Source organism: Mytilus trossulus, chromosome 14, assembly GCF_036588685.1.
Source record: "Mytilus trossulus isolate FHL-02 chromosome 14, PNRI_Mtr1.1.1.hap1, whole genome shotgun sequence".
Taxonomy (NCBI): Eukaryota; Metazoa; Mollusca; class Bivalvia; order Mytilida; family Mytilidae; genus Mytilus; species Mytilus trossulus.
The window spans coordinates 50606773-50717748 of NC_086386.1; the positions used below are offsets into that span (position 1 = coordinate 50606773).

Genomic DNA, 110976 nt, shown 5'->3' on the forward strand with positions numbered 1-110976 from the left:
TTTTGTTCCTTAGCTGATGCTCTTTCGACTTATAGTATCAATTTTAATTTCTGGATTTTTTAAATTTTCAACTAAGTACATCTTTAAATGCATTCAAAGGGAGCTGAATATAAAATTTCTGTAAATTATGAGTGATGCTATACATTTAGAGCTTATATAAGCATGGCCGTGACGGTGTCATATTTAAAATTTTCTTTTTAAGTATATCTCACTTTCAAATTAATTGATCTATTAATTTATTTAAACTTCAAAAAATGAATTAAAAAAAAATGGCTAAGAAGTGATACACAAATATAAAAAAGTGTGGACAGAGACCAGTATTGGTAGTACCCAGCATTCTGAAAGTATTGCATGACAATACATAGTCCCCTACCAGTTAAAATTCATTTTTTCAAACAGAAAATTTGAAATTGATGTGCAAATTGTAATGTTAAAAGTAGATACCAAATATCAAATCAATATAACGGTAGTAAGACAAGCATGACTAAAACATGACTGTGTAGAACATTGTGTAATTTTTCTAAGTCTAAGGATCACATGAATTTTCAAAATATCATCAAATCAAAACTAAATTTAAACTTGATCTGTAACTTTTAATGGTCAAACTATAAACCAAATTTCAAATCTAAATCTTTAAGTTAATGACAAAAAAATAGTGGAAAATTCTTGCATTATTTTTCTAAGTTCGAGGACCATAACTTTGCAAACACAACTCGCACTTGATCTGTAACTTGTCATAGTTTTACAAATAATCTTTATGTCAAATTTTAAGTCAAAATGTGGAAACCAATTATCTGAGTGAATTTACTAAGTCCAAGGGCCATAACTCTGCAAAAAATCCTCAAACCGTAACAAAATTAGAACTTGATCTGTAACTTTTCATGATTATAATAAATATCAAATCAATATCTTCAAGCATGGCCAACAGCAGTGTCATATCTCTTGCACGTAAAAGACATCCTTGTAGATTTCGAAAACGAGTAGGCTAATGCCGCTACAAGGCAGCACTCCCATTCGCAAAGTGGAAAGGGATTTATATAAGTTGCAAAACGTGTTACCGAATCCACTAAAGATTAATATGTTTAAAACTAAAAAATGCGGAAAGCTAATTTTCCGGACGGACATTCTGACCGACAGAAAAAATTGCAAACCTAAAGTCCCTTTCAACTTCGTTGGTAAGTGACTCGTAAACGTTTTGTATATAATACTGAGGTTTCCTATTATATAAACCTCATAATAGTGTAATAAATGTGCCTAGTTAATTCCCCTTACTTTTGGATAGATTAATTATTTGTAGATTAAATGTTTATTTTAAGTTTAATTTGATTTAAACTCCATAGTGAGATAAAAGTAAGGATTGTTAATTTAACTGTTTTAATATTTAAATTTTGATGTTTCTGTAATGTTTTATGAATATTAGTTTATTCAATTTGTATTCAGTACCTTTAATGTAAAAGTTATCCGGTTTAGTGACAATATAAAGATTTTAATTGTTTTTCAGTCGAAGTCGGCCTTGTACAGTCCTCCAAATACTCGCCGGACGGTATCAGTCCACTTGAGTTTAGAGTTATAGTCACCACTTCGGTGCAGTTCGCAAGAGTTAGTCACCTCTTCTTGGTGCAATTTTACTACATAAAACCAACGCGAAGCCAATTTTCTTTACTAAAGACTAACTCTTGGAACACTTTATTTTTCATTTTACATTTGAAATTACTCTATTTTTGAACTTCATTTAAGAAAGTTTTTTTACTCTCGTTTGTCTGCAATTATTGTACATTTGTGACTAAACATAGTTTCATTTGATTAATTGTCTGTTGTTCAGCCATAATCTGACATCAGGTGGTCGAATAGGGACAAAATACTGGCAACTACACGTCCCGGGAGGTGTCGTCACCGACCCCCTCCGTTACAATAACACTAACATAAAAATACACCACCAAGAACGTTTCTATAAAGTTTTGAACCCTTGAATGGCTTTAAATCCTATATATCATTAACAAGCCTATGGACTGTGCAACAACACGTTTAAAGTGAATATAGGGCACAGATTTTGGTTAAGGAGTTATGGAGCACAAGAATACGGAAAACGGCCAAACCTAATAATAAAAAAACACAACGCACGCTTCTATCAAGTTTTGAACCCTTTTAAAAATGGTCTCATTAAACAATTTACATAACGTATAATTATAAGGTGACGTTCACATCAGGTAATGCAGTTCTAGCATCACGTACTACAATATTCACATCATGTACAAGGGTTTTTATTTTAACATCACATAAGGAATGTTTCGCATCATGTAATGAAACAACCACATCACGTAAAGACGTTTTCACATCATGTAATGAAGTTTTCACATACTGTAATGAAGTTTTCACATCATGTAATGTAATGACGTTTTCACATCATGTAGTGAAGAGTTCGTATTATGTAATGAAGAATTCACATCATGTAATGAAGAGTTCGCATCATGTAAAGAAGAATTCACATCATGTAATTAAGAATTCACATCATGTAATGAAGAATTCACATCATGTAATGAAGAGTTCACATCATGTAATGAAGAATTCACATCATGTAATGAAGAATTCACATCATGTAATGAAAAGTTTACATCATGGAAAGAAGAGTCCACATCATGTAAAGAAGAATTCACATTATGTAACGAAGAATTCACATCATATAAAGGAGAATTCACATCATGTAAGCAACATTTGCATCATGTCATAGTAGTTTCTTCTTATAAGGCAGTGATGGCGTTCCATATCCTAACATTGAGGGGGGATCCCTAGGTGTTGTTCCCAACCTGATTAAGGTCCTTCTTTGTGTATAATTTTAAATTGGAAAAGTCAACAACTATTTAATATCCTTACACATGAAAATAATTCCTGGTCTTACAGCTACATGTTCATATTTTCTGCTGATATAATAACTAGAATCATGCAAATAAACATTAGAAAAAGGCATGTAAGCTCATCTTACAAATATGACACTTTTTCTAGACTACAAAACAGCACGCCCAAAATAGTCGTCGCAAAGAATTGTAACCATTGAAATTGTTGGCACGCACTAAAACCCCAATGGGCATTTTCAAAAGTTGGCAGGTATTGATTGAGGGTTCAATCCCGCTGGTACCATCCTAGTCCAAACAATTATAACCTCTCGAAAGGCTATTATATTATTTTCTTTGATGCCTTACATCAACATCATAACACCATTAAACACTGAACTAATATTTGCAATAAAACTTTGAGGGGATAGTTACTGCTTTATTAAAACATTTAGCTGATTTCTCCTCAAGATGCTTCATTTAAGGAGTATCTCAGTAAAATTTAATGGACCTGAATTTCCAGAAAATATACAAAAGTTCCAAAAATTTATTTATATCTCCTAAAAAGAAATTGGATAAACATTTGAAAAAAAATCAGAAGATAATCTCTCGCCCTGGATGGAATTAACTTATATTATTGAATATATATATATATATAGGGATTTATTGGAAATATTTAGCCCAAACAAACACATAAAAAGTGCTTAAATTTTAGCCTTCAATGAAAATTTTAAGGCTAAGTTGGGTCTCAACATAATTTATGACGTTGAGGAAAGGCGTCAAAGAAAAAAAAATAATAGCCTTTCAAGATCTCATATTTATTTGGACTAGTACCATCCATCAAGACTATATTTTGCATTAATAGGGTAAATATATCTTTGAATATAAAAGAAAGACTAGTTTAATTACTTGGCATGGTAGTGCGTGACCGAAAAGACAAAGGCCGAAACGTCTTCAAAACAGTATTATTAAATAATCAAAGAGCAGAATGCTCTGAGGGATACGATTGCCATAGTTTTCATTGACACATGTATAGCAGTTCTGCCAAATTTCCATTAAACAAATGCATGAGATTTGGCCAACATTGAAAAGATCAAAGAGGAAAACAATAGATCCAAGAATACTGCCGCAAAAAAGCATGAACATGCGTAAGTCTCAAGCATTTTTGGCCGGTAACCCTGGTACAGTTGGATAGTATTATTCTCTAAACTAATTCAACTGCACATGCAAAATGTAACAATCTGAATAGTCACTCAACTTAAAGAATAGCCAATCCTCGTTACAAGTGTATGAGCCATGTACTTATTGTGTTTTATCGAATTATAGTTATCCTGTACCATTGTAAACTCGTACCACTAAAAAAAACTTGTACCAATGCAAACTCGTACCATTGCTAACTCGTACCAACTTATTTAAATGCACTCAAATGGTGTTGAATGATGAATATACATCATATACGTTACTTTCACCCAATACCTCTTAAGTCTGTAAAATGTATATAATTTGAAAGTACAAAGACCAATTTGTAGCTAATGTTCCTTGTATATTGGATAGAAAATACTGTGGCAGATGTAGATAATTAAAGTATAAACAGTTTCACCTGAAGAAAATTTTTCATGAATAATTAAATCTTAGCAGTTAGTCAAAATGATTGCCAAAATTATTTTTACTGTCTATAAATAACAATGAAATGTAACTGATTCCTGTTAAGGGGGTCCCGCGCGGCATTTTCCCCGCAAAAAAAGCACATGGCTTTCAACAATTGTAAACATAGCATTCAATTTGTGATCATGGATTACAGCTTTAATTAACTTAAATTGGATATATATACAACATGTTCAATTTTAATAAGGTACAGTTAAAGCAATGTTTTAACTTTCCTCTGGATTAAGTTTTACAGTGGCGGATCCAGAACTTTTCCTAAGGGGGAGCCCGCTGACTGACCTAAGAGGGGGCCCGCTCCAGTCATGCTTCAATGATTCCCTTTATAATCAACCAAATTTTTTTAACTCCTGTGTAAAATTCAAGTAATTCAACTTTATTTCTATTAAGTTTACAAACAGAAACCCATAAAACATCATATTTTTTAATATATTTTTTTCTGAATGGTACGACTTCCCAGTAGTACAAGTTAACTTTGTTGGTTCCAATGCCTTGGTACGAGTTAACTTGCTTCCGTATCTTATCACCGTAATTCTAGGAGGAACCCTAAACTGGACCCCTTACTCTAATTATTGAAGTTCCTTTGGGTCAGAGGGAATGACTCCTTTCCGTACACACTCCTCTGTTTACATTGAGATCGTTCTTAATATAATACGACGTTTATCGGCATTAACGAGTTAATTCTTCTTGACGAATACTTCGAAAAGGGAGACAACTCGAAACGATAATATGGACGATTCCATTTCTGCTGAAGGGGTGTTATAGGTAATTTTTACGATGAAACATTTATTTTAATTTAAATTATGCATATGATTTAAAATTATGCAACAACAATAGCCCTCCATGTGCAGACAGACATAGAAAGAGTCCCATGAGTTTCAAATTAATCAATGAATCGGGGAATCACTCAATCTGATACCCCTTGAAATCAGGAAAACTACACGCATGTGGGGTCTCACTAATTAGCGACAAAAAGCGTCAAGAAGCGACAAGAAGAAAAAAAAATAGTGACAAAAAGCAACAAGAAGCTATTTAGCGACAAGAATACATTTTGTTATCACATACATCAAAATAATTTTTTAGGATTATATTGAAAGATGAAGAAAAAAAAATTTCGAGGAAGAGATTGTGTACTTTTTATTATCATATTCATAGATGAAGAAATTAAACATGTGTAAGAGCAAAGGAAATGTAAACCCTATAAAATGAAAATAAAAACAAAGATTTGTCACCTTCCTTTTGAATGATTTAATAAAACAAAAACATGAAATATTATTTCCTTCCTAACTGTACAATAAATTTTTCCTGATAGGACCAACATTAGCTGTGGCTTCACTCTAAGGTAATACACAATTAAGAGCATCAAATGAGATTAACTAGGTGCGTGTCCTTTGTTTTATTGCTGCAATAACATCCATTAACACCTTCATCAATTACACGCACTAGAATATACAATTATTGTACCGAATAGTGAACACCTGGTGAAAACTCAAGATTGTCATCAGTTTCCTTTAATCTTCAATCTATATGCATAAACATGATAAATATCCTTAAATGAGACAATACACAAAATAAAATGATGAAAAATATTCACATTTTAATTATGTTTTCCTCTTGTTTGATTTCAGTTCTTAATTTGTATTTCACAATTTGTGTATCCATTTTCTGGACAATTATATGCACAAATAATGCATTTTGCAAGTTAATTATATATTGTACAAAAATAGTTTTAAAAACAAATAAAAAGACAAAATATATTATTGTTCTAAAACACAAGTAAAAGTAATACCATAAAATGACAGGGTAAAGGTAATACTTCCTGTGATACCTTATAAAATATCATGTAAATAAATGTAGCAACTGAATTAGATTTACAAGTTTAATTTTTTTCCTTATCAAGATGAACTTTCCTGTCGTTGATATTGTTTTCTTTTGCATATTTTTTTAATATTTATTTCGAATAAGTAATATAAATAAAAAAATGTTTTCTTGTCGCTAAATAGTTTCTTGTTGCTAATATTATTCTTCTTGTCGCTTTTTGTCTCTACAATTCTTTTTGTCTCTAATTAGTGAGACCAAGCATGGGCATTAATACATAAACAAACCGCGACTTGCGATTTGGAACAAGAACGTTTATTAAATGATATGATGAATGGTTCTCCATTTCTTTATGAGAGTACAGTATCAAATATCAGTTTCATAACGGTAAAATATAGAAATACTCCACTTCAGTTCTTGTGACAGAAATAGAATTATCGATCGGCTTTCAGAGAACTCTCGCAAGTTATCAAAATTTGGGAATTCCCTCTGACGTGTTTCTAAATTTATAAAAACACTAAATATAAATACTGTTTAATTCTGATTTTCCGTATTGTTAAAAACACGCATCTAAGTCAAGGAAAATATCACACATGAAGATTATGAGTAAAACATTACAGGAAAGTTGTTTATGTTCAATTGTTTTGCTTGTTTTTACCTTTTAAAGCAAGACAATCATAAGAATCTGAGATGATGCTGAATGTTTAGAATAAAACGAATGACGTGAGGGAGTGTATCATAGGGTCAACGGTAAAAGTCTACAGATTGCTTGACAGCAATCGTATCCCAAAAAAATTATGACATGTTAGTATTGGACTTTTATGTTGAGAAAAGGCTTGCATTGTAGATTGAAATTATCGAAGTGAAAGTATTTACAACAACAAAAGAGGAGCATTGTCAATCCCTGTTTCGTATGACTAAGAAAAATGTAAAATTGCGTTAACCTCCTGTTCATGAAAATCCACGTCAGCCATGACAGCAAATTAGCCGTTCGATAAATGATGCATAATGATTTTTCATTGCCAGTGACACCACAGTCCAGAAAGGTACAGAAAGAATTTACCGGAACTTACGATGGGAGATAACCGATGCAAATATGGTGCGCAGCTGACTAAAGTTCTCGTCAATTTATTTCCCTGAGAAACAATTTCCCCGGGAAACAATGTAATTTTATTTTTTTTTAAATCCATACGCACAAAATAGTTCAACATACATCTATTTTCGCAGACACTGACTCTCTGTATATATACATACTGGTTACATTACGTAACACAAATCAGGCCTTGAAAGACAAGGTGCGGGTAGTTGTAACATAAAGAAATACAGGAACACCACAAAATAACTGTTGTTTTGCACATCGTCAGTGTGTCTACATAAGACTCATCAGTGACGCTCAGATCAAAATAGTTATAAAGCCGAACATTATATTTGTTAAAAACGCAACTCCGCGTTTGACACCTTCCATTGAAGTATACAATATTTATAGAACTTAAATAAATCGTAGGTAAGTTGATTTGTAATCACGCTTATCCTGTTAAACTATCTGTTTTATATACTTGAATGTTAAAAAGATGGAATGGTCTCGTGTGATACTTAAAAAAAGTTGAAGACAACCCATGCTTTGCAAATTTTAGAGGGGGGGGGGGGCACGCCCGCCACGCCCCCGCCTAAATCCGCCCCTGCCAAACATGAGGATAAAATGTTTGGAAAATTGTCCTGACGGATGGAATGACAAACTAGTGATCACTAGTGAATGCAAACTTGTTTGACATAAACAATGTTTCCCCTACTATATACTAGAATCATTAAGAAAATAATTAATCATTCTATGAAAAATGAATATGACCCCTTTTCTTAGAATTTAAACATTATTAAGATATTATCCGATATTGCTATATAGACAATTTTACAACAAGTGCTGGTGTCTTGGTTGTAGATTGGTTTGCATAGGAAAACAGAATCAAAATAAAATGTTCACATAATCTTCAGCTTCTGTTTTTAGGGCTGCAGCTTTATAACTGTAGCTTCATAAACACATATATGCAATATGAATTCCTTAGTGGGTTTTAGGAGATTGTTGTAGATTTTTCCAATTTGTAGGAGACCTTGCCATCACTACTCTGAGGTTCTTCGTGGATTAGGGACATATTGTTTTACCTCTGTCCGTCCATCCGCCAGTCAGTCACTTGATATTTGGTACGGAGAAACCAATAGGACGTATACAAATCTAATAAAATAGTTATTGTTTTCCCCCTGAAGATATTTGATTGATTACTATGAATGCAACACAAGTTTTCCCAGCAACCATTGACATAACATCGCTATATTTTTTATATGGAGTCAGCTTGTGTATTCCGGACTGAGTTCTGTCTCTATCCTTATTGTCTTCAGTTCAGTTTGTTGGGAAATATATGGGGGTAGTCTCAATGAATGGAACCTAAAAGATTTCTTGTTAAATATGGCGACTGTAAGTTGTTCGAATACGTTGTTAGGGGAGGATTTATGCGGTTTCAGCTTGAAACTTTAATTTCTCCCTTGTTTTACCACACAATAATTCGAGATATCTACATTGCACCCCTCTTTAGAAAAATATTTCAATAACTTTACCTCCAAAAACAACTTTGCGCCCCCCTAACTTGAAATCCTGGATCCGCCCCTGGTTTGAATATATTTATTAGATATGAACTATGAACATTTCATGATATTTTTAAGGGGTTGGGGGTCATTTTTTTGTGTGTTTCCAGTTGAAACATTTTTTTGTGTTTCCACGGGGAACATTTTGTTATGTTTCCAGGTTTGTCTAAAAGAAATTAACTACTTCATTTTTTTTTACTAACATAAGGCCGTTAGTTTTCTCGTTTGAATTGTTTACATTGTCTTATCGGGCCTTTTATAGCTGACTATGCGGTATGGGCTTTGCTCATTGTTGAAGGCCGTACGGTGACCTATAGTTGTTAATGTTTGTGTCATTTTGGTCTTTTGTGGATAGTTGTCTCATTGGCAATCAAACCACATCTTCTTTTTTATATTGTCAATGTTTTCTTCCTCCTAGTATGGGGTTATCTTAGACAATTTTCATGGTTCCAAGGAACCCATTTCTTAAGTACTTCCACAGTTGTCTAGTAATTATTTTTTACCTTCTTGTTAATTTATGATTATGTCGCCTAGCATGGGTTTTCTTAGGAAATATATCATTTTTATGTTCTCAAAGGACACATTTAATTTTCGTGTTTCCAGGAGGAATAAAGGCAACAGCAGTATACCGCTGTTCAAAACTCATAAATCCATGGACAAAAAACAAAATCGGGGTAACAAACCAAAACCGAGGGAAACGCATTAAATATAAGAGGAGAACAACGACACAACACCGAAACGTAACACACACAGAAACGGACCAAGCATCAGACAAAACACCACGAGAATCACAAATATAACATGAAAACCAAATACATGAATTTGGGATAGGCAAGTACCGTGCCACGTCTTATCTAAAAAATAAGAGAAAACACAAACGACTCAACGTTAAAATGCAACACACACAGAAACGAACAATAATATAACAATGGCCATCTTCCTGACTTGGTACAGGACACTTTTAAAGGGGAATAAAAGTGGTGGGTTGAACCTGGTTTTATGGCATGCCAAACCTCGCACTTTAATGGCAAAGTTAAATATAACATTGAAATGACAACATAATATTACAGGACTGTACAATACAAATAAGGAACATTTTTTTTGTGTTTCCAGGGGAAACGTTTTTTGTTGGTGTTTCCAGGGGAAACTTTATTTTGTGTTACCAGGGGAAACATTTTTTTTTGTGTTTCCAGGGGAAACTTTTTTTGTTGGTGTTTCCAGGGGAAACATTTTTTTTTGTGTTTCCAGGGGAAACTTTTTTTGTTGGTGTTTCCAGGGGAAACCTTATTTTGTTGGTGTTTCCAGGGGAAACTTTATTTTGTGTTTCTAGGGAAAAAATGTTTTTTGTGTTTCCAGGGGAAACATCCTTTTTTATGTTTCCAGGGGAAACTTATTTTTGTGTTTCCAGGGGAAACTTTTATTTTTGTGTTTCCAGGGGAAACTTTTATTTTTGTGTTTCCACGTGAAACATTTTTTTAATGTTTCCATTTTTGTCTAGTATTTTTTTTTTTGTGTGTCCAGGGGAAACATTTTTTTTTGTGTTTCCAGGGGAAACTTTTTTTGTTGGTGTTTTCAGGGGAAACTTTATTTTGTGTTTCCAGGGGAAACATGTTTTTTTGTGTTTCCAGGGGAAACATGCTTTTTTGTGTTTCCAGGGGAATATTTTATTTTTGTGTTTCCACGGGAAACATTTTTTTTAATGTTTCCATTTTTGTCTAGTATTTTTTTTAAACTACTTAGGAAAGATTTCATTCCATGTTTCCAAGGGACAAATTCAATTCTTATTATTTTTTGGTGCTTCCAGGGGAATCTTTTTTTTTTGTGTTTCCAAGGTAAACATTTTATTTGTTTTTTATAAGTTTCCAGCGTTGTTTAGTAATTATTGTTTAACTACATGTCAATTTATAATTGTGTCTCAAAGTATTGGCTTCTCTTACAGGGGAAGCATATTGTCAAAGTTTCAAGGGAAATTTTTAAACTTACGACACTAAACCAAAACTGATTTGTATTTTATCCATTGATTGGTACGCTTTTTGGATAGCGCTTCGGTTGTCTACAATTATTTGTTTTAATGCTTTCTTGGGTATTTTAGCTATTTCATAGATTTTTTTTATTATTACAAAAGCATTATTTTAATTCCATTTTTTAAATTGACATGTAGTTAAACAATAATTACTAAACATCGCTTGAAATAAATAAAATGTTTCCCTTGGCGACACAAAAAAAGTTTCCCCTTGAAACAACAAATTAAAATGTATCCCTTGAAAAAACAAAAACAAAAGGTTCTCCTGGAAATAACAACAACAAAAAATAGAATTGAATGTGTCCCTTGGAAACATGAAATGAAATCTTTCGTATTAGTAGTTAAAAAATTATTACTAGACAAAAATGTAAACATAAAACAAATGTTTCCTGTGGAAACACACAAATAAAAGTTTCCCCTGGAAACACACAAAACAAATGTTTCCCCTGGAAACACACAAAACATGTTTCCCCTGGAAACACAAAATAAAGTTTCCCCTGGAAACACCAACTAAAAAATATTTCCCCTGGAAACCCCCCCAAAAAAATGCTTCCCCTGGAAACACAAAATAAAGTTTCCCCTGGAAACACCAACAAAAAAAGTTTCCCTGGAAACACAAAAAAAAATCCCCTGGAAAAACACAAAAAACAGTTTGCCCTGAAAACACCATAAACAATGTTTCCCCTGGAACACAAACACAAAAATGTTTCACCTGGAACACAAACAAAAAGGTTTCCCCTGGAAACACAAAAATAAATGTTTCCCCTGAAAAAAAAAATGTTTCCCCTGGAAAAACAAAAAAAAATAGATTGCCCTGGAAACACCCTAAAAAAATGTTTCCCCTGGAAACAAAGAAAAAATGTTCCTCCTGGAAACACGGAAACTGATTAGAATTAAATCTGTCCTTAAAACATGAAAATGAAATCTTTCAGAAGCAGAGAAACCAATACTAGACGACATCATTATAGATTAACAAGTAGTTAAACAATAATTACTAGACAAGTCTGGAAACACAAAAAAAAAATGTGTTCCCCGTGCCAAACACATAAAAAAGAATGAAATGTGTTCCTTGGAAACACTAAAAATTTCTGAGATAAATTAGGAGGGGGAAACATTGACAATTAGTTAAAAAAAAATCTAGACAAACCCTGGAAACATAACAAAATGTTTCCTCTGGAAACACAAAAAAAAAAATGTTTCCACTGGAAACACAAAATATGACCCCCTCCTAGTTTTATTATGAGAGTTCATAGTTTATATCAAATATCTAATAAATATATTCAAACATGAGGATAAAATGTTTGGAAAATTGTACTGACGGACAGAATGACAAACTAGTAATCACTAGTGAATGCATACTTGTTTGACATAAACAATGTTTCCCCTTCTATATAATAGAATCATTAAGAAAATAATTAATCAATCTATGAAAAATGAATATCACCCCTTTTCTTAAAATTTAAACATTATTAATAAATTATCTGTGATTTGTGTTACGTAATGTAATCAGTATACAGTGTCTGCGAAAATAGAATAACGGTGCACTATTTTGTGCGTATGGTTTTATTTTTTTTTTAAATTACATTGTTTCCCGGGGAAATTGTTTCTCAGGGAAATAAATTGACGACAACTTTAGTCAGCTGCATATGGTGCAGACAACGTGAAAATGAAAATCTCTTTAAATATTCAAGCTATGCAAAAAGAACAATGGTGACAAGTGGTTTTCTAGCAGTGTATCTGTTGTCTGTTTTGACAGTAACGTATTGCACACAAGATGACGACAAGACAGTGTTCTCAGGGAAAATTATGCCTTTTGAAAGATGTATGAATTTTGATCATAAAATGCAATTTGCTATCAATAATACACAATTTTAATATTCGGGATTTTTGCCGTGTATATTATATGTCGTGTCGCATACACCTTATCGCTATTTGTCCGCCATTACTGGACATCACACAGGGTCCCGTAAAATTTTGACGTCATAATTCAAAATGTCTGACGCCACAATGGAAAAAGTGATTGTTGTATGACGCCAATAGTTCAAGGGGAACAGATTCTCGGGTCAAGCGGAAATAGCGATAAGGTGTATTGTTAACCCTCTTGCAGCAGGAGGGACACATATGTCCAAACTGGCAGTGCCGGAGGGACACATATGTCCATGTTTAAATTTATGCAAGCTTCTCATCAATGCTGTATCTCTTTCAATTAAAAGAATGAAGATTTATAAACAGTGTTATGTTTTTCTCCGATGGGTCAAAAATGTAACAGTCATTATATCGAGACGTCATATATCGAATGAGGTTGTTATTTGGCATGTTACCTCACAGACGTTGAGCTGTCATATTTTCCGGCATATGAAATGCAACTTTGAAAAACAGTCGATAGCAAGAGGGTTAATGCATCACCACAAGAAACATTTCGTCAATTTTCATTATAGGTGGTCTCATTGGGGGGTTCCAATCCCGGATCCTGCTTACTGTTTCGTCAAATTCCTGTATCTGGCTTACAGTTTGTTTGTAAACATTTCTCATTTTTTTGTTATTTCTCGTGTCCCGCTAGAGTTCTTTCCCCGTTTTCACGGAAAAAATAATTTTACTTTCATGTGTCAAGCTTAAAAAAAAATAGAAATCAAGCATCAGGCTTAGACATCAATGAGACCCATATTATACTTATACTGTAAGGTTAGTCAAATTAATTATGATGTCTTTAATGGCATCACAGAAAAAAAAATAGCCTTTTAAGATGTCATAATTTAATTATTTAATTTTTTTTTTTTAAATTATGGGGTTGGATATTATCATTAATTACATAGTTAAAAATCATTAAGCAGTTTGAAAATGAAATACTGAATAGAATACTGATTGAATGCTTACAACTCAGGAGTGAACATTTGAAGAAAAAAATATGTATAATGTTTAAATGATGTAAAATAATGAGAAGGGCACAACTTTATTTTTACTGTATACATCATTTTAAGAGGTGTTTTATGTGAAAATATACCTCAAATCTTCAATATAATTATAAAGTCATTGCTTACAAGCTGTAAAAGATATTTTACATTGTTTAGAACCAAATAGGTACAAAATTAATTACTAGACAAAGAATGAAGTCGTTCTGAGCATGATAATTTTTTATCAACGAAACAGAAATTGATGTACCAACAATTGATATGTAAAATGTAGATTTTTTTAAAAATTAAATCTATGTATTAGAGTAGGTTGCTCATTTTCGTCATATCTTCCATGTTTTCGGCAGTTTATGTTCAGGTCTTTATGTATTTGAAGTTTACTAATATTTCTATATGTAGATAACTTCAAATGCAAAATATTCTTAGCTTTAAAACATGTTTGTTTAAAAAATATCATCGGAAAAGTTAGATTAAAGGGTGTTTTGAATTTCTTGATGTTTTGTCAAAGGAGGACACATGTATATTCGCCATTTTTACTCATCTATTTAAAACCAAATAACTGCAGCTTTAAACAAAATTTATTAAATCTATTTCATTATAGATGAATAGCAGACATTTTAAAGGTGTAAAGAACTGAAATTTAAGGCAATCTACTTAGAAATATTTTTTTGAAATCGTGTTTTTCATGCTGGAAATTGGCCGAACATAGTTGTCCTTTTTCAGGCCTTTGCGGTAAATGCTGAAATTTTGTCTCAGTTTAAAAAATAATCCTTTTTGTTATAAAAAATAAAATTTCAGACATATTTCTTTCATTTCAGCCATCCTTTGAAGTTTTTACACCTCAAAATCATAAAACAGCGAAATTGGGTCCCTGGCGAATACATGTATGTGGGCCCCACTCTAAACATTTATCTATATATTCATATGCTAATTTTTGAAAGAATTAAGTCACTAATTTCAGATAATAAAGGAAACAATGCATTTATATATATATATATGCATTATAATTGATGTAATTACCATGAGAACAATCTTAGATTTAATTTCTCTTTGAAAATATTTTATGTGTTTAAGTGATACAATAGCTTCCTTGAAATGTGTTAGTATCACTCTTATTTCTTTCCTTTTCAGATAAAAGACTATTTGTTGAACACAGACACATACAATTAGAGGCAGTGAAATCATTACAAGGTTTTGATGACAATACAAGGAAATATAAACTGGTCAATGTTATGTTACAGAAGTTATTCTTGGTAGGTATAGTCTTCTACTGTTACTGTCTCAGAAAAGGAACATTTTTTCTAGTATAATATTTTCAATGTCTGTCTGACATGTCTGACATTAGATTGGAATATATTAAGACATAGCAAATAAACTCATAATATCATAGATACTTGGGATTAAAATTTTGTATACCAGATATTCAGTGTACACAAGACTCATCAGTGACACTTGAATGAAAAAGTATTACTGAAAGTATTATGTTTGCCACAGTTATCTCCCATTTTGCACATTTAAATTTTGGATGCCAGATATGTGCTTTTGGTCTTTTGGGGATAGTTGTCTCATTGACAATCATACCACATTTTCTTTTTTATATATGTCTAAATAAGACTCATCAGTGACACTTGAATAAAAAAGTATTACTGAAAGTATTATGTTTGCCACAGTCATCTCCCATTTTGCACATATAAATTTTGGATGCCAGATATGTGCTTTTGGTCTTTTGGGGATAGTTGTCTCATTGACAATCATACCACATCTTCTTTTTTATATTTGTCTAAATAAGACTCATGAGTGACACTTGAATAAAAAAGTATTGCTGAAAGTTTTATGTTTGTCACAGTTATCTCCCATTCTGCACATTTAAATTTTGGATGCCAGATATATGTGCTTTGTCTAAACAAGACGTCGACTCATCAGTGACACTTAAATAAAAAAGTATTGCTGAAAGTATTAAGTTTGCCACAGTTATATCCCATTCTGCACATTTAAAATTCTGGATGCCAGATATGTGCTTTGTCTAAATAAGACTCATCAGTGACACTTGAATGAAAAAGTATTGCTGAAAGTTTTATGTTTGCCACAGTTATCTCCCATTCTGCACATTTAAATGTTGGGTGCCACATGTGTGTTTCTTCTACATAAGACTCATCAGTGACACTACAATGAAAAATTATTGCTGAAAGTATCATGATTTCTCAAGTTATCTCCCATTCTGCACATTAGGAGGCAACACACACAAAAATAATATTTTAATTAAACAAGTTCAAATGTTCTGTAAGAATAAGAAATATTTGTCATTTCCTTTAGGTTGTAATTATTTGCATTTACTCTGCCATTCCTGGGATACAGAAATATTTTGACCTAGCTACTAGTTAAATGTAATGTGATTATGGCAGATTTTACAGTATTGTGTTCTGTCTCCTACTTTCATGTTGCTAACGTGACGGAGACAAAAATAAGTAACGTTAGCGACATTTGGACATGTAACATGAGCAACAACATCTTTAAAAGTTCAAATGTATGCACACAGTGATGTTTAATATATGCCTGAAGTAATAAAATTGTACAGTCTGGTTTAGAATTTCTAAATATACAGAATGTCATTTGCAGGTGTACTTTATATCAAATGAATACACATGAAACCAATTCGTAATAGTAACATTAGCAACATCTACTATCATGACATTACGTTTTGTTGCGAACGTCTTTTTGATGGACGGAATACATTTAAGGTCCTCTTGTAACGATATTACATACAACTAACCTTCTTTGCTACCCCATCATGTGAAGGAACTGACTCCGAATCTAATTCTGCAAAGGGCGATATCGTAACTCCTATACAGGAGAGTTACAGATCTAAATATATGTTGCTCACGTGACACTGATTTGGACGGAAACCTCAAGTAGTAACGTTCGCAAAAAATAAAACAGCCAATGATATTGATTCCTCAAGTCCTTTGACCCCCTTACGTCATCCAAATTTAATATGATTGCTATTTTCAATTATTTATAAAACCCGGGATAAAAATAACTACAATTGCCTGTCTGAGAACCAACAAGAAAATTGCGATCGTGACATACCACAATGGACGGAAAAGACGTGACGTTAGCAACAATATTATTAAATTACCTTTTTTAGCCTTTACCAATAAAAATCTGCCTTAAAGTTATGATTAAAACACAAAAGAAGACTTTTTATTAAAATATAAGTCCATGTGATAAGGCTCAACTTATAAATAATACTTCAAAATTCCACTCCAAATAAGCTGGATGTCAGTAAAGTAGGTCATGATGTCTATTCCATGTCCAATATTTTGAAATTGAAAACCCTCTAATTCTAACAAAAAACACAAGCACAGAGTAATTTTTATTTTTATTTACTCAGAAAGACACATTTTATTCAATAACATAATGCATTACTCCATTACACAGTCTGTTTCACAGTTTCAGCAATTGCTTTTTTGATGGATACAAAAAAACAATAATTCCTTCTTATTGTAAAATCTGCCTTATCTGTTGTGTAGGATTTCCATTTTTATTGTGGCTATTTGGATCACTGCATGAATCTGAAAAAAAAAAATGCTTATTATTACCTTACATTTGAAACAATTCATGTATTTTAAACTTTTTTAAAAGGTTTTAAAACTTTTATATTAATATCTCTAAGGTAAAAAAAAAGCTTTCTTTAGGTGACAGGTCCCTAGATTTACTTGATTGTTGACCTGAGCAACTTTAGCTTTAGAACCTCATGACAATCTTTTGTGTTTTAAAAAGAAATGTAGCTTATTAATTTTCCTTCTCAAATTGTTTCCCTTTTTTCATTCAGTATCTTTTAGATATATTTATATATATTTGACAATTTAGGTTTTGGGTGAAGCAAGGCAAAATTTAACTCAATGGGGATTTGTGCCAGGAACAGATCCTTTCCCAGAAAATGAAACTGTCAGAGAAGGTAAGAAAGACTTGTTTTCTAATGTATATAGATTTTTTACCCATAAATTTGAATATGAAGTGTTTTCATAACTTAGTCAGGGAACTGAATTTTTAATAACCTTATTTTAGTCCAAATAATTATAACTTCAAGAAGGAAGGCGTCCCAGAAAGAAAAAAACAATAGCCTTGCCAGACGTCATAATTATTTGGACTAACCTTATTTTAGTATGGTGACCTATACTTGCTTAAATCCACATCTTTTTTTATATTTGTAGTACATTACTACCGGTTTACATGTATATTTTTTTTCAAGATGTCTAGCTTTTTTAAAATATTGACTTACATGACTTATGGAATATGTAAGGTATTTACTCATCTAAAGGAAAAAAATAAGGAAAAAAAAGGGTCAAGTCTTGCCCACCTTTAATTTGTACTAAGTCTAAAAGTTTTTAAAACACATTCTTATGAAACACTCTTTCCTGTTACTAAATTTTTGAAGATAAAACTCAGTTTGGTCAGGTAGGCGTTTCATGTTGCACAACACTTTTTATACAATCGCATTTTTTGTTCGCGTTGTATAATGCTATCACGTCTTCATCTGTGTTGTCTGGACAATGAATTTAGTTAAAGCGAATGGATCTCTATAAATTTCACTCAGAAAGTTTAATACCACTAAAGGAAGGTTTGGATTGATTTTCGGGGTTATGGTCCCAACAGTTTAGGAATAAAGTGCCAAAAAAAGGGCCCAAAATAAGCATTTTTGTAGTTTCCAGACAATAACTTGTGGTTAAGTGTATAAAGTTCTCTGAATTTATCCCACAAGTGTCAATACCACAAAGGGATGGTTAAGAGTGACTTTGGGGGGGGGGGGGGGGGGGGGGGGGGGGGGGATTATGGCTCAAACCATTAAGGAATTTCTGGTTAATGGACAATAAGGACAATTTTAAAGCAGTGTAAGAGAGGTAATCCAAATGCATATACAAATACAATGTTGTGTTTGTTTGGATTTACCTCCCTTATGCTGCTTGTAAATTATGTATAAAGAAATGTCAGGTTTTGGACTGTTTACCAAATAAAAAATTTGACAAATAAAAAGGACTTAGACTACAGTTATTCTGTGTCAGAAACCTATTTTGTCATGTATGTGACAAATACTAATTCACAATACAAATTCAGCTGCGCTCACCAAAGCAATTTATTTAAAATTCAAGAAAGACAATCTGATTTTTTGCCTTTGATAATGTGGATAGCAATATTTAGACCACTAAAAATGAATTCTACTGTAGTCTTATTTAATATTTTATGTTCACGTCTATTTCTCACTTCATGAACTTGGGTGAAGAATTTATGCCGATGATGAATACTGTGAAAATTATGGAGGTTTGAGTGTAAAATAATCATTAACATAATATTTTGCTTTTTCTGATTTTCAAATTTTATGGTTGCACATTTGTTCAAGCAAAAGTTTTGTTTTCATTAAAGCCATTATAACTAGGAGCAGCAGACAGCTAATGGACTTGTGGGATAATTGTGCCACCTTTCTTCAAGAAATACCCATCAATAGAGGGCATCAATTGAAGTAAATATTTGATATCATGATAAATGAATGAAAAAATATCATCTTTTTATATTGAAATTAAAGAGATTTTAAAAATAATACTTCAAAGATAGATACTGATTAGTTTAGGGATTTCCAGAGATTGTCTATTATTAGCTTCATTCACAAATGCCATAAGCCATTTAAATGTTAAGAACTTAAATCCTCTAACTTTGTTCTGACTATTTTAATGAGATTTTCTGATGCCAAAGATCCTGACTCTAAAATCTCTGTAGATATTAAGATTTGATTGTATAAGACAGATAAGCCTCATTAATCTTAAAGAGGAAATTCCAAGCTAATCTTTGGGTTAATTGATGTTTTTGTCAGTACAAATTTGAAGACAGGTTGTCAGAAAAATGGTTTAAATTTTTCTTGAAAATACAGTATAAAATTAGTTTTGAATAAATTAATGATTCTACCTAAGCACTCCTGTTCCTTTACCAATAAAAACTGACAGCCACAAAATAGAGCAAGTGGCGTTAAACACCAATCAATATATCAAGCATTATCAGAATTTTGGTAAAAAGTCATTATATACATGTATGTCAAGCCAAAGCGCTTTATAAGTGTTCAGATGATCAATTGAAATGTGATGTTGGATAGTAAAAAAAACGTCTTCATAGCAACACCTGTAGAAGTCTTTATATGACCACAAATCAAAAAAATATTTATATTTGATTCTTTTTATGTTTATCCAGCTACCTGTATTTGAATTAAAACTTATATCTAATGTATGATTTTGAAACTTGTTAGCTGCAAAAAATAAATCTATCTAAAAAGGACATAGATTTGTATATCAAATAAAAGAAAATGTTACATCAAATGACTTTTTTCATGAACACCATGGACATACTATATTAAATGCACATTCCCAAATCTTGCCCTACTAGAATACCAAAATTATACACATTTACCTGCTTTAACCACCTTGGTAATCTTGTGGAATTGTGCACACCTCAAGAAAAAAAAGAAGGGGGTTTTGATACTTTAGAGGGTGAGATCAAAGACTTGAAAATTTATATTTAATGCTTCTTCCTCAAGCAAACAGCATTTAGAGATTATGAGCAAAGACAGGTTGGCTTTGTATTCCATAGGCTTTCATGTCTTCTTGTGTGGGTTCTATAATAAAGGTGTGATCTGTCCTACAAATCTGTGCCAAAAAAATCTGATAATGCACAGGAAGTTTATTAATATTTGTGAACCCAAAATTACTTCTTGTTTTACTTGTGTATTTTAGTTTTATAGTTAAGATTATGTTTGACTTTAGATCCCAGTAGGAAATATTTAATGACGTTTGAATCATACTTTATCTGATTCTGGTTTGAAAAAATAAATATCTTGATCAGCTGACCTTCTATTAAAAAATTTAAGATATAAAGAAAAATATAATTATCATGGTAAAGATCTTGACTTGTTTGATAACTCTGAGATTCTTTATATGACTGGTACATTTGATATGAGGGCCCTCATGGGGTTTTTGATTATGTGATTACTTGGCCGTTTTTTTAATGATTATTTGATTATTAAGCCAAATATTTCATGATTATTTGATTACCTAGGACTGTATTTTTAGTTTATGATTATTTGATTACTAAAGATAAGCAAATATTTAATGATTATGTGATTATATTGGCAAAAAAATGGTGGTTATGTGATTACTAGGACCCCCCATGAGGGGCCTCTGATATGAATCATTGATAACTGATGGATGGCCATGTGATTTATAGAATGTGTTGAATAGAACTACATTCTTTATATGCATGCCCCAAGTTATGAGTTTGTAATTCATTGAAGGTTTTTGGAAGCTGTCACTCATGTTTATTTTTAGGATTTTCTTTAATGAACTGGAGACTGCTGGCTTTTACTTTTAAATTTTTTAACTTTTCATCATAGCAGCATCTTTTATAGGCAACTATAAAAACAGCACATTCACTGCTACAGCTAGAAATTTGCCATCCCATTAAACATCCAGTTTCATCATTTAATCTTAATAATTCAAATCAGTTGTACTTTTCATTCATCTTACTGGTCTAAGTAAGTTAATCTACTGTATGTCAACACTAAGGTTGTGAATTTTAACACTGCAAGTGACTTAAGAATTGTCAGTTTATCTCTGGAAATTCGATAGTTGAAGCTTCTCTCCAGGAACTTGAGTTTCGTCCACCAATAAAAATGACTGCCACTATATCAATTACATACATGATATAGCCAATTGTATTGAGAATGTCTTTAAACACCTAGTTCAAATAATTATGACGTCTTGAAAGGCTGTTTTAATTTTTTTTTCTTTGACTCCTTAAATTTTATGAATAAATTGGGTTTCAAAGTTTGTTAGGTAAATATGCTCTCAAAGTCCAACTGAAAATGGTGGTGTACGTAGCATTATGACGTTGAAGGAAAGCCCCAAAGCAAAAATTTAAAACAGCTTTCCTAGACGTCATAATAGTTTGGACTATAGAACACCAACAATCGTCAATCAAATTTATAAAATTCCCTACTGTATAGTTATATAATCAAAAGAATAAAGGTCATATATAGGGATAAGCAGCATGTTTCACTTGGCAAAATGAGTAGATTATTTCAACTTGTCAAGATGTCATTCTATAAGCAGCAACATCTGTCTATAAAAAAATCATAATATATATCAAAGAGACATTGATTCTTACTGCCTATCAATAATTTACATTTTTCCAAGAAATGTGAAGCCTCTCTTTGATGTTTTTAGTTTATCATGCATGACAGGTGCAATATATATAAACTTTATAAGTGTTACTTGACATCTCAATTCTGTAAACAGTAGCTTCCTTTACTGTGTTGATGTTAGATAAAATATAAAACTAATTGGTAAGACTTGTTTGATAAATTATCTCATTTACAATTTGTTTACAATTGTTTGTACTTTGACTTTTGACCTTCTTTTATCTGATCTGTACCAAATAATAAATCTATTATCCGGCTAAAAAATTTCAGAGTTTTTTAAGTTTCAAAATTTTGTGTGAAACATGTTTGATTCAGCCCTGATTAGATTGGACACTTGTAAATGAGATTTTAATGAAAAAATAATCATGTCTCGAGCAAACTCAGCACTGTCTGTGGGATTTAGTTTAAGCAGGTATTGCTATAATATAAGAAAAGTAAAATAAATAGGAAGTAAATGAGTACAGAATACATGATTGTATTGATTGGTGCATTATATCCAGCGGCAGTTTATAACTTTCAAAATCAGTACATGAAGAATTTGTTTGTACATTTTTTGTCAGATTCCAATGTATTGTGAGATATAACCTCACCCAGACACAATTTCTGACTTGGAGACCTACCCATGTTTACTCTCACTTCTAAATGTTGCATGCTTTATATGCAGATGCACTGTTGAATTAGCACATACCACTTCAAAGAGGAATTAAACCATTAACATGAACCACACACAAATAGTGTTCATGAAAACACCAACAAGAATTGTCAATATGATTTTTGAGAAAGAAGACTTTCAAGTCTAGAAATCTCTGAAATGATGGCTAGTATTTTTATATTTTAAATTTCTGCATTTGCAGAAGTGCTAGCGCTGCAATTCATTCTGCAATTTACCACTTCAAAGCCTTATCTGGACATCAATATGCAATTGATCTGTTGCACATTTGTAAAATAGTGTATGCTGCACGTTATGAAACCTAGAGTATATATATAAAATCATGGCAATACAAAACTACTTAGCAATTAAGTTGGTTTTATTATGCTTTGAAGTGAAAATGAAAAAAAAATGCATTTCTTCATGTTACTTTTTGCCTTAAATGAAATACACCAAAGTATTTTGTTTATGAAAAGTTGTAACATAAAATCATTTATATTGTACTGGTATTTTAAGTAGGAAATGAGTTTATCTTTTAAATCATATAATCTGATAGTTTGTAGAAATAATATATTATTAGGGTTAATAACTTTCCTGTAAACTTTTCTAATTTACTGCATTTTTAACATTCATCAAATTATTGAAAGTTCCATTGAAAAGATTTAAGCACTGATGTTACCAGGAAATTGTTTATTATATAATTTACCTCATGTTTTGCAGACAAAGTGATAATGCCAGAAGTTTACTATGATGGGTTTTAGTTTTGAATATTTCCAATTAGACTATGAAAACTGTACATTAAAAAGTGCATCAACTTTGTGAGAATCTAAATTATTTTTTTGTTCATGCAGTGTAAATTACCTATGTCAGAAAATCATAAAACAAAAACAAAAGTAGTAGAGCAGACTGTGGAGTGCAAGCCGATTCAAATACCTGTATTTTAAGAATACGAACATATTTTTTAATTACAATCTCATCCTTTTGAAAGTCTTGTTGCTATTCTATTTAAAACAATCTTTATTCTAGTCCACAATAATGTATATTGTTCAATATGCACACAAACCTAGGTGACAAACACAGGGTCAGTAGCACCTATAGTTTAAATGTAACAGGAATATAAATAAAATAGTGCTCATTTATAAATACTATTGTAGCAAATCCTTGCATTGTATCGTCTTGGAATCTCTAGTTATTTATAAATAGATTGCATTATTTTTGTTTTGTATTTTTCAGCATTTTCCAAGGTTGTTGAGAACACTGCAATGTTTGGTGACCTAGTTCTAAGACTTCCTGATGTTGTCCATGGTGTGTTTGATAAGAACACAGAATGGAATTCCTTAATAGGATGGTGTGTTTGGTTTTCTGTAGAATCAAAAGTATTTGATGGTGGAAGTGAAAAATTGCTCAATTTAGTAAGAAATGTGTTCACGTTATTTGTGATTAGTTAAACCCAAGATTTATTGAAAAAAAATAATTCTACCAGACATTTTAAATTCATCCCAATAATGAGCCAAATTTTGCTATTATACATAAACCTCAAAATTCAGGAAAATTGAAAATAAGGAGTAGCTAATACCTATCTGAGTCAAATTTGTCCTTCAAGCTTGGCAATGACTAGAAGTAAAAATGTTAAATTTATTCTGAAAGAATAAAAAATATGGATTGAAAAAGAAATGGCTACTGTGTGAACTCCTTATATTATAGCATCTCTTAGTTATAGGAACTACTGATTATCATTCCTTATGAAAATTTCTTCTTTTTAATACAAATTTCGGAAATGTGTTATATATCCAGTTAATTATAAAAGATAAATATATCTTAGCTTCAAGAATGGGAATTTTAACATTGAATCATACTTTTATTATTATCAATAACCAATGTTTGATGTTAGTAACATCTGAAATCATCAAGGCATTTACCAAGCCAAGATTATAGTATACAAAAAAATAACTGTTTATTTATTTACCATCTGGTAAAGTAGTAAATAATCTCTAAATTCTGACCTATTTACACCCATTTTTACAAACTCGTAATTGTAATTTTTTGCATGTGTTATATGTTTTCTATGATCCAATAAATTTCAGTTGCATCGTTATATAGTAATGTTAAGTGCATTTCATGTCTATTTTAATGTTGTGTAACTATAAATAAAATGTTAACCATGACATGTTGTGTTGTTAAAGTGTGGTTATGATGTTAAGCTTTTCATGTGAAATTGGAAACGTTTTTTCATACATTCTTTACAGGAAATTTAATGTTTTAATGATTTAGAATTCTCCATTCAGGTGGTTTCATTAATTTCGCTGACAGCAGACTTTTAACACATGCTCATAGTCATCAATTTTTCATTAATGAGGTATATTTGCTATGAGCAGGGCATAATATTTAAAAGTAAAAGTGATAGTATCAAAAATGAATTTAGATCCTTAATATTCACTGCCCCTCTAGAACCTTAGGTGTGTTATATTTTCTTGCCTTTGATTGTAATCACATAAGCAACACGAAGGGTGCCACATGTGGAGCAGGATCTGCTTACCCCTCCAGAGCACCTGAGATCACCCTTAGTTTTTGGTGGGGTTCGTGTTGTTTATTCTTTAGTTTTCTATGTTGTGTCATGTGTACTACTGTTTTTCTGTTTGTCTTTTTCATTTTTAGCCATGGCGTTGTCAGTTTGTTTTAGATTTATGAGTTTGGCTGTCCCTTTGGTATCTTTCGTCCCTTTTTTATACAAATACAAAACTGTAAATTTTGTAGCCTATGATACATTCATCATTGTAAGGTAGAAAATCATGCACTCTTAAAGTTAATACAAACAATAAATGGCAGCTACGAGTGGAAGAAGAAAAGAAAATTTCTCATGCTTTTCACAACATATATGAATTTTTGATATAAAATCATACAACATTTTGTTGGCCAAGCTCTCTGCAGCATGAATTCATTTATAGGGAGTACACCGTGTAAAAAATGGCATGCTGTAAAACATGGTATGGTATGATGGTATGGTATGTGTTATTGTATGATGGTATGGTATGTGTTATGGTATGATGGTATGGTACGAAAAACCATACCATACCATCAAGTTATAACATGGTATAAAAATTTGTACCATACCATACCATGGTACCAGTCATGTATACCATAGTATGATGGTATTCATACCACATACCATACCATACCACATACCATACCATGGTATGATGGCATTCGTACCATACCACCATACCATACCACATACCATACCATCGTACCATACCATGTTTTACAGTATGCCTAAAAAATCCTGTTCACATATAATACCTAGAAAACAAGGAAATCATTATTAGTACCTCTTTGGTAGGTTACAAAATATTACAGCTAATTTCCTAATGCATGTAAAGCAAAACTTTGATTGACTTGCTTGCTTTGTTTGTATAATTGTTTATATATTACAAGCTTTGTAAATAAGATTCACATCTTTAAACAATATACATTGTATATAGGCATAATTTAACCTGTATATATCATATTTGAATTCAATTTGCTGTTATCCTAATGATTGTACAATATACAAACAAAGCAAGCAAGCTAACCAAAGTTTTGTTCTACATTCATTAGGAAATTAGCTGTAAACTCTGGAAACTTACACTATTTGACACATGCTATTACCTTTATTGTACCTATGAGGTATGGATACCTAACATCTGGCACTCTTAATAACTGGTAAACTACTGTATTTATCAGATAAGGAGGGATTTAACCAATCAGTGTTACTGTGGAGAACACTTGATGTTCAGATCTTCCAAATTAACAGTATATAAACTTTAAAAAAATGTCGTTAAACTTTTATCTATGTGAATATCATGATTCAACAGTAGCACATCTAAAGAAAAAGAAGATTTATTAGGACAAAAAATGATTTTAGTTCATTATAAGTTATTCACCATAAAAAAAAAAATTTGATGACTGACAGCTTGATAGTTTAGACAACTGGATATTGTTGAAGACTATTTGTTGTTAATTATCTTTCTTTTGTAAAGTTTTGTCTCTAGGTTGTGGTCTCATTGGAATAGGCATCTCCTTTTTATTTGTGAAGAAGAAAATCAAAAGGTCAAGATCTATTCTTTAATTGCAGATAAATTTCAGGAACCCATCAAGTTTAAAACTTGACCTCTACTGATTTTAGAAATTGAACATTGGACAAAAGAATTTAATTACAAATCCTTTGAATGATGGGGAGACCGCTTTCTATCAAACTTTTTTTCTTTAAATTGAATGTTTAAGGACTCTATCACTATCAGCTGTAAATGATATCAAAGGTACCAAGATTATAATTTAGTAAGCCAGACGTGAGAATTTTGTCCACATAAGACTCATCAGTGATGCTCATATCAAAATATTTATAAAGCCAAACAGTCAAGTAAAAAGGTGAAGAGCATTGAGGATCCAAAATTTCAAAAAGATGTGCCAAATATGGCTAGGGTTATCTATGCCTGGGATAAGAAAATCCTTAGTGTAAAAAATAGATCTCACCATTTAAGATGGACTTTTTGATAGTTGCATGGTTGATTTCTAAGACACAACCTTTCATATTATTTGTACTTTTAGATGTCTCAAGAGATAAATCTGATACCAAAAGAAGATGATTATATAAATCCATTTACAGAGGAAAATCAAAAATTAAAGGAAAAGGTAATAATAATAAATAAGAATAAGTTATTTTAATTGTTAAATGAATAAATAAATAAAAGAAGTCCCCCTTCAGATTTCAGCATTTGATGAATGGCTATTATTTATTTTGAATTTATTGAACCATAAAATTAATGGCATTCATTATAAATAAATTTCTATCAAAAATAAGGCTCAAAGAACTTTTTATATTATTTATATTAACAATAACAACGTATGTACACACATGTTGGTGTATGAATACACAACGTCAGAGTGGGCGTGTCGCCATAAAAATTGACAACATTGAAAATAAAACTAATACTTTTAACCAATCAGAAGACAGTAAAAACACCAAATTTATTTAATCCAATTTGTTTCTGGACAGTGAAATGCAATCAAACTTGAGTTTTAGGATAATATGTATGTCCTCTTCTACCAAACATCGGTAGTTTATGGCTTTATTGCATAAAATAAGAAGCAGGTCAAGCAAATAAATGCATTAATAATACCAGATTCTCATGTGTCATTTTACTCTTAATTTGTAAATTTAATGCATATAATCATTAAACTTGGGAATCAATGAGGAGGATACATTTTAATGGATGGAAAATTACAAATGTATATTGCCTTAATGGTGCTGATACAATCCAACTTTGTCTGCTAATGGTCTAGTGTTATCATGTTGAATTTCCTGGGGGGATATTGTTTTACTTACAACCATCTTAAAATAAACGTGGTTTTCTTTTACATTCAATAAAACAGATCAACTAATTTGACTCCTGATAAAAGTTTTGCAATAACTATACCCTTGGTTGAATGCTTTAGAAGACTAGTTCACTTTATGATTTACCTCATGTTTTGTAAACAAAATGAGAATGTCAGACACACAAATTTACTTTATATTATGGGGTTTATTTCAGAATATTCAATTTAATTGTGATCTGTACATTAAAATTGCATAAACTTTGTCAATAATTATCGAAAATACTGTGGATTCATTTTATTTTTGTGTGTACTTATTTATTTTCTTGGATTAAGGAAAACTTACATATTCATGGATATTGAATTTCGTGGTTTTGCCAAAGTCTGGAAACAATTATGCTTATAGAAAATTTGTCATTCGTTGAACATTTAATTTGTTTTTCACACAAGCACATTATTCTCAGGAACTACAAGTCATAGCTTCTTGATATATATAAGTTACCATCTGACCAACCCATGAAGTAATGTGTTAATTATAATCTTGAGAGGTTGCTGAAAACTTAGATATTTAAAATTTCACACGCATGATTAATTAATTAGCAATATAAACTTATTTATACATCTATATGTTTTATATTTTCAGGCCATGAAAGAAGTTTTAGAATCAGCAAAGTCAAAAGGCAAATTGAAATCAACAAAGAAAAAGAAAGAGAAGAAAAAGGGACCAAGAATGAGTCATACAGAACTTTGAGAGTAGTTTACATCTCAACTTAAATATGCTTTCAAACTTGGAGAGTTGAGAAGAACCATAAACATGAAAGCACCTATCATAGGTGCTCTTATTCAGGGATTGTTAAAGACTGTGTTAGTTACTACATTCTAGAAATGTAGTTTTGAGGGTTTAAATGATATTGGGGAAAGTGTTTTTTTTATGAAAGATATGTTTGAACTTATTTCAGTATGACAGAAAGATTGATTTTAATTAACTATTAATTTATATACTTTATTTGATCGATGAATGATATATTTTTTTAATTCACACAGTTCAAATGGCTGGGTTATATTTTAAAAGTGGCTTCAAAGCAGGGTTCTCACTAAGGCGAGTCCATGAGTCTTGGACTCATCAAAATCTGTCTGGACTCACCATTTTCAATACTGATGAGTCCATAGATGCGTTAAGATTAAAATATTTTGTATAAACTGAACATAGTTAAACACAAATATCATCATTTTATAGCAACAGTTTAAAAGTAATCTGAATTTAATATCATTTCTTTGCTCTGTTAGGCCATGGAAACTTACATATTACATTATACTGCAATAAAAAATCTTCTTCTTGCTGTTGGACTCACCATGGCCAAAAATGACGAGTCCCTTGACTCGCCTCCAAAAATCCTTAGCGAGAACCCTGTTCAAAGACCATAGCTCTAATGTGAAAGTCACTATGTTCATATGAGATGAACTGGAGACCACAGTTCATGATGGTATTTAGAAAAGTGTAAGAGATTTATGTATGCTTCAAAATTTTAGTATTTTTGCTTAAAACTGATTAAATGCAGGTGTCATTAACGGCTGAGGGTAATGGTATAATAGATCTTAAGCATAAAAGACATTAACATACATCTATAGCTCAAGTGTGACTATTTCTATTTGCACCGACAGGATCATTGAAGTAGAAGTTTGTCAGCTTACTGTAATTCTCCAATCTTATGTCCTGGTACAGCTGAAATAATTGAGGTTTTTGGGTTCTATGTTCTTTCAAAAGTCTTTATTTTGCAATTAAACCAGATCATAATTGAAATGTACTAATCAACATAATGTAAGAGAAATTGTGTCTTTATCTAAGATGCTTATGTTGGGACATTTATAGATTATGACATCAAAAATACAGGACTTGAAGTATTTTTCTTGAAACTTATCATTTAGTTTCCATATTGAGTCTTTAATACAGTATTGAATTATATTGTTCTTGTAACCAGGATTTCCTTTAAGGAGGCGCTACCAGTTTTTATCCATTGGGAAATCCTGTTTCGAAGGTGCATCACTTGTATTCGTCGTCTTGTATGCTATATCACTGGCATAATCTATTATATTTACCTTATAAATCTCATAAAAAAAAAACATAATAAAACTTGGTTCACATGCATGTAAATAAAATAAACAACATTTTAATAAATCCTAACTCATGTAGGTAATATTATGCATAGATAAACGTAACAAAAAAAACAAACAAACAACCTCCATACAGTCATACTTTTAAATGCACATTTAAGATAAATGACCAAAAAGGGCTTTAGTTTTTAGACACCAATAATATTAAGGGTCTTAAGCACCAACATTATTAAATTATCAATTAAAATAATACATATAACAATAAGAAAACTGATTGTCCCCAAGGTCAATACAAAATCAATAAAAATAAAACAAAATATAATACTGACTTGTGTATTTTATGACTAGAATCCCATTTAAAAAACTGCATATAACATAATGCTACTATTCATTAACAAGGTACCAAAATGGCACATTTGGGACTCTGAACAAAATTATGGTCCAGGACGGAGCAATATAATATATACATCTGTACGAAAATAAAAGGGCTTGAGATCTCCAAAATTATCAGGGATCAAAGCGTTAAATACCTCCATATTTACCGTTACTAAACAAACTATAAAATAAGAGAAGGGTCTAGCAACACCAAAAATGAAAGGGTTACAGGACACCAAATTCAATAAAAATACATGCCCGAACATATCAAACACTTCTTATAAAATAGAGTATGGAAACAAAAAGAATAATAAAAAAATTACAAACAAACAAACAAAAATTGTCTACATAAAAGTACATTGCAATTCGAAAAGTGTCTTTCTCTTCCCTTGGTAATCCTGTTCTGTGTTACTCGGCCTCAGCATTGTCATCTGATAGTTCCTCCACCTCTGCTTCTCTACGATGATCCTCTTGAGCCTGTTTAATTATTTCCTCTTGAACATCTCCAAAGAAGCGGTCCCAGTCTAAATCTCTTGGGTCGTGATGTAATGACGACCCAAACCTATGCTCTCTTCTTTCTGAAAGTAAATTGCCGGTACTTCCTTGAAAGTGTTTTGTTGTGATTAAGGTTATAGATATTGTCTCTACAGTTTCAAAATAGTCACTAATTTCCTCGACCTCTTCATTATTATCAGCTTCATCTTCACTTTCTGACTGGTACACTTCTCCATATGATAACCCAGACGAGCCAGCAACTTGTTCATCTTCTGGGTGAATACGTACAGATGTGGACGGCCCTGAAGTTATAGGGGTCTCATCAACAGGGTCAGATGTCACGTGACTACTTGAACTGTAGTTATCTGACAATTCCTTTAAACTGTCCAAAAGTTCTAAAAATGTCTCACCCTCTTGTTCAACAGAGTTTACTGACTTTGATTGTTCATCGTCGAATTCAGAACTGTCAGCATGTACTTCAAGAAAAATACTAAAAAACCATACTAAAAACCTAGATATTTTGACAGGTTGTTATTTTCATGATTTTAATCATAACATTGTTGTTCTTGTCTTACATTTCCAAGTTGTTTTATAAGTGTGACATTCACATCAAATTATTTATATGTTCTAACTTTTGTCAAGCATCAAAGAATGTTATATAATAGCTCATTTATATACAAAAAGTTATACTACTGGTACATTATTGGGCTCGAAAAAAAGAGTGTCTTTTCAAAAGTTCAATCATTTTTTCTATGTTTTGTGTTATTAAATGCATTCCATGATTATAAGATATTCATGTATTTAGTTATAAGAAATGAGTTTGTTTGAAGTATTGTTAAAGAGGATTATTGACATCCAAAGAATAATTTATCAACAGTATTGCATGTCAATAACATATTAGAGAAGAAATATTTACAAATTTCAGCTTTTTCTAATCTTGTTATGTAATCATGATGTTTTCATCATTTCAGTTACATTATGCTTTGGGTGAGTAGTGAGCTCAACTGTTGTGAATAGTTCATAAATACATTGCTGTTGAGACCGTTTTTGAAATAACCAATAACTTCAAAAATTTTAAAGTGACGCACTTTTGACAAATTTTATTATGTGGCTCCACTCATTTGAGTAAAAATGTAGTGTTTATAGATATTTTCCTTTACTTTTTCATAACACTTTCTTATACAATAGCTCTTGCCGTATTTGCTATAGCACATTTGTTATGTTCTTATTATAGTACAATTCATGTTAATTATAGTCTCCAGTTTATTTGAATGAGTTTCAGTTGGACACGAGGATGAGTTTGATGTGTAATTAGTGCAATAATTAATACAATTAAGTTTGAAATAAGGTATGAATGATTATGAATGATACTTCAAAGGCTTCTTTAAAGATACTTTATACATATGAACAGTTTGACATCTATGCTGATCAAAATAGTAAGCACCTTTGAGTAAGAGCTCAAAGAAGGTCATGCAAGATATTGTTATCTATTAATCATTTCATTTTTGTTTCAAGATTAATATATGCTGATCAAGATGTAGTGCAACTTAAAACAAGAGTTATAGGAACTCTTTTTTTAACTTTGTATCATAAAAACTGAGTAATTTGTCTGGTTCACTCACATGGCCATGGAATTTGTTGTTATTTCAATCATTTCATTTCTTTTCATACTTTGCAACAGAATAAAATCATGAAGTTATTATATATTGGATGTTTTTTTAACTAGTGCCATGGCAATAAAATACTTGCTTTGCTCTTATTCTGTCTTATTTGTTTCTTAAAACAGGTTGGTGGATTCTGCTTAAACAATACTGAGAAAAAATGTTTGTCAAGCAAAAACATTGAAGCAAAACAGAAGTACAAGAGATCTCAATAAGGAGTGAATCGGAAATTCAGCTTTTTATGCCCCACCTATAGCTACGATAGTGTAGGGGCATTATGTTTTCTGGTCTGTACGTCCGTTCGTCCGTCCGTCTATTCGTTCGTCCGTGCGTTCGTCCCGTTTCATGTGAAAGTTTTTGGTCAAGGTAGTTTTTGATGAAGTTGCAGAATTTGAAACTTAGTACACATGTTCCTTATGATATGATCTTTTTAATTTTAATGCCAAATAAGAGTTTGACCCGAATTTCACGGTCCACTGAACATAGGTTGATTAATTGATAGGTTTTTGCTAACTGAACATCCAGTGTTAAATATTTCATGCATATTCAAGACAAATATTTATGAAAATAGACGAAATTTCTCAAGGACAGGTAAACCAGTATACCTAGTTGGACTGAGTCGCTGGTACAGGTAACTGTTAAACCATAGTTCAAGGTTTCTTTTTAATCCCCAGCCATACTGAGTTCAACGGTACAGATAAAAAAAAATAGTTGATGTGTTCTTGTAAATCTCTAGCATGGATGAGTTCAATGGTACAGCTCAAAACATGATAGTTCAATGGTTTTTGCCAATCCCTAGCCAGGAAGAGGTCAGTGGTGCAGGTAAAAACAGATCAAGTATTCTTGTAAATCCATAGCCAGGCAGAAATCAATGTTACAGGTCAAAACATAGTTCCAGGGTTGTTGTCAATCCATAGCTAGGCAGATTTCAATGGTTCAGTTCAAAACATAGTTCAACGGTTGTTGGCATCCATAGCAAGGCAGCGTTCAAAGACACAGGTGAACTATTATCCAATAGTTCTTGTCAATTACTAGCCTGACAGAGTTCAATGATACAAGTCTAACACTTAGACTGCTTTAAAAGGTTAGGGTCAACAACTAGAGCCTAGATTCAGGGAACAGTCCTTGGTGTTTATATGCTTTCATCGCATCTTAACAATTTCATTCTGATCATGTTGATAAGTGTATTGGCGTGATTGCAGGTAAGCTGCTACTTTTAGACAATTAATGATCCACACTCTATTACATGCATGTTACACTAGACTGATCGAATTTATCTTGATCTGTATAGTATTGACTGATAGAATGATAAATGTAGAAGTAAACTTCATTGATACAGAAAACTGTCGACCAGCTTCATCATGTAATATGTAAAATACTTTTGCATTCAATTCACGATAAACATGATACATATATATATAATATATAAGTGTCTAAGAATGTAACTTTAACACACTTATGAGTGTTATAAAATTAGGTGTTATATTTTATATATTATTCACGCAATATTTCGCTAAACAAATTAGCTTCATCGGGCGTGTGCATCTATCAAGGTGAAATCGGATGCATGACAAAAAATATCTTTGTAGCTTGAGCTACACAAAAGTTTAACATATTGATTAATGATCTGTATAAAACATTTTTTTGCCGTTTATTGTACATAAACATTTTTTTCAAAAATTAAAACAAATAGTTGTTTTAGTTAAATAGAAGTAAAATTGATGAATTATTCCTTTGCTTTCGGGTAGAACTGTTTTTATATATATATATAGGTACTTTCTTATGCATTCCAGAAACTAGCAACTGGTTTGTTTCCTATATATTGTACGGTTTATTATTAAACTTTTGGCTGTTACTGTTCTATTGTTGCAACAATTCTATACCGATGACATGCAATTATTGCTGCTGTCATTTTTTTTTTCAGGCGCGATGTAATCTTTACTGATGGCAGCTATTATGTAAAAAATGAATTAAACATGCAGCGTAATAATGGTGTACTATCATATCAATGTCACAATTCATTATAAAATTTGTAATAGTGATGTGCGTTATTCAACAACTTTTGTTCATTGTCTAGATTTGGCTGTTTGTCAGAATGATTTTTACAATCAAATCAAAGAGGTGCATGATAGGGTTTACAGAAAAGAGAATGAATGGCCCCTTGAACAGATACATATAAAAGGGTGTGTATGATAAAAAGGGTGCTAACAAACAGAATAGAGAATAACGGCAAAACCATTATAAATACAGGACTAACAACAAATGTTAAAGAATACAGAAATGAAAGAAAACTCGCTTCACACACAATGCAAACTTTTTACTGAACAAAGATCTTTTATCACCCTCTCGCTAAAAGAATGATTTTTTTGTAAATGCTTGAAGATTATAGTGTCCGCCTCTATCTATTCGTCTGTGATATATAACACCTTGTAAATAGCAAAGATACTAAAACGCAAAATTGAAATGATTTTAGATAGTCATAGGGATAAAACAGCTCACTCCATTTTCAAGGTCAGGACAGAGTGAAAAAAGCAAGCTGTGGTCTATCAGCACATATTTAACAAAACAAAACCATCAAGAACATGAACATGACAATTCATTTGACACACAACATATAGGTACCTGATTACATGAAGAAAAAAAATTACTTGAATGCAGATACCCGACCATGCGTTACAATGATGATGAATACATTTAGATGACCATATCATGGAGGAGCACGTGTAAAAGTGGTGAGAAACTGTTCCTATATAGAAGTTCATTTTATTAATATAAGGTTGTTTTTTTTTATTAAAAACAACTGTCCTAATCCCATGCGTCCGACGCGCTTTTCATGGTTTACCTACATTAGGAACGCTCAAAGCCGAATGTTTTAAATCCAATGATAAGAACCGAAACGTGTGAAGAGTTATATGACAAAAACAACCCTATAAAATAGACAAATTCCTCTAAGGTCAACTTTCCCTGATGGAGTTAAAGTCTTAGATTCTTTGAAATTTCTATCTTTATAAACGGACAATTTTAGATATTAAAATTATGAATAATTTCTAAACATAAGACACCCTTGCGAAATGATTTTAAACAACGAAGATACAACATCTGGTTTGTAGAAAATGCTTACTGAACAGTTTACAGGAAAAATAGCAGTTATTCCTAAAGAAATATGTATTTGTGTTTATTTTGGCCTGATACAAATGCTTTCAAACTAAAATAACTGACAAATATCAAGTATATATCTTCTTTCATGAATTGAATGGCGCGTTGTTCGTGTTTAAGTTTTGGCAGAGAATAATAAATACAAGAATGAAGTATTAATTGCAGATCTACTCTTAGTTCGTTAGAATGACTAGCGAACAAAAAGCGGGGTTAGGCCAATGACTTAAAGTTATCTAGATCCTTCTCCAATGGTGTTAAACTGGTCATGGTAATTGCAGTTACTACTAACCCAGCATGGCGGAGCCAAAAAGAAGTAAAATCGTCTTCTCCTAATTGCTCGGTGTACATGCGTTGATAGGTTGAAATATCCAGTATTGTGTGTGTTTTTAATATCATATGTGGCCCTGTCATCGAAATAAAAGCCATCGATTGTAAATAATCTCTCAATTATGACCTATTTACAACCATTTTACAAACTCGTAATTGTATGTTTTTGAAATTTTAATTGCATCGTTGTATCATAATGTAAAGTGCATTTCATGTCCATTTTAATGTTGTGTAACTATAAATGAAATATTAACCATGACATGTTGGTATGATGTTAAGCTTTTGATGTGGAATTAGAAACGATTTTTGTAACATTCTTTACACGAAAGTTTATGTTTTTATAATTTAGAATTCTCCATTCAGGTGGTTTCATATATTTTACTAACATCAAACTTTTAACACATGTACATAGTCATCAATTCTTCAGTAATGAGGTATTTTTTGCTATAATCGTTGCATCATATTAAAAAGCAAAATGTAAATTTGACAAGAGTCAAAAATTAGTTCATGTCATTGTTTTTCATTGCCCATTTGGAACCTTAAGTGTGTTTGATTGTTTTTCCTAAAGTATTTATATTGCTAAGTTACTTTTGATATCATATAATCCATGCATACAGATTTCTCACTTCATTAATAACAGATTACTGGTCTGATTAATGAAAACTGTAAAAAAAATTCATAAGAAGATGCGGTATGATTGCCACTGAGACAACTCTCCACAAGAGACCAAATTACATAGAAATTAACACTTAAAGGTAAACTCAATGCACGGTAGAAAATCTTTCACAGTGAAAACTAATACTATTACCTATATTGTACCCATGAGGTATGGATACCTAACATCTGGCACTCTTAATAACTGTTAAATTACTATGTTTATCAGATAAGGAGGGATTTTTCAAATCAGTGTTACTGTGAAGAACACTTTATACTCAGAACTTCCAAATCAATTTTATACAAACTATAAAAAAAACTATAAACTTTTATATCTTTGTTAATATTATGATTCAACAGAAGCAAATCTGGAAAAAGGAAGATTTATGAAGAAAAAAATAAATTTCATTTCATTATAAGATTTCGTAAATCTTAAGAAATACTGATGGCTGATAGGTTGACAGATTGTTGAGACAACTGTCTATTGTTGAAGGCTGTTTGTTGCTCATAAGCTTTCTTATTGGTTAATTTTGTATCTGGGTGGCAGTCTCATTGGTATCATCTCCTCCAAACTTGACCTCTACTGATTTTAGAAATTGAACATTGGACAAAAGAAATTGATACCAATTCCTAGAAATTATGAGAAAGCTGATTTCTATCAAACTTTGTACATTTATTGGTTTTCTTTAAATTTAATGTTTAAGGACTCTATTAGCTGTAAAACAGATATCATCATTATATACATACTTTTTGACAGTTGCATGATAGATTTCTAAGAAGTATCCTTTGGTATTACTTGTCCCTTTCAGATGTCTCAAGAGATAAATATGATACAAAAAGAAGATGCTTATATAAATCCATTCACTGAGGGAAATCTAAAGTTAAAGGAAAAGTTATAACAGAGTAACTTATATTATTGTTAATTGATGAAGTTATCTTGCAGATTTCAGCAGTCCAGTTTGTTTCTTGACAGTTTATATATTAAAGTTTTAGAACAACATATATGTCCTTATTTCCAATCATAGGTAGTTCGTGCTTTTCTGGAGGGAGAGATGTTTTTTATGAATCAAATTAGGTGAACAAAACAGTAAAAAGACCTGAATTTTCATATGTTGTTAACTGTTTTGTTGAAAAACTGTGTGTATTTTATCAAGCCTTTTAGCCTGTATTTGCAAACATTATTGCATATAAACTTTTATCTCGGGTATGTATAATTCAATTTTTAAGGACAAATTTAACATATTGAAAAAAATTAAGACATGATTATTGCCTTAATGCAGTGGATTCAATCCACCGTTATCTCCTAATGGGCCGGTTTTATCAAAACTGAATTTCCTGGGGGAATATTGTTTACATACACCCATTTTAATATAAGGGTGGTTGTATTTCACACTTGTGAAAAAGGTCAGCCAATATGACTCTTGATAAAGGTTTTGTGATAAATGAACCCGTGCTTCAATGCTTTAGAAGACTAGTTTAAATTGATTATTATACAATTTACGTCATGTTTTATAGGCACAGTGAGAATGTCTGAAAAACAAGTTTTCTTTATATGATGGGTTTTGTTTTAGACTATTCAATTAAACTATGAGAACTGCACATTAAGAGTGCATCAACTTTGTTAGATTTTATTTTATTTTTTGTTCGTGCAGAGCAAGTAAACTATGCCAGAAAATAATAAAACAAATACAAAGTTGAAGTGGAGTGGAATGCAAGCCAAATATTTGTATGTTTATAAATTTTAGTGTTGTCAAATCGTACACTTTTGCCTAACCGGTTACTCGGATAATCGTTCGACGGATTAACCGGTTAAACGGTAGTTTAAGTTCGTGTTTGAAAGCCTTATCAATATAACCCTACACATAGATATAAGATGTGGTATGAGTTTGACAACCTTTCATCCAAGACATAAGAATTGAGGTTCTTCCTTGAGCATTATATGTCTTGTCCATGAGGATTCCTGGCGAAGTTTGACTTTTGATAATCAAATACACCGTATCAACTATAGCGTTTGTACCAACTTCAGATTGAAAAAAAAACATCTTAATCTCGTAGAATTGAATACATCATATGTCTGAATCCGATTATTCTTTCCTTTTCTCTTGTTGTCTCTGAAAATAATGTGGTGTGTTTCAATTTCAAATGATAAATTATAAAAAGAGAACGGATGTGGTATGATTGCTACTAAGACAATTTTTCACAAGAGACCAAAATGACACAGAAATTAACAACTATAGGTCATCGTACGACCTGTTGCTTTACTGTGTTTGCTTTTTTCGTTAATCGTGTTACTCGTACTAACACGTATACATTGAGTACATTCACATTGGTTTGTATTTCACAATTTTTTAATTTAAAGTAAGGCTAACCCTTGCACTACGGAGGTTGCACATTTAGATGTAGGTTTACACAATTATATTAGATCAAAGACGAAATAATGAAGTAATTAATAAAATTTAATCTCATTACTGATTTAAAGTTACTGTTAAAAAAACATGTATACTAATTATGTTTCTTTAAGATCCTGTCCCGAACTCTAATCAATTTTCTTTTTTTAGGATAAACAATAGCTATCAATATACTGGACAATTGATCTGTCAAATAAATTACCACGACGACAATTTTTATGATTCCAATACATATTTATAGGTTAGACAATACTTGGTCATGTATTATGAAGATTTAAGCCCAAGGCGAAGCCGAGGGCTTACATTTTCATAAAACATGACCAAGTATTGTCTGACCAATTTAGAACATATTCACACTTTCGAGTGACCTTACAAAATTAGCCTTTCCCATTGTAATATTCAAACCTTAAAAAGAGTTCACATTTTATAATGAACCAAAAAATAAGTAATAATCATTTCAATGGATAGAATGAAATAGCACTGACGTTGTTTGTGAGGACCGAACGGATAAATTGTTTTTCTTCTGCTTCAGGTAAAATTTAATACTAGTGTATCTTGAGAGTTTTTATTTTAAAAAGTAACACAATGTTATATAAATCACTTTTTAGAAATTCGATTTTTTTTTATAAAGATAAAACTCTGTATAAGCATTTAAATTTTGACCATTCAACGTTAAGTGCTTACTTTTTTATTGATAACTTTATACGTATTGTGTTTCTCCGTAAAAATTCCTTTGCCCTATATATTAGCAGTCTGAAATTGTTTTCTTGAAAGAAAAAAAATATCCCTCAACTGCCCGGTTTATAATGAATAAATATTATTTTACCCTACATCCTTACCCCCATTGTTTTTGTTTATTCTATATATATGTACCATTAGAACATTTATGAAAATTTGTAGAATTCAAAATAATTTGTTTTATTCTTTGCTCTTTCATCTTTAATCAGTAAGCTCTTTTCCAAGGGAAAATGCCTCAGGTGATTGTACACTTCATTAGTGCAGTTATTAAGAGTTCACTTTCATAATTAACTGACAATGAAAAGTCATTCATGTATAGTATTTCATAGTGCATGGAAAACCATGTACTATGAAAATTAGAGGGTGAAAAACTGACTTTTCATTGGACGAGAAGGGGTGAGTATGTTCTAAATATATCTTCATTATCATAAACCAAAGTGCAATGGTACAGAGACATATACAAATAAATTAACATAGTATGAATTTTAAATACAAATGTAAAATAGAGACATAAAGTGATTACCCAGGAGATTCTAGGCATTTAATAACAAATCCTATAAGCTTGAACAGATTGTTTAGTTCAGAACGGTTGCTACAATTCATTAGACCTTGAAATTTTAAAATATTTGGTCTGTTTATAAAATGATGCTTTATTAGCAGTTGTCTACTATCGTTTATTGCCGAGCATTTAAAAATATAATGGAACTCGTCGCCAATGTCACCGGGATTGCACAAAGTACAAATACGATTTTCTCTCTGAATGTTTTGCCATCTACCAATTTCGATAGGAATTTTTGTGTTCAACGTTCTAAATCTACAAAAAGAAGCAATTTTAATGTCATCTGAAATATCAAAGTAGGTTTCGAAATTAATACTATTTTACAGATACAGTTTTATATAAAATTTATCAAAATTGAAAAAAAGACCGGTTAACCGGTTAGCGTTTTTGGTATTCGGTATTCGGTCGTTCGACCGATTAACCGGTTAACCGTTGACAACACTATTTATAATACAAACGAGAATACAAACTGATCAATTTGCATAAAATCTTTATTTTATAAATGTTAAAACGATCATAGTAAAATGTTATATTTATTAGGAAGACAACTGTTTGATCTCAGTTTATCAGTCTGTATGACCTTGTCCATAACACATTCGTGCTACATTATTCTAAGCAACTACTAGTCATTGCTTCTTCGTGTATAATTAAATCACCACCTGACTTATCCAGTATGTAAAATGTTTTAAGTTCTTGAGAGGTCTTATTTCCTAGTTGAAGAAAACTTAGATCTTTGAATTAACTGATTTAAATCCGGGTTTATACTAATAAACAAAAACGCTAATATTTCTGAAGAAAGAATATAGCTTTCTAATTTTCCACTCTTAAAAATGTCTTCAACCTTTTTTTTCGAGTGGGCCATTGGTGTCTTTTTGACACATTAAGTTCAAAAGTAGCACCAAAGACCATATTTCTCATGGTTTTGACAATCACTGTGAACTGTGAATAAGTGGTACAGGAGACCACATTTCGTGATGGAATTTTGCCAATTCTAAGATATTTTGTATGCTTCAATATCAGAGCATTTCTGTTTAAAAATCATTAACTACAGGTGTCATGAGGGTAATGGTTTAATAGATCCTCGGCATAAAAGACATTGGCATACATTGATACTGTTGATTTCCGCACTTAAAGGAATCAATGAAATATAGGCATGTCAGCTTACCATTATTCAACAATTGTGATTCCCGGTATAACTGAAATAATTGATGTTTTGGGGTACTATGTTCTCTCAAAAGTCTTCATTTTGCAATAAACCAGTTCTTAATTGAAATGTACTAATCAGCACAATGTAAGAGAATGTAAGTTTATATATCTTAAATGCTTATGTCGGGACAATGCTCTTCATCTTTGTACTTGCTTTGATATGAGCATCACTGATGAGTCTTATGTAGACGAAACGCGCCTCTGGTGTATTAAATTATAATCCTGGTACCTTTGATAACTATTTTATGGATTATCACTTGAAGTATTTGACTTGAAACTTGAAAAAAGTTCCTTACTGTAAACAGGTTGTTATTTTCATGATTTAAATTTACTTAAATTCTACGAGTTGAACAGCAAGCGTGCCATTCACATCGTTTTTGGTTTAACTGAAATTCGTACTAAGTATTTTCATGTATATAAAGTGATGGGGAAATATTAAAGGGGCACTAGCTACGAGTTGTATAAAAAATCTAATATCTTTTTATGCTCAATCAATATTGAAATGCATACAGTGCAATAATAATTATCTTTTATCAGCCGGTATGGTTTAGTTTTGTCAAAATAAGCTAAAAACATTGATTGCAAGTGAATAATTCGACCTCATTGAATCCGTATTCGTATGAACGTCTTTAACCCCTTAGCTTGAGATGGATAACATGTGAATTGTATGTGTAAAGTTATTTAAAGGAAAGAATGTCACCATTGAAAAACAAAGATAAATCATTTGATTGACTGATTAGATCCACAAAAAATCATTCTTACACAGGTAAAAACGATGATTTTCATCTATAATATGAAATTAAATAGACCTAGAATAACCCTACAACACGAGGGTTGCTTAATCTATTTATATCTATATTTATGTTTACATCGCTTATATGGTCATCGCATGACTTTAGAGGTCAACTCGATAGTTAATTAGATGACATCTGGACTAAAATACACACGAAACGAAGCTACGTGTTTTCATGCTCGTGCCCTGTTTATCCTTTATTTTACACTTTTAATAGTTTGGATAAATGTTTAACATTGTTATAAATAAAATATGAGAATTTGATTAAAATCAGTGAACATGAATTCGACAGCTAGTACCCCTTTAAAGCACAAGAAACCCATGTAAAATTTCAATGTGTAAAATATATTACCTAATGTTTGGTGTTATTTTTATGTATGTTGTATTTCCAGCTCTTAAATACACAAAACACTTACTACTGGTACATAGTTGAGCTGTATTTAAAAAAAATAGTGTATATTCAAAAGTTCAATTTTCTATGATTAATCTTTGGCATTTTATTTTTTATATGATACATTCCATTATTGTTTTTAGTTTATATGATATTCAAGTATGTCTGTAGTTATAAATAATGGATTTATGTGAAGCATTGATCACGAGGATTACCGAAATCCAAGGAATAATTTATCATAAACAGTATTGCATGACAATAACAGTAGAAATGTTTACAATATTGCAACTTTTTTCGTATTATGCCTTCATTATGCTATCAAAATAGTAACTACCGTATGCTTTGCCTCAATAGTGAGCTCAGCAGTTATGTTCACTTCATAAGAAAATATCATTTGAATCAAGATATTTGTTCCCACACATTTTAGAGCAAATAATAACTTCATAAACTTCACAGCTAGTAAACTCACTTTTGGCAAGAATGAGAAGTATAAAACAAAGTAACTCCATCCATTTGTAACTGCTTTTCAATGCATCATTTTATAGATATTTTTCTTTACTTTTTCAAAACACTTTCTTATACAATAGCTCCTTCTGTACTTGCTATAGCACATTTGTTATGTTCTAATTTTAGTAGAAGTCATGTTAATCAGAGGCTCTAGTTTATTTGAAATATGAGAATTGTTTGAGTCTGACATGAATATGAGTTTGATGTATGATTTGTGCAAAAATGATACATTTAAGTTTGAAAGAAGGTATACATGATTATTAAAGATACTTCAAAGGCTTTTGCAAGGTACTTTATACATATGAACAGTCTGATATATTTGCTGATCAAATGTTATGCATCTTTGAGTAAGTGCTGAAAGTAAAGATCATGCAAGATATTGTTATTGTTTAATCATTCTATAAAAAAATTATATCTTTTGGAAACACGATGTCATGCATAGCTATGGATTTCTCAGCTGCTCATTCCTTCCATAAGAGTATAAAGTGCCCCAAAGCTTTGAAGAAGTTTTGGATTTCAAAATGTAAATCATATAGACTGAATAGTACATTTGTATGTAATAGAACATGCAATACATTGTTATTTATTAATCATTTTAATGGGTTTTTTTTAAGTTGAATATATGCTGATCAGGATGTACTGCAGCTTTGAGTAAGCGTTATAGTAAAAAAAAAATTGTATCATACCAGCTGTGTAATTTGTAAATTCTGCTCAACTGGTATATTCCTTTTGTTGTAAGGTTTAATGATAAAGAATAGTCTGAACTATGAGACTATTGACTGCTACGCTTTTCTGTGAATGCAACAATTCTTTACCATTGAAATGTAATTGCCGCTGCTGTCATTTTTTTTAGGCTTGATGTGATCTTGACTGATGTTGATGATGACAGATATTATGTAATGAAATGAATTAAACATGCAGCGTAATAATGGTGTACTATCTTATCAAAGTCACAATTCATTATAAAATTTGTAATAGTGATATGCGTTATTCAACAACTTTTGTTCATTGTCAAGATTTGGCTATTTGTCAGAAGAATGTTTTTTACCATCACATCAAAGAGGTGTTGAATAGGGTTTACAGAAAAGAGATTAAATGAGCCCTGTGAACAAATACATTGAAAAGGGTGAGTAAAAAATGGAGAATAAATAGGGGTGCTAAAATTTAAAATAGAGAAAAACGCGACAAAACAACAAAGAACACAGGACAAAGGGCAAACGTTAAAGTATAAAAAAAAAAAAACCCTCGTTTCACACACACTGCAGGTTTTTTTTTATAGAAGAATTCTCATTTATCATACTCTTATAAAAAGACAGATTGTTGTGCGTGTGCGAGGATTAGTGTCCGCCTCCATCTATCGTATGTGATATGTAACACCTTGTCAATAACAAATATTCTAAACCGCAAAATTGGATATGATTTTAACTAGAAAAAAAACTCTCTTCATTTTCAAGTTCAGGACAAAGTGAAAAGAGTAAGCTGTTATCTATCAGCACATGTTTCCCAATACAAACCATCAAGATCAAGAACATACCAATTCAGTTGACACACAACATATTGGTACCTGATTACATTAAAAAAGTCACCAAAAAGCAGATACCCGACTAAAAGTGAAACAGGAGTTGAAATGATAATGAATACCTTAAAAATTCAATTGCATTTAGGAGCACGTGTAAAAATAGTGATAAACTCTTATTACATAGATGTTCATTTATCTACAATATTTTTTTAATAAACACAACTGTCTGAATTCCTTGCGTCCGAAGTGCTTTTCTGTTTTTACCTACATTAGGATTGGAACGCTCAAAGCCGAATATTTCCAATAATAAGAACCACATGGGAAGAGTATATGTATATATATATACGACCACCTGGGCTTCATATATAATGAAGCTTTCAGTGGCCGGGTGTTACCTTTCCTCGTCAGTTTTAATCTAGCGTGGTAAAAAAGTACAAGATATATTAGGCATGAATATGGTATTGTTACAGATCAGCTGAATTTTCTATGTTAAGGATTCTACAAATTAATGCAAGATATAGTCACAAAATAATATATACACACGACACACAAAAATACTATAAAAAAAGTACTAGTAGCCAAATTCCTCTAAGTTCAACTTTGGCTAATGGAGTTGAAACTTTAGATTCTTTGTAATTTGCAAATTTAAAAACTGACTGTTTAATAAAGTTTTCTTATGAAGTATTGACCACTGAGCTAATACTCCCGACAAATGATTTACGAACTTAGTATACGATATCTGCATGGTTTGCAGTAAATGTTTGAACACGGTTTACATGGGAAAGTGCATTTATTCTTACGAAATATGTATTTGTGTTTATTTTGGCCTGATGCAGATGCATACAAACTAAGCATCTTCCAAATGTCAAGTATACATCTTCTTTCATGAGATTGAATGGCGCGTTTTTTTGTTATCAAGTATTGGCAGAAAACAATAAATACAAGAATGAAGTATAAATTACAGATGTACTCATAATTCGGTAGAATGTCTAGTAAACAAAAAGGGAATGGGCCAAGGACCAAAAGTAATTTAGATCCATCTCGTCAGTACGCGTATACCGAATAAGGCTAATTACTACCAATCCCATTATGCATCAAGGATAAAGATTTGCTTTGTTGTTTATTGTCTGTTTTGAACCTCCTTATCATTCATAGTAATATTTGCCTCTTTCATTTTCCGAGTTTTCTATCAATAATGGAAGCTTCTTTAGTGTAGCTTCTGTCCGTTAGTGTTGCAAAATACAACGGAGAGGAAACAACATCAGAAGACAGCTGTAAAAAGTTGTCAAACAAAATACTATTGGTCTAATATCGTTTGAAATAAATTTTCTTCAGTTAAAATCATACTTTCAAACCCAAAACTTGTATATATGGAAGAATTTAGCAAAGGTTTTAAGAATTTGCAGTTATAAATTAGGTTCCGTTCATGGAAATTCAAAACGTCATAACAGACACGGTCAAAGCGATGAGTTGGGATATACGAACACCACTGTCCATAAAATTAAAAAAAGAAAATTGACAATAGGTAAATTTTAGTGTAATGTTTCCCGTGTAAAACTGAAATATTTAAATCTAGAAAAGGACAGTTAGAACGGTTTATATTTGATTTATTTAGAGTTAGTTCAGTAAATTTCGGCAATATGTTAAGAACAGAATCTTGTTTATTTAACCGGCGGGAAAATATCATTAGATAACGGGAAGTGTTGTTATATTATCTATTAAAAATGCAATTTAAAGGGCTAGCTCTTAACTGAATTCGGTCATAAACTGTGATTCATAACAGTACAAGAAACAATCTGATATTGAACGGGTGCAATTGGTGCCCATAGGAATGCATGCAACATGTCGATAAACTATTCTGCCCAAACGTACATAAGTTTTATCAAGGAGAAAGTTAATAGTTATCAAACGTACTAGAGTTATAATAGTATTATAATTTAATACACCAAACGCGCGTTTCGTCTACATATAAGACTCATCAGTGACGCTCAGATTAAAACAGTTATAAAGCCAAACAAGTTCAAAGATGAAGAGCATTGAGAACCAAATATTCTAAAAAGTTGTGCCAAATACAGCGCTTTGGAAGTCCATGCCTGGAAAAAGGAATTCATTAGTATTTTGAGAAATGTTAACTTATGAAAACAGGAAATTTGAATAAATGACAATATAATTGATATTCATGTCACCACCGAAGTGCTGACTACTGGGCTGGTGATATCCTCTGGGACGAAACGTCCACCAGCAGTGGCATCGACTTAGTGGTGTAAATAGTTAGCAAAAGTACCAGACTTATAATTTAATACGCCAGACGCGCGTACATAAGACTCGTCAGTGACGCCCAGATCAAAAAAGTTATAATTCCAAATAAGTACAAAGTTGAAGAGCATTGAGGACCAAAATTTCCAAAAAGTTGTGCCAAATACTGCGCTAATGTAATCTTTGCATGCTTCAATCATCTCATCACACCTTCAGTAAGTATATCAAGCATGCGTTGTATTTACATTTCTTATTAGATAACAAGGCTTAATGAGTTGAAGCAAAGATTTTTACATTCAAATTTCCCAAACGGCCATTTGATTAGATAAAAAAATCTTTTGTTTTATAGAATTGAATTTGTGTGAAATTGTAGTATGAAGATTTAAAAAGTGTCAACAGAATCAAACAGATCATCATAGCACGTCATTCATCTAAATTATTACAAAGGTTAGTTATAAGTTCTTTAATAAAAGTTAAGGAACTTGTTAAAAGCACCGAAAGATTACTTGTAGAACACTTAATAGAGGTCGACATGAAACGATATTTTACTGGGCTTTTGTTAGTATAACAACCAATACATGTATTTATTCGTTCAAAGTGTGTTGATTTACCTTTTTTATTGAGTTAAGCCTTCTATTTGATATTTTATCGTGTGGTTTTCTATGTTGTGATGTTATGTTACTGTTTCAGAAAAAGGCCTTCCGGAGAAGGTTTGGTACCATTAAAATGTTTAATCCCGCTGCAAATGTTTGCACCTGTCGTAAGTCAGGAAGCTGGTGTACAGTAGTTGTCGTTTGTTTATGTAGTTTATACGTGTTTCTCGTTTCTCGTTTTTTTTATATAGATTAGAACGTTGGTTTTCCCATTTGAATGGTTTTACACTAGTAATTTTGGGGCCTTTTATAGCATTTTCTTCGGTGTGAGCCAGGCTCCGTGTTGAAGGCCGTACATTGATCTATAATGGTTTACTTTTAAAATTGTTATTTGGATGGAGAGTTGTCTCATTGGCACTCACACCACATCTTCCTATATCTATGCATATAGAAGAGACCTTCAACTGTTCGGAAGAGGCTTAAATTGGCAATGCAGTTATAATAAAAAATTATGTTCGTTTACCAAATTTTTAACAACGTCCGATATTTTAATATCCACAACATTCATACATTGAATGACATGAGAATTAAGAGATTTTTTATCAGATTTTTCCGTTTGCACTAATTTTTACAATTCGACGAAAGGGCGTCTTTTGTGACCCGTTTAAGATTCTCAAGTTATGCAGAACCTAACATTGCTCGGAATGTCGCTTTTTGCATGCTGATAAGATTTCGATTGTTTTAAATTCACTGCGCTCACTGTTCTCATATCACTTATGGTTGTATGGAGGACCAAACTGGACATGACAGAGAGGTAAAAACAAATAACATACAAATAGACAGTACTGAACACAAAAACAAACAAGAGCATGCAGGTGAAACACGTGAAAACACACTTAAAAGACCTAGATCTGAAAATGTTAAAAATGATGAAACTGAAAGAAACAAACGAGTGAAAAAAGATTCAGAATTTCATGAACTTAAATCGTTGATGTACGATCTAGCCACCGAGGTGAAAAGCTTAAATGATAGAGTTTTTGAACGCATAGACGATTTAGAGAAAGACTTTGCCAAGAATATTGTTGAAAATATAACAAAAATGATTGACACTAAAATAAGCACAGAAGTCAACAAAGTGAAGAACGAATTTAAAACAGAGGTAAATACTGTAAATAAAAGAATTGATAGCATTGTAGATAAACTGAGAGTTGATTTTCAAAATTTGAAAAGTGATGTAAATGAGCAAGTGAAACGCAAGGATTATGCAGGAGCTGTTAGTAACAATCAAACGCGAAACGACACAAACATTGTTATCAAGATGCTTAGTGAAAGCGAGGCAGAGAAAACAGACCCTGCTATCACGAAAAATCGAGTTTGCGCTATAATAAGAGATGGTCTACGTATCAATGATGTGAAAGTTATTTCGGCTGAGAGGAAAGAAAGTAGAGGAAGAAATCCTGGTGTAGTGGTAGCGACAGTAGAAACATCCGAACAGAAAGAGAAAATAATGAAAAACAAGATCAAGCTTAGACAGACACGGGAATATAACAGAGTGTACATAGAGGATGAACTTACGAGGGAGGCACAAGTAAATCAAACAAATATGATGGCGATCCTCAAGGGTATGGGACGAGACAAAGACTTTGTGTTTGTGAATGGGAAAATAAAGAACAAAGGAAACACACATCGACGTAATGGAACGGAACGTACACACGAACAATCGGAGAGAAATGATAGGGACGAATGGAGAACAGTACGTGGGAGGGACACTCGTGGTAGAGGTGGTCGAGGCAGGCGTCGCGGATATTAGGATTTACGGCTTGGTGTCTGGAACGTTCGTGGATGGTCTACACGTCAGAATGACAATGATAGTTTGAGAAAACTGATATTATATAACTTTGATTTTGATATTTTATGTCTATGTGAAACTTTTTTAAGGAGTAAAGAAAACCTTGAAATTGAAGGGTATAAATGTTTTTCTAGAAATATAGATTCAAAAAATGTAAATTCCCGCAGAGGTTCGGGCGGGGTAGCAGTGTTAATAAAAAGTGATGTTTTAAAAGATTTTAAGGTAGAGATTTTAAATGATGATATACAAGATATCATGTGGTTGAAATTTAGTAATAACGAAGATGTTTTTTGTATATGTATTTGTTACTTACCCCCTGGAAATTCTGTGTATAATGACTCTTTTTTATTTTTTACCAAATTACTAGAGCAGGTATATATGTATCAAAATATTGGAAAACTATATATATGTGGTGACTTTAATGCTCGATGTGGTGATATGCAAGATTTTATTGAAGGTGTTGATGATGAGCAAATAAGAGATGTCATTGATGATGTTTTAAATAGGAATGGGGAAATGCTTATTGAATTTCTAGTAGATTGTAATTTATGTATGTTAAATGGTCGTATTGGTAAACATGATTATACAAATATTTCCTCGAAAGGAAAATCAGTGGTAGATTATATTCTTACCCCACATGACCAAATAAATGATGTCATAGATTTCCAAGTTCATACAATGTCAAATATTATATCTCGATTCGATTTAGCTGGTTACGAATCTATTCCGGATCATTCATTGTTAGAATGCACGATATCAACATATGCCGAAAACACCGATTCAGTTGAACAATTAAGTGGAAATGAACCATTAAAAGCGCCGAGAAGATTTAGATATGATGGTTTACGTAACGAACTTTTTTCAGATGAACCTATGCAAAAACTTTTACAAGATACTATTTTAAGATTAGAACATGCTTTAGATCAGCGACGTGACGTTGATTCGGCCTTTAAAGAACTAAAACATTTATTGGTAACTGAAATTGAACTTACCTGTAAAGAACAAAAGCAAAATATTCCAAATAAACGTCATCATAAAAATAACCGAAAGCCATACTGGAATGAAGAGCTTCAAGATTTATGGGATAAAGCATGCAAGGCTGAAAAGGAATGGACGAGTTGCAAAACAAACGCTAAATCAACGCTACGCAGTACATACGTGCAAAGACGGAAAAACTTTGATACATTTAACCGTAAATCAAAACGTAGGTATCAAATAGAACAGCAAAACCAGTTACATTATCTCGAGGGACATAATACGAAAGATTTCTGGAAATCTATAGGGAAGCTAGGACTAGCAAATGAACGTAAAACGCAACGTGTATATCAGGTTCGAACGGAAAACGGTGAAGTTACAAATGACACTGACACCGTGCTCGAAAAGTGGAAAACAGAATATGAATCGGCATTCAATAGCGTCGACTCGTGCAATAATTATGATGATACGTTTTTAGCAGATATCAAAAACAGAGTGCGAAATGAAAATAACTACAGAAACGATATCGATGTTAGTGGATTAAACCGTGAAATTAGTAGAGAAGAAATTAAGGATGCAGTGTATAAAGCAAAGCTAGGTAAAGCCATTGGTATAGACGAAATACCCAGTGAAATATTGCGGAATGATAATTGTATTAATTTGTTACATAAACTTGTTAATTTTTGTTTTACCGAAGGACAAGTGCCAGAAGAATGGCTCACAAGTATAATTACTCCGATTCCAAAACCGAAAATGGATCCGTTGAACCCGTTAGAATATCGTCCCATTTCAATTATATCCGTACCATGCAAAATATATGCAGATATATTAAATAAAAGACTTAGTTTTTGGCTCGAACAGAATGACATTTTAGCGGAAGAACAAACCGGTTTCCGAAAAAACAGAAGTTGTCTAGATCATCTCTATGTGTTACAATCTATTATAAAGAACAGAAAACTTAAAAGAAAGATACATTTGTTTGTTTCATAGATGCAAAGAGGGCATTTGACAATGTGAACCGTGATATGTTATGGCATAAATTAATGAGTATAGGCATAAATGGGATATTTCTAAAGGCTATACAATCTTTATATGATGCTACTAAAAGTGCAGTGAAGCTGGGACATTATTTGACTGATATTTTTCCTGTTAATTTTGGTGTGAAACAAGGGTGTAAAATGTCGCCTTCATTATTTTCTATTTATGTGAATGACCTAGCTGAAGACATACGTGCTCTAAATATTGGTGTTGACATTGATGATTTGACTGTTTCAATTTTGCTATATGCTGATGATATTGCACTTATCGCGCCGGACGAAGAGAGTCTTCAAAATATGTTAAACTGTATTAATTCTTGGTGTATGAAATGGAGAATGACTTTAAATGAGACCAAGACCAAAATTATACATTTTCGTAACAAAAAGGCTCCGAGATCAGCCTTCAATTTTAAATGCGGTGATATGCCTATTAGCTTTGACAATGCGTACAGATATTTAGGATTACATATAAACGAATTTATGGAACACAAATATACGATCCGAGAGATAACAAAATCAGCAAGCCGGGCGCTTTCTGCAGTATACACTAAATTTTTATCATGTGGAGGGATGTCATTTGATGTTTATACAAAACTTTATTAAACTCTTATTGAACCCGTGCTATTACATGGAGCCGGATTATGGGGACACAACAACTGGAGAGAAGTTCAAACAATTCAGAACAAGGCATGTAGACTTTTTATGGGAAGTTCATCAAATGCGTCGAATATAGCGGTGTTAGGTGATATGGGTTTTATAACAACAAAATCAGCCGAACTGTTAGAAACGTACCGTCTATTTTTGAGAGTGCGATATACTTATGACTATAGAATTACACACAAGATCCATATGTGGGGTATGAATATTTCTCGATCGTGGGACAAGAAATGTTGTGAAATAGCTCATAAACTTGGTATATATGATATCATTGATAGCCAATATTCCAACAGACATAAAATGTATGATATTAAAACAAAATTGTATGAAATTGGAAAACAAGAATGGGTTGAAAAATTGTATCAAGATCGAAATGAACCAAATGGTAACAAGTTACGTACTTATAGACTTTATAAAAATGTATTAGAAACAAGTTCATATCTCAAAAATGTAAATGATAGACAACATAGACGTATTTTATCTAATTTTAGAAATGGATCTCTACCTTTAGCTATAGAGACAGGTCGTTACACCAAGCCAAAAACTCTTCTTAATGACAGAAAATGTAAATATTGTACAGTTGATTGTGTAGAAGACGAAAAACATTTTTTAATGCATTGTGAATTTTATTCAGATCTGCGATATGATCTTTTTATGAAAGCAAGTGCAATTAACCCAAATTTTTACGATTTAAATCATGATGACAAATTTATCTTTCTGATGTCACATGACTGTATACAAGCCTTTTTAGCAAAATCTTTATATTTTATGTTTAACCGCAGAAAATATTGTGTATAACAGATTTTTTTGATTTTTTAAATGTGATGTAAAAGTTTTATTTATTCATTTGTAAATGAATGTTAGAATAAGTTTTAAAGCAAAAGTGTCTCATAAGTCAGTCATGGCTGGATACCGATATTTTAACTTCGATTTAAATTCTTATTTGTATTTTTATACTTATATTATTATGTATGATATTGTTCAGTATTGGTATGTGACACTATAATAAAATATTCTGTCTGTCTGTCTGTCTGTATGTTAACTTGTTTTGTCATATGTGTGTGGTGCTTTCTTTTATGTGTGCTTTCCCATTTTTATTTAGCTTGCTTTAATGTGTTTTTATTTAGTTTTATATATTTATACGTACTGAGTAAAAAGCTTTCTATAGCTTATGTGTTGTAATTTCATTACTATAAAAATCTATACATAAAGCTTTCGTGTTCGAATATTCGTACAATAGTCACGTATTATAGGACACTACAGTACCCTTTGTCAACAGCCAAGGCCGTAAAAAGGATACAAGTTTCTCTACTATATGATCAACTCCTTCATCTTTTATCATACTGCCATAAAATTTGGGTTGGGTTTTTCTCCCATTGTTATTCCCGCGAGTAACATTTTTTGCCGCAGTATTATTACATTGAACATATAGAAATTGACTAAAATATGTTATATTACGTATATATGACATAGCGAGGACGTCAGGGAAATTAATAATACGAACTTTGAAACAGCACATATATTTTGGTTTGATAATGTTGATTCTTTGAGCAAAAATCTGACATGCTTTTTTCATTCGTTTATAATTACATTAGATGTAAGTTTCATTATAATACGTTATTCTGATTGGCTAACATGTCATTCCGTAAACAATTGCATCAGACAATAACATTTATCATGCATGATGACACGAGGTCCCACAAAAAAGTGCACAGGTGAATTAAATAAAACTGGATAAAAATCGTGTTTTCACGATTTTAGATAAAAAATGTAATTATAAGTATTGAATACTTCTTTTTGAAACTTTATAGGGTTGTAAAAGCGTTGACCGTGCGTACATTTTTAGAATGAAGCGCTTCCGCGCTTCATACAAAATGTACTTCGGTCAACGCTTTTACCACCCAATAAATTTACAAAAAGAAGCATTCAATTCTTAAGTAATGTTAAAATGGGTTCTAGCGTTGCGTACTGGAATATTCCATGTTTCAACTTTTGAGACTATAGTAAACAATCGTCTGCACTTTCTGCTGAAGTGTTGATAATTTGGTTTATAATTAGGCATTCAATGTATAATGTTGTCATAATATATGTAGGTTAATTACCCTCTCTTAATTATACTTATTACGCTCAAAGGTTCGGGTTGATTTATTCCTCATAATAGCAATAATTAACATCTGTAACTGCATCATACGTAACGTATTACCACCATGCATATTTTTCTAGTAAATATGATTCCCATTTGAACAGAAGGTAGAATATTCAGGTATTTCCATTACATGGTTGATCCTGTATGAACAACGATGACATGTATGTTGTGTGCTTAATATCTTCTCTAGCTGATATAGTCTTTCTTACTCACACAAGGACTCTCATTCAGAGCAACAAGAATGTGTCTAAGTACACGGATGCCCCAATCGCATTATCATTCTCTGTGTTCAGTGGACCGTGAAATTGGGGTAAAAACTCTAATTTGGCATTAAAACTAGAAGGATCATATCATAGGGAACATGTGTACTAAGTTTCAAGTTGATTGGACTTCAACTTCATCAAAAACTACCTTGACCAAAAACTTTTAATTAACCTGAAGCGGGACGAACGGACGGACGGACGAACGGACCCACAGACGAGAAAACATAATGCCCCTCTACTATCATAGGTGAGGAAAACGTCCCTTTTATTAATTATAATGACATTATAACCATTGGAAGATAAATCTTTCTTCTCTTTATTGGTTGTTCATCAATGAATTAACATCCTTACCTAAAAAAAAAAAGTTGTCTGATTTAAGTTGAAAAAAAAATTTGAAATGTGCTACCCTTGAGGCAAAACAAAAGCAAGTCGATCTGTAAGTTTAAAAGAAAGATGGAAGAATGTTTTATATCGTATCATCTTGCAAAGTTTGTTAGTTCAACTCAGAAATAGAGAATTTTGTTTGTAAAACAGAAGCTTTATCAATCTAATTAATCATAGCACGCGACCATATCGGATCTTTTATTAAAATCTTGTAAACTGATGCGGTAGCCAGTCTCTGCTGGCAGAGATACACATAGATAAACAGCTAAATATGATATTGATAAATAATTTTATGTCGAAAATATAGTTTATGGCTAACATAATTAACATGAAGTTTTTGATAAAGTTGCTCTCTTATCTTGTCCAGATTATATTTCTTGCTCTAAATTTGCCTGTTTTTATCAGTTTTTGTAACAGGCATTTCCTTGATGACCGACAAGGGAATATAACTTTGAAGATGTTTACAGCTGCCACGTTTTAGAGATAAGAAATTTATGAATCTTTAAAGCTATCGCCATTGCTGAAATTCTTGCAAGCTCTTAATGTCTTTCAAGTGCCATAAAGCTATGAAAAATTATTCAAAATGAGCAAATCACGTTCATATATCAATCAGGTTTTGCCTCCATTAAGCAGTTAATTTAAAAGATATTTTCTATAGATAATTGAATGTGCTCTCTTAACCTTACAACAGCGCGAGAAACGAGTGAGAAACTGTACTTAATTACTACTTAGTGTAAGTTATCATTATTACTGATGCATCTAAGCTGACAAAACTAATCTAATATAACATAGGATGACACCACAATGTAAATTGTAATTACAACAAACCTTTGTGTGGTACCTCTTACAGATGTGAGGTCAAACCGAGCACGTGCAGAAAACATTGCAGGTTTTTTGGAGAGAGAAAAAACACCTTTTCAAATTCCAAATCTTGATTATCACTTTAAGAATGTTATAATTAGCTTGCAAATCTGACGAATCGACAAATGGAATTCAATGTATATTTTTTTCTTAAAGATGACAGTACAAAGAATGGGAAGACCATTTGATTTTTTTTCCAGGGAGTTGGGAAAATAGAATCTTTTCACGAACGGACGGATATTAATTTCACCTGTTGCTTGGCAGGCTTATTGTTTTCGTTTAAAACACATTTTTAGCCTGAGGAATGTTTGGTTTGGGTCTAGAACAAGATTATTAATTTCCTATTTTGTCTATAATCCAAAAATTGTATGCGCTCTTTCCCACAGAAAATCAAATTGCCGTCCCTTATCGATTTGCGGAGAACATAATGATGACAAAAGTATAATGCAACATTTTAACCTTTTTTTCACACAAAATTCGGCCCTATTTAATAAGATACCAAGAGATTACATATGTGTAGCTCATATGTTTGTATAAAATAGTTTTCAGTATAGTCATCACGTGTAGTTACATGGTTGTTAGCAAATGAATAAACGCATTTTTTCTTGTTCAAATTGTTCACTGTTTCTAAATGTAAAAGCATTAATGAGTCTACATTTATAATTTATTCTAAGCTATTGTTATAAAAATACAAATTATGAACTACATGAAAAACAATTAATACCGGTATTCATATTTATAATGGAACTAAACTATTATAAAGTTGACATGATTTGAGGTAAATGCAACAGAGTACATTCATACACAAATTGGTGGTATCCAATGACAAGCAATTAAAAGCTCTTCCTTTATGGACAACAAATGAAAATTGACACTCCAACACGTCGGAACTACTCGTTCTCATTAAACATTCAATCATTTAAGAACTTTGTTAACACTCATTCTTTGCATTATTTAGTTATGAAATTCAAGCCATGTACCGAAATCTATTACAAAGCAATTCAAACTCATTTTAACGAATGTTTTCATTCCACAGATATGACTGCAATCATATAAATGTCTTATGTCCTTTCCGTCTTCCACACATGATAATTTTTGCCAGTATACATACGAATAAATAATGAAAACAACGTCAACTATATATACAAAATCTACAGTTAATAGTTGATATATATAGTTTTACCATATTGTTAAAGTAAACAAGACGGAGTTCACATTCATTTTAAAAATCCATCGAAAGATACATGCACCAATACGAAAAACATGTGCTGTTTCCTCAAGTTTTCTTGGATAAAAAGAATCAAGGCACAGTTTGCTTCCATGTAAATCCATCAAATAGATTTATGCACCAATGGCAAGAGAAATAATTTCTCATCTCAAAGTTATTTATAAATCGTCACTTTTCCTGAATATTGTACAAATGAAAGTTCAAAGAAATGTTTTCAAAATCATAAAATAAAAAAAAAACAAATGTCAAAAAAGAAGTCCTTGCATTGATAGTAGTGTGTAAAATGTTGTATATCCAAAGTTCTAATTTGCCCGTTTTTCTCCACTAAAATGTTCAGTAAATATCATAATGCTGCCTCTTGGCATTATAAAAATGTTATATGCCATTTAAGTATTTGGTTTGCATTCGCACCTGCTATAAAACTAAGATGCTTTTTCTTTCTGATACGCATTGTACCAGATTTTTGAGAGACAGATAGCTGAATGGAAACGGAAGAAAATTAAAGTAGGTACGCAGTGATGTGTAATGATATTCCATGCTAATTTTCCATAAAATTCATCATGGAACCATAATACTTTTGTCTTCTTCACTTCAAACATGCTAACACACCAAAGCGCCAGATTGCATATTAATAAAAATGTCACCACAGCGCGTCCAGGTTTTGCTGCGCACTGGTCATCATTCTTTGAGCAGCGACATAATCCATCAAGTATGAAAACTGTTTGAACAGTAATCTGACACACCGATAGTATTATTGTTACCAGGTTGATAATAACAACGGAATCGAACGACTGTGTAATCGAACACACCGAAATCAACGTAAAGAACAGGTAAATGAACGACCCGGATAATGCCACCAACAACAGGACTGAATCAACAGAGAAGAACATGTTCTGTAGAAATTTGAGTTTGGCCAGACGGACATATCCCCAGATAATCCCAATACTTGTGATCACCATGAGAACAATTTCTGTTGTGAACAGGATTTTAATGGCCGTACTCGTGTCTTTTATTCTGCTTTCGAAAACAAAGAAAGTGGCAATCGCAATTAGGGTTACAACTGCGATTAACATACCAAGAAATAATCCCTTGTTTGCTTTCTCGCAATCGATTGATGTAGCACCAGCAGGAACGGAGCTAGTCAAGGATGTGTGACTCGGCCATCTTTGTTTGATTCGTTTCCCAATATACTGATACAAACGGTAAATTATTCCAGCAGCAATTATGCTGTAAATAATGGTACAAGGAAACAAATATGGAGATGCTGATCTGGCAAGCGTGACTTCCTCGTAGCAACTCTTTACAAGACCTATAAAATAACGTTAACATATATGTTAAGACATGTTATGTTAAAAGATGTATCAAACCATACATTCATAGAAATACAACAAAATAAGTTTCTGCATCGTGTAGGGTTGTCTCGTTGGCAGTAATACCATATCTTCTTATTTTATATTACTTATTTAGATTTATCGTTGGGATGTATGGCCTTATTCGTTTCACTTAAAGGGTCAAAATAATGTCAAATGCTACGGTCATTAAGCAGTCTGATCAGTTTATTTTTTAAATTGGCATCTTCTCAAGCATAAACCAACTATTCTGAGAACCACAAAGCACACACATGTGTAGCTGTGGTATTGTTAATATAAGTAAATTTAAACGAAACAAATCTAGAGTAATTGGGCCAACCTCTTTGCCGACAACGTCGAAACAAATGCAGGACGTCCATACTGATACGTTGGACTAATTAAAAACCGGTGGAAAGACAGTAAATGTTTTCTGGTATAGTAGTTCCACGCTTTTCTTTATATTTGAAATTATGCAAGAGGTAGTATTACTGTGTTTTAATTGCCTAAGAATTTGATTGGATAATCAGAGGAGCGAGACTTGTTACAAATACCTGAAGTTATATTCAGAGCAGCAAATGAGTCAAATCGGTAATCTTCGGCAGTTTCCGTAATGATAGTAACAATGACAACACATATGTTGGTTGCCATTAGGTGCATCATTCCGAACCGTACAATTGGCTTACTCTTGTCAATAACAAGCTGAAATAAGAAAATAGGAGCTTAAGTAAAATAATGGAACTGTTTTATATAGGAATATAGAGGTTTTCGATTTAAAGTTAACGATTCCATCATGAAAATCTGCTGAAAAAGTGTACGTTAGATTACTTTATAGAATACTAATTGAAAATACTAGTATTCTATGGTTCATAGCATAAACAAAATACATGGCAACCATACCAAACTCTCTGTAACAGATGATCTGTCACTTATTGCTGTTAACCTTACATCGATATATCATACATAAATATTTGCATTTATTGTTCTGCATGTTGCAGTTTTTTTAATGGTATTTTTTATTCTAAAGTATCTTCTGCATTCTGAAGAATGTCAGTTAAAATTCTAATCAATCATGCATCAGTTATCTAGGTTAATAGGTAAATCTTTGAAGTTTCCAAACATATTTTATCGTTTAATATCTGAATAGTTATATCGTGGATTCTAATGCATTTATTTGTTCTATATGTTCAATATTTTTAAAAGAATCTGGCATAATAAAGTTCTGAATATTAGGAATAAATATGATCAGATTGATGGTTCATAATTGTATTATGAATACTGATAAAGATATCTTTAATTTGGTTGTTTCGTTTGATTTCTATTTCCTTGGATAAACAACATATCTCATATAATTATCTTCCATCTTTTATGATAGTCATCGTTTTATTCTGTCATTTAGATGTTTTGGTGACTTCATGCTCTTTTTATAATGGTTAAAATCATTGAAAGAAAAGATAATGGCTATAATCAAATAGGTCAACTAAACCGACCATTCGAAGCCCTCATTGATAGCCAAGGTCGCAAAAACATCCCCATAGTAGAAACAGTTCAGATTTCCCAATTATATTTTTACCTTGTGGTTCTTGAATAAGAAAAATGTCTGAACAAATGTAAATAACAGGTGGAGTGCGTAAACCAAGATGAATATTTGGCTTTCGCATGTCTCTGTCATCTGGGTTTCAAAATAGGTGGCAATGTTAAGGCCATCCAAGGTCACACTTCCGAACGCAAACGCTGAAATATAAATGAACTGCATAAAACGATAATAATTACTGAGATATTGAACAAAGAAAACAACTACAAAAAATAGTTTGAATGTTGCACACATCGTTGTCAATGCAATGCAATGGAATTTTATGCGACTGGCATACAAGTGAGTGATTTAGCTAGCTATGTACAAAGTCAGGACTACGACAGTTGTTTTCCATTTGTTTCATGTGTTTGGGCTGTTGATTTTGCCATTTCCGTTTTGAATTTTCCTCGTAGTTCGGTATATATTTTTTACTTTAAGCAAGGAAATTGAAAATGAAATTACTTTCGACCAATTGAAATAACGTTGGAAATTGATATCAAGCATCAAATGCAGACACCAAAGATACGAAATGTGTATGTTAATTTATTAAATTTACCTAAAGCACCAAGGCGAAGATAAAAATTGATTCCTTCGCCGACATGAGCAACACCCCCAACTGGTGGCATCTCGAAATGGCTGTGATAACTTCCCACAGACAACTGGTCCCCATTCCTTTCAACATCTTCTGTAAGCGACGGTTTATCTTCATGGTTATTTTCTGTAATTCGTCCTGGGTACGGCGAAGCAGTCGGCGACTTATGTACATTGGCACTGCCATCTTGTTTGACTGTTACCCGTATGTTAGGTTCGAAGTAATTTGTTTTTACCTTAACACCACTCAACAAAAACAGTTGGAAATAGATAACTATTCCAAGTGACAAAACATACAAGTATACTAGGAAGACCTGAATAAAATATACAAAAAAAAAATAATATAAAATATTTGTCAGAAGCATTGCATTGAAAATCCTTAGTTTTAAAAGAATTATAGGCGAAAATTATCAGAGGGACATAATTTAAAACTCACATGTCGAAAACGAACTGACAACGTCATGATTAAAAAAGAAAGAAAAAAAACCCGCACAAACAACTGTATGAACAAAACACAACAAAAACTGGGGTGATCTCATGTGCTCCGGAAGGGTAAGCAGATCCTGTTCCACATGTGACACCCGTCGTGTTGCGCAGGCAAATTCTCCGTTATCAAAATTGTGAAACGGATATTCCATAACATACACGAGTTTTAATCTTTCAAAATTATTTTCGAAGTAGTATAGGACAAAAGACGAGGAAAAATAATGGAATTACAAAAGAACAGTAAATATTTGAAGTTTTTTTACACGTTGTTATGTTTTTACCTAAAAGTTTTTTTTCTTTTTTTCTTATAAGTAACTGTTTTACTATAAAATGGTATTCCCTTCTGTAGTGCCCTGTACAAACAACATTAATACAAAGTACTAAGCTGATATAACTTACCTCAAGGTAATATTTATGAACCCTTTCCTCTGCTGTTAACGATGAAGCTATAGAAAATACAAGTCCTAGCACTATAATGATTAAGGCGTACACTCCACATACAAGCTTGATAAGTGCTGATCTAAAAAAGAAGAGTTTTAATATTATCAAACCTATCATATAAATGCCATTACTTTGCAAACATTTGAAATGAAGCCACAGAAATGGTATCTGGCGTATTACATTATCATCCTGGTACATTTGATAACTATTTACACTACTGGTTCGATGCCACTGCTGGTGGACGTTTCGTCCCTGAGAGTATCACCAGCCCTGTAGTCAGCACTTCGGTATTGACATGAATATCAATTATATGGTCCTTTTAATAAATTTCCTGTTGTCAAAACTTTAATATTTCCGAAAAAACTAAGGATTTTCTTATCTCAGGAATAGATTACCTTAGTCGTACTTGGCACAACTTTTTGGAATTTTGGTCCTCAATGCTCTTCAACTTTGTACTTGTTTGGCTTTACAACTCTTTTGATCTGAGCGTCACTGATGAGTCTTATGTAGACGAAACGCGCGTCTGGTGCATTAAAGTGTATCAAATTATAATCCTGGTACCTTTGATAACTATTTTCAAAAGAACAAAGAACAAAACTAACACAAAACACTATACATGCATGTATTAAGTTATAATTTTCTCCTTTTATGTGTTTTCAAGACATTTTTTCAATTATCGATGATTATCAAGTTTCCAGCGCTAGGGATCGTTTGACCTTGATGTAAGGCGCGATACCGTTGAGGTCGTTCATGAGATTCAAACCAATGTCAAGATACAGTATAGTAATAATATATACTTTTATTTTGGAATACTGATTATTCGCTTGTATTTCAGAGTACTACAACAAACGCAACATGTGGAGAAGGGTGCTTACTCTTCTGATTCACCTCATACAACACACTTGTTTCAGAAGTGTTTCGTATTGTTCAGATTTGAGCTTTTGTGTGTTGTATAATGTAGACTATATATTGTTTTTCATTTGACGTTTTTCGTTTTTGACTTGGCGTTGTCAGTTTGTCTTCGATTTATAAGTTAGAATATTCATTCGATATCTTCTGTCTATCTTTTGTTTCATTGACAGCTATGTTCCTTATAACCAATCTTTTTAAAGCTGCAAAACTAAATACGACGACGGTGTTGTGAGAAAAAAAAAGTTTTTGTTATTCTTCCCATATTATTAAAAGACTTACTTTGCAATTGCTTCCCAGTGTTTATTCACGTCCATTTCTACGAATATTACTTGAATATTAAGTAATGAAAACCAATAAATCTGCACGTGTAATTAATTTTCACCTACTTCACGATGCTTTTAGAAAATGTTCCACATCCCACAATAGTTAAATACTTAACCGCAAATCAACTTTACAAAGAAGATCATCTACAAATCTCTTGAGAGCAAACAGGAGTACTCTATAAAATCATTTACCGTACCTACATCAAAAATCCATCATAAAAATTCATTGCCTCATCGTGGGGGTCAGAACGGGATAGCTAACAAGCATGACACACTGGCACGGTACCCTTAATTGGAGACGCGTCAACTCTTGCATGCTATCTCGACACAAGACATCAGAAAAAGATCCCCACTGGTTTGTAGAATAATTTATTTTCATATAATTGCTCTTGAGGGAAATAGAATTCTCGAGAGAACCTCCAAATAAAAGCCAATTATGACACTGGAAAAACAACGCTATCATCAATCGAAAATGAATTAGATATATGACTTCTTACATCACGTCGACGAGACTTTACCTATTACTTGCAATAGACAATTAACACATTATTTTTTGAAAATCGTAAACAGTATATAATGGAATGTTCTTGTTCTCAAAATTGATAATAAATGTTCCTTTTAACATCATCTTGTACAAATATAAAAATGCATGTCTGTTTCTTTTCATTTAATTGTTTACCATGGTTTCTCGGTCTACATGGTTCAGATTACTTGTATCTTTTAACAACACATATAAAGAGAGGAAAGATGAAGGTACAAAGAACGGATAAAAGTATGAAGATATACGTCAGCAACAAACAGAAAATGATGGGGAATGATGCCCCGGCTTGTATATCGTATAATTACAAGAGGACTGAGGAACGGTGAAAGTAACGATGCCTATATTTGTACTTGATCTGAGTTTTTGGTAATAAGTATTGTGTATATTAAGTTTCATAACATATGGTTGAGGCAAACTTAAGCGATGAGTACGGAAACGAAAATTTAGCATTTTTTCCATTTGTACAGGGGCATAACTCTGAAATGGTTAAGGTGACCCTCCTAAATTCAAACTTGATCTCTGTTTTGTGGTAATAGACTTTTTGCATCAGTTTCATTACATTTGGGTGAGGCAAACTGAAGTTAGCGAATAGAAACCAATTTCGGGACGTACGTATAACAATACAGATACGAAAAGAAGTTATCCCGATCTGGCTACTAGTATTATACTTTGGTCTTTTATGGTTTTATCAGTTCTTTGACGTTAGTATAAATGTTTAGACTTTGAAATACTGAAGAGAGATCATTTTGGAAATGCGCATATTGGTAAATTGATCAAATCAATTCCAAACTCATGTGTTTTTTTGCTGATTTTCTCGTCCCTTGAGGTGTTATAATTTCAATCTTCAAATGTATTTCTTTTCAACATTCACTATTTTCCAAAATATTTCTAGTATCACCAGCGAGATATTATGATATACAAATACTACATATGGTAAATTAGTTTCGGCATCTTGTAATCGTGTATTACAAAAATTAATCGGACAATGTTCTACAGTGTCAGACTGACATATAAATTTATCTCCCAATTCCCTGGACAGACAGTCAATAACATACTCTGTTAACATGGAATTCCTGGCATTTTTCTTTGAATAAATATAACAGTATCAGACCAGTTTGTTTCAATCAAAGATAAGTTAAATATCAACAAACTTAGACATTCCAGATTTATTATATACAAATGAGAGAGCTAACGATACTACCATAGTATTGTATATTTATAGAGGAGCCAACTGTCGTCATAAAGTACAGACTGGTCATTATTTCGTGGGATTCCTAATTAACACGTACGGACTTCGATTTGACCCCAAGAAAAATGTGTGTGGATGACTCCTTATACTTTTAATCACACTTTTATGAAGATTTTTTAAAAACATACTTAAGAGTATTCGGTGGTATTATTTTTAACTGCCTACCTACCATTTTAGTTACTATAATTTTACTATAAATCATGGAAGTATAACTAATGTACCTTCTTGCTCGTGATTTCCCACTAATGATAACAATTAAAAGGCCTCATTTAGATGCAGATATTATTCATTGGTCTTATTAAAGTATATATTTTATGTTTTCAAAGGACAGACTAACGGAATGCTTCTTAATTCATGGTTAAAAGAATAATCTCTATAAAGATAAGAAACTTTAAACAATACATTGAACTAATGCTTGATTTTTTTTTACATGTAGCATGTATACTACAGTATTATTAAATTCTTCTTCATGCACATTCCATTCTTTGCTATGGTTCATTATAAATGTTATTGGGCATATTATAACAAATCGCTGTTGAATACTAGTAGCACATGTTCCTGGAATGTAAACATTCCTACATAGGATATGTATGTATGACAGACCGCGGCAAAATACCCGCACATAATGTTTTCACAAAACTCACACCACCATCCCATATACATTTTTATTTCGCCATCATGTCACAAGCGTACTAGATAACTATACGATATATGTTTTACTCATTGTTGAAGGTCGAACGGTTGCCTATTTTAACTTATATTCACGTCATTTGAGCTATGACGGATAGTTGTCTCATTGGCAGTCATACCACATCTTCTTTTCTATATTGAATATTTTATACTCGAATACATGTCATTTCAATATTTTTCCTTTAAAAAGAGGTACTTCTCATTTTATATATATGAACATGAAATGAGTATTTGTGGATAGTTGTCTCATTGACAATTATACCACATCTTCTTTTTTATGTAATTAAGAATAGAATGCATTTGTAGTTTTTCCATTTAAACTGCAAACACAAAGAAAATGTCTTGATTTTTTTTAGATAAAAAGCCTTGATGATTGTATAGAATTGAAATGTATAGCTTTTGACATACTTTGAATGTTGCATATCCATTATATAATTGAGATAAAATCTACAACCGTCTATAGTAAGAAACACATAACACCTGTAAACAAGCATGTCGAACACTGAGGCCAGAACAAATATAGTGACAATGCATTGTAGCCGCTTTCTGCGTCCACCATTCTATATAGATATAAACAGTCAGGGATTTTCTCGTATATACAGACAGAAGATGTGGTAGGATCTGGGGGTAGGATAGTCAATGAGACAACCAGGGACCAACTGACACAGAAGTTAACAATGCTAGCTCACCGTGTAGCCTTCCACAATGAGTAATACCCATACCGCATAGTCAGCGTATGGGAACTATGTTCTGCTTACTGGGGATTTTTTTTAATAAAATTCTTACAAAGCATTCGATGCCATGCACAAACGAAAACTCCTATCACAATCGTACACTGCGCCGTGAGAAAATAAGATTAATTGAGAATGATAAAAACATGTCGTAGAAAGATAATAAATGCTTTAAATTTCAGTATACGAAACAATAAAGTATGTCTTTCCTTTACAATTATTCACAAAAGAGCTGTCAAAATAACCAATATAGACAGTACTAAAGCGTGTTGGGTGTATTATCTATATGATAAGTGTTCTTCTTATGTGTACAATACCAATCTACCTCGTTAATTGCGAGTTAATTGGATATCATCAGCACCATCAGATACTTTAATTATGTAAACACGTATGTAAACATACTAGTAAATATATGTCTGTATTACTTATATTATTCTTCAGAATATTACGAATATGCTATTGGCAATATTGGTTTCATTAATAGACCACTTTCGAGTTCATCTGTCACCGGAAAAAAGTCGTCAATTATACGCGCCTTTTTCACCGTCATCTGTGCGTTTAGGGGCGTCGTCACTTCCTTACAATGTTGAGCGAGTGGTTGGAAAATTATAATTCTATATTGTACGAATTATTTGGCAAATTGAATTCTGAAAATAGCCAATCAACACTGCTGTCATTAGGGAATTGTCAGTAAGTACCTACAGAGCAACCATTATTTCTAGTTTATCCTGCACAAAAACGATCACGACGCTTGATGAACATAAATAGTGCAGGGATACAGGCGAGCCCCTCTATCTGGTAAATGACGTCATAAAGGCGTGTAGAATTGACGAGTTTTTGCCGGTGACGGATGCACTCGAAAGTGGTCTATTGGTTTTGTCATTTTGAATATATTGTAGAAGTTTAATTTTGATTCGACAGTTAAATCATTTAATGTTTTTAACTATTCAATTTAAAAAATAAAGCTTACTTTTCTGCTATAAAACTTTAAGTTTTTGTGAGTAAAAATATGAGCCAATTGTCATTGATTGATTGATTGACTTTCAATCTGTTATCTATATCATTTATCTATATTGAACAACAGAAAGTTTTAAATAAGTTTATAACGATAAATATGTTTCGTGCGGTCAAACAGAGCGTCCAAAGCATTTTATAGACTTTACCATTTTGTATACCTTCTATTTACCTAAGGAACACTCCAACCTGTCACTTTTCAAAGGAGTTTGTTATCTTAGCAATAAAGGTGTAGAGCGAAATCTACTGTGATAGTCGAGTTTGGCATATCATAGATGTAATACTATGGGCATAGTTACACACCTTTTATATTGCTGAGACACCAAACTCCTGTATATGCACTTATTAAAAGAAAGGATGTATGATTAAATACAAAGAAACTAAGGTGCCATCTACACTAGTAACCATTGTACTCATGCATACCTGTATACTGAAGGCAATCTTCTCTTTTTCTCTTTCTTCTTTTTAGGAGTAGAAGCTTCTATAGGTAGTGTTTCCTCTTCAGTAAGTACATTTTGGACATCGTCTCCCTCTTCCATTTTATTTAAAAACACGTGATCCGGACTTCCGTTTCCTGCAGTAAGAGCTTCAGAATCTTCTTGCTTTGGTTCATTTACAATGTAAACCCCTGAACGACGCATCTCTTGCCGGAATTACAATTATCGCTTCTAATGGCCAGCTATTGAAACAAAATACAAAACTCGTAAATCTCACTTTCTGATAATTAATGCAAGACAGATGAAAGGACATGGATTTACGATGTTTTTACTTCTTTCCATATGTTCTAAGATCCGTCAAGAGAAAAATCTTTTGCCGTGAAGCATCTGTTTGAAATATCCTTAAGAAAAATATGCAGTAAAACCATCACCAGCAATTAATAGATTTTAAACATAAAGTTTTTATCAGGTTGTTTTCACACAGATCTGTTTTAGGACTTTGCGGATTACCACAACGAGACCACAACTGTCGGTAATGATGTAGTGATCGACTAATAGATATCTTCAAGGATACTGATGATCAAGATGTGTATTCCTTATGAATCTGATAGATAGCAATTTTCACACGTGACTTCTTACATTACAGTAATAAGCTTTAAGTTACATGGTTAGCTTAAAATAAATGGCTTAATATTCATCAATCTTTGATAAATTATCTTAATTCTAACATTTGTCTGAATAACTATTATTTTATAATTTCACTGATTTTGCTGCTATCTTTTAGACGTTTTTTATTTTAAAATAAATAGCTATCATTTTTTTTTAAAGTCTGGCACAAAATCAACTGTTTTACACAAGATTTCCGTTCAGACAAAGATAAGTATTGATCGTATATAACCACTGTTTTATTTTTTACGAGTTTTGAAGCATCTTTGAAATATTTAAATATTGTCGAACGCTCAACAGATTGAAGAGAATGGTGAATATTTTTACTATTAGAAAACAACTGGTTTTGCACTCAAACACTTTGTTGTTCTACATTCGGAACAAAATTGTCAACAATGCATGCCAAAACCCAATGAACATTACACACTTTAAAATGACCTACTCGAAATTTAGTTTTTGCAGACACATTAATTCTTACCAGCTAAATTTGAATTTGAATTTGGTATAATTCCAAAACAAAGCCACTCATCGCCCTTATCTCAATTTGTGATAGAAGGTTGATCATTGTCAGATCTGAATCGAATCGACGTCATGCTGTTTCCCGATCATCTTTAAGACATTTGTAATGTGTAAACTAATGCATTTGTGTATGTGTGTATAATTATTATGAAAATGACCTATAATGATGCATTTGTAAATGTTTTGTATACTACAATTTATAAATAAGCTAAGTTCAATCCCAAATGTACATATGCACTTTTTAAAACCAGTCAATGTGAGATTTTTAAAACTAGACTTACCGCCATTCTTAAATGATTTATTGTCGATATCAGTATACCTGAAAAAAAATAAAGGTTTTCATTTAGGACAGTTCTAAAAAAAAATGTAGTTTACAACAGTTTGGACTGTCTAAAAGGTTCTATGCATGGATATTGTGTTTTTTTGTTAAGCGTTTATTTCTGCAAGTAGACTGTTGACTGCTTTCCTTGTTTTAAAGCTTATCATCGATACCTTCAATTGATGGATTTAAAAGTGTCAAAGCGAATGATGTCTAAATGAAATTAAATCCACTCGCTCAACAATCTGAACCATAAGCAAAGATGCAAATCTTTCATCAACATTAACTAATGTGTTCAACAAAACAGAGAAGACGATAATATAGTGGTAACTTTGGTATATAGTAAACGTTTTCAAAGATTTCCCCTGGAAACAGGTGATGATGCTCGGACTCAATGGTTAACACATATCAAAACTTAACAGCCAATTATTTCTTATGCTCGTTTCCTCTCACCCTAATCAGCCATTCGTAGTTTTGTCATGCAGCGAAAGATGATAATCTTCTTCCAAATTTTCATCCCTAATTATATTTTGAAAAGAAGATATTCGAAGCGATTAACCAGCAGATGTTTATAAAGATTCCTTAAGTTTCTCGTGACCCGCACCTGACGAGTAAACCTTTTTTAACGTGTATTTTTTCAAAAGAGTGTAAAGCTTGTGATAATCTTGCCGCATCTCACACGCTGTTTGCACCATTTGAACCGATTTATTTTACAACCAGCTAACAGCTATTTTCTATCTCCAGATAAAACAACATGGCGCCAAAACAGCTTCGAAAATTAAAATATTGCTACAAGATGCTACAGATTCAGTTTGATACTAATAAACAAAAGATTAACTTTTTATAATATCGGTTGCATTGTATCAGAACCATCTTTTCATGGTTGATGTTGATAATTAGATAGACATTTAAGTTAACAACATACGGTTTTATTATCAATTAAGGAGGTATGTCGCGATTTTAACACAGGGTTGGTTACATGTATTTCCCGCCTTTATATCACATCTGTTGTGAGAAATAAACCTTCCATCCATGGATGCATCTTCAACATTTTTTTTTCACATCTGCAGATTAATGATAATTTCCAATATATATGAGAAGTTGTAAACAAAAGCACCGTTGCATTTTTAGCATAAAATTTTATATCATAAAGGTTGACCAAGTATTAATCTTGTGTAATTAAGCAGTACTAGTATTAGGACTGATCATAGATGTAAAACATCTATTTATTGATACAGGTTTAAAAAAATAAACTAAGCAAAAACAATTATGATGATTATGGTACATACAATGAGAAAATACCCATTGCATGACATTTTCATATTTTTAGAACTCTATTTACAAGGTTGCAACGCTAATTTAAATATGTAAAAGTCAAAACAAAATTAAACGTAATCAAATATTTCAACACTAACTAAATTCAACTTACCGCTACGATGTGCAAAGTCTACACTAAATATCCTATCTGTTAAATTTAATGGTTTTTCTACAACTTGATAAAACAGAAGATTCTTTGTTTACTGGTAGGGTATCAGATTGGTTCTTAAAGCTATTAACTCTTGTCTGTGGTGATGACTCGTATCCTGACGACTAAAAGCCAGATTTCTATTAAGATGATAGCACTTTAAATGCTCTTGTAATTTATTCCAAATGATGAAAATATTGTAATAAAATGCTATATTATATTAACTTAATCTGGATGGCACGTGCATGCTATTAATAAATTTACAAATTTGTGTTTGTTTTGATTTTCTTTGAAGAATAGAGAAGTATAAAACAATACAAAACGATTATTAGTTTGATAATTTCTGTCAACTTTCTTGCTATTTATCCCAAATGATGAAAATATAGTTATAAAATGCTATATAACTTAATCTGGATGGCACGTGCATGCTATTGGTAAATTTGTTTGTTTTGATTTGCTTTATAGAATAGCAAAGAGTAATACAATACAATATCATTATCTATTTAATAATAATTGCTGTTTTTTTTTAAGCACCGAATAAAATCGACAATGAATATGAAGACGTCTTATACAGTTCAAAGGTACTAACCTACAGAATTAGACTATTAACCGGATATGTAACAACCTAAGCAACATGACTGGTGCCACTTGTGGAGCAGGATTTGCGAACTCTTCCGGGGCACTTGAGACCACCCCGAATGTTTTGGTGGGGTTCGTGTTGCTTAGTCTTTGGTTTTCTATGTTGTGTCTTCTAACTATAATTTGTCTGTTTGTCTTTTTATGTTTAGCTATGGCGTTGTCAGTTTATTTTTTATCTATAAGTTTGACTCTCCCTCTGGTATATTTCGTTCCCTTTTTAGACTACAGTAAATACTTATTTATTTCATATTTACTTTTGTCACGTAGGGGAAAGACCTTAAAACACTGAGTGGAGGTCATGGCTAGGTATACTTGTACATCCCAACAACAAAAAGACAATATGTACAGATCTGAGAGTACTCGCAATCACCGACAGCTAGTAAAAAGCCAATAACAACTTATGAAAAAAACATGCATCTAGATAACTTACTTACCACATTCCCGCCTATTTTTCTACGAATGTGACGATCACCGTTTGTACTTATATATCAGCAACACGAAGGTGCCACATTTGGACTAGGATCTGCCTACCCGGAGGTCACCCGAGGTTTTTGAAAGGGTTCTTGTTGTACAGTTTTAAGACTACTTTGTTTAGTTTTATTTACTGTTGTTGTCCGTCTTTTGTTCTTTTCTTCAGGCCACATGTTGATATCTATGTCTTTTGGGTTTTTTTTTGTATTCTGTGGTTGCTGTCTCATTCCATTTATCCATACATAATCTACCTTTTTGATACAAAAGGATCAATCTACTATCTTTTACAAAATATTGTAGTGCATTACATGACTGATGGTATAGGAGTTTAATAAACGTTCGGTGGCAAATATTGCATTTATTTACGCGCGTCTGGCGTATATACAAAACTTAGTCATGGTATCTATGATGAGTTTATTAACAGGACGCGTATAAATAAGCACCTAAGACCATTGCATTTTTCCAATAAAAGTGTGTCGATTGGATTTAATGATAGACGTTCTCTACATACCACTTGGTATGTTAGACAGTGGGAGACATGTTTTTAATTTCAATAAGTCCCCTACAGCACCTTCAATATTCTGTTGTAAAGGTCTTTTAGATTAAACGTTTCCCAACATGGGCAGTGGATTTAAAATTTCCTAAATGACCGGGTGTGACTTCGTATTTATACATCCTTTACAGCAAAACAGGCACCCAGTTCTCAGTTAACGCTTTGGGTTATAATGTATTCTTACCTTTTATAGCTGACTATGCGGTATGGGCTTTGCTCATTGTTGTAGGCCGTACGGTGACCTATAGTTGTTAATGTTTGTATCATTTTTGTCTTTTGTGGATAGTTGTCTCATTGGCAATCATACCACATCTTCTTTTTACAGAGGATGACCTTGAGGTCACTCCGATGTATTGTTATCGCTTAAATTTCCGTCATTCATAAATTCTAGTCAAATTAGTTTTGGGTTTTCAACACCAGTGAAAAAAGTGCATTTTCATACCTGCGATTTCTGTTCTCCGGTTGTACGATGTTTCAACAAAATATGGAATCATTTCAGTTGTTGATTTAGTCACAGGCACTTGTTTCTGTCAATATGGGGTTTACTATCCATACCATTACAAAAAAAACACAAGGTGGCTAACGGGAATTTTCAATGTGTTCGCTTCAACCAATATTTTATTACTTTCCCTTGCCCCTTTCACGAATAAAAGTACATTAGTCTTTCGGTAATTGAATTATCTTTACAATGAAACCACTCTCACGTACCTTGAGAATACCCCTCAAACAGTATAACACACTTGAGATGAGAATTATTGACCTTTTTCCAGACCATTGAATTTGGAAGGACTAAACTTCCGGTTTACTTAGGAAGTTAATAGAACACAGCAATCTGATTGGTCGAATTCATCTGGTTACCTGTTTATTTATACTAGTTACCAGAAACCAGAAAAATCTGACCAATGGGATTGCTCAGTTTTATTAATTTCCTAAGTAAACCGGAAGTTTAGTCCTTCCAAATTCAAAATACCGCAATTTTTTGGTATAAAATTAAAGAGTAATATATGGAGAATATTTTAAGAGGTGTTAGACTTTTGAAAAAGTGTCCAAAAGTGGTTAAAAGGGGACTTATTTACGGGTATATCAAAAATTTTGTTTTGCACATATTTACAGAAAAATGTAAAAATAACCAATAATTCAGTACTATTCTTTTTATTAAATGGAACAAATCATATCTTATTAAAACGCAGGCTAATTTTTAATTAATCTTTAAATCGTAGAGGACCAAGAAAAAAGGGGGAGGTTAATTTCCAAAATTCATGATTTTGAATGAAAAGAAGCAAAAGTACTAATTTTCTTGATAAAATGGTATATTTTTTATACTGAAACATAGAGCATAATGTAACTACAATGTAAAGGCTGTTGAAAAAAACATTTAAAGGTAAGAAACAAAAACATAGAATCAACGACAAACACAAATATAGGCAACTAGAAATGCACGATTCTGTCACAAATTTTTACATCATATTCATGAAATAACTTAGACATTAAAACACACAAAACTGTCAGGGTTTCTAGATCTCTATCTTTTTTAATTTTTTTAACAACCGAATCACTACATTTTAAGGTCACGCAGAATGTCAATCCATAGATTCATCATCAGTTTGGTCACCTGCATCTACCGAACTATCATTATCATCATTTCCATCATATTCGTCGTCATCTTTAGCAATATCAACGTTTTGATAATCCTTATATCTACAAGCTTTCGAGTATTTACATACAGGTATCTGTTCAGGATAAACCTTGTTGAACACATGAACATCTGTAGTTGGCACAACCAGCTTTAAATGAACAGCACTTCAGAATAATTAAAGCATCTAACGCTGGTGGTTGGTCTAGCCAATTGATACTGATCAAATCGTTCTAAACAATCCAACTATAGTTGTTTAGCAACAGACCAGTGTTGTGTTTAAGAGCAGATTTCGAAATCTTCGTCTGAAAGTTGGATGATTTAATGTGCTTTAACATTGCATCTTTTGTTGGGGGCAGTAGATGACAATAAATCGTGTTTTGGTTGCATTTCAAAACGTTCTGATCTTTATTCATCGGTATTTTTAATTTCGTAGCCATATATAGAACACGAAAACCTCTCGAGTGTTTGCCAACTCTTCGTCAACCTCTTCAAAGGTTTCACCACGATGTAATAGACCTTCCGAAAACACATAACGTGTCAAAAAGCCGAATACTTTGCCTCTTTTCCTTCAACAGACAAAACACTTACTCAATCACAACCTGTACTGCCGTGAAGTCCTGGCAGTTTTCTACAAACATTCTCACCAATTTAACAATGTAAGAATTGATATGCAACTGTGAACATAGTAAGCCAATACTTCCACATCAATGTCAGAAGGTTTTATAACAATGGAGTCGTAACTTTTGTCAGCTGCATATTTTTGCATTAAGAAACATTTTGTAATCGGCTTCTTCCTATTTGATTATAAGATAAAACCATTCTACGCTATTTCATTTCCAATATTTATTTTGTGGCACATACTTCCATGTGATACAAATAAATCAATACATTCAAGTGTAAATCTGTAGGATTATTTACTCTTTTCCGAACCAAAGAATTCAACAAGAACAACTTTGTTTTCCCTAACTGACAAATATTTCTTCCATTCCCAAGACACGATTATGATGGTCTAGAACTTATCGTTATGATTTGCCCTCCCAAGGACCTGCTGTTTTAACTTTTTTATGGATATTGTGGAATACTAATCAGTGACAAAATCAATAAAAGGATGGTTGTTTTTACAAGTGTACCATCAAAGTTTGCAAGATACATTGGGAGAGGACCTAATTCAAACGGGAGAGCCTTTTGCGCAACCAACTATCTTGTCTGGGCTATGACAAACAGGCGACATTTTTTTCATCTGCTCTCAATGTTTTGTTGTTCTTATCAGCCATTAACTGCTTGTCTTTTATTTCCTTTTTTTTTTAAATGAAATCAATGATAATCTTTTAATTGTTTTGAAGATATCGGTTGACTTTTGTATAAGCTGTTCATTAATGAAAATTTTTGAAGCAAACTTTCCCTTTTCATACGCGTTTAGAAGGTTGCACATTAATTCCGAAGAAGCAACAGAACCCGAGAACACGCCATATAACTGCTCAGATGTTTCAAATAGATTTGGCCAGCTTTGCAGTGTCTGAAACAATTTCATAACATCGGTTTTGTCTCGCTTCATTCGAGTTTTATAAAGTTCTTTTTGTGCGGATGTTTCAGGGTTACCCATTCCTACCGAATCTCGAATTTTAAGGATATTGAAGCTCTTTCCACTGCTGGTGGACGTTCCCGAGGGTATCACCAGCCTAAAAGTCAACAATCTGTGTTGACATGAATATCAATAATGTGGTCATTTATATAAATTTCCTGTTTATAAAACTTTGATTTGTTAAAAAAACTAAGGATGTTCTTATCCCAGAGATAGACTACCGTAGCCGTATTTGGCACAACGTTTTTGGAATTTTGGATTCTCAATGCTCTTCAACTTTGTACTTGTTTGGCTTTACAAATATTTTGATATGAGCGTCACTGATGAGTCTTATGTAGACGAAACGCGCGTCTGGCATACTAAATTATAATTTTGGTACCTTTGACAACAATTTCATGTACATTTAACAAGCAACGCTTAACAGAATCTTTATTTAAACTGAAAACAACAAAGCCAATTTTTTGGGTATCTCTTAGAAACCTAAAAACGTAAAAAGTATGGCCAATTCTCAAAACTGACTATTTGACGTTCATTTAATCAATCACTACATAGCTAAAACACAAAATGTAATCAAGCACACTTTTATTGAGTTCGATAGAGTGCACCTTTTCTGAACGCAAAAACATCCACCTTTATTTGTACCTTTTCAGTAATATTTTGTTACACATTCACTTTATAAAATAATTTGTCTCACCAAAACATCATAAATCGACATTTAAATGTGTGTTTTCAGTTGCAAATTGATAATGCTTATGTGTGAATGCATTGTACATGTTGTATACTGAATCAAAGACGGTAATTTTATGATTTCCGTAATTTAACGAGTATTTGCACGTACATTTATTTTATCAAATATTTCATATTTTAGACGATATATAAATACTGCAAATGATTGAAACATTGTATAATGATTAATTCTAAAGTTTAATTACCTAAAACGGGTAAATATATAACGAATTTCTTTATGAAAGGAAAAAATATGCCTTAATTTTAACCAAAAAATCGGATTGTTTGTAATGTAAAAAAAACTTTTTTTTAAAACAAAAAATCTTCAGGGTAACATTAAATATGATAGTTTTGTATCTGTTTTAGTTGTTTACACCTATACTTTATTTTTTTTAGTCGATTTATATAAAAAAAAAAAAAAAAAAAAAATTACTTAGTCGTGATTGCTAAATGAGGGGACAATTGAAAGGGACGTTTTTAAACCTCTTTTGGACACTTTTTATTTAGTCTAACACCTTGTATTTTATCAATTAGATAATGAAGATGAATTCTATCAAACAAAATCGCGGTACCCTGGGGTGTAACACAAACTCCTTAACTAGAGCGCTTTTGAGAACTAGCTGATGGACTAAACAGTGTTCATGTGGTGTCGGACGTTATTAATTTTGGCAAAAATAGTTAGAGTCATATCTGTACTCAAACTTCTAACTGAATTGCAAACGCATAAAGCGTATTTTTATCATATCAATTTCATATCAGTTTTGAGAACGACTACTGTAAATCAACCTTTTTTGGGAGCAATTTGTTCTCGTGACTTTCGCGAATAAAAAAAATAACTCCAATATTAATTGTCGCGAATAAGTAAAACTTGGAATTTTCCTTTTTTATCTGAATCAGAAAATTTTGAGAATCGCGAAACTAAGTCGCCGCGAAATGGAATTGAAAGGGATAAAAGCGAGAAAAAAAAGTTGCTTTTAACACAGTTTTTGAATAATATTTATTACCCAAGATGTCAGTTTATAGATCGAGAGTGAAGAGAAATACACCGATAAATGAGAATAAGCCTAATTTGTGGAACTTGTTTTGTGATTCTTATCTCTTTATATGTGAATATATAAGGAGTTATACAATGAAGATATGGTATGATTGTCAATGAGACAACTCTCCACAATAGACCAAAAATTTATCTCTCTCCATATAAAGCCAAATGGTTTAATCTACTAATCAATCCAACAACAGTTTGTAGTAATTTGACCCAATCATCCTCTTTTCAACAAGTCATTTTAATTCAAATATTACATACAGTCAATAGACATCCATACCAGTACGGGTCCAACTATCTGGTATGAAAAGGGAATGTTTTCAAATAAAATAGAGAATGGAAATGGGGAATGTGTTAAAGAGACAACAACCCGACCATAGAAAAAACAACAGCAGAAGGTCTCCAACAAGTCTTCAATGTAGCGAGAAATTCCCGCACCCGAAGGCGTCCTTCAGCTGGCTCCTAAACAAATGTTATACTAATTCAGTGATAATGAACGCCATACTAATTTCCAAATCGTACAAAAGAAACTAAAATTAAAATAAGACAAGACTAACAAAGGCCAAAGGCTCCTGACTTGGGACAGGCGCTAAAATGTGGCGGGGTTAAACATGTTTATGAGATCTCAACCCTCCTATACTTCTAGCCAATGTAGAAAAGTAAATGTCTCTATACCGTTTGTGTTTGTACTCCATGAAACACACCATTAACGTTAAATCACAAGGGGAATTCCAATTTCTTTTTTTATTAAAGGAATAACCAAACATTAAGTTCATTATGACTTGAATCTATAACTATGAACAATACATGTAAATTGTTTATCAGATCCTTCCTCAATCCAACGAAATCATCCGTAACGACCAGCGACCACATGGTATAGTTTTATTATTTGTATTTTAAATAACGCAGTTTTAAGTACAAATATGCACTTAAAACGTTTTCAGTTCATTGGCCGATTTACTTATAACTTAAAATGAGTTCACAGGACCTTGTTTATATACTCGACAAAATCTTTGGAAACAGTTATTTGTAACCCGAAATTGCACTGAAGGCAAACTAGGTTTTATTTTTATTTGTTGCTTTTACTATACCTAGTACCAAAAATGTCCAACCACAGAGTCACTATAATCTATCGAACAGTTATATGGGGTTCTCGTTGCTTATTCTTTAGTTTTCTATGTTGTGTCATGTCACGTGTATTATTGTATGTCTTTTTCATGTTTAGCCAAGGCGTTGTCAGTTTATTTTCGATTTATGAGTTTTACTGTCCCTCTGGTATCTTTCGTCCCTCTTTATATTCTCCGTAGTAAAAAGTCGATAATATGAAAATAGTCTATTGGCAATATATAGTGACAATCGTATTATAGTTTGCATTCTTTAACAATGTAAACAACAGTATGACGTTGGTGGTTATTTGATCCGAAAGCCTATCATCCTAGAGGTAGTACGTGACAAGTGAACAAACAACTTAAATTTTGACTGTTTTTAAAAGTAAAATAACTATGGGATAAAAAAAAAAACGGAAAATTTTCACTATCAAGATTTACCTATCACTATCAATTGTGCAATATTTCAAGTGAAATTATTCAAGGCCTTCCCAAGTTATACCTTTACAGCATGTAAACAGATGACTAAGTCGACTAAGGGAGGGAGCAACCATTTAACTTTAAAGGGGGAGGGGTATTTTTTTTTCTTAGTCGATCCGAAGTTCTTTTGGGGGCAACTTTGACGCAATCCACCAGATTTTTTTTCTTCAAAATTAAACACTATAACTTACCGGTTGTTGTTTTTATTTTTTTTATTTTTTTTTTTTGGGGGGGGGGGGGGGGTTTGTATTCAGAATGCTTAACCAGAATATTTTTTATCGCCAAATTGGGGATTGGAATATTTTTATATCAGAAAAAAATACCCCCCCTGGAAGTTAAATGGACGTTCCCTAAAATTTGACAATAAAAACCCTACCAGAAAAAAAATCAAACTTGAAAGGGAATTCACATTACCACTTCTAATAACATCATCAAGTCAAAAATGTATGTGAATTGTTATTCGCAAATTTGGTGTATGTATGAAGTGGTTGAATTACTGACTGATATATGGACAGACCGACTGATTACATAATGCGTCCCTTGCTGGAGTATAAAAATGTAATGTCTACTTAATATCTTGAATTTTGATATTGTGAATAAATATTCTACCAATATCTCGTATAATGTGGTATCATAATAAATAATATTAAAATTATTTTGTAAATTGTGCACATGTTCTGTTCTGTAGTCTTCTGTGGCCAAGTTTTCATCATAAACTAAACTAAAAAATAAAAAAGAAGATGTGGTATGATTGCCAATAAAACCATTCTCAACAAGAGACCAAATGACACAGATAGTTAAAACTATTGCTCCCCGTACGCTCTTCAGCAAGGAGGAAAACCAAAATCTCAAAGGGTATTGAACTGACCACCTCTTTCTGACATATCATTTCTATTTTGTATTTTTACATCGCATTTAGCAAAATGCACTCATTCAAATACGGGTAAAACTATCGGATAACAGGAGTCCACGTTACCATCCTATTTCATGAAAAATAGCATTACCCTTATCTACCCGGAAGTTTTACCTTGGTGTCAATGAAACTTAACCTATTTACGTTAAATGTAAAACGTTGGAAAATCCTGTCCGTCCCATTGATATGAAATTATAGTCAGTTCCGGTACATTAGAGATTTTGTTAAGCGTTAAGGTTAAATATTTTTGACATTTTAAAAAACCTGTTGTTTACAAACGCATTCATAAACATATACACTTTGAACGTGATCAGTTCATTACAAATACACAGAAAAAAATAAAATGGAAAAACTGTGTCCTGCAATATTTGGAATAATTACATTAGTTTTATTATGTGCTGGAGCCTTCTCTCCCGGATGGGTTGTGATGGACACTACTAGCATAAGAGGAATTGCTGGCCATGATACTTCAGGCGGCGTTGAAGTGCACATGGGATTATTTTATCTAGTTGTCGTAGGGAAAAATTATACGACAGCAATAGGATATGGAGATGTTAGTGGGCTCAGCGTTTTTAGTATGTACTTATATTCAGAGTTTAAAGTGAAATTAGTGTGAATAGTAATGTTTCTCCTCAGTAAGTTCTGCCAATTTAGCAGAAAACTGGGCATCCCAATTTCTTAGTAAAGTGCAATATTTGATACATATAATGCTGTATACTATAGCCAATATAACTAGTAATGTCATTTTGTCATTTTCCGGCTATAAATCCAGTTTAAACAAAAATATCCCCTTCATCGCTAAATCAGAAGTTATAGTGTTAAGTACACTTATTCGATTATTAATTTGTTATATAAAATTAAACGATAATAACGTATAATATCTTAGACAGAACACAAAGCGAATATTTCTGAATAAATGAAAAAAGATAATTTTGTAAATTGTTGCTAAGGCAGTCTTTCCCTGTATTTCAAACTGTAAACGCGTGCAATTCTGTAACGGTCTTATTATTATGTATACTTATTTTATATTTGTCAAAAACATTATATGGATGAAGTTTATATGGCAATAAACAGTGGCGGATCCAGAAATTTTCATAAGTGGCGGTACACTGACTGACCTAAGAGGGAGCCCGCTCCAGTCACGCTTCAGTGATTCCCTATATAAGCAACTAAAATCCGCCTCTTATAAATATTTGAATCGAATTGAATTGAATTAGACAGTCTCAGTGTCAATTATAAAACAAACAGATTATAATTATTATGTTACCCCAAAATTTACTAGTGTTAACATGTATTTCCAAACGTGCAGGTTTTGGAAATTAAACTTTATATGTCTCTGATTAAACTAAATAAAAAAAATCCAAGATAGTACAGCCATTAATATTTCCGTAAAAAAGCAATAATAAGGTACCAATTTGATGCAATTAAGATTCCATCCTAACTTTAAAACGTCTTCTGAAAATCTTCCTGCACTATTTTTAGAAAAATCAGATTAACTCGTCTTTTATTTTTGTTTCTTAGTCCATTCAGACATATAAATATGAAATATCGAAAGACGGCAACAGATCAAGGTCATTTAAAAGCGATATGCCCTGAAGAGAATTTTTTTTAACATCGCAGTACATATAAAAAAGAAGATGTGGTATGATTGCCAATGAGACAACTATCCACAAAAGACCAAAATGACACAAACATTAACAACTATAGGTCACCGTACGGCCTTCAACACTGAAAAAAACCCATACCGCATAGTCAGCTATAAAAGGCCCCGATAAGACAATGTAAAACAATTCAAACGAGAAAACTAAAGCCCTTATGTAGGTAAAAAATGAACGAAAAACAAACATGTAACACACAAACAAACGACAACCACTGAATTACAGGCTCCTGACTTGGGACAGGCACATACATAAATAATGTGGCAGGATTAAACATGTTAGCGGGATCCCAACCCTCCCCAAACCTGGGACAGTGGTATAAGAACGAACGATACAAATATGTTGCAAAATGCTTAACTCATCAGAAAGACAAAAAATACAAGTGGACGTGGCCGGGTACTTATACATCCCGACACAAAAAGACACAATGAACAGATCTTAGAGTACTAGCAGTTACAATTGACGTTTTATTACAAAACATTGAAAAATATTCATTGTATTCATTGATAATAGCAAGCCTTTAACTATGAAAATTATGAAACAATCATTTAACTGTGAAAATTAAAAGGACATTAGTTTCGTCTGATCAAGCAAATGAAGTTTTTACGATAAAATAAACATTCTATGCCTCTATCTACTTTCGTGCATGTAGATTATTTAGCTATGTTATTGTATTGAAATTTGTATAATTATTTCTATACCTTTGTAATTTGTTTTGTGAGAATAATGATATATTCAGTTTCCTGAATATATACTGACATCTCTGTGTGGTTATTCAATCACAAACCTCGACACATTTGTAATCCGTAATATATACATATGACGTTACGTCCAATGTTGGTGACGTTTTCTGATTTCACTTACCTGACACTTAAATCGGCTTTAAAATACAGGAACGATCAAGTGTTATTTTGTGTAAAAAATATTTAAGGCACTTCAAAAATTAAGTTACAGATAGCTTTTTGCATATAGTCCAATCGTAACTACTCGGCCATTCTCGCTATGCAGTACAATAACTTCTTCGTGCAACCAGAAAGGCCGAGTAGTTCCGATTGAGACCTAGCCCAAAGTACACGGTCACAACAACGTTTAAATGTGTTCTATAGAGAAATTATCAACATTAATTAAAAATGTGTAAAACTTTTTATTATTAAAGTCAAAAAATGAAACATGCCTCTAAATCTATATTTTAATAGACGGCATTTATACTGACAGCTATATATATTTCTCTCGTTTAAAGCATTAAACAAAAAAATAATCATGAGGTTATGAATCCCTAAAGGTTATTCCGCTGTTGATAATAGAAATTAGCGAAATATAATGTGTTATGCATTTTAGAACTGAGAAATGAAGCCAGTATGATAAATTCCAGAAAGGGTGTCTACCAAAATGTCACAATGATAGCGCAATTAACTGATAATTTGGACAAGTCGGGGAAGATTTGATACCGTGGTCGTAGTTATTCAAAAATGAGACTCAAACTGAAAAATACCAAAATGGACATTCAAACTCACAAGTCGAAAATAAACTGACAACGACATGGCAAAAAAAAAGAAGATTCAAACATAAATAGTATTCAAAATATAAGAAAGAAAGCTGAAGACTGGGTCAGAAGAAGCTCGCAATAAACTTGTGGTGATCTCAGGTGCTACGGAAGGTTAGCAGACCCTGCTCCACATTTGACCCCGGTCATGATGCTCGTGCAAGTACACATTGAGGGATAAGTATTACTCGGTAATTCACATTCCGGCGAGGATAGGAGGACAATTGCGTGCTACTGTCTGTAATGAAACATGCAGCAGTCAGAGCCACTCGTGTTTTATATTGCAATCATCCTTATAATTTTGTTATAAACATAAATTCTGTTTATTTTTAGGTTTGGGGTTTCTTGAATTCCAGATAGAAGTTATCCTGGGAATAGTCTTATGTTTAATATCAGTCATACTGACTTTTACATACAAGAAAGACGGAACAAATGGTGTTTTGGTTGCCAGTATCATAATGTACATCATAGCAGGTCAGTATAGTATAGAGCTTTGTCATAGAAAAGGGGGGTTAGTATGGGTATGTGCATCTTAAAATAGACAGCAATATACCGCGTTGATTTCTGAAAACCAAGTTAGTTTTGAAACTTAAATATATTGTTTAAGTTTTATACATCATGGTAATGGCTTTGATTTTTTGGTCAAATTAGCTGACCCACAGTTACAAAGAGGTATATGTAGGGGCAAATTCCACTTGAATTGTTTCAGACAATGACCATTTTAAAAAAGGCCTACAATATTTACTGACATTTATTGTATCCCTTCCAAATGTGCGTACTTTTACTTTAGGTCATAACAATATCATAGCTTACGGTATAATAGACAATCAAGTTTTAAACGCCAGAAAACGGTCCAAAACAAAATTTGAACGGAGTTGTGACTTTTTTTTATCATCTTTTAAAAAAAAAAGAATTAGGAAATTTTTTACAAAAGAAAAATACCACAGGAAGAAAAGTTATGCACTGTCTGTATGTGGTATGGGTTTTGCTCACTGTCGAAGGCCGTACGGTGACCTATAATAGTTAAATCTGTGTCATTTAGTATCTTGTGAAGAGTCTCATTGGCAATATCATACCACACTTTTTTTTTATATGCAATCAGGGATCTGTATCAAATTTCTTCAGTAGTAACACAGATATATCACTAAAGAGCATGTCGTGTTAATGTTAAAACGTGAAACTGTCCAACAAAATTTCAATAAATCGATATAGCATTTTCCAGTATGATTTAACAATTTTTAGATTTTGGCCTTCAAGTCTGAGTGGATTTTTTTTAAAGGTAAAACGAATTTTTCTTTAGAACAGTTACACAGTTAGTGGGAAAAGCTACATTTGTACCTATGAAATAGAATAAATTCACAATAGGCACTTGGTTAAAACACCATTTCTGTGTCTGTTTATTCACGTTACATTTTAAAAAACTGTATTGAAAGAGGACAATACCGTCTAGTATCCTTGATCTTGTCACTTCTATGGTTGTCACTACTTCCTGATTTGCACAATTTTCCAGATCTTCTTTGACCGATTTCCCGAAGTTTTCATTATAAATAAGAATAGAATTGAGAATGGAAAAAGGGAATGTGTCAAAGAGACAAAAACCCGACCATAGAACAGACAACATCAGAAGGTCACCAATAATTCTTCAATGCAGCGAGAAACTCCCGTACCCGATGGCATTCCTCAGCTTGCCGCTAAACAAATATATATAGTTGTTTAGTGATATTGGACTTCATACAAACTCCAAATTATGCACAAGAAACTAAAATTAAAAATCTTACAAGACTAACAAAGACCAGAGGCCCCTGACTTGGGACTGGCGCAAAAATGTGGCGGGGTTGAATATGTTCTTTGAGATCTCAACCGCATGTATAGCTACGATCTTTTGTCTATGTATCTGACTATGAAAATATGATGCCATTAATCATTATAACATTTCTGGTCACTCTATATTATAGCGGCAACATTTAAATTAATATTAAAAATAACATTGGTAATTCTTACTCTGTTTAACTCTGTTTTCTTTTAGTATCTCTGCATATGACTATTTTGAATCTTCGGTCTGTGCAGTATTTTGCGGATTGCGTGAACTTTTATTTAGACATCTATTATATTTTTTATATTTATAATAACTAAAAGTCAATTTCTTAACGCCTCTTTGGGGGGTGGGGGGTGGAGATATAACTTTGGAAAGGCATTTCAACTTTGGAAAGTCATATTTTCGGTTTCTCCTATATATCCAATATATTTTATTTGACTCAAGCAGTTGATATATATACCATGATGCAAATAACCATACATGGTCGATCTACTATCTGTGATGTTTAATGTTGGCAAATCCTAATGTTCCCTTATTGTCAAAGATAACGTTCAGGATAAGCATGAGTGTCCACTAGCAGATATAGCTAATCTAGTAACCGCAGACAGCATTGCTCTTAAATTGTAAATCTTTAATATCTAATTCGAACCTGACTTGTTGAGTTTACGGTTAATGTAATAATGCTTAAATTGAAATCAATTCTCTCAAGTGAAATACATTTTATGAAACTAAGGGGCACAACTCTTTTAATGAAAATGAAACAAACCGTCAGAACAGAGCTCTTAATTTTCATGTGTATGACATACATTTTTAGTGATGTTTCGAAATTATCATTATTAGTATAATTGCAGTAAGTGCATCTTCAAATTCTTATCTTTTTTTTCAGGATTATCTACAATTGTAGCAGTGGGACGTTGGCTTACCGGTGTTATATTGATTTCAACTTACACAAACATAACAATGATCGTTCCATACTCTTTAATTTTGAGTGGTCTTGGCGCCGTCTTTTGTGGGATCATAATGATATGTACAAGTTGTATGTGTTGCCAGCACAACGCTGCTAGAAGACCAGCCCAAGGGGGTCAGGTGTTTTCAGATGTACCAATGACCGGTTATCCACAAACACAGCCTTATACACAAGGACCGCCGTCATATGGACGGGACAATAAGGGCTACGAATACAACTACAGTAATAACAGTGGCTTACCTCGTAAAGATTATTAATGTTAATAATTTGTGCGGCAACCAAATATGGAAATAAGTTATTGAAACGTAAAACGATGATAGATTACTTTACAATTATAGCAAAAACTGTAAAATTGTTTTTATAAAAGTTAATGTCTATTTTACATCACATACATTTGATTCAAACTCGTATATTTGATCAAATCTGATTTAAATACTGATCATATGGCCAAGCTTTGCTTCAATTGATCTGACAACAATCCATTGTACTGTGTGTTTAAGTTACTTTTTCGTCAGCCAATGAAATTTCAACCCTCAATTAAGTAGCTGCCATATTTTCACTTTATGACAGACAGAGTTGACGATTATACGATTTGTTTGCGTAAAAAAAATAAAATCGTGCACAGAAGACTTTGTTTATGATATAGAATCATATTCAAAACAGTGTGGTCCTGGCCATTGATTGACGCCATTGACTGTGACAGATTAGGTGAACGTTTGTCGGTTACAATCACTGCTCACTATGTACTTGTTAAAGACACTGAATCTGTAGGGTTCTCAGCACCTAAATAAAGCAATTCGAAAAACGAATCCGGAATAATACGATGTGTTGATTTATATCAATAATATAAGTCAAAACATAAAGGTTATTCCTGAATAATTTTTCGAATTATTTTATTATTAAAGGCGTTAAAAACCTTTGATGACCCCACAGTTTAAATTCTTTAGTAAGTAAGAAGTGAGCAAATGTCGTTACAGACAAACGTTCACCTAATCTGTCCCAGTCAATGGGATAATTTAGGTCGTGAATCAATGGCCAGGACCACACTGTTTTGAATATGATTCTATATGTTGGGTACAAGATGTAAGTTTGTACAAATTATAATTTGTACAGGGTTTTTGTACAAGTTATAAGTTTATTGACACCTACCTTCTTGCAACAAGTGATACAGATTTAACTTATATCATGTACCTGTGTAATGTTTTAAATTAAAAAAATATACTTCAACTTAACATTTAGTGATATTTTAAATTAAAAAAATATACTTCAACTTAACATTTAGTGATATTCTCCTTGTCTTCAAACTGCAAATGAGGATACCTGAATGGTTTAAATTCTAATTTTATTATTTTCCATATACCATATTCATATCGATAAAAAATATTTGTGTGGTCTTATAATGTTTTTGTATCAATGCTCAGTATTAGACTGTATCATGAAGTCGTGAAAATGTGACAGAAAGCTGTGAAACAAAAGACTGTGTGCTTGCATCATCCATTTTTGTTCAGCAGGTCATTAACCACTGATAACTTGTACAAAAAATCTCTTATAATTTGTACAACATTACAACTTGTACACAACATATACATGCATTGGTTCAATAAGTATAATTGGATGAACATTATTTTTCACCAGTCATTGGTTTCATATGACTTTAAAAGCAATACCAATAATGTAAGGTTGAGATTATCATAACAATTTGTTTAATGATATTACAAAAGATTGTTGCTCGCGTCAAGTCAAGTAGCAATTATTTCATGCATAGTAAGGTCGACAAAAATCTAAAATTGAATACAAAAAAAGTTATGCAAGTATGGCAGATCCGAAGGAAAGGCAGGAAATGTTGACTGTCACTGAAATATCAGGATATGTTGGAAAGGAAAGACATTTTCTTTGCAACATATCTCTTATCGACAACCCAGAGAGTCGTTGCAATGATACTATGTAAATAGTCTTACATGTACACGGATGCCCCATCCGCACTATCATTTACTATGTTCAGTGGACCGTGAAAATGGGATAAAATCTCATTAATTTGCACTTACATATCTCTGAACAAAAACCTTATAGCAAGAAACTATAATGCATCGGCCGGAGGTGTAGCAGACCACGCCTCGGGAAGTCAGACCATCATTCTTGAAATCAAAAGGAACGACAAAGTATCTGTATGGATCCAATCTGGACACATTGGACAGTACATGTATGGTGATAGCTGGTCAACTTTCAGCGGTTATACACTTTATAACATTTAAATTGATAGTTGCGAGTTATTTCGTTTCTTAATTGAAATCCTGCAGATTGTTTACTTTTATTATTTCATGATTGTCCATGGTTTGTGGTATAATTAAGGATTCAAAAGACATGCTCAAAGAAACCGTTTTGAAAAACCAAAAAATCGAAACATAAAAGGAATATATAATAGAAATAGCAAAAACAAACCATAAAACTGACCACACTAACCATGGACAATATGACTAAACTGATAAAACGGTCATATACGGTTGTCTAAATTAAAGTTGTTTACTTCCATTTCATAATGATAAAATTCTATAATTTGTGAAAAAAAGCAAAAAATAAGTAGCACAACTGCAAGTATGTCTTAACTGTTGATATCTATTTATAGCCTTATCATAACATTAAAGGTTGCACTTTATAAATACAGCTGTTTCTTAAAACACGCCTCTTTTGGGGAGCCCAAAAGATCTTGAATATTCATAGAAAATTAATTTTGTTAACATACTGGTTCCCAGCAAGTTATGCTCTCTGTGTTTCATATCGCAGAGACAGATCTTTGGAATGTTACCAGTAAATAAACACGTGCATATTGTTTACATTGAAATCTGTGGTATCCTTTAAATTTCATTCGAGGTAGGGGTAGTTAAGAGAATTAGTGTAAGTTTAAACTCTGAAAAGTTAAGGGCATATAAACGTTGAAAATATGCCTCACAGCCCTATATTTTGATCTTTGAAAAAAATGTGGTGCAAATGAACTTTCAATTCTAGGATAAGATTTTTTTCAAAACTTCATAGTAACAGTGGTACAGTTTTAGCCATAAAAGGAGTTCCTATGGGAAATTGCATTGTCAATATTAACAAAAATGCAACCTATAGACTTTATTAAGTGCTAGTCTTTGTAAGAATCTGGCTATAATAAAACCTTCTGACCTAATTTTAAGGTCACCCTCATTCTGAGTTGAAAAGGTTGGTTTTTCCTTTCTGTGTTTCTGGATATCCAGATAACTTGTTTAATGAATAGCAAATTTTGGAGTTAGCTCCCCTTAATTGTAAATTTTCAATGCATTTCAACTAAATAATAACTTTAAAATACCAAAACATGACTTAGGAAGCGAATGTTATATTGATGCACCATTATATAGTTGGAATTTAATGTAAACTGAAGCAGGATTTTATTTCGTCAAATTTTCACTAATGTCTTAATTCTTAGGAGGATTGGCACTTTTAAAAGATGAAAAAAAAGATCTGATTAGCATCTCCTTAGACACAAAATCTCTTTTAACATGAAAAAGTGAAACGACAGGACTTTGTGAAGCTGTCAAATACAGCAATGTTTGCTTATTCCAACTAATTAAACAGTTGAACAGGTACTGAAAATGAACTTTAATTTGTCATATATCCATCTGTCTATGGCAATCTAATTTCCATTGCTCATTGGATCCTGTCTAGTTTTCCTGGAAAGTTAAGTTTTTCAGATACTATAATCAATTGGTATATGGCGGTACCTCGAATTACCGAATAACAGTGTTATTATCCGAATAACTCATGTAATTACCGAATAACTCTTCAAATATCAATATTAACACATTTAAGTGACTTTTAAACATATATTATTGAATAAAATTATAATAGAAGTGTATTTTATAACCTAAAAATAAAAAAAAAGTTGCAGGTAAGTTAATATTGATCATTATAAAATTATGGATATCGGTGTGTACTTCCAAGATGGCGACCAAGGAAAACGTAAGAAATGAAGAAAAGAAAGATTGCATATATGCCTTCAAAGGAAAACGCTATGAAAATATATATATATGGTATATGGCACTATTGTAAGGTATACATGTATACCACCTTCGCCTCGTTATTATGGTTCATTGGTCAAAAGTAAAATAACAAAAAAATCAACTCGAGTAAAGTCCAAAAGCAAATAACAAAATCAAAAGCTCAAACAAATAGATAACAACTGACATATCTAATGTTTTCTTCCATCATAAAGTCTGTGTTTTATGGTACTTATACATGTATATGTATAGTTCAATAATGATCTGAAACTCTTTTTATGACTTGCTGGGCCCATCCATTGTCCAGCAAGCCCTATAAAGACCTTCATAATTGTACATTAGAGCAATCTAGGACTATATCTACATTTCCTTTCTCAGTTTTATATATAGTTTTTAATTTGACATTTCTGAAAGTCTACTTTCATTTTTTGTCTATGATGAGTTAAGCCTTTTTCAACTGATTTTTATAGTTCGTTCCTATGTTGTTCTGTTATACCACTGTCCCAGGTTAGGTAAGGGTAGCTGCTATATGCGGTATGGGCTTTGCTCATTGTTGAAGGCCGTACGGTGACATATAATTGTTAATGTTTGGGTCATTTTGGTCTTTTGTGGAAATTTGTCTCATTGGCAATCATACCACATCTTCTTTTTTATATCATGTATAGAAGGTTATTAATATTACAGAGGTACTCAGTTATATTTCTGTTTTGGAAAGTGCTTGAAGATTGCTTCTACGTGAGATCTGAATGAAAACATAATTCAGTCTATTTTGTGACTATAATACTAACAATATGTCCTAGGTTGGAGGGCGGCTACACTTTCTTCGTTGCATCATAACATCATGTAAGTTTTATGAAAAAGTCACTCTATGAGATCTTAAAACTGATGAATTAAGAGATTTATTTTTCTTTTAACTTATTAAGAATGTAACACTAGCTGTATGCTTATTCCAAATAAAATGACGATAGTGATATTACGTGGACCAAATAAGTTTTAATTAGTTAGCTACAAGAAGATGTGGTATAAGTGCCAATGAGACAACTCTCCATCCAAGTCACATTTTGTAAATGCAAACTATTATAGTTCAAAGTATAGTTTTCAACATGATTGCACATATACATGTATACAGGCAGTCTCTTCAATACGTCTCCTTGTATGGTTGCACATTGATTTGCTTGTAAGAAAGGACTTAAAACGTGCATAGACACTCCAAAAGGCCCACACCAAGTAAGTTTGAGAAAAAGGAAAATGATTAATTAATGTCGAGCTTGACTGATTTTTTCTTTGGTTCTTTGGCTAAAAACGAGAAACTTGTAAATAATTTTTGACATTTTAGACCCAGATTGTCTTATTTTTCGACCGTCTGCTTCCTCGTTATTCATGGTATTGATTAAAGTAACCTTTCAAAAATGAACAGTTTGCGTGTTAATGAAAACTCTCTTGACACATTGCCCAAATCAGGGACATATATACATATACTTATCTGCTCTGCTCAAATGTAAACACAACGGTTGAAAAGGTCCAGAAAGGCAACAGACATCGAAATGAGGTATGTTTTTTGTTTTAAATTATTTTGATAAATATTTTCGTTGAGCTTTCGAATTCTATAGATTTAAGAAACTGATTTTAATTTTACTAAATCTATAGATAAGAAAGCTGTATTATGTTGATAATATGTGAATCTACTAGACTATTTTTTTTTTTGTAATCATGTACTAACATTTCTTATTATTTGTACTGGCACCCAATGCCTTCAAATCAATTGTTTCTTATAAAGATAAATCCAGAAAAGCGCTCTTCGGATGCCCAACAAAATTATTTTAGAATTGATTTAACACTTATTCTTATAGTATATAAGTCAGTGATGATTGAAGCATGTTGTATATGAAGGGCGCATTTATACATGTAGAATCACTGTAACTTTTTTCATAACAGAAGGTAATGTGGTGCATGCGTATGATGTCAAAAATAAGGCATAACTATTTATTGTTGGTCCTATAAGTATACTTAGAATGGCAGATAATTGACAGAACATATGTTCATTAAAATTGTTATTTGGATGGAGAGTTGTCTCATTGGCACTCACACCACATCTTCCTATATCTATGTTGTTTTAAAAAAAAATCGATAGCAGGTTCGTTAAGCTTATTTAAACATTAACGTTGTACCTCTTTTCCGGCGAATAATCTTCAATAATTGAAGGATCGCTAGAAACTTTAAGAAGAAGAAGAGTATTTGATTTTAATAACGTTCGTATCGTTGCAATGTTTTGCCCATAGTAAAAAGTAAAATAACAAAAAAAAACCAAAAAAACATCAAGGTTAATTCTAACTAAAGGAAAGTCTTTTACAAAATGGCAAAATCAAAAGCTCAAACGCGACATCAAACGAACGGATAACAACTGTCACATTCCTTTATATTTAGCTAGTTAATTTAAAACCTCTCTTTTGCATGGCGACTGTTCCACGACACTTGTGTTATATTACATTTTGCCTTTGGCAATTCACAATTTTACTATAACAACACTAGTAAAATTATGAATTGCCAAAGACAAAATTTTAATATAACACTTGTACTAGTAAAACATTAATTATTGTATGGGACCCAACTTAACGTTGTACCTCTTTTCCAGTTTATTTCAGTTTATCTTACTGTCATGCGTAACGACACTTATCGTGACAGGACACAAATCTTGCATCAGAAATGCTGATCTTATGAAGAGTATACAATACCAGCTAAAACTCGTGGAGGAAAATGATGGAAAATGTGATTGTACAGGGAGAAATTCAGGTATTGACTTTTTACAGTGCGTTGAAAAATAGCCCCAAATTAAAGTTCTTGAATCCGGTCGGCGTTTCGCCCCTCATTTGCATGGTACGATTGAGAGAAATTATGTTGTCTCGTAATTAATAATTATTGCCTAATGTTGTTATGTTATTTTTTCGGGGTGGAGGGGGGCTTCTAAGGTAGGTCTTTTCAAGATCGGTTCATTCGTTGCAATATTCCACTCTTTTTTCGTTATCAATAGTTTACTAAAGCTTATAACAATAAGAACTGAAATAAGTGTCACAAAAATACAGAGTTATTGCGAAAATCACATGAAATATTAACGTAATTAGTGATTTTTAAAGATACTTGTTTGATTTTAAATAGCACGGGTTGCAATATGCGAAAGACGGGTGCATTTCATTTGCGCCAATTTTTAAAAAATCAAACCTTTCATTTGCGCCACAAGGTTATATATCATTTGCGCCAAAAAAAAAAACTTCATTTGCGCCATTTTACAGGTATGACAGGTAATATAACGGAAAAGTTAAATATTATTTACGATTTATTTTGTTTTTTGTTTTTTGTTTGTACATAACTCCCCCTGGATATATGTGTGAGTTCATACTCATTTTCTAATACTAGTATTTGAAATAGTGTTTGTGGATGCTACCTTTAAATGCTGAAAAGTGCCTTACATGCCTTACCTGCATGTATATAAGACAGGATGGAATTGTTATAGAATTAAGTACCGAGTATAAGGAAAAGACCTGCGAAATTGGTAAATGGTTATCATCAATTTTTGGGTTACCATACCTACCGCCTGATCAAATTGAAGACTTCTTCGTAGAGGACATTCTGAATGAATCTCCGACTGATAGCAGATGCATAAAATTTGCTGACTATGTTTTGGAAACTTATATAAGCTCGGAATCTAGATATCCATCGTCATTTTGGGCTGCTATACCCACTGCTAATTTCAAACGAACCAACAATGGACACATTTTAATAAACAATTTTATTCAAAACATCAAAACATGTTTATTTATGTTGACGTTGTAAAGAAGATTCAGGCTACAACATACATCAAAATGAGATATATGGACACCCCGGCTGTACTCCAGTGTATAGTGCTTTCTTTTCTGTTTTTATCAAGGTTTTAACATTACTTTCATGATTTTACCAAGGTTTTATTCAGGTTTTAACATTACTTGTATGATTTAAGCATTACTTGTATGATTTTATCGAGGTTTTAGCATAACTTGTATGATTTTATGATAACTGATTTCTGAGGAATATGTTTCTTCATTATTAAAAGACTTTTTGAAAAAAATTATGTTTTATACTATTATTACCTGAATTTCTGAGAAATATGTTTCTTCATTATTAAAAGATTTTTTGAAATTTTTTATATTTTATACTATTTTACCTATATTTACCTGTACTTACCTGTTATATTGGCGCAAATGAAAGATTTAGTTTTTGGCGCAAATGAAATATGGTTTGTGGCGCAAATGAAAGATTTTTTTGGCGCAAATGAAATGCCAATTGGCGCAAATGAAAAGCACCGGCGAAAGACGACGCAGCTCTAAACGACTTCTATTGACGGGTATCAGATATTCATATTCGTATATATGTGAAGCGATGTTATACGTACTTGAAAAAAATCCATTAAACAAGTGTAACCAATTACTTAATCATTCTGAAATTGTTTTTTTTATTGAAATGAATTTTATAAACTTTTCTTTTTTCTTTCAGGACCAGATAAAGTTGCATTTATGGTGAAAAATTCGGTAGCTTTGCAAAACATCCCTTCAAAATCTGCTATTGTGTACAATACAGTTTTAACGAATTTAGGAAACGGATACGACTCGTCCAATGGGATTTTTACGGCTCCTTCGAATGGTGTGTACAGCTTTTCCTGGACCGTTTTATGTTATCGTGGCAAAAACTTTTACACTTACATTTCTCTGAACGAAGATATTATAGCTAGAAACTTTGCGTCGGCAAATAAAGTAGCAGAACACACCTCGGGAAGTCAGAAAATAATTATTAGCATGAAAAAGAACGACAAAGTTTCTGTACGGATACAAGGTGGAGAAACTGGACAGTACATGTATGGTAGTGGCTGGTCAACTTTCAGCGGTTATAAACTATATAACATGTAAAATTAATTATTGTTGTAAGTAATTAAAATGTTTTAAAAAAATCATGCAGATTGTATTTTTCTAATTTTTTTTTATGATTGTCCAGAATTTGTGGTTAAAGATTCAAAAGACCTGCCCAAAGAAACCGTTTTAAGTATCCATAAATTCAAAACATGAAGGAATACATAATAGAAATTGCAAAAACATACTATACAACTAACCACACCATCCATGAACAATCAACGAATACGGATAAAACGGTCATATACCAGGTATACGGTTGCCTAAAGTTATTTACTTCCATTTCATTTGGGCTCTGTTGGGGAGTTGACTCTCACTGGCATTCATCTCTCATCTTCTTATTTTCATATAAAAAAAGTCACATATTCAAGATAGCCTGACTTGGTACAGACACATAATGTAGTGGTGTAAACGTGTACTAATCACTTTATAAGGTTAACGAAGCATTTACTGTACTTGTTTTAAGATGCAAACGGATGAACATGTGACAGCATTCTTATCTAGGAAACAACTTTAACCAATTTCTGACACAAACAGGCATTTTTATCTTATCTAAATCTCGGAAACGACAGTTATTACCGTTTAAATTTGATTTATTTAAGGTAAGTACCTTGCGGGGTAAAATATTTAGAATTTTTTTGATTATTTAACCAAAAATATCATATCATCAAGATAACGATAAGTGTTGTTGAATTTATCAATTAAATGCAATTTCGACGTGTATTTACTGACTTTAGTCATACACTTTAATTCGTAACAGTACAAAAGCAAGTCTGCTTTTAAAGGGGCACAATTTGTGTCCATGGGGATACCTACCAACTGTCGATAAACTGTGTCGCCTAAACGTACATAAAGATCATCATGAAGAAAATTAACAGCTTCAATCATCTCATCACACCTCCAGTAAGTATATCTAGCGGCATATTTACCTTTCTTATTTTCCATTTCTATTCTCAATTTTATATAGATATTTGTAAAGCTATTTACAACATACGCATGATATACGAAAATAGTCTTAAAAGGGAGGATTATGAAATCCCTACCTTTACATACATTTCATAGCGAAATCGATAACTTATTCATATATTTACAATGTATCAGCTCAAATAGTACCCATGTATGGATGCCAGTGGCACATATGTATATACCTTCATATAGTAAGAGACACCCTCCCTTCCCCCGGACGGTTATGTGTACTTGCATGTGGACAAGACACACTTTTGTTGCCCTCCCCCTTTTTTGTTTCGTTTTCTGTTAATTTCAATTATTTTTGCGTTTGTCTGTAAAATCAGAACATAAATGTATTACTAATAACTTGTATTTACTAATTACTATCAAATCCAAGTTTACTATCTAAAGCGGTCACTGATCGTGCGGAGGTATCTTTTGGGGCGGATCCAGGATTTTGGAAAGGGGGTCGTAGTAATAAACTTCGCCGAGTGGATCGAGACTAAAAAATATGTGACCTTTTTTAGGCTAAAAAACATAAAATAAGTGTAAAATGCATTTTACTTAAAGTGTAGGAGTTGGCCATATTTGGTGCCGTATTCTCTCCATCAATTGTCTATTATATTATAACATGTATAAATTGATTGGTGATTGAATGGATCCACAGTATGTACTATTTAATATATTCCGGATGTGAAATTCGGCAGTAAAAAATGGACATGACATATTCCTGTTTGTTGTATGGTTCATTAGCACAACCTTACAATTTTTTTGTTGTAAACAAGATATAAGGCTATTAATTTAAGTATTTTAATTGAGTTAAACCTACGAATTGATATTAAATCGTGTGTTTTTTTTTATGTTGTGATGTTATACTATTGTTTCAGAAAAGGGAGAAGGTTTGGTATCAGTAAAACGTTTAATCCCGCTGCAAATGTTTGCACCTGACAAAGTGTCCTATAAGTCAGGAATCTGATGTACAGTTACTGTAGTTGTCGTTTGTTAATGTAATTTATACGTGTTTCTCGTTTCTCGATTTTTTTTATTGTTTTATTGGCACTCATACCACATCTTCCTATATCTATTCAATGAAATTAACAATACGACCGACACTCATCATGTTTATTTAATGCTAAATAATTCTGTTGAAATTCAGAAAATATTTTTTTCTAATAGCAAAAAAGTGGACAAAATGATTATTTTCAATCCAGATATGGTAAATGATATTGCTGTGGAACTTTTCTTTCACCAGTGTAATCGTATTAAAGTAGTTTACTTTCTGTTGGGTGGAATTGTGAAAAAGAAGTGAATTTTCTTGCTCAATGCCATGATGGTATGATACTAAAACCCTCACGGGGAGGATTGTGCCTTATATTCATATGATGAAGACATAATTTTTCAATCAGTTTAATTGAAGTCTGGAGCTGGCATGTAAGATAACTGCTAGTAGTCTGATGTTATTTATGTATTATTGTCATTTTGTTTATTTTCTTTGGTTACATCTTCTGACATCAGTCTCGGACTTCTCTTGAACTGAAAAGTAATGTGCGTATTGGTATGCGTTTAGTTTTCTACATTGGCTAGAGGTATAGGGAGAGGGTTGAGATCTCACAAACATGTTAAACCCCGCCGCATTTTTGCACCTGTCCCAAGTAAGAAGCCTCTAGCCTTTGTTAGTCTTGTATTATTTTAACTTTTAATTTCAATTTGGATTTTAGTATGGCGTTCATTATCACTGAACTCGTATATATTTGTTTAGGGGCCAGCTGAAGGACGCCTCCGGGTGCGGGAATTTCTCGTTGCATTGAAGATCTGTCACAGTGGTGACCTTCTACTGTTGTCTGCTCTATGGTCGGGTTGTTGTCTCTTTGGCACATTCCCCATTTCCATTCTCAATTTTATTTGTCGCTTTGAAGGCGTCATGCTTGTCATCCTTATCATAAGCAATGTTTTACTGTAATTATACCCCACGCAACGAAGTTGGGGAGGGTATAATGTTTTTGACCCGTCCGTCCGTCGTCCGGCCTGTTTCTTGTCATCGCAACTCCTCTCAAACCACACAACAGAATTTCACGAAACCTTTTTAGATGAAAAGGACATGTTATGTAGTTGTGCATATCCACAGGAAATTACGATTAATTTTTTCTAGGAGTTACGCCCCTTTGCTTATTTGCTTTAATGTACTACTGCAACAGTTTGTCGGCATCGCAACTTCTCTAAAACTACACAACAGAATTTCATGAAACCTTTTTTTAGATAATAAGGACATGTACATACTATGTAGATGAGCATATTGACCGGAAATTGTTATTCCATATTTTTTCTTATACATTTTTTTTTCTTACACTTATCATTTAATTTCTCCAATGACAATCTGAGACTAATATAACTGTTATAGCAGTCTCAGTGACAATGTGGGAGCGTGCTCACTAAGGTTCTTTGATTTTAATTTCAAAATGATTGAGGGACGGGTTTTTTTCGACGATACTGGTCAACCCCACCGTAGCGAATCACAAATGTGAAATAGAAATAAAAATATTTTTATTGGCACAAACTCATTAGTTTCAATAAATGGATAGACCTATGGCATTACATACAACTATAATAATTGACATGGTAGAATGAAAGGTTCCATGATCATAACATATCATGCTAAATTATGAAAAGTTACAAAATGATGTACATTGTATCATATAAGTTCACTATTTCTTATATTTAGACACTCTGATGTGAATTAACAGACTTATAAATTTATAAAAACTTATAAAATTTTAAAAACTGATTGAGGGACGGTCTTTTTCGACGATACTGGTCAACCCCACTGTAGCGAATCACAAACATACAAAAACAAATACAAATTTTTTTATTGGCACATATTAGGTCCGAGTACACAGTTATCGTCCTTTGATTTTCGTCGTTGAATATAGTCCTTAGTGTGGACAGTGTGTTACTTGTCAATTTTTGTAATACCCTTTCCAAATTTAATTCTCCATGTTTTATGCCTCATATAGCAAGTTGGGGGGTGAAATGACACTGTAAAAAAATTTGGGTCATAAATATTTAGGTAAAGTAGTGATTAGGTCCAGTTGAAAAAGGTAAAAAATTAGCACTTCGGAAGCTGTCAAAAGATTTTAAGACCCCCTTAACACAAAATTGTCCATATTTTGAGTTAGAGCTGATGAAGTTTTCTATAATTTTGATATAATTTGTCCCAAAAGTAGTACAACACACTGTAAAAATATTATTGAGAAAGCGCAGGTGGGATTTTTTTTATTTACATTTATTGTCTAAAAGAAATGCACTACGAAATAACTGTGTACTCGGACCAACTCATTAACAATAAATGGTCACATAACTTTGATTTATACTGCACTCGTTCTATTTGAGCAGTCAAAATGCGTTGACCGTATATTTCTGTCATATACAGTCACTGACCTGGTATCACGTTTCCTCGTGAATATAAATGATTCATACGACCTCTTCAACCTGTTCTTGTTTCCAATGTAAACAACGATGCGTTTAACGACTCAAACTTGTTTCTTTTACTATTTTTGGGAAAACATATTTCACTTATTAATATTTTTTGTTTGCAACTTATTAATCATTAAGTTTTTATGTTAATTGTTAATATTTTAGTCTGTAAACAAAGGAATTCGTTCACCATTGATTGCGGTTTTCAAAAGGTAATGATGTACATTTCATCGTGTTGTATATTTCTCCGCCTGCGTGATATGAGGCCTTTTTAAAGGTTTTTTTTTCCAATATTTATTTCAAATAAATATATAACATTAACACACTAAACAACAATAGAAAATGTTTTTTTTTATAGATTGCAGTATAAAGACAATAATAGTGCATTGTCTTGACATATCAACGGTATAAGGGTTCGGCCCGAAACGGGGAACTTATATGCTCGGCACAGCCTCGCATTTCCCCGTTTCTAAGCCTCATCCTTATATCGATATGGCAAGTCAATGCACTATTATTGTCTATATAAGCAATAATATATATTACAGTAAATACGAGCGAAAAATATCTTATTATTTTAGGAAAGAGTTGTCGCATGAAAATTAAATTCATGACATTTAAAAATACCGACAAACCGATCCCCCTCAAAACAAGAATTTCTTGAAGGGGGTCTCATTGCCCAGGGGGTTCCGATCCCGGATGCCGCTTACGGTTTTGTCCGATTCCCGTATCCCGCTTACACTATGTAAGTAAGCAATTCTCATTTTTTTGTCATTTCCCGTGTCCCGCAAGGCCTCATTTCCCGTTTTCACGACACAATAATATGACTTTCACGTGTCACAGCTATTTTTGGAGCTGGGTGCGATTTCCGGAAAATGAGTCCGACATCGGTTTTGAAACAAAAGCGAGCGCATCTTGCATGTTTGCAATGAAGATATGATATGATATCCCTATAAGTATTTTCTTTGCTGACAGTTGAAATGCATACTTTGTTATTAACATGACATACCAAACATGTTTAAATTTGAATTTTGAAAAAAACCTGACCTACTTTTGATTTGTAATTTACTTCCTTGACGAAGAAGACAACAATGACAGTACAGCATCATCTGGACTGCGGATAGATTGGAATGAATGGACAATAGCTCTTGCACGTATATATATCAACACTGGTACGGTATTAAATATTATAAGATCAATAGAGACAGGAGATGGGAGAATTTTGTCACGGTCTCAAAACAATTATGAATGTGTCGACTCGAGATAAGACATGTTCAAAACTGGCGGCAGATCACTCGCTGCATATTTTGGATAGTTTAAAATGATTTTATAGTATTTTATGCAAAATTAAATAAAATATAAATAAACTCCAACACATTAAGCAAAGTGGAAATGGCAGAAAAAAGGGGTGTTGAAATCAAGTCGATTTCTGCTTTCTCTTTGGTCTCATCACAGTTGGCCTCACAGGCACTTGTTTCTATCCATTGGAAGAACCACTATCAATCTCCCTGCAAAATGAAACAAATTGCTGTTTAGAAAAATAGGGGTCCATGAATTCATTTTCAAATTAAATCAGTTTGAATGATAAAAATCAGTCGAAAAATGCATCTTTTCCTGATATATGTATGTCACAGTTTGACGTCGCGAAAATAATATTTTAAGTTAGCAACGTCATTTCCTCCCCTGTAACTGTATCGTTTGCCCTAAAAATCTCCTAGCTGACAACTGCCAAAGGTGATAAAAGCCAAATGTTTCATAAAATTTGTAATAGCAAGAATTGTTATAGTAATAAAATCCTATATTTAATCATTTCGGGACTGGGCATTTATTTATTTTCAAGGATAAGGGAAAAGTTGCATTTTCCTGGATATTTGATTTCATGGTTATGTCAAAGTCTAGCTATGCCAATATTCGGTTTGTCCTTTGTTTAGCATATAATTTTGTGGTTTACCTACATGTACCCTGAAATCCGCAATATTTGGTATCCAACAAATAATGAATCCACAGTAGTTTTGTTCAATACACATGATGATGTACTCTCTTGAAAGATATAAATGTTATGATTATCTTTTATACAGTAATGGATACCGAAACTGCAACCAAAACTACACCTTCACGGTCAAGGAGAGACAAAGCAATTAGAATACGTTTAGTTGCCTGGAAATTATCACGTCGTTTAGATGAAGCATTAGGAGAAATTCAGTTTACGAAATTGTCAGACATCAAAGACATCAAAGACCATTTTATAGAGCTTTTTAAACTGTTTCTGGATATTCAGGTAAGATTGTTGATGAATTTTGTGTTTGCTTTTAAATTGAAATAATTGACTGTGAATAGAAGAAGCCAGTTGAAAGTAAGGTTATTATATATTTACAGCTTCTATTTGAATAGTTATTTGAAAGCTCGACTATTTTATTTATTACTTGGGAATGCACATCATGTTTCCGATTATAACTCTTTGGCAAATCCTAATTTCTATTAACCTGGTGATTTATGCAAATTGCACAAACCTATCGCAATATAAATTAATGCTCTCAGTTCGCTTTATAATCTAGAATTCTGGATGCATTTATTTTATCTATCATATCTCTATATTTTGTTCTCATGATAGATGTTGTATGCAGTGAAACCTGTGGCATGCAATTGATTGCGACCTCTTATGGAGAGACTTATTTTGGTCTCATAAAACATCTCAAATTTTAAGGATTTCCTGATTTTACTTAAATTAATTTAAGCAGTATACAGGGAAACTTAGTTTTGCTGAAGAATTTCTTAATTCGGATGTTTATGAATACCTTTACACACTTTCGAAATAACAAATTTATATAAAAAGGTATGCAGATATAAAAAGATACTAGAATTAAATTATATTTTAATCCTTAGCTTTTCGAACAGGTCAAAGTTATAATAGAACAGTGACCCATAAAAGAAATAAAATAGAAACAACTCGAGGTCAGAATACCGTTAGTAATGATGACCGTACTTGAAAGCCACATGTAAAGCTCTTTCTGCCGTTTTCTGTATTTAGATTACAAAAACGAACATAAGCTTTCACGAGTGAATCTAATAGTATTGCATGCAAGTAGTATTTTAGCCCACGAAATAGTAAATAGAAAGCATCTCATTGATACTCACGAAAATTTAATAGTTGAATTCGAATGTCAAACGGTCTACATTAAATGTTTTGACATTTTATCTAGAATGTTTGAGAATGCAAACCGATTATGTCCTTTAAAATTTGATCTACAATGTGAATCAATCAAGACGTGTCAGATAGTTTGTGAACACAATGAATACAATTTTCAAAACCGTATTATAGTACAAGTATGTAGATGCTATAAGGTTAAATTCTTAAAACAAACAAATTGAAATTTCACAATTAACTAACGTTCCTGTTATTGTCCATTTGACTTCTACATTGTATATATTTGCAGAAAAAAATTCTTAAAAATTCATTTTTATAAATTAATATTTTTTTCTTCATGTATGTTAATATATGATATATATACGAACTCTGACTTTTAATTTCATAATTTTTGGTCAATAATTAAAAAAGTTTCCCATTAGGTCTCTATGTTAATTTTATTTTTTGAAGTGTTAATTACCTGATGGAGTATGTATAAGTAGTGTAACAGCCTTTAAACCAAAACAAAAACAACATGCATGTGCTTTAAATGTTTGTTTATTTGTGCCATGTGACTTTGTATATTTAAATATTAAGATGGCCTCTACTGACCATCAACCAAACTTAGATTTCATGTCATGTGAATGCCATAATTGTTCTATATATATGAAAGGAAACTGCAATTTCCATTTTCTGTTTAAAAAAATATTAGATATAGTATAAACTAGTAAAATAGTACTTTATAGGCAAAGGATATGAAAATGAATATTGTTTTATATGTTTACCTACATATGTTATGTTAGTGGACATGAATTATGATAGAATTTACCAACTATAAAAACATTTTTTTTATTTTCCAAAATTGTTTTCTTCCAAGATGTGCATTTTGCACATTAATAAATAACTGAATGTATATTAACTTTAGTCTTGTTTTTTTAATAAACTTTCAGAGCCTCTTTGAATTGTTATACGACTCACCATGCTTAAAGCATGCAAAGCTTGTGTATAGTAAGTTACATATATAAGTACTATATATACCATGGTTTTTACGAGTTAACATATTTAAACAAATGAATCCGAAGGATGAGTTTGTTTAAATATGTTAATGAGTAAGACACATGGTATATAAAATTTGTAATATGAATAAAATGATTGACAGCTTCAAGACCTTCAACTTACATTGGAAATTGATCACGTTACAGTTTTATCCAATGAAATGGAAGCTCGCGCGAGTCAGTTTTGCGCCTCGTGTATGATCTTTTGTGTATTTCATGTAATAGAACCCCTGAATTTGCAAAAAGGAAAGGAAAATTCAGATTTTCCCTATTTTTATTTAGTTTTGCCCAAGTTACTTCATAATGTCATCAGACTGAGGTAAACAAAAATATCGGATTCCAGCGTCGGACAAGGATTACATAATTATTCTAATGGCGGTAAGAATTGTTTTCTTTTTGTTTTCAAGTATCATACAAATTAATCATATTTTACAGAATTTTCATCTCATTGAAAAATGCATATTTGTACATTTCTAGTTTTCGTACAAACTGCTTTCTTCCGTTATTTTATTAATTCGATTATTAGATTATTAATTTTATTAAAACACAATTTTAATGATAAAACACTGTATTTAAACAGTAGCGGATCAAGGGATCGTAGATAGTGTACGTTCCCCTAATTGATCGCAAAAAAATCATGTTTTTTCACAGATATTTGTAGCCGATATTTATTCCTTTTTCTATAGGTACCCCCTTTTTTAAATCGAAATTTAATTGGATCTTCGCAAAGGAAATGATAGTTTCACATTTCATTTTTTTCACAACTTAAAGAAGAAACATTTAGTAATTGTTTCCAAAATTAGGGGAATTCGTAATAATCCTATATTGTTTGAAAAAGGTTTCTTCAGATTACGGTACACATTATTTATTGCTTTTTGTTATGAAATGAAAACAAATGAAAATCTTGACCTTTTAGTACGTTTAACAGTTTTCTAAATATTTAAGAGGCGGGTACATTTAAAACTGAAAAGGTGGAGCTTCAGCCATGGAATAACATGAACATGAATATGTTATACCATGGCTGAAGCTCCGCCTTTTTTCCTTTGAATTCTAGTTGAGTTGCATATTTAATTAGCAAAGTATGGTACAACATTAATTTGCATATAATATACCATGGTTTTCCCTCACCACACTTTTTAAGCAAATTATTTCATAAAAACATCAAAGGAAAAAATCTAATTTATGTTACAATGATATAAAATCAATGCTCAAAACTATTAAGTGATGATCATTTTCATTGGTGTCCTTTAATATTCAAATCAGTATAGTCACATGGTACAAATATACAAACATTAAAAGCACATGTATGTTGTTAAAGGCAGTGCTTTAAGGCCTGACTTTTCAGTCATGAGGTTCATCTTTTCATACGCAATCCATGCTGGGGGTCTTTTGGCCAGAAATGGATCCGGAATTGTTCGAATTTCTCCTCTTCTTTTTATGGTAGGATATGGTTTTTGTTTCTTTCATTTACATTGGGGACTAAAGAAAAGATCATTGTGTATTGTTCGTTTTATAGAACTTGTTATAAGTGTGTATTTTGCATTATAAGCAGTCAACCTGACTACAAACTATCAATAGTTGTATATTCCGTGTGGAAAGAGGTCGGGTCAATTTCAAGTGTTATCTGACATCTAAAGATTCTTTTATTAGTTCAGACGTTGATATAACAATGAAAAGTCGACTGAACATGATTAATATTGCATCTTCTATAATTCAAAGCGGAATTCGGTTTATGAACGAGAAACCGTAAAGCGTTTTCAATTTCGGTATTAGTTATGTATGTTATCTACGTATTATCCTGGTTCCCGGTACTACGTTCCGGGTATTAGCTATTTGATATATTTGATGTGTAACATTACAATCGGGTACCAGCCAATCTACGTGTGTATGTGTACATGATTTACCGCCAAAATGACCGACTTAAAAAATAGTCTATAAACGTTCCGTATAATGATATGCAAATTCATAATTAATCGTAACTTTTTTTTATCTTTGTATAATTAATATAACAAAATGGATTCCACAAAATTGAAAATAGCATTATTTTACGAGGATTTCTCATATTTTTTTCACTTGCGGGCGCAGTAATACGTATGTTTTGAAGAAGCTCGAAGAATTTGACAAAGTGAATTGAGAAGGAAACGGATAGATATACGTTCTTGCTATCAGGTAAAACAATTTAAATGTACAGAACAAACACATTTACTTCACACAAATAGTACAGGCTTAAGCTTTTTATTGTCTTATACACGACTGTAGTCTAGTGTTTAAACGACGGCGGTGACCAACAAGGTACGGGTCATACTGGGTCAAGTCTAAATATGTAAACACATATCCACGTGCTATTAGGTAGAACGCATCGTAATGCAATATCTACAATTTTTCCTCCTTTATACATCGTTTAACCAGATATATTTCTCCTTTTTACATCGTTTAACCAGATTTATTTCTCTTTCAAATACACTTAAACACGGGTTGTATGTACGTATCTTTTCTAGTGTTTTCTTGTTGTTATTTAAGTTCATTTGTTGATGTTTAGACATTTTTGAACGACTGAACACAGGAGTGAATGAATGCAACAATTATATATACTGAAGACTTGGGCTGTACAATAATAGTGTACGTATATCATACTGATAATCATTCTAGCAGTAATTATGTTAATTTAGGTTGTAATGTCTAATGACAGGAATTCATGAGCTATGCCTCAGGCTTTCTGAAAAAATATCAATGACAATGTAAACAGGAACAAAACATTGACACGAATGATTCTCTCTTCTATGTTATATAGTTATTTAGGTATATGTGTTGCACAAGTTTCAATTAAACTTAAGTTATAAAACTTTTTTTCAGGGCACAAACCCACTTTAAAGAGACTTGTCTACTGCCATACCCATCCTATTTTCATGCACCATTTGCAAGCAAGAGACTGAATGGTTTGCAAAATTAAAAATCAGGACGGTGTCCAATTAAAACAAAAGAACTAAACTGGATGAATATTGTAGGAGAAATCTAGACATGCTAGAGGAAAGTTTTGTTTTGTGAAATTGGTTTTCCTGAAAAGTCATTCATCCTAGCCTGCAGAAAGGAACTATAACTGTCCACCACCAACTGACGAGCTAATGTTGAGCTTCACATATGGAATTACTCAAATACCATCAATGTCTATGTTTTCAGCACAAATTTCACAATTTATGACACAGCTGTGCTTTTTTTTTATACCGTTAAAGAGTTGTATACCAAATTTTATTTTTTTATCAATAAATATATATTATATTAATTGTGTCATCTAAGAACAAAGTCTTGTATTTTGCCAAAAGATGCATACTAGTGAATGAAAGTGGTGCAGTTCATTTTGCTTTGGTATATAGAATTGAATTACAATTGTTCATGTTATTGGAATGCATATAAAAATAAGGAGATGTGGTACAATGTATATGATATTTAGTGAGTTTATCAAGCAAAAGTGAATAAGAAATAGGTATAAGCAGTTACAGGTACTACTGTACAATCTCAAACAAGGAGAAAAACTCATACCGTAAAGACAAGGCCGTAACTACCCTTGAGGCAAGTGAGGCAATTGCCTCACTAAAATTTCGACACTAATTTTTTTTTAAAACATATATATAAATATAATAGCCATTTGTTGGTCTGTCTCAATCTTGATTTCTACAACTTGTCAAAAATTCCTTTTAAACTATCCTTCCTGGATAAATAACTCAACATCTCAACGGGTGATGTTTCTCGATTACATTAACCTAGTAACGATAATCATCACGGATCTCTAGTAAAAAACAGGCTCTTGCAGAAAAAGGAAAAGTGACACTTAAGGTAAAGAAGGAATAATTCTAGTAAACTAGTTTTTTGTGAACAGAGTCTGAGTATTGCATATAACTACATAAGAACAATCCAAAAAACGATAAGTAGACTGACAAATCAAGTACTGGTCTTCGGAAGGGGGCCGTTTCACCAACTTTTGACAAATCAAGTACTGGGCATCGCAAGGGGGCAGTCCTGTCTGCGTATTCATTTCACGAACTTTAATCTTTCTCTTTACAGATAAATAAAATATAAATAATATGAAACATGCATGGAATAGTTGTTATCCATGTTTCTTTCACCTTAAAAATTGAAAGAATATCCCATATTCCAATTTGATATTAATGAGTAATGGCAGAACCTTTAACACAGGATTTTGTATTTACTTATTCCGGACTACGGAATTTCATTTCTTTATATTCGGGGTTTCGGAATCGGACACCCCAACCCCTGAATTTATAGATTCTGGAATTAAAATGCCACCAACTATTTCCAGAAATAATTGGAAATTTACGGACCTACATGTAAACGTCAAAAACTCCATTCCAACTTCCCCTGTACCCATATCAGATGAGATATACTTACTCTATAGATAGAATCATATACCTGTATCTTATCTCATTCTATCCCTAATGTGTCTACTCTTTGTCAGGATAAATCGATTTTAATAGTTTGTAACTGCGATTGTATGATGGTGCTTACCAGGAAAGCTTAATTCCCTTTTGCAAACAAGACTGTTACTACCGATGCTGCTACCGAATTGCTGGTGGAGAAAAAGGAATTGGAAGAAGACATTGATTATTGTGTTGATGATAATAGGCTACCTTTAGAAACACAGACTGCCCTCAAACGACTGAAAACTTGGAAAAGAGCATGCATCAGTGGCGAGAGATTGTGCGGTCTTGCCATGCTCAATGTTCATCGCGATAAGGATATCAGCAGACTAAATTATGATTCTGAAAAGATTTGACTGAACCAGCAATAGAAAAATTTGGCAAACTCCACTGAATCGATGTTTGTTCTTTGTTCTGGCAGCAGACTCAAATCAGTGATATAAATTTAAATAAAGTTGTTAAAAATTTGGTGTTAGTAAAAGTCTTAAAAATTTGAAAAAATTATATAAAAAGTGTCCAAATTCAAAACATTATCAAACTCTCTAGAAGTGCCTAGAATGCAGAATTTTGCACCATTCCTTTCATACCCTCTAAAAAAAATTTCGCCTCGCTTCGCACGGCTCAATTATTTTGCCTCACTTCGATCGGCTCAATTATTTTGCCTCACTAAAATAATATGCCTAGTTACGGCCTTGAAAGAGAATTTCATATTTACAAGTAAGTTTTGTTTTTGCGTTGAATAATTTTCTTCTATTGTTTTAATTGCAAATATGGGAAGTGGTTAAAATGCTAATGAGACAGCTGTTATGGCCACAGAGCCTTAATTGAAAACTTCTTTTTCATTCATACCGGTAGATTTTGCCTGGAGTAAGAAACATATCTGCCAACTTTTCAAAATTCACATGGGGTTTTTACGTGAAAGATGGTTCATATAGTCATACAAAACCTTCAAGGGGGCCTTCAAATGGAAGCAGGACAAGTCGCCCCACTGGCTAATCGGCCCACTTTTTAAAAAAACACCACAAACTGATTTATCAAATCACCCCACATGTGAAATTGGTTAAATCATGTTTAATATTACTCCTGCCAACTCGCCCCACATGTGAAATTGGTTAAATCATTTTAAATCGGGGTTCTCACTAAGGATTTTTGAAGGCGAGTCCAGGGACTTGCATTTTTGGCCACGGTGAGTCATGGTAACTGTGTTCAGTTTATACAAAATATTTCAATATTGATGTATTTGTGGACTCACCAGTTTTGAAAATGGTGAGTCCAGACAGATTTTGTTGAGTCCAGGACTCATGGACTCGCCTTAGCGAGAACCCTGTTTAATATTACTCCTGCCAACTCGCCCTACTTATAAAAAAACGGTAATTTTTAGATTAATATATATATATATATAATTAAAAATAAAAACTCGCACCACTTTAATGAAAACTAATCTACACAGAATACAAACAAACCGAAAATTAATTTAATTACTATTATTGATATATACTGAAGAAAAAAATGTAAGTTTTGAAGCTTAGTTATTTGCATAACAATTGAAAAGAAACCTGTTAATTGTATCATAATGCAATATAAGGAATTGAACTTATATTCAATGGGATAACATCTTTTTCCATACGTGGGGCGAGTTGGCATTACTAAATTCATCCTGGTTAATAATATATTTATCTAGATTTCACCGATTTCCATTAGGTGGGACCAGTTGGCAAGAGTTATATTAACAGAATTTAACTTATATACAATGGGATAACATCTTTTTACATAAGTGGGGCGAGTTGGCATTACTAAATTCTTCCTGGTTAATAATATATTTATCTAGATATTATCGTTTTCTATTAGGTGGGGCGAGTTGGCAGGAGTAATATTAACGGGATTTAACACAGTTCACAAGTGGGGCGATTTGGTAATCCAGGTTGGGGCAGGTTTTTTTTTAAAGTGGGGCGAGTTAGTGAAAAAGTGGGGCTATTTGCTAATGGGGCGATTGTCATGGATTCCCTTCAAATATATTCTAATGTGGTTTTTGGCTTCTTCTTGCATTAACAAGCTTATAGCCATTGTTGAATTAATTGTTTTCTTTAAATATCCGACAAAATTGCTCTTACAAAATTTCCATTTGGGAGCCTCGAGCTCGATGGGGGAAATACTCTGCAAATACTGACAGTTGGCAGGTATGGTCATCAAAAAAGTTGATATGTTACTATGTACATTTACCATTATGTTACTTGATGTTCTTGCTATACACACAGTACAGAGACTAGTCAATCTTTGTGAACTATTTTTATATGGGAGTCATAGAATATGCGTATACAATCAATAATTAAAAATAGTCTATTTATATTGAAAAGGAAAAGTTCTTATATGTCTAAAGAAGAGGGACGAAAGACACTAAAGGGACAGTCAAACTCATAAATTTAAAGCAAACTGACAAGGCCATGGCTAAAAATGCATTTCATGGCGAGGCACAGAAAATATACTGTAAACAGTAGACTATAGATACATATATAGGTGAACTAAGGTACAAAAGAACTCTAAATCTTAAATTCTACAAACCACCTCTGTTCTATGGAAGATAATGATATAACTGGACTAGAAATACACACAAACTGTAATTAACTGCCTTTAAAGCGCTTTCGCGCTTTGATTTTTGTTTTGGTTTGAAGGCCGTTACACTACTTATACTTACTCCATCAGATAATCAAAACTTCAAAAAATAAAATTAACATAGAGACCTAATGGGAAACTTTTTAAATTATTGAACAAAAATTATGAAATTAATAGTCAGAGTTCGTATATATCATATATTAACATACATCGAGGAAAAAAAAATAAATTTATAAAAATGAATTTTTAAGAATTTTTTTCTGCAAATATATAGAAGTCAAATGGACAATAGTATTTTTTTTTCCACATCCTTTGAAAATAAACACAAACGTCAAGTATTTACGGATGGACATTTTATTTATCGAATGAATCTATTTTCAAATTCAAACATTCCACTATGTGAATAATATATATTACTATGCAAAATATAAGCAAAGGCTTCTAAATCCATACTAATCAACATCATGGTCGTAATTAAATTTTGTTGTGATAATGGTTAATTATTTTTACGGTTGATGTGAGCTGCAATGATTTAAAATCATGCTTTATGAATTGAAAACACATGTAGTATTTTTATTCGCGACCGTTTAAAATTTGAATATTAAATAAATTTATCTTACTTTCCGTTTTTATGGATATATATAGTATTTAAAAAAAAAATAATAATTATTCATAAAACCCAAATAACAAAA

General features: G+C 32.3%; 5 protein-coding genes and 1 long non-coding RNA gene across 8 annotated transcripts in view; 4 read left to right on the forward strand and 2 right to left on the reverse strand.

The window, feature by feature from the left end:
* Positions 1–7351, reverse strand: part of LOC134697419 (protein YIPF6-like) — a 20274-nt gene extending 12923 nt beyond the window's left edge. Inside the window, exon 1 of the mRNA XM_063559685.1 lies at positions 7253–7351. Coding sequence (XP_063415755.1) covers positions 7253–7282 — 30 coding nt within the window. The 5' untranslated portion in view covers positions 7283–7351. The remainder of the gene's footprint in view (positions 1–7252) is intronic.
* A 5264-nt stretch (positions 7352–12615) lies between these two features.
* On the forward strand, positions 12616–29491 carry LOC134696226 (coiled-coil domain-containing protein 134-like). The gene is made up of 6 exons (XM_063557902.1): positions 12616–12787; positions 15006–15127; positions 17745–17832; positions 23996–24174; positions 27347–27430; positions 28755–29491. Exons 1-6 carry the CDS (start codon positions 12673–12675, stop codon positions 28860–28862), a joined length of 696 nt encoding a protein of 231 aa, XP_063413972.1. The 5' UTR covers positions 12616–12672; the 3' UTR covers positions 28863–29491.
* Positions 29492–56683: 27192 nt separating this feature from the next.
* Positions 56684–70734, reverse strand: LOC134695664 (proton channel OtopLc-like). 3 transcript variants are annotated; one of them, XM_063557008.1, is made up of 8 exons: positions 70529–70734; positions 69062–69099; positions 67582–67837; positions 61657–61777; positions 60737–61085; positions 60181–60341; positions 59162–59309; positions 56684–58570 (listed from the first exon to the last, which is right to left on the reverse strand). In XM_063557008.1, the coding sequence occupies exons 3-8, from the start codon at positions 67797–67799 to the stop codon at positions 57684–57686; spliced, it is 1884 nt and encodes a 627-aa protein (XP_063413078.1). In that variant the 5' UTR covers positions 67800–67837; positions 69062–69099; positions 70529–70734; the 3' UTR covers positions 56684–57683. The 3 variants fall into 3 exon arrangements, with proteins under 3 accessions (XP_063413078.1, XP_063413079.1, XP_063413080.1); XM_063557009.1 differs by lacking the exons at positions 69062–69099; positions 70529–70734 and adding an exon at positions 68740–68857; XM_063557010.1 differs by lacking the exons at positions 67582–67837; positions 69062–69099; positions 70529–70734 and adding an exon at positions 62890–63283.
* A 9240-nt stretch (positions 70735–79974) lies between these two features.
* Positions 79975–86325, forward strand: LOC134695777 (uncharacterized). Its single transcript, XM_063557189.1, has 3 exons — positions 79975–80287; positions 83247–83387; positions 85616–86325. Exons 1-3 carry the CDS (start codon positions 80056–80058, stop codon positions 85951–85953), a joined length of 711 nt encoding a protein of 236 aa, XP_063413259.1. The 5' UTR covers positions 79975–80055; the 3' UTR covers positions 85954–86325.
* Positions 86326–91256: 4931 nt separating this feature from the next.
* Positions 91257–94646, forward strand: LOC134697838 (cerebellin-1-like). Its single transcript, XM_063560124.1, has 3 exons — positions 91257–91261; positions 92345–92502; positions 94237–94646. Exons 1-3 carry the CDS (start codon positions 91257–91259, stop codon positions 94644–94646), a joined length of 573 nt encoding a protein of 190 aa, XP_063416194.1.
* A 10679-nt stretch (positions 94647–105325) lies between these two features.
* Positions 105326–106521, forward strand: LOC134695891 (uncharacterized). Its single transcript, XR_010102856.1, has 2 exons — positions 105326–105410; positions 106095–106521. It is a non-coding gene; the product is annotated as an uncharacterized LOC134695891 (long non-coding RNA).
* Positions 106522–110976: the final 4455 nt, after the last annotated feature.

Excerpts from the sequence above, each read along its gene's own strand:
- LOC134695777 (XM_063557189.1), top strand. The coding sequence starts at position 80,056 with ATGGAAAAACTGTGTCCTGCAATATTTGGAATAATTACATTAGTTTTA. Across the intron at positions 80,288-83,246 it reads TAGTGGGCTCAGCGTTTTTA|GTTTGGGGTTTCTTGAATTC; the intron begins GTATGTACTTAT and ends GTTTATTTTTAG. Across the intron at positions 83,388-85,615 it reads CATAATGTACATCATAGCAG|GATTATCTACAATTGTAGCA; the intron begins GTCAGTATAGTA and ends CTTTTTTTTCAG.
- LOC134697838 (XM_063560124.1), top strand. Across the intron at positions 92,503-94,236 it reads TTGTACAGGGAGAAATTCAG|GACCAGATAAAGTTGCATTT; the intron begins GTATTGACTTTT and ends TTTTTCTTTCAG.
- LOC134695664 (XM_063557008.1), bottom strand. The coding sequence starts at position 67,799 with ATGCGTCGTTCAGGGGTTTACATTGTAAATGAACCAAAGCAAGAAGAT. Across the intron at positions 61,778-67,581 it reads AGATTGCCTTCAGTATACAG|ATCAGCACTTATCAAGCTTG; the intron begins GTATGCATGAGT and ends CTTCTTTTTTAG. Across the intron at positions 60,342-60,736 it reads TCTTCGCCTTGGTGCTTTAG|CGTTTGCGTTCGGAAGTGTG; the intron begins GTAAATTTAATA and ends TTTATATTTCAG.
- LOC134696226 (XM_063557902.1), top strand. The coding sequence starts at position 12,673 with ATGGTGACAAGTGGTTTTCTAGCAGTGTATCTGTTGTCTGTTTTGACA. Across the intron at positions 15,128-17,744 it reads TGTTACAGAAGTTATTCTTG|GTTTTGGGTGAAGCAAGGCA; the intron begins GTAGGTATAGTC and ends TTGACAATTTAG. Across the intron at positions 27,431-28,754 it reads ATCAAAAATTAAAGGAAAAG|GCCATGAAAGAAGTTTTAGA; the intron begins GTAATAATAATA and ends TTATATTTTCAG.